Source organism: Metopolophium dirhodum, chromosome 1 (assembly GCF_019925205.1).
Source record: "Metopolophium dirhodum isolate CAU chromosome 1, ASM1992520v1, whole genome shotgun sequence".
In the NCBI taxonomy this organism is placed as follows: domain Eukaryota; kingdom Metazoa; phylum Arthropoda; class Insecta; order Hemiptera; family Aphididae; genus Metopolophium; species Metopolophium dirhodum.
In genome coordinates this window covers 83,860,047-83,987,287 of record NC_083560.1, presented here as the reverse complement: position 1 = coordinate 83,987,287, position 127,241 = coordinate 83,860,047, and the positions used below count along the sequence as shown (strand labels likewise).

The following is a 127,241-nucleotide window of genomic DNA, read 5'->3' as shown; positions in this document are numbered from 1 at the left end:
CTTATCTATAATTCTTCAATCAAACAACTTTTTTTAATATTATTTTTTAATAAAATACCAATTAAAATTGTTTTTTATAGGTTACTAAATATTGTCTGTTTTGATTGATAATAACGACTTGGGCAACAATGTTCGAAGGATTGTTGGACACATGTTTGATATACAATCTTGTCATATTATTCATTATTTGGCTTCAAACAAAATCTCTCGTTTTCAAGCCTTTTGAGCTACCATGTGATAATAGGTTAGAAATTAAAATTTATTAACTGTTTCCGTTTAATTTAGTTTTTTACATTCTTACTTATTTATTTACTGCTTGGCAATGTATAATTTAATTGTTTTTTAAACATTTTATGTTGTTCTTTTTCCAGATTCAATCAGAAAATCTGTAAAATATAACAGCATTCCTCTCATGCACCATTTAGGATTTAAAAAAAAGAAGAGAAACCTCAAATGATAAGAATTATATTTGTTATCTATAAATACTTTGGCTCTAAATTATTAGCTATCTATTTAATAAAATGTACCTATTCTAATATATAATATTATATTAGGTGTCACCCGCGTGCTCCGCCCCCGTGGATAGTGTGACTGTGTGAGGCTGTTTCGTGGCTCCTATCTATTTAGCAAAATTTTTTTTTGTAAGAAGAGCAATTGAGCTGTATGCAGAGTAATGTAAAACTGTTTTATACATATCATAACGTAAAATTATCTACTCGTAATAATATTAATATTATTATTACAGCGTGTAAGGGACTACCCATCTGTTATCAACTTCAACTTAAATTTTTTTAACTTTGATAGTAGTTACGTTACCTCCGTGTCCTGGTGATCTTCGTCTATACTTATAACCATCGTGGCCTGTTTGAGTTTCAGCTATTAATTCTCGTGGATATTTTTTAGAACATTTACCTTCTTTCATGCATGGAGATGAAGGTTTAGCTTCCCACATGGTCCGTGGATCATGTTAGAGCTGATTGTTTGATGAAGGAGTGTACCTATCTAATTCTTGGTTTGGCAATTCTACCAAAAACCGGTAACCGGTTTCAAGCACTGACTGGCACAGATGATTTGGTTCAATGTTACTACTCATTAGCGTAAATTTTCATTAAATATTACTCGTCAGTCGTCACAGACCCATTAGTGGCCACTCCCTATTACTCTCAATTGATAGTTGTTTTTTTCTTAACTCTTTTTACTTTTGTATTTGAGGCTGAAACAATAAATAAGCACATACGAGTGAGTTTTTTATGTAACACTAGTTTCTATTTTTTTTTACTAACCTTTTAGTTGATTTTTTAATGTTTTTTTACTTTGTTAGTTTCTTAACTTTTTTCCCCATTTTTTTTTGTTCTTTAACTGTTAATACTTCTTTAATTGAAGTAGCTGTAAGAATATCAGAATGCTACTAAGCAGAAGCTCTACGCTTAGCTTTTTCAGCTGATTTTACAGGAATTGGGATAATGTCTTTTAGAAATGGATCAAGATGATATTTTAGAGAGGTCATTTTTTGATTTTCTCAATAGTTATTTAATGCCACGGGAAAAACTACTGACAATTTACGAAAAACCGCTTAAAATGGGATTTTAACAATTTGTTTATCACCGTAGCAACGAATAAAAAATTATAATATTATAATTATTATTATTTATATTATTATGAAAATCGATGTGATAGGTCCAGTGGTGGGTAGTTACTGCTGTATTCGGTACAATGTAACGATTACATTGGTGGAACGAGTAGGAACGAGTACATTTATCGTTCCACGTTCGTTCCATAGGTACATTCGGTACAAAGTTTCCAACTACAAAATGGTCCCCCTACCGTCACTGTCCGGGTACCGAATACCAATTACCGACGATGGTCGAATAGTAACGAGTTGTCACGATAATATATTATACAATATGTATATAATTGTATATTATACGTCTATGTCCTCTCGGTTTACTATTTACTTTACTCTATCTGCTGCTGTTGTTGTGTAGTTGTGTTGATATTTATTGATAATCGTTGGGAGAGGGTGGTGGTGGAGTTGGACAGTGAATGCTATAATTATAGATATAATGCAAAATCATATGAGACATGAGTACGATAATAATTTTATTGTGTTTTTATTTTTATCATGAGGTTTAAATAATATTTGAAGTAAAATTATTTTTAGATAGATTATTGTATACACGTTGTAAAAATTATTTTTATGTAGGCTGTATAATAATCATACTATCATAGGCATTATGCAATATGCAGTATTGCTGTGCAGTGTGCAGTGTGTAGGCACTATATGTCAGACGTGCGTGTTTAGATTGTTTAGACCCATTCATTTTCATATTTTCGTAAATATTATAATAATGGACAGAAAAAAAAGCGATGTATGGAATCATTCTTCGGTTATTAACAGTGGAATAGATAAATGTTCGTATTGTTCTAATTCGGTGTCTTATAAAGGCGGATCAACTTCAAACTTAAGTAAACACTTAAAACGAAAACACATAATTCAATATGAAAGTAGAAAACATCCGCGTATTAATGAAATGATTGAACAAAATGTTGATGAACCGAGTAAGCAAAATATACCCGAAACAAATAATGATCAAAACCAACCTTCTACATCAATCAATTCAATTAATGTCATAAATAAATCTCGTCTCATACAAAAAAGTGTAGATTCGTATTTTATTAACAATAAACCACTTTCTGTTTCAAAACAAAAAACAATTGATGAACAGCTAGGAGTTATGATTTTAAAAGAATTCCAACCTTTCAGTTTAGTTGAAAATGTTGAATTTAAAAAATTCATATATTTATTAAATCCTGGGTATCAGTTACCATCAAGGAAAACTGTTTCAAAATCTATTTTACCACAGTTGTATGAGAAAACAAGAGAAAAAGTTAGAAATAATTTATTGAATGCCAAATATATTTCATTTACAACTGATGGCTGGACTTCCATAAATAATGATAGTTTTATTGCTGTCACTGTACATTTTATCGATCCAGAAGAGTGTTTTAAAAACATTTTTACTTGGATGTTTTAACGTGGTGGAGTCCCACATAGCTGTAAATTTGTCATTATTTTTAAATAATTGTTTTAAAGACTTGAATATAACAGAAAAAGTAAAAGTTGCTGTGAGTGACAATGCTGCGACTATAACATCAGCAATCGGCATGAATCAAAATTGGCACCATATTCCCTGTTTAGCGCACACATTAAATCTAATTGCACAATCTGGACTAGGTGAAATAAAAAACGTTCACAAAAAAGTAAAAACCATCGTTGAATATTTTAAACGAAGTACAAAAGCAAATTTAAAACTTAAAAATACACAAAAACAAATGGGATACCCGGAATTAAAGATAATTCAAGACGTTTGTACGCGGTGGAACTCCACGTATGACATGTTTCAACGGTGTATCGATAATAAAGAACCTCTTATGAGTACAATTGCAATAATAGGTAATATGGATAATTTAGTACACGAAGACTTAGAACTAATAAAACACTACTGTGAGATATTTAAACCGTTTAAAGAAGTTATTATCGAACTAAGTAGCAAAAAAGGCATTTCGAATTCAAAAGTGTTAATTTTAAAAAGAGCGTTACATTCACATATAAAAAATAAAGAAGAACCAAATTTACCAAATGCTATACATTTGATGCTTTCTAAAATGGTATTATAAGCCAATGCTAAGTTTGAAAATATCGAAAACCAGCCTATTTTAACAGAAGCAACTATTTTAGACCCACGGTTTTAAAAAACAAAAGCATTTAATAATCAGTATACATATCAAAAAACATACGAAAAGATAGTACAAAAAGTTGCAAAAATTATTCGTTTAAATCAAAGTCCAGCAGAAAATAAAGAAAATGAGAAAACCATACTAACCGATCGTGGAAACGAAACTTCTGAAATTTGGCAACAGTTTGACTGACTCTCAGGTACTTACATTATATTATCATTGATATTTTGATATTTAAGTGATTTATAAAATTAGTTTATGATTTTTAGGTGTCTACTTCAACTTCAGTCAACACACCAACATCTGAGGCTATTGTGGAGTTGGATAGATATTTGAATGAACCTATACTAGACCGAAAATCAGATCCTCTTAAATGGTGGAATGACAGAAAAAAAATCCATCCAAATTTATTTGATTTGATGTTATTGCGTTTGTGTGTACCATCAACATCAGTTCCGAGTGAAAGGACCTTTTCAAAAGCTGGCTACACCATTTCCGAAAGACGTAATAGATTGTCAACAAAAAAAACGGAAATGTTGATATTTTTAAACAGTTATTATTAAATACTATTATTTAATTTTTAATTTTTATCCATTTTAGGCTTAACTAAGTTAATTTTAGAAGTTTGAGTTCAGTGGCGGCGCCAGGGGTGGGCCAGGGTGGGCCCGGGCCCACCTTAAAAAGTCTCGGGCCCCCCCCTGTGGCCCACCCAAAAAATTAAATTTAATCATATTAGAATACTAAAAAATATCTCACGAATAAATCATGATTTAGTAAAATATGAAAGTATTAAGTCATAATAAATGGCGTGAACAACATTTTGAATGGGTTGAAAACTTGAAAACTATGCACTATGCTTGAAAGCCTCATAGATAACGTGTATTTTCCAGCGGCTGAATACGAAAATAATAAATTATACTTATTAGTTATTGTTAAATATTAATCTATGTTATTAATAATTTTGTTGAAAATTCCATGAACTACGCCAACTGTGGGCTTAGAATGCTTAGATTATTAACCAACTATGATAAAGAAAATACAAGGGAAAACATTCTATTTTTAGATACTTTTGAAATATTGCATTGTCTTGTGAGTTGTAACTTGTAAGAATCAGTAACAGTTTTATCGACGGCGATGCGCGAGGTACTGTTATCTACAATTTACTGTGTATTTTTAATTTTGTAAAACCGTTTATTCGTGTATGTAGTTTATACTATTCTATGTTTTCCATTTTGTGGTCATTTGACAGTTGATTTTGTTCTTGATTGTTACTAAACTGTTGTTTAAGGTATTTTACTACTACGATTTTTCGGTATTTTACAAAGTAGTCAAACAATTCAGCTACGACTTTTTATTACTTATTCATTGTTATTTATAATTAACATTTATTAAATCAATATTTAATTAATTAATTATTTAAACGTTTTTACTCGTCGTCATGTCAGAAAGCAATATCGAAAATGAGACTATCAAAACAAAAAACGTCAGATCTATAAAATCTTTTTTTTTTGCGCCTAAAAAGATAAAATTGGAAGTAAACAAAGCATCTAATTTTGATTCTCCTTCTGATGGTAAGTTTTTTAAAATAAATATTATGAGAATTAATAATTAATATTAAATCAAACCTAATGACCATTTTAGCAATAAATTCGAAAACTACAAATGTAAATAAAAATATTCATTATTCGACTGTAATGACGATTGAACATGATACAACTAATGCAGAGTTTTCAAAATCATTTAAAAAGTGAGTTGACAATTTTTTTCCAAATGATTTTTGGTATAATATATTATGTTATTATTTATAACTAAGGCTGTGAATTTAATGCACTATAAATCTTAAAAATTCATTAAAAATATCAAAAAAAAAAAAAAAAATGCAATATAAAATGCCAAAAATGATAGAATATTATACATTAGTACATTATATTTTACATGCATAAAAATGTGTTTATTTAATAATAAAAATATTAATTGAATTTAAATTTTGTATAATGCTATTCACCTTAAACATTTTTCAAATAAAATAAACCGTACTATAGTTTATAACATACCATTTAATTTGAACTTGTTTAGTAATACAAATGAACAACCTAATCAAGAACTTGAAAAATCAAATTATTCATCTTCATCTAGTACCTGTAGTAGTGTTGACTTATGCAGGTAAATTAATCATACCTTTAATAATTATTAATTAATACCTAATGTTTAATAGCTTACTTAGGAATTTATATTGAATAATTTTTTTTTTCAATCTAGTTCAAGCTATGAAAGTGCTGATGAAATTGATGAATCTATTTTTACAAACTGTGAACCAGAATTAGAGTACATAGTCAAGCCTCAAAGCCTTCGTACAGTTCCTGGTCCTTATGATATTTCACAAACCATCGATGAAGAGCCATATCAACCAAATTTAAAGAACTATCCTAAGACTACCTATGGTACTGGCCGGACAAAGAGGACCAGAAGTTTTCAATTTTGTTGGTATGAGCAATTTAAGTGGATAGAATATAGTCAAAGTGAAAATGCTGTATATTGTTTTCCTTGTAGGTTTTTTTCACTTAAACAAAAGAACGATAGTGATAGTATGTTTATAAGTACAGGTTACACTAATTGGAAAAATGCAATGTCTAGTAGGGGTTTTTTGAGACATGATAATAGTGATGAACATAAAAACTGTACTATTTCATGGGTAGAATTTAAAAAAAACAAATTAAATAAGACTTCAGTGTTATCAAAATTAAATAATCATCATGCTAGTATTGTAATTGAAAATAAAAAATATATGGAAGCAATAATAATTTCTTTAAGAATGTTAGCTATTCAGGGTATTGCCTTCCGTGGACATCTTGAAAATGAATCTAGTATAAATCAAGGAAATTTCTTAGAGTTGATGAAAGTTATTTCTCTTTTTGATAATGTTGTTAAAAAGAAAATTAATGGCCCAAAAAATGCTAGGTATCTTCATCATTCAATACAGAAAGAATTAATTCACATCATGGCTAGTATGATAATAAATAAAATATCTTCTGAACTAGACAAATCTATGTATTTTGCAATAATGATAGATGAAACTAAGGATATTACAAAAACTGAACAATTATCAGTTGTCGTTAGATATTATTATAACAATGAAATTAAAGAGCGATTTTTAGGGTTTACTCCACTAAAAAATTTAGATGCAAACACATTATTTAATCATATTCAAGTAAAATTAAATAAATGTAAGATTGATATAAATAAATGTGTTGCACAGACATATGATGGAGCTAATGTTATGAGAGGCTCAATTAATGGAGTTCAAGCTTTATTTAAAAATAAAGTTCCTCATGCTGTTTATATTCATTGCCACAATCATCGTCTTAATTTAGTTCTTGTAGATGTAGCAAAAAATGTTGATGAAGTAAATTTTTTCTTTAATTTTTTACAAGATTTATATAATTTTATATCTGGATCTTCAATTCATTCTAAGTTCATTGAGCTTCAAAAACAAATTTTAAAAATTCCAAAACCAATTGAACTTAAAAGATTATGCCTTACTCGTTGGTCATCTCAAATTCATACATGTCGAGCTGTTAAAGCTACTTTGGAAGTTATACTGTTGTTATTATATAAGATTTCAAATGAAAAAAGTATGCGTTCCTCAGAAGCTACTGGTTTACTTAAGAACATAGATTTTAAATTTATATATTTATTACTTTTTTTTAATGATTTACTTTCCCAAATTAACTTGTTGACCAAATATTTACAAGATAAAAATGCTGATATGGCCAAAGCAATTATATTAATGAATTTTCTTAAAGAACATTTTTGTGAAATAAGAAATGATCTAAGTTATCATTCAAAATTATATAGTGAATCCAAATTAATGGCAAATAAATTAAATATAAAACACCCTTCTGCACAAAATAAAGAAAAAAACAGAGTTAAAAAATTACCCAAACATTTGCAACAATTTATAGTTGAAGGTAGTTCATTGGAAAGTTCAGTATTAGGTTCAGAAACTGATTTTCGAAAAAACCTTTATTTAATTATTATAGATAAAATCAATGCTGAACTAAGTAAAAGATTTTCTAATAATGAAGATTTATTGATAGGAATTAGTGTATTGGACCCAAGAAATAGTAATTTTTTGGATAAAAATCTTATTCATCCATTTGCTTTATCTTATATGTGCGATATTGATTCTTTAGATTCTGAATTAAACATTATTAGAAAATCAATAAAACAATTTGAATTAAAATACCATTCTATAAAAACTATTTTTCAATTTCATAAATTTTTATTGGATTATCAATTAGCATTTTTTGAATTATATAAGTTATGTACTATTGCAATTACAATACCTGTGTCTTCAGCAGCATGTGAAAGAACTTTTTCATGTATGAAAAGAATTAAATCATATTTGAGAAATTCTATGCTTCATGACAATCTATCTAGCTTAAGTATAATTGCTATAGAAAAGTCTGAAGCAAAATCATTAAATATTGAGGATATAATCAATATTTTTGCTGAAAGTCATAATAATAGAAGAATTTTATTAAAATAAATTATTTATATTATTATGTATTTTATTGCTGTTTTTCTTAACTTACCTACATGTGTTATATAGGTACTTATATAATATATTATTATCTTATCGTTTTTATTATTTCCAATTAATTTTAAACAAATAATTAATATTAAAAGTTTTTAATTGTTTAATTTAAACTTTAAACAGTTGTTTTTTATTTTATCTTAAAATATTATATTTATTTATATAGTTTTTTTTTTTATATATAATAAAATATGTTCATTGATTGTTTATTTAAATTGGTATTATTACATAATATAATGTTTATTGTCAGTTTAAAATATTTGTAGTTTTGTTTTTATGGTTATAGAAACTCAATTGTACTACAGTTTTATTGATGCATGATGGTGTAATTGGTATTGAGTGTAATTTTGGGTTAGGGAGTATAAAAATTAAAAAGTGTTTACATAAATATATATTTTGTTAGGAAATAAATACTATTAATACATGTTTACGAATCATTGTTTTATAGTAAGTTTACACGATGTACTGTAAAAAAATTGAAAAATTGGAAGTTGACCCTCCCCATCCCCCCTCTGCAAAAGTGCCTGTCGTCAATATTGTTTTTATATATATATCAAGTCAACAATTTGGCCCTCCCTAAAAAATTTGGGCCCCAGCCTGGCCCACCTGGTATTAAATTTCTGGCGCCGCCACTGTTTGAGTTTATTTATTTTATTGTTATTATTTTTTTTTCTAGGGTAAAGTGAAGTGATTTTTTTTGTATTTTTAAGGTGGGTTTACACGTTCAGTTAAACTGCGCAAATGGACTGCATGAACTTAAGTTTGCACAAACTAACTGTATGTGTAAATGAAAATCGTATAACTGCACAGTTCAAAATTTTGGACTGTGCGAGTTCAGGCGATGCCTGAAAAAAACTGTACAGTTATAGTAGTTGCGCAGTTTTCCTATGCATGTTAACGGATAACTGTGCGTTTTGGACAAAATAATAATTTTAAATTTACATACAATTTATATAAAGGTATTGAATTAATATTATAATATTGTATAATAATAATATAGTTGTAGGTTCATATAGTATTTTGATTTAAATATAATTTGATTTAAATATATTAACTCATATTAAGACATTTAAAATCATAAATATCATACAATACTACAATAGAGTGCATGTGAGGACATGTACATTCGTGTCGTATACTCGTGAAGAACTGCAGACTATTGTATGAATAGTGTCTCTACTAGTGTATACTGTATACTTACTATTTTTCATTTTTATTTCATGTACAATATTTGACCGTGCAAGTCGTGATACATTAGTCATGTCGTCAGAAAAATCTTTAAAAAATAAAACGTTCGTTTTAGAGTTTCTTGATTTGTATAAATCATTTCCATGTCTTTGGAAAATTAAATCGAAAGAATATTCTAACCGAAATATCAAAGATCGGGCATATGAAGTTCTTATCGAAAAAATGAAGGAGATTGATAAAAACGTAAATAGAGATGCTGTGGTTAAGAAGATTAACTCATTACGGTCAGCATATCGGAAAGAATTAAAAAAAATTAAGGATTCTGTAAGGTCAGGAGCTGGCGAAGAGGATATATTCACTCCACATTTATTTTATTTTAATGAAATTGATTTTATCAGAGACTAGGAAATACCGAGAGATACAATAAGTAATATAGATGATTTACAGGTAGGTAACATCATATTACTATCTAATATATTGATAATAATAATACTATAAAATATATTTTCATTTAATGTTTATTCAATACAAAAGATAGGTTAACTCCTCATTTGTAATTGTTATTTATTACAAGCTAATGACTTTATTTAAAATAAAATATTTTATTTTAATAAACTTAAAATTAACGAATTTGGATAAAATGTAATATTACATATTAATTATTTGATTTATACTTTTTCTTTCAGTTTTATTTTTTATATAAATACTTTCATTTATGAAATACTTTACACAACAAATACTTTAATATAATTATGTACATTAAAACAATAATAGCTACCTAACATCTATTAATAACGAAAAATAAAAATAATAAAAAACTGTTGAATTTACAAAAACATTATTAATCAATTTACCTTTGAAATATCATTAAGTCGTTAAAATAAATATAATAATAACCTCACCTTTTTTATTTAATACTATATACAACAAAAAGTATATAGTAATTTTATACTTCATACAATTTTTTATATACAATCATCTCAATTTACACCATTCTATTTTGCCATGGAACTGTACCTTTATTATTAAAATATTCTTCAAAATCTTGCCGCACATTTTTTGCTTCAGTTGACTCAGTTAAGCTTTGTCTATTTTGTCCTCTTTGAAGATCTAATAAATTGTTTTGATCTGATCTCAACCCTACTGTAAGTGTCCCAAGTTCATTATCTTCGACATCTATGTCCGAATTTAATATATATGTCATGGTATTACGTTTCTTTAGAAAGTTGTGAAGTACGCAACATGCCATTACAACCTTGTCTATGTTTTCAACTTTTAAATTAATCGAGGTATGGAATATTCTAAACCGATTCGCTAAAATACCAAATACGTTTTCAACTGTTCGGCGAGCCCTCGACAGACGATAATTGAATATTCGACGTTCTAGTGTAAGTTCTCTCTGATTGTATAGCTTTAAAAAATCTGGTCTTAACGAAAATGCCTCGTCACCAAGAAAAACATAGTTTAATTTTTTATTACTGCCATTTACATTTTCTGCTTTTGGTAAGTTCAGAGTTTCACTCTGGAGGTTTTCATAAAACTTGGTGTTGTCAATAACTCCTCCATCTGAAACACGTCCATTAGTACCCACATCACAAATAACAAATTCGTAATTTGCGTTTACGATCGCCATTAATACTATACTGAATGTATGTTTATAATTATAGTAGTATGATCCACTTCCCGGAGGAGCAACAATTAGAATATGCTTACCATCGACCGCTCCTAGACAATGTGGAAATTGCCATTTTTCTTCAAACTCTGTTGCTATAATTTTCCATTCATTTTCTGTCTTTGGAAACTGAAACAGAATTTTAAATATTGTAATAAAAATTGTAACTTTATTTTAGAAAAGTACTTTTTTTAAATATTTAAATATCTACATTATAAGCTTTTTTCATATTTAAATATTTTACATTTTAAAATTTTGTTTTTTCTATGCATATCAATAAACAAATAAAATTTCGCTCGCTTGAAAATTCAACCTATCGTATATTATTAAAATTACTAATAGTAAAATAAATAGCGTAAATAAACATTATATCATAAAATATACTATTAGTAATATATATGTCAGTCGTCTCCGCTCAAATAATTTTCGTATGCAATGATATTTATTATATTATATTCAGTGCCGCAACTACAATTTTTGGGCCCCAGGGCGACAGAGATTTAGTGCCCCATTTTTTAGCATGTCAGACACTTGTTAATGGTTTCATTTTCTGACCCTTTTTCATCTAGTAATTTAAATTTACATCAATATGTATATTAAAGCATATTTTAAAATTCACAAATTCACAAAGCACATCAAATATCAATATATAAGAATTCAAAATTTTAGAATGATAACCCAATTAAATTACAAAAACATAGAGGTCAACCAAAGTTGTTATGCAATGTACATCCTCCAAACCAATCAACAAAATAAACAAAATAACAACAACACTTAATAAGTGAATTTTTTTATAATTTTTAAAATTTAAAGTTTAAACAATTACTAACAAAAAAAACAAATAGGGAACAATGTATACTAAAACTTCATTCTTCTGGATTTTAAGTTTGAAAACTGTGATATAATATTGTCTAATGATAATTCAGCCGTGCGATGTTGTTCTATGTTTAGCACTGCTATGTTTGACAAGCGCGTTTGTCCCATTGAATTTCTTAAATAATTTTTTATTAGTTTTAACTTTGAAAATGACCTTTCTGCGGTCGCAACTGTAACTGGAAGAGTCAAAAAAAGAATACAAGCTGCTAAAACTTCTGAATAGCTAGTTGAAAAATCATGTTGTACAATAAATATTGCCAAATCGCGGATGGACTTTAAATTGTTGTTAACAATAATTTCTTTTAGAGATAGAATTTGACTTACTAGCTCTGAACCAACATCTGATTTATACAATAGTACAAAATCATAACAACTTTTTATAATTTTTGATTCTTTTGATTTGATTATTGATTCTGGCTTTAAAAACTCAAACACATCACAAACTTCTTTTAAACTTTCAAACCTCACCCTAAGCTGATTCAACACAGTGTCAATAAGTGGTAAGAAAATTTTAATTTTAAAATTACTTTCTGTTATATTTAATCTGCGATCACCATCAACTTCGTCAAAATATTTTGTTGCTAGTCGTTGTCTGGTTTGAACTACGTCTAAAGGTACACCCCACTTTTTGCACATTTCTTTAGCATATTTTACAATATTAGTGTAGTCATCACGTAGATTTTGAATTGAAGAAAAAGAATCATTTAATCGATTTCGTGCTACTTGTAAATCTATATCATGTTGCTGTAATGTTTTTGACGTTCCGTGTAATGATCGTAAAACTCTCTCCCACAAACCAAGCATTAAAACAAACTCAAAAGACTCCATTTTTTTTTTCAAAGAAACAGCTATGCATCGCTCTTCTGCTTTTTTGCTTGTTAAGCTGTAGAACGTCAAGGATTTAAGAACATCCACATATCTTTCTTTTAAGGCAGACACTGATTCATGTCTCGCTTCCCAACGCGTCGGACATACCTTTTTTAAGACTTTTTGTCTTATTCTGTGGGCAAATTCTGTATTAAATGCTAAGTTACTCCATCGTGGAGCACTAGAGCTAAAAAAATTGTAAATCGATTGTATGGTTGTAAAGAAATTGCTTGCAACATGGGTTGATTTAGCAGCATCACAAATAACTAAGTTAAGATTATGAGCACAACAATGAACATATGGGGCATTTGAGACAGTTGATGAAATTCTTTGTTGAACTCCTGACCAAGCACCACTCATAACAGAGGCCCCGTCATAACCTTGACCACGACAATTTTGAATATCTAGGTTGTATGATTCTAACACTTCATATATGAGATTTTTATGATCTATGGCGCCATGTTTTTTCAACTCAAAAAAACCTAAAAATGATTCCTTAATTTCAATTGACTTTTGGACATAATTTACAACAACATACCTAAGTGTAACACTTAGCTGGTCAATTTTGGTGATATCTTGAGTTGAATCTACTATTAAAGAATAAAACTTGGACGTTTTTACTTCATTTATAATTATTTTGCAAACTTCCGTTGATAACAATTGGATAATTTCATTCTGAATTTGCCAGCTTAAGTATTTGATTTTATATTTTTCATCGTTTAAGAGTTTGCTTAAGATTGGATCAAAATCAGCTAGTAATTTAACTGTTCTCATAAAATTTCCTTCTGACAAATGTTGTTTTGTACTTCCTTCATTGCCCCGAAGGGCAGTGTTTCCAGCCGTTAAAAACAAAATTATTTTTATTAGTCGAGTTAAAACATTTTTCCAAAATAATGCCTCTTTATTAATCTGAGTTTCTAGCTGACTATCAATTGTTTTGTTTTGTGACCATATGTTTCTAAACTCAACAGCTTGAATATGTTGTTTTTAAATTTCATGAACACTTATTTTTTCACCTATATGATGCCAATCATTTATTCCCACAATCCAATTGTTTTTAAATTTTTCAAGTCTGCTTGCAAACAGCCAACAAGTTTCACAGTACACACAATCCAATACTATTGAATAACCTGAGCCATAACCTTGGAATGCGAACACCAGACCTAACTGTTTTAAAATAAAACTCAGATGAAAACTTTCGTGGATATCCACTACCATCTGGAGAAGTTGGAAATTCAATTTTGGTGGGTCTGCATGGGCCATATAAAACAATATTTCTTTTTAAATCAGCATGAATTATATTTTTTTCATCAAAATGACCTCGATCTGTAGGAAAATCTTTGGTTAAATCCAACCCTAAAGAAACAAAAGTATAAATCAATTTAATAGACTTACATAATATTGTCATTTTCTTTATTAAAACTAATTTAATTTATAGTTCTAACCTGATTTTTCAAAAAAACTCCAGTTAACACCATTGTCATCATTCATCATATGTATGCTCATACCACCATTATCAATCATATCACTTACACTCTCATTATTTTCAACAGTAAGTTGTAAATCTGTAAATATTTAATACATTTGCACATTACATTCGTACATTTAACAATTAAAATTTGAAATATAGGTTCCTACTTACCCGATTTTTCTAACGTTTGCATATTTATATCACCATCATCATTTTTTGTCAAAACTTCCAAACATAAATGTTTACTACTTCCAGAAACAACGTTCTTAGAGTAATCATTGTTTTCAACAATTTTTACATCATCAATACTTGCTACATATTTAAAACCAATCAATTAAAAAATATTCGATTATCAAATATAAAGTTGGTACTTAATAAGATATTAGAATTTTAATTTTTTTCTTCAAATGACAATATTAATAATATTTATAAATATATTATTCATAAATAATAGTTATAACCAAGGTGGATATATATATCCACCTTGGTTATAACATATAAATGTAAGTATAGTAAAAATAAATAAATATTAATGTGTCATGTAACTATGCAAGGTATTTCAAACAAAATACCTACACAAAATAATGAACAATAACAGTTGCTAAGTATTTAATAATAAATTTCTATCCAAGACTAATCTCATAACTAACTTCTTAATAGGTACTTAAAATTAACATAATTGAATTTAAAGATATGTATAAACTCAAAAATTCTAGATCATTTAACATTGAATAGGACATTAGGACCTAAACCATAATTATCATATTTAAATTAAAATGAGGTAGGTATACCTACTTACTGAAAAATTATGTATATTGATTACATTATTCATTTTAGGTAAGTATTTGATTTTTTTCATAATGGTCTACTGCTTCATTGCATTGGTAACAACTAACAACTATCTATTTAGTGAAGTATGAAAAACTTACCATTACTATTTATATTTATTTTGTTAATAAATACATTCATTGATCCTTTAATTTTTTTGAGTTCAAGTTCTTTTTTTTCTTTTATTTTTCGTTTCTTACAACCACTGAGTTGTTTGGGTTTGGTTGACATATTGAAAATTCACGTTTAATATTTAAATTAAGGATAATCCAAACAAGTTACAACAAATGCGCATTTACAAACAAAAAACTTTGGTCTTGAAGAACCTTTTATGATCACACGTATCAGTTATCACTTCACACTTTCAAAGTTTCAAAATAAGAAAATATGAACACTGACCGACAGGCGCTGGACGCATATTAGTTGTTTGTTACAATAATATTATACATTAGATAAGATAAAGATTATTTTTAGCTTTAAAACGTCTGCGCGCTATCAACCCCTACCACACAGAGTGCTGAGTGACACACCATAATAATATTGTCTTTGGTCGTTATCGTTTTATCCATTATAAAAATACATTTGTTTTGTCATGATTTTATTGTGTACACATAAAACAAGTTATACACTCGCACAAGCCACCTCACGAATTTTCATACCCATCGTTGTATTTCTTATTTCATAATATTAGTTATCGCTGAAATAACGATATTAATTACGATAATTTTAGGTACTAATTAGTAATAAGTGCCTATAAATAAATTTCAAAATATTATCGTTAGTCATGATTTGTGAGGTTTGAATCAGTGCCCCCAAGTTTATTTTGTAGGCCCTTGTAGACAGGGCATCGCCCTGTTCGCCCCCCGGTAATTGCGGCCCTGATTATATTATATCGTTATATGGTTGACTTTATATGACTTTATAATATATAATATATTATTTATTTTTTATTTAAACGTAAAATAACGATTTCTTTATAGTTATTTAGTTGTAGGTAGTTAAAAATATATTTATTGTAGAGATTTAATTTAAAATTAATTACTTTCTGCCATTACGTGTAATTGTGTACACAATTTACTTTGTTTAGGATTCAATTGTATCTGAAGAGAATCTGAACAATTCATCAAATCATTCATTTGATACCGAGATATCAGTCCAAAATAATTCCGATTTTGAATCTACCGCACCGATTTTGCATTTACCACGTACCGATGATGGTAAAACAACACAAAATTATTCAAAAACAAAAAGATCTCAAAAAAGTCAACTTCAAGAATGTGATAGTATATTATCGGTAATAGGAAAACGGCTTATAGAGTCTACATTAAAACAAGAAAACAAGTTTGATTTAATTGGGAAAACATGGGCTTATAAACTTAGCGAAATAAACAAGGAACAAATAATTTATGCGGAAAAATTAATTAATGACGTGTTATATGAAGCAGAACTCGGGAATTTAAACCGTCATTGCACATTATCAGTTTATCCAAATCAACCATATTTTGATATTTCAGCTTCCCTTCAATCATCAACTAGATATCATGCACAACCTCAGCCTCCATTCAGACAGTCTTTTCCTCTTCAAGAATATCCTCAATATTTTCAGTCAGTGCCGAATTATTCAAGTTTTCAACAAAGTCCCTCAGCCGATACTGAAATACAGCAATCGTTTATACATAACAACTCTGACCAACTAGTACAACACAGACCAACACAGAAACACAAAAAACACTAGATAATTAATTTTTAACACTATATAATATATACCTACTAGAATTATGTATTAGTTAAGTATTAATAATATTATGACGAGGAGTCTATAGTCCATAGGTATATTAAATGTATTATTTTATTTTTCTTAAACCATAATACATTTAATACTGATTTTTATTAATTATTATTTTTATTGTGTGTATCCAACAGGCAACAATTGTTTTTTTTTTATAAGAGTCTGTTTTTGATTTTAATATCATATAATATAACAAACATTATATTTAATTAGTTTCCCTAGTATGAATTTAATTTAATTTTTAGCTTTTTATTTTTGAATTAAAAAAGTTGATATTTAAAATTGTATATGAAATAGTATTTGAGTTTGTTGTACCTACTGGCTCTATATCAAGTGTTTTAATGTTATTTAATATTATACCTAATCTTATATTATTTATAGTGATATAACTAAATAGCTACATAGGTATTAACTATTAATTATATATCTTACCTTTAAGTAAGTGTCTTTAAGGGCAGAATAAATTGCATCACATGCTTCAGGAATAATTTTGCTGAGTGCTGGTTTTGATATTATAGTTAAATACTGTAGATCGGTATAGCTTCGGCCGGTTGCTAAAAATCTTTAAGTTGCTGTAAGTCTTTCATGAGGGCTTATGCATTTCCTCATAACTGTATTTTGTTTTTGAATGGTATTCGAAACTAATGACAGTAGTAAACTGTATGTCTCTTCGTCCATACGAAGATAGTTCCTGAAGTCATCTGGTTCTCCAGATAATTCACTAATTAAATTTAATTAATTAAATTTACGTGCGAAAATTGTTGTCTTTTCAACAACCAATTCTTCGACCACTTCTTTTTATTTATTTTGTTTTCGTTTATTTTTTGAAGTATTAATTGTTTTTTTTTAATTACACAAACTGCGAGAATAGAGAGCTCCTGTTCTGTAATCGACGACATCTTTGCTACAGTGTCAAATTAGAACTGAACAAAAATGTGTGTCAATAACTGAACGTCTAAACTTAAATTAAAAATACCTGAAATTGACTGCTCAAAAATACCTAAAATTAGTTTGCGCAGTTTAACTGAACGTGTAAACCCACCTTTATAATTATTTTTGCTGAAAATAAATATGTTTATTATTTATGTGGTTAGTTTTTTTAAATCTGTAGTTTATTTAATATAATTGTAGCGATTGGAAAAATATTAAAACGATGATAATTTTTGATTAAGCATTTCAAATGTATATTTATATAATGATTCATAATATTGTAAACAATGTTTACAAAAACATAGTATTTCTGATACAAATTTAATTATTTAAAGTTAATTTTTCCCGAATACAGTAAAATAGTGTTGTATAATGGGCCTACGAGCTACGAAACATATTTGTTCATAAATATTAAATATCCATTGCAAGAATGAGTAAACATTTGAATATATGTATTTTTATCGTTCCGCGAGGAACTATACGAATGTGAATACAAGTGTAACTAAAGAAAGAATGTACCGATTGTACCGATGTAACGAGTATTTTGGAATCGGTACTTTATTGTAACTGTACCGATTGGAACGATTTCACGAAAGGAACGATAATTCCCACCACTAGATAGGACTAACATAATTATTAAGCTCACTATGTGTTAATTTCATGAATTATTTAAATGACAAAGAAACAACATCTTACAATCCACTATGTCATGTTTTATGAATTTCTTATAATAATTAGATAGCACCCAACCCGTATAATATAAGTCTAGTAACTACCCGTGTTCAAGGGAACCGGATTTTGCGACATACAATATCCATTCAATAAATGTGCATTTATTATACAGGTAGTACTAGTGTCTCAAATTCGGCGCAATCGACGAAAACGGGTAACCGTGTGTATTTTTTAATTGTTACCCTAATTTAAAACGTCACGATTTACCTTCTCCTGCCTCCTTGACTTTATAACCTTGGACGTTACATATAATATGTTAGAGATAATCGCGCTAACAATATTAAAATAAAAACATTTCTTATTCGATTAATTGTAGGTTTATATTGAAATATTCATAGAATATAGAGTATTTCTTTAGAAAAATTCATATTTTTGAAATATTTACAAAAATCATACTATTTGCAGGTGTTTTTTTGAATGTTAGTTTATCTAGTTGAAGATTCTCAGTGAAACTCCAGTTCAATATCCAATTCTGAAATTTCTTTGTGTAATTTCAAAACTTTTGTATTGATTTTGGCAAATTTCATTATATGTTTTATTCTAAAATAAAAAAAACCGATATATTCTCTAATTTACAATAGATTAATATCTCTTGAGATAGGTAATAGTTAGGTAGGCTTGATAATACTGATATAACCATAGATATTGAATACATAGAAAAAATTAAGCAAACTGTTATCATTCAGTACCGTGAAATTATAAGGATCTAAATTGGAAATGTACTATCCATGTATTAACTGTCTATGGATACAATATCCTCAAATATTAATTTGAGATATGTGGTGACCAAACCATTGATCGACTGATGATTAAGCGTGGGCAATTGAGTCAAGGGAAAATTGAGCGAGAAGACAATAATTAGGTGAATTTAAAAAGTCTCATAATATTAAATATATCTATGATATATTCAGATAATATTGATATAACGATACAATACTGTGAACATATTAAAATGCTAAATGCACATATTCTTCAGGGTCTGTTATTAATGTATTCGAAGACATATTGGGTATTACAAATGGATTTTTATAAAGAACACGAATTAATATCGAAACCTCTCTTAGACTATTTTCAAGACACTTGGAAATATAAGGCAAATAAAATCCCTCCTTCCCCATCAAGTTCATAATAAATTTATGGAACTTTTATGGTTTGATTAAAGATATCATACCAAGAACCAGCAATGCTATTGAAGAAAGACAATTCATTTAAATCAATATTAAATTCTGATCATCTATCAATTTAGAAATTTAACGACGTTCTAAATAAAGGAGAAAAGTTAAATCACGCGAGAATTCATCAGTTTATTGCAAGTAATGAACCAAAACTAAAAAAAAACAACACAAAAAAAATTTTCTTTAAATTCTTTAAAACATTTGTTAAATCATTGTAGGTATGGCTATATTAAATTATCTGGTGAAAATCCAATTAAAAAAAAAAATGATTACCTACTTTAAGAGATATTAAGAAATGTAGTATAGCCGCGTGACATCATTGGGCCCAGCTTATCGTATTTGCCCATCTTATACGTGTAAAAGCTTCTCGCTTCACACAACAATTTTCGTACCTAAAAGTTTTATTTTTGAAATTTAATTTACATGTGTGGTTTTATGTGTTTAAGACGATACAAGTATCAGAAAATCAATAGAACGTTTAGTTTTTTAAGTATTAATAAATCTTTAAAGTGATATTTTTGTTAAACGGCGCGTCATGGCAATTTAAATATAAAATTAAAATTAAATTAAAATATTTCTCTTTTAAGATTTTTAATATTTAAAAAACTAAACGTTTTATTAAAATTCTGAAACCACACATTTATTTGTAAATTAAATTTCAAAAATAAAACTTTTAGGTTGGTAAATCATTGTGTGAAACGAGAAGCTTTTACATATATAAGATCGCAAATTACGATGAACCGCGACTAATGACGTCACGCGTCTTTTTTTAATTGCTCATAACTTATTGAGTAAAGTGATTAGAAACGTAAAATCTATACCATTATTCTTAGAATTGAACCTTCTTTCAAATTAAAAAAAAACTTTTTTTTGTGTTGTGTGCTCCTTTAAGAATAAAGAATATATGTCAACACTCAATAGTTCAATTTTAGAAAACTTTTAAAAGACACTGCTCAAAATATTTAACTATAACTTGATTTATTTTTTTAAATTTTTATTTTTATTACGGGTAGATACCTACAATAACGTAGGTACTGATATTTTTTAAGCATTAGTTTATATTGCACAAAATTGTTGCTGAGCTTAATGTCACTGTACTTAGTTATTTGCGCTCAATTATTGCCTCGAATCTTAGTTATATTGGTAAAGGTATTTAATCGTGTTAATTATATAAAACATTATACATTATTATAATACAATGTACTCTCGGTAACTCGAAGCTCACTAGGGAAAAAAAAATTTCGGCTTACTAAAAATTTCGAGTTTTCAAAATCTTAGTGTGTTTTTGTTATTTGAAGGAAAATTTTATCTGTTCGAGATGTCTAGAATTTTTAGTTATCAAGGTTTGAGTTACCGAGAGTACACTATATTATAAATAGGAATGGTATAAAAAATTGTATGACATTTACTTTTCACCACTATGATAAATCAGTTTATCATTCAAACCGAAGTTAATATGGCACTTTAATTCGTTTAATTCCCACTTCATTTGGTCAATATCTTTGTCAACCTTTTTGTTTCTTTTTTTAGTTTTACTTGCGATTTTATACAGTTCGTTTAGTTTTAGGTTTAGATTTTCTTTTATCCTTGAGTAAGTCTTAAAAACAATATATTACCCATATTATACTCATAGACTTATAATATAGACTTATAGTGAAATATATAGAAGCCAATATGTGTGAGAGTTACAGACTCCGCGTTACTTTTTGAAGGAGGTTATAAGCAATTGTATAATATCCCTAGGTAATAATTAATTGATTACTGATAACGTAATAAACATTTTGATAAATTTGAATATTATCAATTTTGTAACCATTATTTTGTCATAGATAATATAAGAATGGATAGGACATACCTATATCAGTTTCATATGAGGCCGTGTGCTTTTTTGGGGAAGAGAGAAAGGCAATATGGGGCTTTTTTTAAGGTTATGTCCAATTTGTATTTTGATTGTTGCGCCTGAAAATGGAAATTGGAATACTCAAATTACTCTAAACTTTGTGTACGTAATTAATTGTGATTAGAATATAGAATAATATAGATCGTTAGTTGTCACTAATTAATCATTAATGTTATTTATTATCATATCAATATTTGCCCCATATAACGTATCACTAAATTTCCTAGGGACAAGTTCTTATGTCCAATCCATTCCTATATTATCTATGTATTTTGTAATATAAATATATATAATCTCAAAGAGTATTATATAAATTGAACTCCTTGAAAGTGTAACGTCAGAATCTGGCTATCTCGCACATACCTATGTTGACTTTAAGGTGTTATACACAAAATTAGCGTAATGCGTTGTCTATATATTAAGTCTATGATTATACCTAATATTAATACAAATTCATTTAAATCATATGGTTAATAGCTTACAAATTTAATCGCAGATAGTTCTTTGTCTAAATTTTGTTTAGCTTGTTCAGTAATATTTATTCCTTTTAACTTGAACTTGAAATAGTATAACATATTTTCGGTTATTTTCATTGATTTTATAAAATCAAAACGAAATGTATACAATTGAGTTTTGTGATTTTTTAGTATCTCGTATTCCCATTCTATTAATCGATGTTTACATTTGAATCTAAGTAAATTAGATACAGCATCAATTTTAATATTCCCCATTTCCTAGAAATCATATATTTTTTAGTAACAAATATTGTTTGTTGTATCAATATTTATATTATACAGACAAAATTTGGTATACTGAATAACTCAGTTGACAATAATGGTGGGGTTTATCAAATTTTATATCAATACACATAATATAAAAAATATAATATAAATATCACATATTTTAATTTTTACCAGCTTTTATCTTCATTAATTATATAGACGTATTTAATAGCATACTTTAATTTCTGAGTTTACTTCATCTACAGCGTTTTTAGAAATAAGTGATGTATTTTCAAAATCACTGAAGTTACCTGTTAGAACAGTTTCAACGTTTCTTTGTTTTACTACTAATTGAATCTATAATTTAAATTAAAAGAAATTGTATGGTAACTTTTATTTACATTACTAAAAAGTAAAAATCCTAACTTAAAATTACCTCGGGATTAACTTCATAATATAAATCTTGATGTTCAAGTCTATTTTTAGATATCTTAAATTCCTCAATCATAGCTTCCTTTTTTTCTTTAATGTACTTTAAGCTTTCTAATAAATAATCGTTATCTGTCGCGTCTTTTTGACAAGTACTGATATTAAATTCAGATTCAATTTTCATACGTCTAAAATTGCAAACTTTATGCCAAGTTTCTCTGCTCATATTCAGGTTATAATTTTCTACATATTTATAATCATCATACATATTGAGTGTATCTAAGTATTTAACGAACTCTGTGGTCAAAATATATAGTTTATCATTTGTTGGATTCATAATTGTGTCGACAAACTGGTAACCGAGTAATGACGAATAATTTTTATTGCCGTGCATTTTAGGTCTCCGACTAAGAGTTAAAATTAATTTTATAAGATATAAAAATACATTTAAGAGGACGTCATACCCGCATATGTTGTATCCGTATTACAAATGTACAACATAGCAAAAACTGTATTGCGTGGGACAACTTTTATCTTTCTGTGTTTGTGGTAATGGCTCCAAAATTGCTGAACATATAGGCTAGAAAATTATTTATGCAACATCGTGCCTATATTTTAGATAAAATAAATACAATAAAAGTTATTTGCTTCTAAACATTTGGTTTTTTCGTTATGATTGGATAGTGCTATTAAAAAAAAAGAACGGTGTTGCACAGATGATGTTCTTCTTTACGAGTTGTGAAAATTTGGTAGTTCTACAACAAATATGGTGTGACTGGTGCGAGAAAAATGTCCCGTGCAAAACAGTTTTTGCTATTTTGTGCATTTGTAAAACGGAGACAACACATGCGGGTGTGACGTCCTCTTAAGAAGTGTATCTTTTACTTGTAGGCAATTAATGCTTGTTCGTATTTGAGCTTAGATGGAAACTCAGATTTAAAACGTTTATTAAGATTGTTGTTTTTATAATTCAATGCTTCTATAATACTAAACAAAGAATTTGGCTCGGTTTTTGATATTTTTTTATTCGTTTCCTCAATAATTTTTTCAATTTCCATGATAGTTTCTTTTAACTTCAACATGATTTCACTTTAAACATAATTTTAAAAATGTCATAAAATGGCATACAAATTAAACTTGTTCATACTTGTATCCTTTAATTTTCTGTTTTCGTTGATCACTATCACTTAACATTTTTGAAAGCCTAAGCATTTTTAAATGTTCCTGTTCGATAGCTGAATTATACTTCAACCTCATTTGAAACAGCGTAAATACATTATTATCGAATTCAATAATAATCTGTTCGATATGATGGTAGATTTTAATCTTTTCTTCTTCAAGAATATTTTTGTATTTTATTCTTTCATCGTTCAAAGTCAAGGTTAGTTTTTCGTAGTTATCTATAGCCTTAAAATCTTCAGCTGTGAATTCCTCAGGATTTTTATTCAACTATTAACGAAAATGATTAATACAGTATACAATTTAGTAGAAATGTACACTACCATGCACTGAGGTTTAGGCACATCTTTTTTTAACTCATCTTCCCATCTTTTTTCCAGCACACCATCCATCATAATCATCAATGCCCGCTGTTTAAAGTTGTCTAACGTTAACAATTTACTGTTTTTTTCTTTGTTAGTTGACATTTCGTCACTGGTAAAATGAAACAGTTCAACGGGAACTTCATCATCATTGACATATAGCAGTGTTTCGGTTCGTTCATATTTATTCCATTTATAATTCACTGGCAAAGGTCCAGTAGGTTCAACTAAGAAATAAAAAAAAGTAACAATACAACTTTTCTTTGGATTTTGTCAGTTTTTTTTAATTCCGATACCTTTGCATGCCATCCGCAATTCAGTTTCAATTACACTTAATCTGTCCTGATATTCCTTCAAATTATCCAATTGCCGTTGTTTTTCAATAAATAAATCATCAAATAGTTGATTAAATCTATGTTTTAATTTGTTAATCATAAACTAATTGAATAAATAATGTTTTCACAGGCATTAATAACTACAACAATTTATCGACACATTTATATATTATTGTTTACATACTTGAAGTAAAATTATTTCATCTTCAGCCATTTCTAATTTATAATAATTGTATTGGGAATTTAAAGTTTCAATAGTTTCAACAAACTTATAACTCATTGAACCCATCATTGATATATCATTATTTTGTTTATAATTTAATTCCGAATTTGATTCAACGTCCAATAACTCAAAAGGATCTCTAGGAAGAAATTTTTTTTCGCATTCGAAATTATACAAAATTATTTATAATTTTTACTTAAAAAATGCAGCATCCATGGACATTTGTTCTGACATATCTCTGATTAATATTCTTGCTTCTATGATTTTATTTGCCTTTATGGTGATCTCTTCGTCAATTTGGCTTATTGGATAGTTGTCTACTTTATATATATTTTTTAAACACTAAAATTAAATATGAAATTGAAATCACAAAATCGGCTTTTTATAATATTGTAAGTAACATAATATTGTACGTACATGTATAGATTTTGGTTTGATAAAGACAGTTTCCCATTTTTCCTTTATAATATTTTCAGTTTCTTTTTTAAAATTGACTATGTCACTAATATTTTTTTCCTCATATTCTTTACGTTCAAGTTTACACTTTGTTCTGAAATTTTGTGTATAATCTACGTTTAAATCAAATTCTTCTATATTTATTTGCATGTATTCCGGTCGATTGATATTTGTTTCAAATAAATGAAGAAGCTAAAATTCAAATATTTAACGAATTCATTGATAGTGGAATATATTAGTAGGTACACCAGTTCAATTTTATTTCATCGTGTCGTCATAGGTATTCGAAGTAACTAAACATTTAAACTATTATTTTACTATCATTATAAAATTTTGATGTACCTGATGTATCGCATGAATTATAATAAACTTTTTATATACTCACTTATTTATTTATAGGCATAAAAATAAACTGAAACCTGTAGGTTGTTCAGTATATTCAATTTTATAATTTTTTTTCTCGTAGAAAACTGATTTCATGAAGTTGCTGTGTTATTGGATGAAGGAGATAAAAATAATACTTTGAATAAAGTCAGTGAAATATTTATAGAATCGTCAAAAGTCGTCAAATTCGATAATAATGAAATTACTGGGGAGATTTTGCCGCGAATATTTTGTGGGTTCATTTATTTGTGGTGGATTGGGTATAGCACTTGGTATAAATCGAACGTGGTTCAAACTACTCTTTAAACATTTCTGATATCTCCAAGAATAATTTGAAATTTTCACAAAATCGGTCAAGTAATTTTTGAGAACCTATATAAAAGCTAAAAATATACATTCAACTTTCATATTTGTTTTAAAATATAATTTCTTTATTCGAAACCTTAAGCGTGCGACGATTTGATGGATGCTTTTACCTCATCTGCCAGAGTAACTAATGACAAACATTTAAAATACTAATTTTTACTTATTTTTTCTCCTAAAACCAATAGCAACCATTTATAAACAAAAATTCCTATCGTAAATCTCAAAATACCTGTTTGAGCACCTCTCCGGGTTGAACCAATTGGGTTTAATTGTGAATCTAAACCATTCAGGGACTCACTCAAAAACACACAAAAAATGTGCAGTGGTTTAGGAGGAGTTCAATGACATACAGACAAACATTTATTTTTATATATATATAGACATAGATTGTTATTATTTTTAGTCACCCAATTAACTTCACCAAGGAAAATTATTTATTATACATTAAAACCTTCCCCGTGACTCAACCGATTTATTAGTGAAAACTGTATTAAAATAAGTAGAGTTCTTTTCGAGATAGGCTCGTACATACAAAAAAAGGCAGTTTCATCTACTAAATTATGCATGTTGAGTACTTATAAACCTTCCTCTTGAATCACTCTATAAATTAAAAAAATCTTCATCAAAATCCGTTGCGTAGTTTTAATCATCGAAGCATAGAGACAGAAAAAGGGACTTAGTTGTATAGTATATTAATATGATGATTGTGTGACATAAACGTAACACACTTATCAATATTTTCCACTTTGAAGAAAATGTATGAATCATAAATAATATGTATTAATAAGTAACCATTAGTTATAGTTCTATATACCTAGTGAGAATTATGTACCTAATTCTTACATTTTATTCATTTCTATGGTTATAGACTAAGCTACTAAGCGGTAGAAAAAATCGGATAGATAAATAAAATTATCTGTTCCCAGCCCAAAAACAAATTTATGTTAAAAATAAATTATAATTGCTTATAAACTATACCTACATTTTAACCAAATTCAACTACCAAAAATTATTATATAGGTATGTTTTATTTAAGTTCAAGATATTTATATGAACAATTATTTTTAGAATATGAATGTTGTAGGTAATGATAATGGATCCTATTTAATAGATAATTGCTTGATTTATGTTTTTGATTTATTTCATTCGCTTACCTAATTTGCATATGCCTACACCCTACATATTCTAATTTGTAAGCAGCCAATAGCCATGGAATGTAATAGCCTTATTACCATGACTTAAGTTGATTATTGTCTACATGTTTCATTATCTAATGATGGCTTAGAAACTTTCCTATTGATGTCTGTTGAAAAATAAACATTGAATAATTTTAAATTCATAAGATATTTTGGACATTTTTAAAAACTCATCTCATACTCTATCTACATTATAATATTTCACCTAAATATTTATTTATAAGCTTCAATAATTTATCATACTGCTACTAGTGCTACTTAGTGTTACCTACTGATTTATGCCGTATTATCGATATTTTACATATTCTTTGTAATCAACATAGAAAAAGTCCCCAAATTCTAATTTTGATAAAACGGGAAGATACAAATATCATTCAGAAGAATTAAAATGTTGTTAATTTATGTTGGGTCGTTATAGGTAGGTAAATGGGCCTGTTGTTTGAACAGAATAGTGACCCAAAACCATTTCAATCGGGCCATTTGTTAGAAAGTAAGTATTAATAATAAAAACATATTCAACTCAAAATTTTAAAATATTTACAACCTTGGTCACGAATGGATGAAGTGAAATTAAATACTATTCAAACTTGAAGATTCTATTTTTTTTTACTTTAGTTTTAATTTTTTCAAAATCTTGAATTATTTTATATTTTTGGTGACTGTATGCATCTTTACTTGCATTCAACTGATCTTGTTTATTAATCATTGACCAAGTCATACGTTTTTGTGCTGAAAACAATTTTGGAGTTGTAAAATAGCATAAGCAATTATTTATTTGTTTAATTTTTTTTTCCACCATTCCAAAAAATAAAAAATTATAAAAAAAAATAAAAACTCACGTTCTAGTCCATCATCAAAACCAATTCCTTTTGTTTTAAAATTTTCAATAATATTTGGAGAATTGACTTTATTAATCCGTCTAATACGATTAAAAATGCCTCTGAAATCCGATATTGGTATCAAGATTATATTAGGTAGTCAAAAATCAAAATATTATAATTTCATTATTTCCATAGAAAAATTTACTTTAAGCTTATGCACATGAAGTTTCCTTGATCACTTAGTGTTAGTATGTTACGGATATTTTCATCAATTTCAGCCGCTATCAATCCAAGGAGCCAATGACTACAGTTAACTATAATAATTTTTTTCCACTGCCCATCATCATCTAATTCATAAAGGCTAAACGAGCCATTAGGACTAAATATAATACAGTAATTTTCCCATGAATATGTTTTAATACTCCTTAATTGGCGATCCAATGGAATAGTTTGTAATTCTAACACTTTTTTCTAAACGAAAAACATAATTTGAGATTAATAATAAGCTCATATATAAATAATAATTATGTATGTAATTATGGTAATCTAACATACCTTTATGATATTTATTGTCATCAAGTGAATAACACTTGACAACAAGACAGAAAAGGCTATGTTTATCGCATCGGGTATGTTACATGGATTCCATTTAAATACCGATATGTAATAATATTGTGTATCTTTTAACTCAAAAATCACTTTAAAATTTGAATCAAATATTATAATATTATTTCCAGCATTTTCAGAATTTTTCTGATTCGTATATAATACTATTAAAAACGACGATTTTTTGTGGTCGATTATGTCAGTATCAATAACGTGCTTTCCTAATTGATGTTCTCTAACCACTGAACATGTCTGCCCCAATTTAATCTAAAAGACATTTTGAAGTTAATTATATTTTTGATTTTTATTCTATACTCTGCGCCAGGACTGACGGCAGTGACCGGTCCGTGGCATAATATCCCCCACTTTGTGCCGCGACGATATATGTTAATTATATATAAATTCAAGGTAGTTACTAGTTATAATACATGGTGGTGTCACTTTACTATCGAAATTACAACTATCGCCATCATTATTGACCAGCATAAGGTACGAGTAATTTAAATTTGGTGGAAAAATGTCAAGTATTTCACTGGCTTTCACCTTACCGGTCGATAGTGATGGCGATAGTTGTGATTTCGATTGACATATTTTTACTTCTTTGTATAAATTATAGCATCAAGTGCTGCTGAACATTAACAAGCTGTTGTCGTCGAGTGGGGAATGCGCAAATTCGGACGAGTTTTGGTCGGGTCACGGTAATGTTTTCTCCTGGCGCAGAGTGATTTCACGAAACACTAATTATTAAATGCGCATAAATACAAAATATTTGTTTTATACAATGAAAAGTTAGTAAGTAGGTAATTTATCCATTAAATGTTGTATAGTTATAATGTTAAATGTACCTATTGTAACATTTGTAACTATTAATTTATATTTACTTACACTTATATAAAAAAATCGGCCAGTGGGAAAACTAGTGACGTTACAAGTGTTTCCATCAGAGAAAAATTTTATAGAAGATAAGTCTTCATCACATAGCACTATTTTTGCAATGCACTCTATTTCGTTTATTTTGGGATCAGTCTTTAGCAATTCCATTATGCCATTTTTAAACGTAATGCAAATGTAGTAGTAAAACGGATTACTACACAAATCCGTTGCAATCCCGTTTAGTCTCATCTTGCATTTCTATAAGGCAGCAAGAAATAATAGAAGAATACTCTATTTTAATATATATATTAAAAATGTTTACAATTTCTCCGGTCAACACATCCCATACTTGCAAAATGTTTTTATCGTTAATGGTAGCCACCGTTTCATTTGCAGGTTTTATGAACGTAAAATACTTGATTTTTGATCCATACATTTTCATTATTTTTAGTTTTTTCTGGGTTAGTTGCAATAATGTTCCCTAGGAGGTGGGGAGAAGAACATAATTTAGTGTATTTATCAATGTAGGTACATATTATGATACATTTGGTGGTATTATTTTATTATTGTACCTCGTTCGACCAGCCGTAAACGTCATTTTTTACAGCTACAATACACTTCAATGTGTAGTTGACGACCATAGTCCATAGTTTAGTAAAAATACCTCTGGTGTCTTTGAAACACTGTGAATTTAACACATCATAGCATAAATTAGGTACTTTGGCATATATTATTAGATGATTTCAACAAATGCCATTTATTTATTATTTTTTTTAATTTAGTCTTTTACTCATGTATTTTACAAAGATGTCATAAAACTTTCAATAATAAAAAATTGTACATAAAAAAAATAATGGCAAATCAAGTAATTACAGTATACAATGCAGGTTAAATTAAATAGAAAAGAAAATAGTTTTTAAAATGAAAAAGGGAGAAGGGTTGGTATTGGCAGTAGACATAACGGAGTGCCTATATAGATTCATTAAGTACGTATTTAGTAGAGTGGAAAGGAAGTTAATTTATTTTGGTTAAACGGGTAATCTGAAATGGAATATTAAAATAAAGTTTGGAAAGTATTAAAAATCAATTTTGTTTGAGAAGTTTCTGCAGAAAGTCAATATTATCCTCTAATTTGTGGTCGGCTAAGACTACTGAATTAAAGAAAGGGGTTTATAGTTATAGACGTTCAAGATGCATAGTTAAAAGGACTTTCATCCGCAAAATATGTTGTTTCCGTCTCATACCATACGATATACCAATTTTTCGTTCACGAGTGTCAAAAGTGTGCTGTTAGTATTGATATTAAAGCCAATGGACTTATTATCAAACCTTAAGGTAAGAACATTATCTGTTCTGACAGGTACTGGCCACCACCCAGCGTCGGTGCCGTATTCTGTTCCTGACTCGGCTGGCACCCGACCGGCGGGCGCCTTCCGTTTCGTCACAGAACTAGGGATGTTGCGATATTATCGATATGAGTAAATATCGATACTTTCTTTCGATACGAGTACTCTTTTTTATCGATACAATGTTTCGGTACTTTACTTGGATCGAAAGAAATATACTCGGATCGAATCAAATTTTTTTTTAAATCAATTATAATCACTGAAGTGTACAGTAAAAATCACAAGACGAAAAGAATATATATTAGTTATTAGGAATACAATATAAAAGGATCGCGCTGCGAATCGGTCATGTTTTTGACGGGAGTGAATAGTAATAAGCGCAGTATCGCCTAGAGTACTCTATCATAGTCATAGATAAGTATACCTTTATATGCTTTAAGTATACCTGATCATGGTTGATGGGGCTTTACCTACTTATATAATACTAATATAATTTAGGGTAACTTCAATAATAAAATAAACGCATTAGGTAAATAAGTGGACTGTATAATTAAATAATAAAAAAACCACACTAGTAATAAAACAATATAATAGTATCCGCCTCTTTGGCACTACAACCAATAGATAATACTGATTAATAAAATTTAATAAAAAATGTGCTGAATCAAGTCCAGTTACTATAAACAATATAACAACAGTAACAAATATATATAAAAATTAAAAGGCAACAAAATATAACAAAGTTGTGCCTTGAAACAGTCTTTTAACACATGTAGTAATAACAATAAATAATATTTTATGCCTCAGAATGGCCCTTATAACAATATCACAATAAATAGTAGTTTATGAATAATACAACCAAGTTGTGCACCACGTATCTTAAATATGATTATGATGCCATGTGGTGCCCAGATCTGTATATAATAATTTTAATAAGTTACAATAAAAAATAACAGGTTGATCTGGCACACTCACATAACACCGCTAAACATACCACGAAGAATCAAATAATAACCTGCAGCCAACAATAAAGAAGCAGCCAAACCATACAAAAATAAACAAAACCACGAGTTGATCACCAACGACGATTAATATATAAAAATGACCTTCTGTAAATATAACAATATTTAATAACCGCAGCAGAAGGTGGCCGAACGATACATACCAAATATAAAAAAAAAACCGTCATTCACCGAATAATGAACCAAACCACGTGAAGATGATGAGGTACAATGGACGCATACAACCGAACACCGAAAATATAAAGAGCAGTAAGCACACAAGTTGTTGCTTCGAGAGCACCGAAAAAAGTGAATAGAAAAATGGTAAAACAGACCATACCGAATAGAAAAATAATAATATGAACGTAGGAACGATATTTAGTGCCATACACACAATTATATAAAACAAAACAAAACAATCATTGTATATTTGGTGGCATTGATACAATAATTGCACAGTAGAATAATAATATATTACCCAAAAATACTAAATAACGTTTTATGATAATAACAAAAATAATAGTGATAACCAACACTGATTATGGTTAACAGCTTGTGAGCGTGAACAATGGTATTGCCACATGTTTAATGATAAATTGTTATTGTTCTATGAATAACATACCAACATTTCCCGCATACATTTAAATAATATTATAATTATTATTTGTTATAAATAATCATAGGTCCCAAATGTAATAGATTGTTAATAAAGTATAACAATTTGTAAATTTTATTTTATTTTTAAATAAAAGTGAACTTAGAACCTGACCAAGAGTTATCTTTAATCATGATATGTGGGATGGAATAAGATGGATATTTCCCTTAAAATAAAGCCCAATTTATTTGATAAATATTATATTTAACTTTATACAATGTAGGTTAGACCTATTGAATTTAAGAAGGTAGGTACATCCTAACATTCATGCTATTAAGATAAGACCACAGAGCAAATGTATTATTTACCTCAGTACCTGTTAAATAGATTAGTAGATAGTCATTCTTAATTCTTTAACTATTTTCATCAACATGGCTCCTCCAAGAAGCAAGGTTTGGATTGCCTTCAATAAAGTAGACAGTAAATTAGCTATTTGTAAGATTTGTTCCGCCCGTATTGTGGAAATACAACCAATTTGATGGAGCACCTTAAAAAACACCCAGATTTTCCCAAATCTATAGTTATAACTAATGTTACAAAAAATCAAACTAAAAAATCTACCAGTGGAAGGTAACTATATATGTTACTATTTATTTTAATAGTAGTTTCAAAATCTATCCAGTTCTCGCCTAGAGAAACTTTTATTCTTAAGTGATTTACCTGTCAAATGTTGGTTTTAATGTTAGATTTTTATAATTTTTATGATTTTATAACTGACAATATTTATATTTTTGAATGTAACATGAATTATTATATTATATTCTTTTACATGTACGATGTACCTATACATAAAATACTATAAAAAATTAGTATCAATATGAGTAAATATCGATACTTTTTTCGATCCCTACACAGAACACGGGACCGGCCGCATCGCGTACGACCTACGACGACTGAACACTATGGGTGTGGCTTCGAGAGTAGTAGCAGCCAATGCCCCGGGCAACTAACGTTATCGTCGCCGTGCGACCACGCGCGATAACCAATTACAGACAATCATGGGCAGCTCCTGCGATTACGCAGCGCCGCAGCAGGCGAGAAAAGGATTATAAATACGTAAAATACGAGTGCGGAGCACAAAATCATCTCAGTGTTCTACACAACTATTCTGTAGCAAGACCCACCAGGGCAGACTTGCGCGTTTAGATTTTTTTCGTAGACATCTACGCCGTAGCAATACCCACCCGGGCAGACTTGTGTGGTTTAGATCCTCCTTAAAAATACAGATACTCAATATTCACTTTCTTCGCGGAACAATATGGAAAGTGAAGAAAGTGCAACCGTTAATGAAGAAATAGTGAAAGAAAATGAGTCAGTACTTTATAAAGTTTTAACTTTAACCTACACATTATAGATGTACATTATTTGAAATATGTATATACTTTATAACACTAACCCAATTTTTATGACATTATAACACGCACGTGTACGGTGTAGGTTTCAAATATATGGTTCAATATATAAATGGTACATAATAATATATATATATATAAGGGCGTGGAAGGGATCTCCGGCGCCTTTGGCTACCAAAATAAATATTTTAAATAATTAATTTCAAATAATATTAGATAATTTATCCGGTCCCCAGCTAGCTTCAACTGCTAAACTTGTATTTTCTAATAACTCTCGAATCGGAGAATTTATAAATAATCATAAAAAAACAAATGAAACCATAAGAGTATTGGCTGAAAAATCAGCTCGTAGATTCGAACCAGGTGCGTGAGTACAAGGAGATCTTCGATGCAATAATTTTAAACCATTTCCTGTCACTGATTATTCAAAACTTTCTTTATACTCTTGCGTTTAACTTTTTGAACTAATGTTTACTAATGTCATTTTTGAACATTTGGTGTCCGAGTCAAACAAATATGCCATGTTTTGCAAAAACAAAGACCCTAATATCACAGTAGAAGAATTAACATTTTATTTCCATTCTCATTATAAGTGGTTATAATTCACTTCCGGGTAAGCGATATTATTGGAAAGACGGAAAATATATGAAAAATGAAATGGTGAGTAATGCAATGCGCCGTGATCGGTTTCTTCAAATTTCACGGTTTTTACATTGTGCAGATAATATGAATATAAATACAACAGATAAAATGTACAAACTTAGACCTTTAATTTTAAAATTAAAAGTTAGCTTTCTCAAAAGCTTTCAACCTTATCAATATTTATCTTATGATGAATCTATGATTAAATATTACGGTAGACATGGTTGTAAACAATTTTTAAGGGGTAAGCCTATTTGTTTCGGGTATAAAGCATGGTGTTTAACTACAGATTTTGGATATCTTCTAAATTTTCATATATATCAAGGCAAATCTCCGAATTCAAACACAGCTTACGAAGACGAATATGGTAAAGCTGCTACCCCACTAATGATTATGCTTGATTATTTACAAGAAGAAAAAAAAATTTATCATATTCTATTTATTTCGATAACTTATTCACTTGATTTAATCTCTTAGTTGACTTACGTGAACGTGGTTACGGAGGAACAGGCACAATGCGAGACAATCGTTTTCAAAAAAGTTGTCCTATTAGTAAGAATAGTATGTCTAAGGAACGATGAGAGTATAAAAGTACAATAGTCGTGAAGATGGATTGATTGTTGGGTTGATAATTCAGTTGTTTCAATGTCTTCTAATATTCATGGAACTGAACCCGTGTCAACAGTCAGACGATTTTCTCAACAACAACAAAAATTCATTCAAGTTCCTCGGCCAGCAATAATTGCTAATTAAAATAAACACATGGGTGAAGTCGATCGAATGGATGAAGACATAGCCAGATATCGAGTAGGGATTCGTGGAAAAAAATGGTGGTCGCCTTTTTTTACTTGGCTCTTGGACGTGGCAATAAATAATGCATGGGTTTTGTCAAAAAAAAGTGGAAGTACTTATACAAAGTTCAAACGTGAAATTGCCTCTACTTATCTAACTAAATATGGACAGCCAGGAAAGCAGGGAGGACGTTCATCTAAATCAAAAACATCCATTACAAATGCTAGAATTTCCGATGAATTACGATATGACCAAATGAATCATTGGGTAAGTGAAGTACCAAACAAGAAAAGACGTCGTTGTGCTGGAGACAATTGTAAATCACATGTTCGAACTATGTGTATGAAATGTGATTTAGGACTTTGTATTCCATGTTTTCGAGTATTTTATGAAAAATAAGAACTTATACATTTACTTTGTATCATCATTATAATTCTAAATTCATAAATAATAATAAAGAAACATTTTTACTACATTTAATTCTTATGCTTGTAATCATAGTACCATATAATACTAATAATGTTTTTATGCAATATCAGCGCCTAGCGAAACCAAATGGTAACGCTTTGTTCTAAAAAAAGTATGATTGATTTATAGGTAAACTTATTTTTTTTGGTTATACTATTGTCTAATAAGACTAATTAAGGCCAAAAAACAATAATTAAAAAAAAAAAATTAACTACAGCGCTGAAGGGTTAAGTTACAACACATGTGTGTACTTACATACTGAAGTTTATGAACCACTACTTAATTTTATACGGGAGACAACTAGTGTCAAGTTGTTAGGCAACTCATTTATAATTATAAACTACGTTCGATGATTAGCATCGGAGGAAACTAGTGTATATTAATAAGGATGGGAGACAACTAGAATGCACTATAAAAGGTATGAATAATAATAATTGGTATACAATTATTTATGTTGGTAGATAGTAAGACCTTTTATTTATTGATTAGCTTTGCAGCAATTACAATCCTTGTCGAAAAATCAAAAGGTGGCCGTTAGCTGTATTTATTCATTTTTTAAAGTTTATGCACTAAATGCATAGATTGATTTCAAAAGTAACACATACGACACGATAAAAATAAAAAAGAAGAATATTTTGAAACATCTTGACATTGGTCTTACACTTGATCATATTATTCGAAGATAAAATAATATTCACTAATTAAATTTAATGAATTTGTCTTAGACAAAATATGTCGATAATTTTAGGTAATTAAGAAATCAATAAACAACAAGTAACGAAGAACAATACAAGACCATCTATAAAACGTAAAATATGTCATAATATTTGTCCAAGCACAAAGAATAATAAGTAGAGTGATATTTGTAAAGTATGTAAACAAAATGTTTATAAAATTCACTCGGCTATTGTTTGCTTGCAATGTTAAGAAAGTATTTCAATTTTACAAAACATTTTATTTTTATTATAATTATACATTTATACTTAATATAAAGTTGATTAAAAAATAATACAGAAATCAAATTTTTTTTATATGAACTTTTTATTTTATAATTATTATTTGTGTATCTACATTAAATCAAATATTATTTTTCCCAATATTGTACAAGTGAAATAAAGAATAATATATGATATTAACTCATTTTTTAGTGATAAATTTGGTCTAAAATTTGGTAAATACCATCATTAAGTTAGTAATCTAACTTTCGTTCTATCCTTGGTGTGAATGTTCAATATATGAAAGTTGGTAAATAATATATCAAGATTCTGGGGATGCAAAAAAATTGTTAAATCGACATTCTTCTGAATATTTAAAGGAAATAGTATGTTTATTATTTATTATTTATTAAACACAATAAATGTATGACCAATAAAATAAAAATATCCAAACGCAATGATTTTCTAGTACTAATTTATTATTATATTAAATTAATATATTTTCATTATTTCCTTTATACTAAATTTCCCAATTTTTTGGTTCCGAATTTTGGAAATATAATTTTGAGGACGCTATACCCGCTTGTGTAGCTACTTTTCCTTAGCCTTACAAATTCATAACATACCAAATTGTACGTTCTGATTATTCTAGTTAACTCTGTTATGTTTAATATACGTTTTAAGTCTTAAGACATATTATCAAATTTAGAAGTAAGAATATTATCTAATGAATCTCATGGATTTTGTTTTATATTTTAATTTTAAAGCTAGTTATGAGTACCTATTCTAAGATTGTTAATTGTTAATACATTTTAAAATAGTCATAACTCGCTTTAAAAATTAAAATATAAAACAAAACCTATTAGATACACTATATAATATTCTTAATTCTTATATATTATACATTTTATAATAGGTCAATTCTCTCTTATATTTAACTTAAGAGAGTTAAATGGACTATTTATAATGTACAATTATTCCCAATGCTATATGTTTGTAAGATGTGGGACATACGTATGCAGGTGTATCGTCCTATTTAGATAAAAGTATAAACAGGATCTTACGGACCACAATTACTATTACCTGTTTTGTTCCTGACTGCAACTAGGTAGGTATCAACTAAAATATCATCGACGAGGCAAAAGAGGCCGAAATCGACACAGGGAAACTATTAATTATTAATGTCCTACCTATGTATAAATATATATTTTTTATTTTTTTGTATTCGGTATTAAATAGTCATAAAACCACTCAATGAAGAATAATCCTTATTATATTAAGTATAAAAATAATAATAATATCTATCATTATCACCGTCAGTTGACAACTTTGGTTGACCGCGTACAGCACAAAACCCTGTTTGCTGGGGCACACCATCGCGGTCAGCAAATCATCGCCGCTGCCACGTTTCACCGAGATCGGATCTACTGCTGTTGTCACGACCATTTCTGGTTCCGGTGCACCCGGCTGCACGCGGTAAACGTTTCCCAATGAGTCACAGAACACATACCATCCATATGGGGTCCAGCAGCCCGATCCGGTAGCATATGGAGAAGCCTTGACCAGAGTCCTCTCTGCGTACACCGTCTTGCTAGCCAGGAACAACGTCCATAATTGGAGCATACAGCCGACGTCGAGTTCAGTCTGGCACAGGTACACTTCGTTTCTGCCCGTTGTGCTTATCGCTGAAAGACTGCATGTGATGTGACGTAACGATAATTTACAATTTATTTTATATTACACGTAGATAGACATAGTTTCAAGATTGACACCAACCCAGGGCCCGATTAAGACATTTGTAAGGAATAATAAATCAGGAACTTAATGGCAACATTTAGTCTCATTTTCAAGACAATATTCCTAATATAAAATTATAAAAAAATCAACAGTAAAATGTAGTAAATAAATACAATTTTGTGAAAGTAACTAATTACTCAACGTCCTTACTTATATGTTTACTGTGCCTACTAGATAAACTATAATAATAGTTTTTTTTCCCGGTACCTTTGGTCGTTATGGATCTCAGTTACTTTGACTCAAGTATTTAATGGTTAATTTGTGTCAGTCTAGGTATACGGCTATAGCTATCACTTATAACTAAATTATTCGTTATACTTTTGTCGTACAATAAGAGCGGATCAGTTGGAAAAAAAATAATATTAAAAATATTAGTATCGAAATTTTAGAGAACTCTTAAAATTTAGAATTGAGTCTGGGGATATCGAATGAAAAAGACATTTTAAGAAATCTAATACAAATTCGACGTGTAAAACCTCGTAAGTAAAACCTCTCAAAATTAAATTTCATTTATAATAAGTGATATTATAAAAAAAAAAAATTTCCATTACTACCGTCCATAGCATCATGTTTGATGAAACTACAGACATGCGCCATACGTCTCAATTGTGTTTGGTTAGAAGATACGTTTATAATAATTCTATTCAAGAAGGCTTTATCACTTTTATCGATCCACATAATGAAAATTTTGATAGTATAAATACTGAACCTAAATTAAGTGGTGAAGTTCTTGGTAAAACAGTCTTAAAAATTATGAAAACGCTTGGATTAGTTTTGAATAATTGTTTAGGTGTATCAACAGATGGGTGTACTATCTTCTAAAATTTGTAGAGCTGTTCTAACGATTCAAAATACAATTCCCGGAGCTATTTGGTGTCCGTGTTTTAATCATAGCTTACATTTATGTCAATCTATAGCTAAAGGTTGTCAAGTTCAATCGATCTGTAATGCATTTGGTCAAATCAGAAAAATTGTAAATTTATTCAATTTAAGTTAAAAATGTAACTTTGTGTTAAAATCATGTTTGCATGCTGCATTACATACATTATTTATGTGAAACTCGGTGGATTGAAAGGCATACAGTGGTTTTACAATTTTTGACTGGCTTGCCTAAAATACTTGACTGTTTAAAGACTATGGCTAATTAGAATGAACGTGAGTCGTCAAGTGAGGTAAAGTTGCTTTATAACTCAATAAATCATACATTTATTATAACTCCTTACGTAACTGTCATCAATATTTTCAATAAAATTTTCAGAGAAAAAGTTTCGATAAACAATCTGCAAACAATGCTTTTAAAGCTACCATTAAAACGTTAAAATCACTTTGGCAAAATTGTGAGGTAAACTTTCAAAAAATATTTTTTAATGCCAGTAAACAAATGGAAGATCTTCATATACCAACATTAAAACCAAAAACAGCAAAGAAACAAATGAATAGAGTAAATTATTCAACAGACTCAGTAGAAGATTATTTCCGTGTAGCGATATAGGTATAATCCATTCCTTGATTTTATAATAAATAATATAAATGCTCGTTTTATCGAAGAAACTCGAAGTTTATTTAGTTTGGGGATATTTATTCTTCAAATACCTCTAATATTTTGAATTTCAACTATGTATAATTTGGAAACAGATTGGCAAAGTCGAAGAAATGAGCAAACGAATAGTGAATGAAGAATATTTCATTATAAAATTAAAAGGAGAATTACAGTACCAACAGTGGCAAGATAACAATTCTGGCATACCAAATTCAGCTTTAGATACTCTGATAAAATGTGATGAAGAAATATTTCCATTATAGAGAATTATCACATTTCGCACATCATGAATGATTCAATTGGTACTTCAAGAACCACGTAATCACGTTAACACGGGGAAGTTGATGGAGGATGCGCGGCCCTCACGATAATCGGTCGGTGGACTGATTATTCTCTCGTGGAATAGACTATAGTTATAATGCTTCTCACAGTTTTGACTACTCTACCAGTAAGTGTTGCTTCGGCAGAAAGGAGTTTTTCGTCACATAAAAAAATTAAGACAAGGTTGCGTTGTAAGATGTCAGAAGACACGATATCAGATTTGACCGTTATTCATGCACACAAAAAAGAATATATTGACGTAGATACTGTGATTGACAGACTATCAAAAGAAAAAATAGAAAATTAGATTTAATTTTATAAAAGTAATAAAAGCATTAAGTTAAGTTTAAAAATTAAGTTTCATTTATAAATAAATTATATTTAGAAGAATTAAATAGGTAATCTTTATATATAAATGTGAAAATGAAAACCTTTGAGGCCTATGTTTTCGGAAACTACTGAACCGATCATTATGATTTTTTTTTAAATTGAAGAGCTCATTGCGGAGAAGGTTTATGGCATTTGATCGATTCTCTAACTTAATAAACAAAGGAGTTATCAATTATTATAAATAATGGCCTGTTACGTAATAATAAATAATAATAATAAATCAGTATTATTCTCAACTCCTATAACCCATAACAACCATTAATAAACAACAATTTCTATCGTAAATCTCAAAATTCCTGTTTAAGAACCCACCCAAGGGGTGATCAATTCCCTTTTTAAATTAGTCTATGACACTCACAAAGAATGTGGCTTTCAATTGGTGAAAGAATTTTCGAAATCGTTGCCCGTTAAATGTATCAACTCTATATGACTCAAACTTGTTCAATTCGTTATTTAATATTCGGTGTATAGTATTCAAAATGTATCTTAACTTTTCCGTTTCCCGGAATAAAAATTCTGATACGCAGCAGTACATTATCAGGTAGGCGATTTACCTGCGGTAGATCGCGGACCCCTTGCTCTTTGTACGTATAATTTAACTCTAAAGTATCAAAGTTATACCAAGTTTGTCGTTTTTACTTAATATAATCAATTTATATAAAATTCTATCCTAATCTAACCGTACTAAAATCCGATGAATGAAATAAAAAACAAGTTTAACCCTTTGTAAATATTAACCTATCTTCTTCCCAGAGGTCTAATCTACCAACTAACTATATAAATACACAGACTAAACTCTGGAACTACTTATCAGATGTTATATGTATATTGACAAAAGACAATAATACAAATCAACTAATATGCCCGATTAACCAAAACACGATTATGCCCGAATATATTACAGGTGGATTTTCCTAAAATTTTCTTTCATATAAACCATCACCATGAAATACTCTTTTGTTTAAAAAAAAATCAAGACATTTATAATATATATAAGAAGACCTGATAAGTAGTTCCGGAGTTTAGACTGTATAGTTATAGTCTGTGTATTTATATAGTTAGATATATATATAAATTAATGTTTGTGGGTAGATTGAACCTCTGGGAAGAAGATAGGTTAATTTACAAAGGGTTAAATTTGATTTTTTTTATTCATCGGGTTTTAGTACGGTTAGGTTAGAATAGGATTTTGTATAAATTGATTATACTAATCCACTGTGGAATTAAGTAAAAACGACAAACTTGGTATAACTTTAATACTTTAGAGTTATACACTATAATCATACACTTACGCACAAACAGCAAGGGGTCCGCAATCTACCGCAGGAAGATTGCCTTCCTGATAATGTACTGCAGTGAATCAGAATTTTTATTCCAGGCAACGGAAAAGTTAAGATAAATTTTGAATAACATACTTCGAATATTAAATAACGAATTGAACAAAGTTTGAGTCATATAGAGTTGATACATTTAACGGGCAACGAAGTGCTCGGGATCAGCTAGTAGATAATAAAAATAAATGTTTATCGTAAAAAATATCAATTTTTATCGTATTACTATTTTTTTTGGGGGGGGGGGGGGGCTAGGGTCTATGTTATATAATTTCTCCTATAAAGTGCCCCGGCCGTAAACAGGTACATGCTGGATCCGCCCTTGTCGTACAACAATCGTTAACGATTTCCAAAGATAGAAATATGGAATTTACATATAATATTACATTATATTTACATTTAATATTGTTCATTTAATATACTATAAAACAGTAGTATCAGTACCTATGAATGTTCTATAATTATATACTATATAGGCATATAGGTAGTTAGTGTAGTAGGTATACTTCGAAATTAACAAACTAATATAGTTCATACGAAATAGTTATTAGGTATATAAATATAGGTATATTATTAATGTAGCGGCCAATTTTATTTCAATATTATGATTGTCTCAGTGAATGTTGTTTGAAACAATATTTTTCAACGATTAAGAAACTAGATAAGAAACTCTTATCCAATTGACATTGTAACAAGTAAAGCTCAGCTGTAAACGACCGTAATTTTGTCGGCTGGTAAAACATTCCATTTATTACACAAAATGTATTAGGAATAACATCGTTTTCAATGGTAAAATAAAATAGTAAATGTAAAATGATTTATATAAAATATTTATTTTTTTTAAAACTACAGGTTTAGAAATAATAAAATACAATACAAAATAAATCTTATTTGCCATATAAAATACCATATAAATATTCTATTGAATGGAATTATATAACATGTAATTTTATTAGCAAAAAAAAAATGTCATGCAGTGTAGGGATAGTATATTGGGTGACAAGGGCGGAAAGTGTACAGGCGAGGGCCGCATTTCGCCCAAGACTTAAATTGCCTTCCCGCACGAGCCACACATACTATTTTTTGTCACGCCTCTGCGTTCATTGAACGCGCCATCAAAGCAAAAGTAATTCAGGCTAGGATCTATGCAACAACCAGACTATTCTACGAAAACAATATTTCATGAAAGAAACGATTTTATTTTATTTATTTTAAGCGTGGAGGTTATAATATGGATATAAGATGTAACCAAAAGTTAATGTTTTGTAAGGACCGTAATATAGATTTCTGTATAAATAATAATTATTATATTAAAAAAAAAAAAGAATAAAAATAAAAAAATCAATGCAAAGGTAATGCATTATGCGGGGATCTATGCAACAACCAAATTATTATACAATATACGAAAACAATTTTATGAAAGAAAAATGTTTCCGCGTCATGCAAGGTTATAATATTAATATAAGATGTAACCAAAAGTTGATGTTTTATGAAGACCGTAGTATAGATTTTAGTATCGGTTTGTTCAAAGGATACGCGTGATATCTGAGCTCAGTACTCTTGGGGATTTTCATTTTACCGCCCGGTACTTTTGGGGAATTTCACTTTATCGCCCGGTACTTATTGGGATTTCCAATTTACCACCCTGTACTTTTTGGGATTCCCACTTTACCGCCCACTGGATGGAAAAACGTCACTTTTCAACGCTTCAACCGTCATCGAAAACTAAATTTTCGGTGCAGGCGTGACAAAAATTATTAATTATTATTCTTATGAAATTTGGTACATCAAGCCGCTTTTACTTTAGATACTGATTCGGCTGAATGAATCCGGTGTCAATGGCCAAAAGTTTTTCTCCAATCCTCCATGCCCACACTATCAAATCGAATGCCGGGTAATCTCGCAAGCCGATTAAATATTCCAACCTTAGAAATAGTATGGACTTATAAGCTGCAGAACAGCTGTTATCTGAAATGCATAAAATGTAAGGTTTTTTTTAATCACTTATCATAATAATTAATATAATGGACGGTGTTCGATTATTATTTTAATGATGAATGAAAACATTTAAAGCTTAAAATAGGCCAACACTTTCACTAATAATAAATTACACTGTACATTTAAATAATAATATTGGGTGTATAAAATATTCATTAACGGGTAATTACATCAATTTTATTTCATCTTAACATTCATATTACACTCACATTGTAGATGTAAAATTATTTTATCAAACATAATAGGTATAATATATTTTCCGTACATACCATTAAGAGTTGCTAACACTTTTAGTTCAGGGTATAAACATATGACCACCTTGGGTATTGGTGGCTGTTCAGCCAAGGCCAATAAATCTATATCACAGCAATCAACACATCCAATGCTTTCTAAAGGTAAATCATATTCACCATCACCATTAGGGGACGATTTACTGCCAACTATTAAGATATCTTCTTTTTGCGTACCAACATCATAAAATATTAACGTCTTTCCGGCTCGTATCAATAAAACATCTTTGGATACAAACTTCATTTCATCGACAGTGTCAGGTTTCAGCCATCTGAAAAAGTTTATTTTCTTGAACCAAAAACAGCGAGGACGTAATAAAAAATAAGCTTTTATTTGATTAGGATTTTTATTTTAAAACCGATTTTCTGTATTGAAGATCTAGACTTTGTTTATACATGGAGCTTAAATAATATAATATAAGTTTCGAGGATCACAAAAAATTGTAATTATCTTATCACATTACTGAAAATGTTCAAACAGTTGTAAATTAGTTACTGAATATAAAATGTAAGTTAAACATATAATACACAAAATTCAAACATCGAATTTTTTTTTTTGTTTTTATTAAAAATAAACAATCTATACAATTTATGTACAATAAGCTTATATGCTAAGAGAAAAACTGGACGTGAAAATTTGATTAAGAAGCCGCCCACTGGCAACACTTAGCATGAATTTAACATCGAACTTAATTTATTTAAAAACGATTTTTATACTACAGTTAAAGAAAAAACTTTTTATATTCAGAGCGAATCGATAAATATTTTGATTTTGCAGCTATGATTGTTTTTTTTAAATACCTGTTTAAATGTTTGTGAGTCATCGCATTTTGGAGCAGAAATGCTTCAATTTTCAACATTGAGAGTGGATTCTAGTAGAAAATTTGATATACCATAATATACAATATACATAGTTGGTACTGTCGTATATTGTAGATAATCGTCAATATAATAATATTTAATATGTATGTAATATTATAATATAGGTGAGAATATTTTAAGCTGTAGATTATTAACATAGGTCAGTCCAGTGAAGCAAGTCACGTGCTGAGGTGATAATAATATTTTTATTAATAACATCGCCGTACGCACAATTTAGAACTAAAAAGTCATGCTAAACCACTAACGTATGCACCAAGAAAATTTGCTATTTCCTTATTAGATCAATAAAAAATGAATTAAATAAATTATAAAATATGAGCATAATAAAAAAAAGTTAATATCCCTAAATATTGGGTTGATTCTATAATGGTAATAAAAAAAACCTAATAATAAGTAGAAACTTTGCTTAGATCCACAGCACTTAAATAAAAATTTAAAAAGAAAACATTTTCCTTTGACTACAGCGGAAGAAATTTTTTATCAAATTTCATTGAGTGAGGAAAGCTCTAAGCTAACAACTTTTAATACACCGTTAGGAAGATATTGTTTTACCAAACTTCCTTTTGGACTAAAGGTAGCACCAGAGATATTCCACAAACATTTTTCCCAGTTAATAGAAAGTCTCGAAGAAGTGCAGGTTTATATGGATGATATTATAATAGTTTTCTGGAAAAAACGAGGAAGAGCACAAGTCTAGATTAATAAATGATCTACATCGATTGGAAAAAAATAATGGTTAATTAAATAAAGACAAGTGTGGATGGGCAGTCAGTAAATTAGTTTTTATTGGTCATGCATTTTCAAGCACTGGTGTTAGGCCTGACCATGGTAAAGTAAAAGCAATTTAAGAAATGGTGCAACCAAAATGTAAAAAAGATAACGAAAGAGTTTTAGGAATGTTATACATCAAAATTTATACCTCATGCATCATACAAAATAAAACCACTGAGAGATTTTTTAAAACAAAATTCTAATTTTCAGTGGAGCTCAAACGAGGAAAATGTTTGGAATAGATGAAAGGAAGATTTATGTAAGGTTCCGGTTTTACAATATTACAATCCAAAAAAAGAAATAATGTTATCTGTTGATGCTTCACAGTATGGAGTAGGTGCGGTTCTGCTTCAGGATAACTTACCAGTTGCTTATGGATCTAAAGCATTAATAGACATACAGTCAAGATGGGCTCAAATTGAGAAAGAGACGTATGCAATAGTTTGGGGTTGTGAGCAGTTCCATCAGTTTACTTATGGCAGGAAAATAACTATAGAAAGTGATACTCCAGATGATAGTTGGCAAATTGTAGGTTAGGTATATATATATTTCATATTAATTATAGACATTTTCTATTAGCAATACTATATTTTTCAAAATATGTGGAGATAAAATTGTTAAAAAAAATTGATTCTAATCGTATCATATCAGAATTGGTCCCCATATTTGCCAGATTTGGAATTCAAAGTGTTTTGAAATCGGATGGTGGCAGACAACTTACACCAGAACGGTTTAAACAGTTTGCTGAGGATTTAGACATGGAATTGGTAATTTATTTTCCAATATATGCCTAATCTAATGGAATGGTTGAAAGAGCTATACAAACAGTCAACAAAATGTTAAGTAAAGCTTTAGAATATGGTCTTGATAGTAATAAATGTTTGATGGAGTATAGAAACACCCCAATCAGTGAACTTATTCCAACTCCAGCTGAGATATTTTTTAAAAGAAAAGTGAAATCATTAATTCCCAGTATAGACAATTCTAAAGTCAAAAGTACTACTCAAGTAAAAGAAAAGTTATTAAGAGATCAAAGAACCAAAAAAAAGTGAGTAAGTGGATGTCGTACTGCTGTACAGTAGGCTACAAGTGGGTCACTATAATGGATGGTGTTAAATTTAAATTCAATGATATAATATGATCGTATGAGAAAAACGATTCTGAGCAAAAACGGTCAGGCAGCCTATGATATTACCAAGTATATTTGATGATATCATTGTGAATAAAGTAATTTATATATAACCTATTTACGTGGAACCTTGTATTAAATTTTCAATCTTTAGCTATACAAGTTGAACATTTGATACATTTTTAACTACAACATTATTATTAAATTCAGTGAACAAATCTGTTGCTGAATTGTTACCATGTGTGATGTCCGAAAAGCGTTTTCAATTTTTACTGAGATGTATTCGTTTTGATGATATTCGTGGTAGAGATGAAAGAACTAAGGTGGATAAAATAACATACATAAGGTGGGTATTTGAACATTTTGTTGATAATTGTAAGAACGCATATTCAGTTTCGGAATATATAACAATCGGGGGACGGAGTGACCGAGCGGTGTAAGGCGTCGGTTGCGGCGCAGCCGGCGCCGGCTCGATTCCTTGGTCACGGACGGCATTTTTCTTCAGGCAAGTCACGGTGTCCGGAGAACAAGTGCCACCATCCCCCACCCGGGCATGGCAGATACCAACGGGTGCCCAATCAAAATCTCTACCAAACCCAACACACACGTGTTCCCCCCTACCGACATTAAACGTACAAAACCAATACAGCTAATGGCCATAGATGCCGGGCTTAAGATAAAACAAAAAAAAAAATATAACAATCAACGAAAAACTACAAGCTTATCGAGGCCGTTGTAGTTTTAAAATGTATATTCCCAATAAACCAGCAAAATATGGTATTAACATTTTTGCTGTATGTGATGTCATACATTTCTATACAAGTTAACTTGGAGATATACGCTGGAGTTCAGCCAGATGGCCCGTTCAAACTTGATAACTCAGCATCAAGTGTAGTGAAACAGTTAGTACAACCATTTATAAATACTGGACGCAATATTACAACTAATAATTGGTTCACTATAGTGTACCACTTGCAATTGACCTTTTCAATAATTACAAACTTACTCTAGTCGGAACAATTCGAAAAAACAAACGACAGCTTCCAATTGATTTATTTAATTCATTTATATACAAAAAGTCGTCCTATTTACACGTCTTATTTTTGTTTTAGTGAAGATAAAGTTACAATCGTATCATATACCCCTAAAAAAAATAAAATTGTTTTGCTATTGTCTACTATGCATCACAGCTCAACGATTGATAAAAGTAAAAAAGAAATAAAAAACCAGAAATAATCACTTTTTATAACTGCACCAAAGGTGCTATAGACACCATGGACAAAAAAACCGAAAACTATACAGTTGCCCGAAAAAGTTGTCGATGGCCACTAACTTAATTTTATTCAATACTGAATATTACTAGACTTATTCACAAATAATCTTTCAAGAAAATACAAAAATTAAAATGTCACGCCTAAATTTCTTGAAAACTATTTCGACAATTAATGGAAAAACAGTTAAAATATCGCTTGACAATAGATGTATTGCCCAAGACCATTAAGTTCAAACTAAAACAATACGCTACGAAAACTAATGAAGCTGCTGGTACCAGTCAGCGAGTTTGAGCACCAGGGAGATGTGCATTTTGTGAAAGGACCAAAGATAGGAAAACCAACAAAGTTTGTACGAACTGTGCGAGATTAATTTGTCGTGATCATAAAATAGAAACATGTCCGAATTTTTTTTATAGATATGTAATAAAATAACCAATTTAATTTAATAACTTTAGTTTTTGTTATTTTAAAATTAACATAGAGGATCTAGTTAATGGTATTTTCAGCTTCATTTTTTAATATAAATTATATTATATTTATACAATATGTATATTATATTAATTGAAATAAAATATATAAAAGTTCACATGTAATGTATTTTTTTTAAGTAAATTATTTTTGTAAATTGTGTACATTTTCAATTGATTTACATATGGGGTATAAAATTACCCCACGTGCGTAGTTACGTTTCTAAAAACCACGTGCGTTATTAAAGGTTAATAACATTAGTAACTGTTAGCAAAATGACTCATCAAATATCAGTTAGCCAATAAAAACCTGATATTGATTTAATTTCTACTATTGGGCACATAGAACTTGTACAATCAGTCATAAATAATACTAGATCAAACGTTGAAATTGAATTTAAACACTTGTATTTAAGTGCTCAAGCTATTAGTTCTAAACTTAATGTTAAACCAATACCTAGGATAGTTGGTATCAAAAGACATCGTCATAATTATTCAACTAACTCTCCAGATGTATATTATAATATAGTTTATTCATACCATATTTCGATGAATTAAACTCATCATTAATCAACAGATTTTCTAAACACAAAAAGACTCTTGTGAGCTTACAAAATATTATACCAATAAATGCAATTAAATCAAAATACGATTGTTGATGCTATACACTTCTACCTCACTAATTTTGAAAATGGTGAAGCTATGATGCAAGGTGAGTGGATAGTATGTATGGGTTGAAAAGTGGAAAATGGTTGATACAACCATAGAAAAGATTCCGAAAAATGCTCTAACGGCCTTGAAAGTATGTCAATTTGATCTGTTCTCTAATATTTATATTCTGCTGAAAATGTTATGTACAATACCAATTACTACTGCAAGTGTAGAGAGAAGTTTTTCAACTCTTGGAAGACTAAAAACATATATAAGAAACCAATGGGGAAATGTTCGATTAACTGGATTAGCCAATGACAGTTCATAGAAATATACCGTTGTGAATCGATGACATTGTAAATAATTTTATTAAATAAATAGAATAATTATTTTTACATATTTGTTTTATTTTATAAATCTTTTTTTTTTTTATTGAACTTAAGAATTTATAAACTTAATTTCTTTATAGAAATATATAGTAGCCTCTAAGTAATAGATCACTTGCTAGTTTCTATCTACTATAGGCCACTCCAAAAAGTATTTCTATATACGCCACTGTTTTTTGTATCCCTACCCAGGTAGCATTTTGTAATGATAATTTTATAATATTATTATAATAATGTTTAATATTCAATTTTAACGTTTATTCAAATTTATTTAAATACTAGCTCGGTTTATAGATATTGGCAGATTTACCTTGCGTATATACATTTACTCGATACCCGTGCACTTTCATCAGTGTTTTCTATATGCTCGTACAATGCTTCTCCGCTTATCGATTTTAAAGTTATGTTTTCTTCTGATTCCTCCATATTATATTAAAATACAATTAAATAATTATAGCTAAATTGGTATAAATTCACAAACTTTATTATATAACTATTTGTGTGTATTTTTTTGATGGATGAATGAGATAACTAGGGAAACTGTTTATTACCATTATTATTATTAATTATTTATATTCCAAACAATATTTTATTAAGAGGACGCTATACCCGCATGCGTTGTCTCCGTCTTACAAATGTACAACATAGCAAAAACCGAGAAGGCTATTTGTGTGATTCAAACTTGAAAAACTTTTTTTATATAAATGATACCAAAAAAATAAAAACAACGCAAATTGCAACGAATTGCAAATCTCGTTTCTTAGTTATGATTGTAGCCTTTTCGGTTCTTTCCCGTGCAAAACAGATTTTGCAATGTTGTACATTTGTAAGAAAGAGACAACACATGTGGGTGTAGCGTCTTCTTAAGAATACAATTATAGACCTTAACGCGGACTGGATGACCGGGATACCTGTAAATTTCCCGGTGGGCCGCTACACGTATAAAATATTTAACTATATTATATTTATTAATATAATTACTGTGAAATTATAAATTAAAATATTCTGAAGGTCCATTCCCACTGCTCTGGGCCGGGTCCGTGCCGGAATCAGCCCGGGTGCAAGAAAATGATTATCTATTGAGTTTTAAATACGACCGTTCTCACTTATCCGGAACGGGTCCGTGCCAGATCCGGGCCCGAAAATTATCGTTGGAGACGATTCTCTTTCCGGGTTCCCGGACGTGTTCAGCCCGGCCCTAACATGTCCGGACCAGTGTGAACGATGAAACGGACCGGAGATGTGTGGTCTCCGGGCATTCATTATTTCACCACTGTTGAAAAGTCGTCGGTACCATCGACAATAATATTTTTTTTTTGTGCAATAAAAAATGGATTCTGAAAAGTTGATTGAATTAGTGCGAGAACATCAAGGCTTATATGACTTGAACCATCCCAAATACAGTGATGCAAATTGGAAAGACCTAAGATGGAAAGAGATTGGCCAAGTTCTTAATCAATCTGGTAAGTTAATAGGTTAATAAGTTAATATAAGTACATTTTCCAGCCATTACACTAGCACCATCATATATATGCCTGAGCAACAACTGGTACATTTATTTTATTTGTTTTGAAGAAATATATAATGGCAGTTGACAAAGCATTAGCATCCTGTTTTTGAGATACGTTTATAAACCTTAAAAATCTTTCATATACTATTAGATCTTTAGTATAACGTACACCAATTGTCATTTGTTCTTCCCTGTAACATCTAATAAAACAATATTACTAAATTACAATACTACATACCTATTACACTTTTAGTAAGCAGTTACATATTCAACTTAATATTAGTTAATACCTTGCTTCATCACACATGACACTAAAAAAACCACATTCATCAATTTCTTTAATGATAGTATCTGTTATCATTTGAGCGCTTATATTTAATAAGTCATTTTGTATTGACCAACTAATGTAGTTAGTTTTTTCAGTAAACATAGAAGCAAAATCTTCATTGCATTTTGATAATAATACTCAAGCTTCTTTAAAATTCCCTAAAAAATATGTTTAAGTTTTATATATCAATTATCAATGTTATGTTTAAAGAATATATTTTATGCTATGAACAAACTACCTTGATTTACTGAAGTTTTTTCCTCATCATGTCCTCGAAATGCTAGACCCTGACGCCCTAAATACTAAACTATATCTATTAAATGCTTTATGTAAGCTCTGTTTTTCATTAATTGTTGTCGATTCGTACTAGCCATAATTGTATGCACAGATCCTGATGTTAAACTTTCTGTATAAGAAACCCATTTTGTTGAATTAGTCAAATGTCAAATAGTTTTGTCATGCAATTCCAATTTGGATTTAGAATTTAATCCAGTTCAGCCACTAAGCTATAAACTTAAGTTTATGAAGAAAATAGTTGGTTTAAACATATTAAAAAAAAATGATATATAAGTACAAAACATAACAAATATTATTTAAAATAAACATATTCATAAGAACAGTTGATGATAAAAATTAAACGTAGGTACCTTTTTCCAGTTTCTAAATCCAGTAGATACAAAGTTGTCTTCTAAATGTCCAGTTCCAAAAACTCTACAGGGATAACAAAAATATTGCATCATTTTTCAAACTATATTCAAGCCATTGAAAAGAACTGTACAATGAAGATGGAAAAGATCTTTTTTGTTTGCCGAAACGAGTTTTAGGATACACCTGTATTAAACAGATAACATAAACTGTATTATATAGGCTAGACTATATACAATTTTAAAGTTTACAATATTGTATTGCACAATGTGTTTACAGCCAACAAGTTCTAATTATCACACTGTTTTAAGTAGGTATTTAATGGAATAAATAAATAATATAAAACTAAATCGATTGAACAAAAATCATACCTGTAATTTTAGTCTTGTTGGGCCAGAATTGATGTCACCGAGGTCAGTAGTTTCCAAAGTATTTTCTGACGAACAATTTTGCTCATTTTGAACATGACACTCAATGGCCGGATCATTATCTTCGTTAATTTGAACATTTTTTTTTGAGGAAATCTCAGATGGTTTAGAATTTGATAAATCGATATTACTAGCAGGTGTTTTTTTAAAATTAAAAATGCTAAACATATTGTTATACAGAGACGCAGAGTTACGTAAGTTACGTTGAGTGATGTCTCGCAATTGCGATAAGAAGTCATAATATATTTATAACATAATAACATCTCCGTAAATTCCATATTCTAAAAATGGGGTATTGTCAATTGAGCCAAATTTGGGACACTACCTGAATAGTATACATCTATTGCGCCGGCATAAAAAAGGTATATTAAAAAGGAATACATCTATTGCACTGGTATTAAGAAAGTTATATTAAAAAGTAAATTTAAATAAAAATAATTTACATACATATATGACATACAAATTTATCTTTCTGATGAAGTGTCTTGAATCATAATCTCAATCTAAAAAAATTAAATTAAAATTAGAAAATGTAGATATAAAAATAGATTTATATATAATTACCTTATAATCATTTTTTGTAGTGGTAGCTTATCCGTTGTACAAATTCAAACATATCTAAATTTCCGTTTAAATATTTGGATATATTATCTTATTAGGGTTTTTGTTTTTTATTCTTATTTTCTTTCTCGACGCTATTTATTTTTACGTATGGTTGAAGTTGAATAATTTTTAAAACTTCATAAAAACAAAAATGTTTGGATGTGGTGAGTAAAAATATTTCTCAAATGCTGAGTAAAACGACTCACAGGCATTTGTCGTTCTTTCGCCTGATACGTTACACGATGCCCAAATATACGGTGGGAAAGTTGCATCTTCACCAATATATGTATTAACAAGGTAATCACAAAACGTATTCGTTCGTCCATTGGTTTAATGCTCATAAAATCAACCAAGAAGCCACTGCCGACGTTTTCAGGTTCAAGTAGTGGTAGGCCGAATATCCACTTTAACCATTTTCCAACGTCACTTGAATGATTTTTATATTCTGAAGATAAGCCTAAATTTTGGATTTTTCTCCACCATGATTGAAAGAGGTGAAATCGGCAACCACGTAATATTATATTCGGCCAATTTTAATATAAATAACAAAAATATTTTCTTAAAGTTGAATTTATCAACGGTTTTCGACTAGGTACCGTACAATCACAAAATACTTATCTGAAAAAAACATTAAATACCACACCTATCAACTTCCTGAGGAAAGAAACCTATCTGTAATAATCAGAAATATACGTACTTCTATTCCCGAAGAAACCATCTTTTCGGCCCTTACCGAACTAAAATTTAACGTCACATCGGTCACTCGTCTCCAAAATCGTTACAAATCTCCTATACCAATCGTTGCTGTCTTACTAGACAAATCCGAGAAAAACATATTTTCACTTGATCGTCTCCTTCATTGCGTTATCTCGGTCGAGAGTCGCAAAAGTGATTCGTCCATACCACAATGCAAAAATTGCCAACGTTTCCAACACACTAAAAACTTCTGCAACCTCCCCTCTAGATGTGTCAAATGCTTAGAAAACCACCATTACTCCGAATGCACTAAGGATAAAAACAGTTCACCCATATGTGTTAATTGTAATGAAAAACACCCTGCTAATTATAGAGGTTGTAAAATATACAAGCAAACAAAAAATAAAAAAAGTACCTCCCAACTATCCAAGAACGCTCCTAAACACATTAAACAACAGAGCTGTGTATACGATAGCAAAAATACCTAACCCATAACCAATACGGTTATCGAAAATCCCCAAAACCAAGTTATAAACCAAACAAATCTCAACACAAGCAATACTCCAACCTATGCTGACAAAACTAAAAATAAAAAAAACAATCTTAAACAAGATGAAGAATTAAATAACTCAAATATCACCAACGAACTTATTAAGTCAATTATGCCCTTAATCAGCACACTCGTCTCACAAATTATCAAAAAAGTCATCGAAAATCTACCTGCTCTATTAAATAATATAAATGCTGAATGGAAATGCAGCTTTCTTATCGGCTCATAATGTTGATATTGCATGTGTGAGTGAAACGCATCTAATTGCTAGCGATAAAATTAAATTCATTGGTTATACTACCTATCGCAAAGATAGGCTAGCGGTTCGACCTTCAGGTGGTGTTTCTATAATAATCAAATCCAAAATAAAACATCAACTAACATGTCTACCTGCTACACAAACTCTCGAAGCAGTTGCAATATATATTACAATAAACCAATCAATTACAACAATAATTAGTGCTTATCAATCACCTAGTTTTCAAATGTATATAAACGACTTTGAAAAAATATTAAATAGCTATCAAAAAATTATCTTAGTAGGTGACCTAAATTGTAAGCATACAACTTGGAATTGTAAATCCACAAACGCTAATGAACTTTATAAATACCTTGCAAGCAATCCTGTGATACAGTCAGCTCCAGACACACCCACATACTATCCATATGATCAAAGCAGAAGTCCTGATATTTTAGATGTAATTATACTAAAATCAATTCGTTTTTCCTTGCATCAAGAACCACTTTTCGAACTCGACTCGGACCATTTACCTGTTAAAATTACATTAGATGCGTCCTTATCGTTCTCAACTCCTACTCGCAAACTTATCACGGGTAAAGCAGATTGGCAAAAATTCAAACAACACATCACAACAAATCTAATTATCCCTAAAAATATATTAAATACTAACAGTGCAGACACTGCAGTAACACATCTACGTGAAATCATATGTCAAGCGGCCGAAGAATGCTCAGAAAAAAAAAATACGGTAATAAATTATAGCCCTAATCAACTTCCCCTCAACATTGTAAAATTAATCAAATTAAAACACCAAACCAGAAGACTCTGGCAATTGTACAGACAACCACTTGATCGAAAAAAATTTAATTATTTAACGAAAGAGGTTAAAAGACAACTAGAAGAACATAGAATTAACAACTATCAAAAATACTTATTTGCTATACACCCAGCAGACTCAAACATATGGACAGCGACCAAAAGATTAATTAAACCAAACTCAAATGAAATCCCCCCTTTAAAAGCGAGTGGTACTTACCTAAATACTGACTCGGAAAAATGTGAACTATTTGCCCACACTCTTGAAAATATTTTCACTTTAAACAACTCTGCAATTGAAAACTGTACAGACATTCTAGTCAAACAAAAACTATGTGAGCCCAATATTTTTCCACAAAATATTTTACCTTACTCGTGTCCAAACGAAATCTTAGACATAATAAAAAAATTACCAAAAAGAAAATCACCCGGTCACGATCTAATTACTAATGCTATTCTAAAAGAAATTCCTAGGAAAGCAATTACTTATTTAGCCATATTATTCAATTCCCTAATAAAAATTGGATTCCTAAGGAATGGAAACTGGTCACAATCATCATGATCAAAAAACCAGGCAAAGATAACACTGACCCGCGTAACTACAGACCTATTAGTTTACTGTCATCAGTTTCAAAAATATTTGAAAAAATTATACACTCCAGGCTCACCAATTATTTAAATGCAATAAATGCTATTCCGCATTTCCAATTTGGATTCAAATCAAATCACTCAACTACCCAACAACTCCTACGTCAAACAGAACAAATAAGCAATGGTTACGAAAAAAAACAACATACAGGTGCAGCCTTTTTAGATGTAGCCCAAGCTTTCGATCGGGTCTGGCACGATGGACTCTTATATAAACTAAAAATGTTAAACACCCCAAATGCTATTTACAATCTAATTAAATCCTACCTCACTGCTCGCTGTTTTAAAGTCAAAATAAACGACACTACTTCACAAATAAAAATTATAAATGCAGGTGTACCTCAAGGTTCAAAAATTTCTCCGTTACTTTTTAACCTATATGTTTCGGACTTTCCTACATTAATTAATACGGAAATAGCACTTTATGCCGACGACAGCGCAATATATTCAAGCTCTACAGACGTTGAAACAGTGACAAAAAAATATCCAAGACCACCTGAATGACATCCAAAAATGGGGAGATAAATGGAAAATAAAACTGAACCCTCAAAAAAGCACAGCAGTCCTTTTCACTAATCGTCGCCTCAAACTCCCGGCAATTTAAAACTGTATGGCAATAATATTCCCTGGTCACCTAGCATCAAATATCTCGGCGTAATATTAGACAGGAAACTAACTTGGAACCCACACGTCACCTCTAAACTTCAATAAGGCTACCAGAGACTAAAGATACTTTATCCGTTGTTAAACCGACAATCATCGCTAAGCTGGAAATGTTCTATATTGCTATACAAACAAATTTTACGACCACTACTTTTATATGCAGTCCCTGTGTGGGGAAATTGTGCTAAGACCCATATACACAAGATACAAATGTTTCAATCCAAAGTCCTCAGGACAATATCTAACGCCCCATGGTTTATACGTAATGCTGCACTGCACACGGACTTCCAGCTACCATCTATAACTGATTATATAAAGAAAAAAACAATCAACTTCTTCAACCACTTACAGTCCGCTAGCAGCGCTAAATACTACAACCTAAGTGTCCCTCCTCCAATACGCCGTCTCAAGCGTGGACGTCCACATAACCTCCTACGCTAATTGTCTATTGTATTATTATTTTCTCATATTTATTAATTCTTAATTAAATCTTAATTGTACATACCTATTACTGTTGTAAAAAATATAGTTAGATCTAAGCTCATAAAACATTGTTAAACTCTAATTTATCAAATCTTACTGATTTTGTAATTTTTTTTTTTTATGTTAACCTTTTTCAAAATGTCAAATATTATATTCTTTTAGCCTTAAGTTTAGATGACCAATTGTCAGGAAAACTTTATAAACAATAAAAAAAAAAAAAAAAAAAAAATATTCGGCCAAACCGTAAGAACAGCCTTATGTATGCTTTGCTCAAAATCTAAAATGCAAATTTTTGGTTGAAAATGTACAGACAATTTCGATTTATATACCTCAATTAAACTATTAAATGCTTGTTCATGCATTTTAATTTCTTTATTTGGCAAAAGAAAAAACTAATGGAATATAATGACCGTTTTTAACTGTATGGATTGTGAATAATTGATAAAAATATTTGGGACAGTAAGAAAATGTCCCGTCCATAAATATTTTTTCTTGACTACAGAGAAATTTTAAATTAGCCATTGTTGAAAATGCCGTTATTTTGTTTTCAGAATCGTTTATTAATAAAAATTCTTCGTCTTTATTCGTAAGTGTTGGAATGCTAAGTAAAGCTTCTTGGGTTTCTCTCAAATTTGTGGGCAATGTTTGAGTATTTTTTCGTCTAGCTCTATATACATTTTGTCTTATATTTGAAATATCGTCGGTTTTAAGTCTGTTTGTTAAATGATTAGATATTTCCTTACTTATTATTTTTAACGGCTTTTCTGTTAAATCGTCCATTGCTTTTCTTTTCACCTGATTTGATATAATTTGACGTTCCAGGTTATTAAGAGGATGATGTTCATGTTTAATTTCTTCAAATAAAATTGTAGTTTTACCCTCATCTACGTAAAGCTTAGAATTGCAACTTTTGTGTGCGCACCGCCATTTATGCCCTTTTTTGGTAAGTTCCTTATAAGAAATTTTATAATTTTGGTAAATAATTAGTCTTTACCACGTTCATTTAATACTATTTCCATTATAAATTTAAGTACGAGCCACGACAACTAAACGAACGACTATACGAACAACGCGTGGAATTGTACTGCACAATACTATGGATTTACCTATACCTAACCTAACACGGTATTTGTCCACATTTTGTAATTTGTTTTATCTTCAGGTCATAAAATAATATAATTCAAACTTACCTATGATATAGAATACAATATAGATAAATTAGATTAAAACACGTAAAAACCGATTTGTAGTTATAATAGAAATAGTATTATAGACGTTTATATATATTTGAGAATCGATCAGCGTAATTGACGTACACCATTTATTACATTCAAATATCGATAGGCGCAATTGGCGTACACAATTTATAACATTGGAATATCGATCGGCGCAGTTGATGTATACCTTTTTCCTATCCCATAATTTTTCTTTCTTTACCTGTGATTTTTGGCGCAATTGATATATGTCCCTAAAAATAGCTAATATGCGATAATAATATTCATACCCGTGTGGCCGGGATACTACTATGATAACAGGTTATCTAACTCAAGCTGTTAAACAAGGATGTATCATATAATATTCATATCATTAAAACAACATTAATAACAACAATTGATTACATATATTCTATAAATTGATATTAATCATAACTTATTACTTATGAGACAACATACGTAAACTGATCATCAAGTTGGCTAAAAAATCCTAAAATTAATTTTTTTTTTAATTCGATAATTTTTTATTAGGTGGATTTAAGAATAAATATATTTAAAAACTTAGGGGGGCTTAAATAACACTAGAGGGGACTAAGCCCTCCTAGACCCCCCAAATTGCGCCTATGCTAATAACATTATTGATTAATTAGTGATATTTAACAATATTATTCTATATTCTAACAAAGTTTAGAGTAATTTTCCAGGCACAAGTGGTTCAACAATCAAAATATTAACTGACAAATATCTAAATATAACTGACTATCATGTTATCATTATTATTTAACAAAATAGTTTTGCACATAACCTTAAAAAGCCCCATATCGTCTTTCTCTCTTTACGTTCTCTCTTCCCCAAAAAAGCACACGGCCCCATATAGAGCTAGTATATGCATGTCCTATCCATTCTTATATTATCCATGGGGCCAACGTCTATAATATCGTTGAGCAGTTGATGTTAGTCGTCTCTGGCGGCGGTCTGCGCATGCGCTATTCACATTATTTTACGAGCTTTCATGTGTGTGCGTAAACCATATAGTAATATAGAGGCGCCGTTGTATATATTGATAGTGTTGTTAGCTAGAAGTCAAACCGTCGGTCATTGACCCGAATAAAGAGGCAGTCTACGACAATTAATCCGCTAAATCGCAGTGCACATCAACAACATTGTATTTTTACATTTTTACATTTTTTATCATTGCAGAATTTCCTTCAACACGGACGTGTAGATATTGGTAATGGTATGAGTAGTGATTCATTAGATGTGGCAAAAGAATGTTTAATACTCATGGTTGTTTCAATTAATGAGAATTGGAAAATTCCTATTAGATACTTTTTGACTTCAAATTTAAATAGTTCACAGAAAGCTGAAATAACAAAATCTACAGTTTTTAGTTTTTGAGTAATAGCCAAGTCAAAAATTCAATTTTATCGAAAACTGGATTTCCGTAAAATTCCTGTTTATCTCTAATTTGTTTTTGTTGTTCAAGGCGCATTTGAAAACTGAAATTTTTTCACTTTTGACCCCCCCCCCCCCGCCTTCTCCAAAACTACAGTATACCTACATTTACTTTCCTACCCGAAACCACCCTTGATTTTTAATATTGAAAAACTTTTATTGCCACACAGTGGCGCAGGAACTATTTTTCATGAGGGGGGTAAACATAAAACACCTAACAACTATTATATATTTATTTTTGATTTATAACAGAAAACCTTTCTTAATAGTTTATTCTTTTAATGTTGATATAGGTAGTATACTATAATATAAGAATTATATGTATATATTGATATAATTATAGAATAATATAAATACATTACCTATATTTATGCATTTATATATTGAAACAAAACATAAAACATATTTACTATATTCCTGAAGTTATATACAAATGTAACAATATATAAATAAAAATTACTCAATATGTTCATTATGTAGTATGTTATAATAATAAATAATAAATCGATAAAAATAATGATAATATTATTAGGTACGCACATTCATACATTCATGAAAATGAGACCAATTTTGAATACGTAAACGTATAAATTAAACGTAATTTACGATTGTATACCCTTTATTTTTAATGTAGTAGGGGTATCAAAAGTATACTTTTGGTTCTTTTAGATTATATCTGAGGGGTCAATAGCCCTCTCTCCCCCCCCCCCTCTTTTCCAACACCACTGTTGCTACAAAACATGATGACTGATACAAAAAAAATTTTTTTTTTTAAAACACACATTGGTTAATTAATACATTCATCACTCCGTTCAAACCTATATTTTAACAATTAGTAGGTATGTATATAAAACAATTATTACTTTGATGTAAATTATTAATTTAAATTTTTATCAATTGTAGCGAGCTGTGACTATTTACCCAATTACCTAAAATATAACACCTTTCTAGGCAGTAGATCAAAGAGTAGATCAAAGTGTATACGTAATCGTGTATAGTACGCGCCGCGTAACATTAATAATAATAATAGCGTATGCGCTGCGTGTGTAGTAGTACAACGCATATCGAGCGTGACCATGAACAGCGTGCGTCAATATATTTATGACTACTTATATAAATAACTCGCATAAAATGTCCATATAGATCGTGTGTGATATGGAATAAAAACGTCACACGTGTACAACAACATATATATATGTTCAACTTCCTGCCGTGGGCGAAGCGCGTGACAATTCCACGAGATATATGGTTATCCAGATTAAAGTAGGGACAGGGACTGAACCATCGAGGAGAGCTGATGGACAAGCGTTCATCAGACGAGCAACCGACGAGCTTAGGAACAGTCATCAGGAACTATAGTCACATCTCGCTAGCTTTTTGGACTTAGAATAATTTTCATATATCAACAACAGTTAAATAAATTAAATAAACGTAACTATATTATACTTTAAACTCAAGTTCTACATTTTTACCTTCATCCTTCTATTCATTGACTGGGGCACGTTACACAATTTTAACATACATTTTAAGCATCATAAACAACTATTTGAAATTTAATATTAATTTTGAATTTTTAAAAGATTTTTAACGAGTCTTATCGATATTTAAGATTACTTTCAAGCCCTGTTTTAAATTAAATTGAATATTAATTTTTTAAATTTCATTTTTAATTTAATTCTCAGCTAATACATGTAAATCAAGGTGGAGCAACATAAGAGACCAGTACAAAAAAACCTTGAACAAACAAAAAACTACAAGTGGTCAAGCATCTAAAAAATTGCTGAAATACAAATATGAAGACAAAATGAATTTTTTGAATCAATACTTCCAAGAAAGACCAACTATTTCAAATATTGAAGGAAGTGATTCTGGAGAAGATAATATGTTTTTAAATGCCTGATACGTATGTAGCTGCAGATACTATAAACAATACTGATCACTGTGAATACAACAGCTATGCCACACATCGGCCTGTTCAGTTTGGGTCTCGTAGTGATGGAAGGAATAAAAATGAATAAGAAACAGCATCATCAACATTGATGAAGAACTTAATAAAAAATAGGCCAAGGTCAGAAACTACAACTTCACAAAAATATCCCATAGATGCACTTTTAATGGGCATTGCAGCTACGATGAAAACATTAGATCCTTTTTATGCTAATTTAGTGAAATCGAAAATTTTCACAGCGGTTTAGGAAGTCGAAAAGCAACAGATCATGTATAACCAACGTCTTATATACAATCCACCTTCACAAAGTAATAGAGATTAGACTCCTCCGCCTTTTTTGATGTTCAAAGTGCTCAAAATAAACCCCAAAACAACTCTGAAACCTTCCAACTGGTTTCAGAAACAATATCGGCTGATATGATAACACGTTTGTAAGTTTTCGTTAACAGTTCTACTTAGTACTAGCTGAACCCGTGCACTTCGTTGCCCGTTAAATGTACCAACTGTATATGACTCAAACTTTGTTCAATTCGTTATTTAATATTCGGTGTATGGTGTTCAAACCATAATTAAATGTATCAACAATTGATCAAATGTCTATATATATTTTTTCTCTTTGAAGATTTTATCTCGCACGGAATATAATATTGTACCACTAATCAAAATCTTATTTTTATTAGATTACTTGGCACAGTATTACATTCCGAATCGATTTCTAATTTCCATTTCGCATTTTTTTATTTTGTATGGGATATAACATTGTTTTACCGATCATAATTCAAAAGTATCGATCAACTGACATAATGCTATTTCCCCCACCTAATTTCAATTTTTATTTCTTCCTCTGTAATTAAATTAATTTAAATTACTATAACATACTTATAACAAAATTACCCTCATTTAATGTTTCATTATATATTTTTTTCTATTTTCTAATAACTAATTTACTATCTTGTTAGATCGACCGTCTTACAAAAAAAAATTTAAATTTAAAAAAAAGAATTTTTTTTTTCAATTAGTTCATTAATTAAAATATTTTATTAAATTTGTGTATCCTTGTTTCCTCAAAACCATATTGAATATACACTTCGTGAACCTCACGTCCATTTTCGGGTAGTGAGCGTAAGTCATTCTATGTTTTTTCGGACACATTATACTGTGAGTTTCCTCCAAATTTAACATTCTACCATTTTTGTCAAATGAACATATTACATATTTAAATATAATATCTTTTGTTTTAAGTTTTTCTTTTAATTGTAAATTCTTTTGTAATATTTGATAATATTATATTCGGCTCAGTGGCGTATATACCTACTATAAAATATAGTATATGCATGCGCAGGCCGTATCGCATTATTTTATACAATAATAAGTAAAAATTTTGATTTCATATAAAAACATAAAATAGTTCAAAATAACGTAAGGTCTTGAGCAGGAAGGCGCTCAGCTGCGAAACCTAGAATTATATTATTATAAAATATTATAGGTACCTGGAGCTTTTAGTATTCTGGAGATTTCTGTCCATAATTTTTCCTGAATATCTCGATTACTATGTTGTTTATCTTTATAATTATAGATGGTAGATCTTTGTTGAACAAGTGTTATGAGTGTTTCCAGGTCTATATTTTCAGTGGTCATAGTAAAAACTGAGTAGAAAAATTAAAAATAATGTGTCATATGTTTATTATTTATTAAAATATTATGTGCATATATGTTTATAATTAGTAATTACCTTTATATAGGTATACAAAATGTATAACGTATAAACAAATTTAAATATATATATATTAATATAAAAAACAGTAATCATATATTATTATTTATTATGAATTATAATTAATATTCTGCAACGACTGCGGTATCCAACTAGTTAACTGGAGGTTTGACTGATAAAAATTGTTTTGTTTTGACTGACGGAATAAAGCATGTTCTATTTCGATACAACACGATTAGTCATGACTAGAATTGACTGAAGAGCAAAAATGTTTTGTTTTGACCATGACTTATCAGTGTGCGGGTTTGACTGAATTACATGTGTTTTATTTTTAATTAGTCATAATAAAGCTGCCTCAGTCTGCTTTAAGCAGTTTTGCTCTTTTGGTGTGCGGCCGGCCTTAAACAAGCCTCCTGAAGTGGCCAACAGTAGCGGTCTCCCTTCTAGCTTTCGAATTTTGCACTTGTTCAGGCTGTTCGAAATGGCTCCGGATATTACCACTATACTCGTTCTATTCATCATGGTGAACTCAAAATCCATGATTACGAATTTGACTTCCTTTCTATTGCAAAATCTATTATTAAATTTCAACATCTATATTATATTTTAACATTTATATTTTTTTTCCAATATACTTATCCTTATAATGATTGTTTATCATTGTTCTAGTATTATCGTTTATTAATTAATTTATATTATATTAATATTTAACTTACATATTATATTATTTTATTATGTATTAATTTTATTTTATTTATGGCAATACGCTTTTTCCTTTACTTTGTTCTTGTTCCACTTGAACAACACTTTTAGCTGTATTACTTGCGGTTTCCACATAAAACTTACTTTTTCCCATTCGTACCATTTCATAACGAGGTTGTCTTAACGAAGTTAGTTTACATTTATATGTTATATATATTACAAATATCAACATTAATGAGAATACTAATAATCCTATCGTTACATACAACAAATAGTTGCGTTTATCGTTTATTACAGTGCCGTAGCCAGGGAGGGAGCACTGGGGGCACGTGCCCCCCCCCCCCCCGAAATCTTTTTTTTTTTTTTGGTTGGCCATTGTACATCGCTCGTACAGAAATTTTTTAATTGATATAGTTCAAGATAATTCTAATTCTATGATAACAAATAACAATAAATTATTAATTTTGTAATTTGTATTGAAAATAGGGAACACAGACTTTAGATAAAAAAATACCAGTGCATTCTATTTTTGTTGTGAACAAGGTTATGGTTTGGTTATAAGTATCAGTATCATCAATTTGTGCTTAAAATGCGGGTCCACACCACAGACTTCTATACTATAGATAAGGTACTCGCGTTATCGGTTGAAGCATTATCAACGCATGGACGCCATTTTGTTGGTTGGCAAAACATTATGATAATTTTCGTATTATGCACAGTAAAGTGTATCTGATGGTTCATTATTTAAGTATTTTGTAAATGTAAATGCATTACATTTAAGCTGATTTTTATGTTACATTAATTATAGTAATTATGCCAGTATCTTGTGTGGCATATGGATGTACCAATAGGTATAAATCCGGTCAAAATATTCATTTTTTTCGGTAAGTTCAATTATATGTATTTAAAATTAAATAAACGATTTGGTACCTAAAATCATAATTTGTAATACATAAATGCAATAGTTTCTATGAATCATTTATATCTGTTATATTATACTAATTTTATAAAATTCTTCTGTATTTCATTATTTTACAGATTTCCTTTGAATAATGAAAATGTAAACCAAAAGTGGATTATTGCATTGAGACGAAAAAATTGTATACCATCCCAATGGAGTCGTATATGCAGTATTCATTTTATTGACAGTGATTATGAAATAAGACCTGGTACCACTAAACCATGTTTAAAAATTGATGCTGTACCATCAAATTTCCCATCTTTTCCTTCTTACCTTCAAAAACCTGCCAAATGTCCTCGAAAAGAACCTGCAAAAAGAAACTATACACCAATGGAAGTTCCAATAATTGATACCGGTTTGTATTTAAATTTGATCTATATCTTTAATTAATAACGACGTTTACTTACTAAATTAATTATTTTTAATCACCAGTAGTTACTTATTAAACACTTTTATTGCTTGTAAACTTGTATTATTTTATTATCTTATTTTATCGCTATATATTATAATTTAACACAATATCAAAATTGTATGAATCTTCTTGAAAATCATAAAATCGATTTTATTGATAAATCAAACCTACGTGAATAATACCTACTTTTTACTTTAAAACTTCTAAAATAAAATAAAACTAATGTTACTTTATTCAAGTACGATTAACAAGTTGAAAAAAGTTACCAACTTGTGTAGATTAGTAAAATTAAAACATTTTATTTATTATTTATTAGTATTTTGTGCTATAATAATACTATAGTGAATATGACTTTTTTGCCAACCAACAAAATGGCGGATGTGTGATAAGCGCTCAACAGCTGGGCTTCACCGCTCCCACTGTTAAATTCTCCGAGTACCTTATCTATAGTATAGAAGTCTGTGGTCCACACGACCACACCATAGAGTAATAGACTCTATGGTCCCCACTTACATCGTGTCGTGTGTACAATGTACATATAAATATATGTTATCACCAGAATTGATAATAATTTTGGTTTCATTGTTAACGTATTTTGGTTTAATCCATAGAAAACGCACGAAACGATATCTCACAATCATAAAAACTAAACACAACACGACACGATGAATCGGTATAAACGTTAGAGCTCGGCACGGTCCGGTCTTTTCGGTCTTTGTGCATTGTAATTTAAAGTGGTTCGGTCCGGCTCAATCCCTTCGTCTAAAAAAAAAAAAATTGTCTGGTTCGGTCCGTCTTCAATTCAAATTCGGTCTCGTTCGGTCCGGTCCCGTGATTTTAATTTTATATAATTTCTAAATTTATATGACGTGGTAAAATAAATAACTTCAGAATATCATATTATTTTAATTTTAATTATAACGGTTTGGGACACAAAAATAGCTCGTCACGTATTTATAATTTAGTCTTGTTGTTGTCATAATATTTACCTATTATATTCGTAGATCCACAAATAAATTAGGTTAGGTTAGTTATCATTTTACTTCTCAAACTCTCAATTTCACAACATTTTCGTTTTTATTAAAAAAAGAATTAAAATATTCATTGTTATTTGTTTGTAATACTTATTATTTATATTTTAATTTATTTATTATTTATTGAAGAGTATTGAAATAAAGTTAATAAACGTTACTCGTTAGTATTATAAAATCATAATGAAAAGGACCTCGAATAATTTGTATAACTATTTTACAAAAAAAAAAAGTATTGTGCATAATATCGAAGCTTCTGAGGAAATGGTATGAAATTTCAATATACTAAATAATGAAATGCAACAACATAGCTACATTAGAATTTAGATTTTAATTTCCCAAAAATGTACTTATTTTATAGCAAACAGAATATGGTGCAAATAATGATAAAGGTGCAAATGACGATGTAGGTGCAAATAATGATGTAGGTAATGATGTACTTGAAAATAATGAGTCAGTTCATGATTTGGTCAGTTCAGATGATCTCATCACAAATGATCAACAGCAGGTGAGAATAATGTTTAGATTCATAAGTGAGTATTCATTATTTCATTATAATGTGTTACTTTTATAAGAGAGCATATTATTGATGTAGTAGGAACACAAAACACAATCTAACATTTTAACATTGTTGAATATTGTTTTTGCAGCAATATTTAATCTACTACCTACTAAGTATAGTACTATGTTACTTACATGTTACCTATGTCCTATACCTATTTTAAATTAAAGAGACTTTTATTTAATTTATTTGTTGGTGATTTGTTATGCCATTATGGTGTCAGGCGTTAGCCGTGTCAAGTGTTATTTTATTTTACAATTTGTGCTGTGATGTTTCTTATAAATTACATTTACCCCTCAATAGTCGCATACTAATTTATGATATGTATTTTGTGTATGAATCATATAATATATATATGTAGATTTGTAATCTGTTTATATTAACATTAACAAATATTATATTTATATTCATAAATATATTCTGATATATTCCACATTTATTATTTTCATATATAAATGGGGAATATATGATTGTGTATTTGTGTGTATATTAATGTTTTTATAATTTTGTTAATGTATATATTCAGTTATTGTTACCTGATCCTGATGTGTCTTTGGAGAAGCAAATTTTCAAAAATGATATTGGTAAGTACATCCAGAAGAATTGTTTAAAAAAAATTGAGGATTTTGAATGTCAAGACATTATAAGAAATACATGGGCACCTGATGGCAATTATACTTTTCCAATAAAAATGTTTGGAAAAAAAGGAAGAAAATTTAATTTATCTTGGTTACAACGTTGGAATTGGTTGGCCTATTCGGATCTTGAAAAAGGAGCATTCTGTAAGTATTGTGTGTTATTCTACAAAAGAGAAGGAGCTGGTAAAGGTTAGGTTATACTTTAAAACTCTATTATTATATATGGAGTTAAAGTATAAATAACTTATTACGTCGCGCGCATTGAAATTAAATTCTATAAATTTAAAAAACAGACGTACCTCACATCTGAAAGGCGGCCGAGCATTGGCTTATAAAAAGTTGTACAAGACAACTAACAAGTAAGTTCCAATTTAATTTTCCAATATTTTTAATTTTCACATTTAAAATAGGTATCTAAGTATTTTCGATAGTTATTATATATTTATGTAATTTATATAATTTATATAGGTAATTAAAATATTTTCGTAGTGTACCTATTTATCGATTTGATTTAGGTTAGTGGGTTACACATTCTACAAATATATTTAATAAAAAAAAAATCGGAAATTAATAATGGTATACGGAAAATAAAAATGTACCTATAGAGTATAGTTCGTTAAAAATCGTATTGGATGAAATCTCATCTGAATACAAATTTAAAACATTCTGCCAATTTTATAATAATATATTCTTATAGATATGTTTTCTTTTTTTACTAAACAAGTATAGAACTCATAGAAAATGTTCTTTTTGTATCTAACATTTTAAAATTGAATACAAGATTTTCAAGTTTTCTCCCTATGTACATTGTACATGAATAGGCATTTTATAAAGCTTATAAATAATACCTTTAATAAAAATTTACAGAAAATCATTATTGACTAGTAAAAGCTTTCAGCAGTTAGAAAAGACCGTTGAGTCTCAATCTAATAATTCAAACATTCGTACTACTGTGACATATGAGACTATAGAGGATACTTTCTCAGGGTATGTTATTAGATTTATATGAATAGATGACTCTATACCAGCGGTTCCCAACAAATATTTTATATATTTAGGCCCGGTTTTTCAATCACCCAACTATTCGTTAAATAACTATTCGTTGAATAAACCTATTCAGCAAATAAACTTCCAAATAAAACAAAAAATTATGACAACTGTTTTTCAATTTAAATTTATTATCCAAATAGTTATTCGGAGAATAAAACTAATCAGTAGATGATAATGATAATATGTATTAGGAGTTGTGCATTGTGGAACAAGTTAAAGAGTTCTGATCCATTGTAATTGGTTGAAATATCTCATCAGTGATAATATTATCATTTATCAAAGAAAAATCTGTATATTTTTATTATAAACAATAAACTGTTATATTGCTATTCTAAATTTCTGTATTATTCTGTTATTCATCAATCATCATTATGTCGTCAAATAAAAGGAATAGGGCAACTAACTTTACCTTTGAGGAAAAAGAACTGTTATTAAAATATGCAATTGAAAATAAATCTGTACTGGAAAATAAAGTGTCCGATTCTGTGTCCTGGAAGGACAAAAACCAGTGCTGGTTAAAAATTAGTGAAGCATACAATTCAACCACATCAGGCTGTGTAAGTTCTAAATAAAAATTTAATAATCTTCAATAAATATGAATTAGATATACATTTTTTTTATAAATAACAGCCCAGAGATGCTACAAGCTTGAGATTAAAATATGAAGGATTGAAAAGATTATTGAGAGGAAGTAAAAGTAATTTATTTAAGACTGGAGGTAGCCCTCATGAAAATGATTATACTTGCTCAAGTGAATTAGAAAAACAATTATACAACATAATACAATTGTCGGTTGAAGGGTTGCCTTCAAAATTCGATAGTGATGCTGGTCAGTCACTTTTTATTGCCAAAATATTTTTATAATATGTATTATATAATTTAATAATTATTAAATTGACTTTTAAGTAGTTAACATAAGTAATATTGATGAAGAACATGAAGTTGAAAATGAAATAATAGATGAATCTGCCGTTGATATGTTTGCTCAATATGATTTTGTTTTTGATAACAATAATGAAGATCTTTCAACTATTATAGTTGGCCAATCAGATAAAGGTATTTTCATTTCTTATAAAGTTAACTATATTAAATGTTAATTATTAAAATCTCATCTGATTTGAGGTATGGAAAAAGAACCAACTGTTGAAAAGAATTGGGCACCAATTGATTCTACAAAAGTATTAAAATCAACTGGAAAGCATCAAAAACTTAATACAAGTAAATACTAAAGCTTTAAAATGAAAAAAAAAATTAGTTTTTAATATACCATTATTAACCTATATTGTTGTAATGAATAATATAAACTTTCAGCTGGTAATTTAAAAAGAAAAAACCATTCACAAGCTTCAGTGAGTAATATACTAATATTTTATTACCTGGATTTTGTATTTTTACATGAGTGCAATCAATAGCACCAATACCTCTAGGAAATTTAGCGATATCATAAAAACGGTTCTGTAATGTATTTATTTCTAATTCTGTGTCTGGCATTTTTATGAACCGTGGCAGCAGTCTTGCTAATGCAACACTGACATGACGAACAATTAATGATGATGTAGTTTTGCTTACTCCCAAAAAATCTCCAGCAGTTATTAGAAAATTTCCAGTAGCATAAAATCGTAGAGTTAAAAGCAGTTTGTTTATGGATGTTACGGCATGATTTCTAAAATAATTTTAACATTTACAAATTACAGAATACTACATTTGATATACCAATTATTTTATTATTGTATAGATAATAACCTATATGATTGTGAAGATATTTGCTCATTTATATATCCTAAAACTTCAATAACTACTTCTTTGGAGATTCTAAATCTAACTTTAAAGTCTTGATCATCCCAAAACTCCATATGGTTAATTCGTACACGAATTGTGTACGTATGTCTTTGATAATTTAAAAACTCAACAATTTCAACATCGTCATCTTCGATAATGTCTAATACCGGCAATACCAATAATTCCATCATTGTAATTAGGTATCAAGAATTTTAACGAACATGGGACAAAAGAAAAGACACAACGAATTTAAATAATATTATTGAATACTCAAATATAATATAAAAGAATATTTCTTGATATTAGATATCAATTTTTGGTAGTTATTAGTCAAATAAGTTCTTATTCGGTAGAAAAAGTACCAAATAAATTATTTGTGATTTATTCTCCAAATAAGACTTATTTAAATATTGAAAAACCGGAAAAATACATATTTTTGTTATTCGGCAAATAACTTGAGTTATTCGACAAATAAATCAGATTGAAAAACCGGGCCTTAAAATAATATTATTAAATATTTTTTGTTATATTTCTGATCATAATAATATTTAATCAGTCTTAACTATAGTTATCTTATATAGTAGTATTTTTTGATAATAATCATGTCAATTCTTGTTAATGAGTAAAAAAAAAAAGGTCTTTCTAGTTCGCGTAAAATTGAGGTGGTCCGCGACTTATAAAATATTGTCAAAGTGGTCCGTGGTGATAAAAAGGTTGGGAACCGCTGCTCTATACTATCATTTAAAAATTATTAAAAAACATAGGCACAAATTTTTTTATAAACGTTTAAAGTCCAAATATTGACAAAATTTGTCAAAATCATGAATATTTGCTAATTATTTTGTACTTAAAATGTATTAACAAAAATTGAAAATTTAAATTCATAATTATGAAAAAAATTGAGGGTTATTCAAGAATCTAAATTTTACGAGCTTTTAAAGTTTTAATTTTTACGAAATCAAAAATTCCTTTGCTAAAAAGGTTTTTTAGCAAAGGAATTTTGATTTTTTTATTATTAAAAAAGTACCTAACCATGCCATATGCAACCGCCAACCCGTTCTAATTGAAAAATAAATTACTTGTAATAAAATTAAATATATAAAAATATTTAAAAGTAATATATCCTAGACTGGCAAATCATCTCCGTTCAGAACATAGAGTAATATAGAGAGGGCCTTACATATCTCAGCTGCACAAGAAAGTGAAGCGCAAAAGGTATATGATTGCCAGTTTAAGTGGATAGTACACAAAAATTATTGTACAATATATGGTAAAACGATTCACCTGTAATGCCGTTATCATTGATACATTTGTTATCTCGTGTGTTGTTTTGTATCTTTTTTCTATGGTTAAGATTTAGACGCTTTTACTGTTTTTATTTATTTTTGCTGGTAATTAAAAATGCCTAGTTGTCTAGTTTGTGGAAGAACGAACAATGCCAAAGCTAAATCGGCTAATATAACTTTTCATAGGTATGTTATCTTGTGAAATGAAATCTTTATTATGATAAAGTATCAAAGACAAGTTTAGTTTGTTCAGCACATTTTGACGATTCATTTTTTGTAATGGGAAAGGGTAGAACATGTTACTTGAACATGCTATTCCAACTAAAATTATCAACAGAATAAAATGTGTAAGTGTGCATTTTGAGTAGTTTAAAACAAAACAAAGTAACTCCATAACGGATAGGTATCTAATCTACATTTATTATTTTAGGCTAAACAACAATACTCAGAAACTGTAACCAACTTGCCTGTAATTAAAACTTTTTATACTAGTTCTGCTAGCGATTCAGTTGACAATATTGCTTCTTTAAATGTTACCAGAACTTTAGTAAAGGTGAGTCATAATTAATAATAATTTACAATACACAATAGAATATAATAAATATAACTGTTATTATATTTTCAGCATTAAATGCTGTACCACTGTCAAAATAACAGAATCAATCGCCTGTCTTGTAAAGTATTTGAGTAAAAGTATTCTATGACCGCTTAGTGTGTGTGTTGTACATTAGGTACATTGTTGTCCAAGCTATAGTATTTGATGGTACTTACAGTTAAAACATACACCAAGTACCAAAAGTGCTGAATTCTTATTCTAATTAATTTAAGTAAAACTAGAGTGCTGAAATAAAAAATTAATTCAGTTTACTAATGATTAAGTTTAGCTATAAGGTTAAGGTAAAAATGTAAAACATAAAAAAAAAGTATTTGAAAGTATATTTAAATACTTTTGAATATTAGTATTTGTAACTGTACTTGAATACTTTTTAAAAGTATCTTTTACAAGACTGTCAATCGTACACCAAAAGAGCAAAACTATTATAAGCTATTATTATTGTATAGTCTCTCCGCCCATTTATTTAATAACTTATAACTTGTGTATTGTGTATATAGTTTAATAAACTAAATATTTTTAAATGACAATAATTTAATATATAGTTTATTATTTACTATTACTGTTATTGTATTTTCAGGATTAAATGCTGTCAAAATACACTTAAAAATTCAAAAATATGTAAAAAAAAATGCAATGAAGTTACGAAATGTGATTTCATTTTATCGTACACTTTGTGACAACATAATTTTTTTTCACTAGATAGGCAACACTGGCAAACATACACCTTTTCCGCTTCACTTTTTTTTTCGAACGGCATCTCTATATTACTCTATGGTTCAGATTCGTTTTTCGTATAATATGATACCTATCATTGCATTCAAATTTAACACATACATTATAGTGACCTACTCTAGACCGATGTCCACCCCACCCCTCACCCCCTAATGTACAGCAGAGCGAGTTTCTTGAATTTCATAATTTTAATTGGTATATATAATATATTTCATTGTATAGATCTATAAGTTATGTAAATAACATTTCAACTGTAATTGAAAATGGTCCATTTGAATGTGAAACACAGATACCGTTAGTCATGAGTAGTACACCATTAAATAACATTTACATAATTTCAGTGACCAGGAAATATCTAAAATAAATAGCCATGATCTTAAAATTGACGAAGAGGATTCATGTAATAATTTATCAAATGGAGGACGGCGAATTGTTGATATGAAACATGTATTCACACAAATCAAAAATCCTAATAATCATATTCGTGGTTTTGATTGTACATTTATGGATGTTGAATTTGTAAATGAAATCTGTATGGGATTTGAGACACGTTGGTATTTTAAATGTAAAATGTGCAATAAGGAAACTGTATTAACTTCAGAAAGTCGAGATCTTAGTTATATTCCAATAAACAAGGCTGCTGTAAATGGAACTATCGCAATCGGTATAGGATATACACAATTAGCAGAATTATCAGCGAGTTTAGATATCCCATGTATGTCTCCTACAACATTCATGAATTATAATAATGTGTTAAGTAAACACGTAAAAGATTCTGCGTGGGACGCTATGAAGGTGGCTGGTATTGAGGAAAAACGCTTAGCAATTGAAGCTGGTGACGTAGTTGAAGATGGTACTCCTATGTGTCCTGTGATAGCTGATGGCCAATGGAGTAAACGCAGTTACAAAACCAAATATGATGCGTTATCAGGAGCGGTATAAATATTTACCATTTCATTCCGTTGTCAAATTATGAATAATTTAATGTTGAATAAAATGTCTTATAAAATAATGTTATAGGCTACAATTATTGGTTACCGAAGTAAAAAAATTTTGTTCTGTGGAATTCGAAATCGGTATTGCGTTGTGTGTAAAAGGGCAAAAACGATAGGAAAAGAACCAAATACCCATGAATGTTTTTTAAATTGGTCTAAAGGTGCCACAAGCATTGAGGCTGATGCTATTTCTGAAGGCTTTTTATGCAGTATAGAAATGCATGGACTGAAGTACAATAAATTGATTGGTAAATATTACCATCGATTATAAATAGTACTATTTATATTTAATGATATTACGTAATATACATGCCTACATGTACTCCCACCATTCCTCTTTTAACTCTGATTTTGTCCTTAAAATAGATTTTTATTTCTGATATCCCTTCGTATTCTAGTATATTGTTATTGAAACTATCTGATACTCCTTGAACTGTGGTCCATAACGACCATAACCAACACAACCTATAATATATATATATATATACTATTTATCATTTCAATATGCTATGACGTTCACATCCCACGTCGACTTTTATTATCCGTATTTTTCTATATAATTCGATTATTACTATATTTAATTATTTATACATTATATCTATATATTGTTTCCTATTATTATTCTACCATTTTATTATTTATTTATTATTATACTATATAATTAATTATTCGTGGTATATTCAATCATTTTGTTCGTTCTTTTTATCATCGTTTTCGTAATATTTTTTCACGTCATTTTTATGTACCTTTACTTTTTTTCGATTTCGCGATATAACTACGTCCTCTGAATCTAATACCTCCAAAGTTTCGTATGGTCCCCTCCAAAATGGACTTAACTTATTCCTTTGAGTATGATCTTTGAGTAGTATTAAATTTCCTATCTCTAACATTTCCGTTTTTACTTTTTTATCGTAATATTTTTTACTTTTTTCTTTACTTTTAATTAATCTCTCCCTGGCTATGTGATGTGCTTCCTTCAATTTTTGCTTTAAATCATAAACGTAATCGTCATAATTATACCTAGGTTCTGGATTTGATTTCAACCTAACCGGAATATTAATCTCCCTACTATACAACAACGCGTAAGGTTGGTATTTCGTGGATGTATGCTCCGTTGAATTATATACGAACATTGCGTAAGGTAACAGCTCATCCCAATTGTCTAAACTTTTGCTCACATAGTGTCTTAAGTATTCTGCTAGCGATTGATGACTACAGCTCAAAGGCGCCGTTGGAAATCGGGTGATAACCGGAAGTCTTAATCTTATTAATCTTTAACAACTTGCATATCTTCGTAGAAGAACTACGAGAAAGAGTACTAAGAAATACGGTACCTTGGTCCGTTAAAACTGTTTCTGGAATACCATGTATACAAACAAAATTTGTCACAAATGCTTTAGTTACTACGTTCGCTATATGACACTGTAAAGGTGTACCTAAACTGAACTTTGTCAAATCACATTGCATTGTAAGTATATAGTTGTTGCCTAACCCCGTTGTAATTAATGGTCCTACAATGTCTAAAAATATTTGTTCAAATGGTTTTGTACTCGTTGTGGTAATAACTATCGGATATTGAATATGTTTATTAGTATTTTTATTTGTTTGACAAGCTGTACAGTTTTTTTATATACTCCTTCACTTCGTGTTTCAAATTGATTTTTTATCTTTTTCATTGTTCTATTAACGCCACAATTCCACGATAATTAATTTTTCTTCCTCACTGAATTCGAACTTGGTGCAAATTATTATTTCTATATTTGTATTACGAAAAATGTATCTTATCATTGATCTAATTTTAGCCCAATCTAGTCCGTCTTGTCGTCCTAATTGATTCATTGCTAATTTAGTTAACGAATGTTTTTCACAAAAATGTTTAAGATTCAATAATGCTATGTGCACGCTTTCATACGTAGTTAATTGTTTCTGTTTTGTTTTCGTTATTAAAAATATTATATATCTATCCCCATTTTTAAATTTTACTACGTCACCCAAATCTTTATTAGATTTCAACTTTTTGTCACGCCCGAATCGTGTTTTTAATTCATAATTAATACCTGATCTGAAATTATAATATTTTTCTATTTCCGATACTATATTATATTCTGACGGAGAGTCTATTAACTCGCCGTGCACTTCCTTAACATTTTTATTACTAATTATTGTTGTTTCCAATTTGTTCAGAAAGTTCGTATAACTTTCATCTTTAATTTCGCTAATATTTTACATTCGCGATAGTGCATCAACATTAGTGTTTAGTTTTCCCATTTTATATAATATAATTTCATAATTATATTATTCAAGTTGATAAACCATCTTGTTAATTTAGATAAAGGATCTTTCAAATTAAATAACCAAGAAAATGGTCTATGGTCTGTTAGTATTGTAAACTTTCTACCATACAAGTACGGTCGGAATATTTTTACGCCGAATATAATCGCTAAACATTCTAATTCTGTTGCTGAATAATTACATTTTGCTTTATTTAACCCTTTGTAGACCAACCATAAAATAAATATGAATTTTCAAATTTTTTTTACCAAATATTTTTTTTATACTTACTTAAAAAAGAAAAAAAGTTTTTTTTTTTCAAAACCCAAATTTCACTTACGATGGTGGTACTACAGAGTAGTAGTAGTAGTACAGATGGCTACAGTGCTGAAACAGTGCAAAATTAACATCTGGGATGAATGCCCTATGGCACACAAACATTCGCTTGAGGCGTTGGACAGGACATTGAAAGGCATGAGAAACAATGACAAACTGTTTGGTGGCACTCTGTTACTCCTTTCAGGTAATTTCAGACAAACACTTTCAGTCATTCCACGTTCAACGTACACTGATGAGATCAACGCTTGCTTGAAATCATCGCGACTGTGGCAACAGTTGTTGCCAGGGGACTTGGTGTTATACAAATCTATCGATACAGTTTGCGATACCAATGAAAATGTAAATTAGAGCAGAGTTTTTGAACTCATTGGATTTGCCAGGCATGCCACCACCATTTACAACTGAAGGTTGGATCTCCTATTATTTTGCTACGTAATTTGAACCCACCAAGGCTGTGTAATGGCACGCGATTAGTTATTAAAAAATTGATGAAAAGCGTTATCGAAGCCAGAATTTTGGCAAGTTTCGCGGAGAAGATGTATTACTACCACGAATCCCTATTATCACTACAGATGTACCAATTGAATTCAAACGGGTTCAATTTCCAATCAGATTGGCATTCGCAATGACAATCAATAAGTCTCAAGGCCAAACGATGACTGTTTGTAGCTTAGATCTGGGCACACCGTGTTTGTCACATGGACAATTATACGTGGCATATTCCCGCGTGGGTAAACCATCCAGTTTTTTTGTGTTGGCTAAAGATAGACTTACTAAAAATATCGTACACTCCATTGCACTAAGAGACTGATAATATTTTTAAAATTTTTTATAGTTTATGATAGAGATGTAATTTTAAATTTATTAGTTAAGATAAAAAAAATATAATGAATTCAAAAAAATTAATATTTGGTGTTTTGTTAGTTTTATGGGCCATCATCTTTCACAGTGCTCCATTCATCTCTCAGTCATACACCAGTATACAACATTCCCACACACTTACAATAATTTAATTATTTTTTATTTGAATACCTACCAAAATATTCATAAGATATAATTTATATGGCAAAACAACGTTTGCCGGGTCAGCTAGTAATAAATAAAATTAAAAAATACATTAAGTTGTTCAAAAAATTCCCCACAATTTTTTTTATTTAGTATTTAAGTAATTAATTATTATAATCGGTATAATTTGTAAATTTTGAAAAAAGAAAAATTCTCGCATATTTTCATGATTTTTACTGTATATTATATGGCATATTTCAATACTTTTAGTGCATAAAAATCCGCGCTCTACTTATTATACTACTATATGTTTAATTTGATCAGTGATTCCATAGTTAAAACTCCATTTAAAGGTCCATTCCTACTGCTCCGGGTCGGGTCTGTGTCACTTTTTGACACGACCTGGTCGGCCCGGTCAGGTATTCACACTATTCAGTGGGGCACTCAGCGGGGCGCCCGTGTTAATAGGATATTTTATCATCAGTTGAAGTAGGGCATCGAAATTAGTAACCACGTGCTAGTTGCTTACTTTAAGTAAGTAATAAGTTAACGTGGTGATACCCACCAAACTAAGACCCTTTATACTTAAACTGTTACACGAAAGCCATCTAGGAATAAATCAAACAAAATTAAGTGCAAGACAAATTATATACTGGCCTGGAATGTATAATGAAATTGAACAATTTATTAATAAATGCAACACCTGTAATAAATTTCAAAATTCAAATAAAAAAAGCCCTTCAATACCTCATGGAGTTCCAAACTACCCCTATGAAAAGGTAGGAGCAGATATTCTATCCTTTGCGGGTACAGACTATTTAGTTATAGTTGACTATTTCTCAAAATGGTTTGATTTAGTAAAATTAAGATATAAAACTACTAATGAAATAATAAAAAAAAAGCAAACAAATATTTAGTACAAGAAAACCTTTATAGCTGACAACATGCCATTTAATTCAAGTGAATTCATAACTTTTTCTTAATCATGGAATTTCTCAATTGTTACATCGAGCCTTCAATACCCTCAGAGCAATGGCCTAGCTGTAAGGGCAGTTCAAACTAGTAAAAAATTACTGAAAAAAGCCCTAGAAGAAGGATGTGATGTAGAGGCAATGCTTCTAGAGTATAGATGCACACATATGTGCAAGCATCTCCATCAGTATTATTATTAGTACTATTATTCAGTAGGATTTTAAGAACCAAACTACCAATAGCTAAAAAAATATTAGATCCTAAACTTCAACATAAAGTACAAACGAAACTAAAAGTATACCAGCAAACATATAAATCCACCTATGACAAAACAACTAATAAAAAAGAATCACAATTTAAACCTAATACAGATATTTTAATTCAAAAACATAAAATGTGGCTACCAGGGAAGGTCATAGCTAAAGCGAATACTCCTAGATCGTATTATGTTAAAAACAATATGGGTAAAATTATCAGAAGAAACAGCATCCACTTAAAAAATAATAAAAATATTGTTACAGGAAGTAGTGGTGAAAAAAACATAAGTGAGGAAACAAAAGAGAAAAATAAGTCTAACAAAGGAGTACTGGTTAAAGAGGTATCAACCAGGCCTATAAGATTAAAAAACTACCCAACACATTTAAAGATTTTGTAATGTAAACTAGTATTTGGCCAGTGAAGCCCGTACATATTTTGTATTATTATTAAATTGTTACAATTTGTATGTAAAATATTCAACACTATTTAACATTGTATTCATTTTTATTTATAAGAAAAAGAGAGTTGTTGTAGATGTGTCAACACTGATATTGTTACTACTTATTATTATTATGTTATAAAAAGTATGGTTTTGTAGTAGACATCATCATTCAATAAAGCAGATCTGATATACATAAAACAGTGTTTGCCAAAGATGGCTAATTTGGATCTTAAGCTTTAGCTGGCTTAGTATTGACTCCATATCAAAACTGGAAGAATGCTTTAGAAGTATTTATTTTTGCACATATTAAGCAGTAGTCACCAATAACAGATTTATTTAATAGTTTAATTTATATTATCTAATATATTATATTATTATTATTATTATTTAGTAAATTAAACCATATTTTCAGAATTTTCAAAATCATTTTAAACGTGACTATCATAAAACTTCTTTATTAAAAACTTTTTCAAGCAACAGGCCAGACATCATTGAGGTTTTAGACAATGAATGGTACCTATATTTATTACTTTATGTAAAATTATAATGTATCCATCATGCAACATGATTCATGTGAACATGTGGTTAATATATATTTTTTACATTAATTATGAAACAAAAAAAGAGAAATCGATCAAATCTACTCCCAATCATTGAATGTGTATTATTGTGTGGAAGACAAGAACTTGCCTTTTATGGTCATAGAGACTGGACCAATCTGTTTTAAAAGTAAGTATTATATCATTGATTTCATTATTATTGTAATTAAAATGCATGTAATAATATTATATTAATATATTGTTGTTGGAGATGAATCTGAAGGTGTTCAATATCAACATGTAAATGAAGGTAATTTCAGAGCCGTTCTCAGATACAAGGCTAAAGATATGGTTGGCTTTAAAGAATTCCTAGAATCTGATTCCAAATACAAATATACAAGTTCTAAAATTCAGAATGAAATCATTTCCACAGGTGGCGATTTAATACTTGAACAAATTGTGAAATAAATTAATGCTGCAGAATGTTTTTCAATTTTAGTTGATGATATTACTTTAGAGAAATAGTTAACTTTGTGTGTCCAGTATGTTATCAACACTGGTAAAGAAGTTTGCTTACGTGAAACTTTTTTAAAATTTGTTGAAATTCATAACCTAACTGCTAAAGATATAGCATCTTCTATTATAAATGGTAATAGTTAAGTATTTTATAAATATCAAAATTATATTATTTTATTAATATAATAATATTATTCATGGTTTTTAATTTGATTGTGATAAATGTTTATTAAAGCCGCGGTCACACGATGATAGTAAAACGCGATAGTTGATTTCGCGATAGCGTACTGTCACCGTACAAACTCCGCGATCGTTACTATCACCATATTATAACTATCATGCATACATGATAGTTCTATCACGATGATAGCAACTATCGCGTTTTTCCTTAACGTTTGAATTCTTGTGGGGTGGATTGTAATAATATCTATGGTCAAGGATATGATGGGGCATCTAATGTCAGGACACATTAAAGGAACACAAACTATAGTACGGGAAAACTTTCCTAAAGCTTTAAATGTGCATTGTGCGGCGCATTCTTTGAATATGGCTGTATCAACTGCTTGTGACATACAGGTTATAAGAAATTGTTTAGGTACAGTCGAAAAAATTTACTGTTTTTTTTTTTAAACACCAAAACAAAATAATGTATTGCTGAATGAAATTTATGAAAGTGACTTGGATCTTAAATCGAAATCTGTCATGCGTCTGTGTGCTACAAGATGGGTTGAACGATACATAGCCATAAATTAATTACTGAATTATTTTCTTGTGTTATTGGTGCGCTTGAAAAAATATCCGAATGGAGAGATTCAACTGCTATTGATGCCAACATATTATTAAAACAGTCGATTCAGAATTTTTAGTGTCTCTTCAAGTTGTAAAGGTAATTAGTATTAATAATATTATGATAGAGAAATGTTTTTTATAAATTAAATTGAAATTAATTCTTTATATTGAATTTGTTGTTTGTACATTGTTTGCATATGGTTTGCCGCTATGTACAATTTTACAAAAATAGATATTGACTTAAAAGAAGCAATTGATTTACCTAAAATTAGTGTTGATCCAATTGAATGTTTACGTGAAAATATTTATGAAAACTTCAAACAAATGTTCAAAGAAGCTGAGGTAAAAATATGGAAAAAATTAACATAAATTAGGCTCTAATTTAAAACATTTATTTTTAAGAAAATGGCTGAAATAGTAGGTATCACTATTTCAATTAAGCGTTTGAGTCAGCGAAGCAAACATACAGCTAAAGGTACGGTTTCCTATCTGCGGCTGGCCGCAACGACTGGCCGCAACGTCTAGTCGCAACTACTGAACGCTGCGTGCCGACTGGTTTCCTATATGCGACTTTACTTTGCGGCTGGTGTATAATAGTTCATTTTATTCCAATATTTAGTAGTGTGCAGACGTGTTTAGTTTATAACTTTTTATTTTAATAACTATTGTTGTACCTTACGAATTGTACGAACTGTGATGGAGGACATTATTATTAATAATAATACAATAATTAGTCTTCTATTAGAGGAGGAAGAAGAAGAAGATGAAATTTATAATAATCGATTAGGAATTAATAAAAGAAAATCAATCGTCAGTTTTTTTACAACTCGAGAAGAAGAAGGTTTTTTTGAAATTTTAATAAATGGACATTTACATAACAGTAAACCGAAATTCCGTGAATTTTTCCGTATAAATTATGACCAGTTTATGTTCATTCTATCATTGGTAAGGGATGATATAACATTACCTCCATCTAGACGAGTTAAAAAACCAATTCAACCTGACGAAAAATTAGCAGTTACTTTATGGTAAATATATTTAAGTAAGCTACTATATAGTTTTATTAATTAATTTTAACCGATTACATTGCACTTGAAAATTAAAATATTAAAATATCTCATTTTGTCCAAATTTTAATTTAAAATATCTATTAAAAAAACAGTGTTTTATAGTTTTTATATATTTCGGTTACAGTTTGCACTACTTATGACCTAGAAACAAAATTTTATTAATATTAGATGTTCAATCCTTAGTTATAAAAATAGAACATTTTATTAACTTCAAACTCAAAAAAAATTGCAATCTGATTTTGACCAATTTGGTTAAAATTTTAACTTCAGACGCTGAATTTTCACCAACAACTTTTTATGAACAATGTTTTACATTTACATTTATTAAATACCTGCAGAACATATAATTTTTACAAGTAATTTTTAAATATTGTATTCCATTAATTATCATAATTAATTAAAGCAAGTAGTTAAATTACATTTATTAAAATATTTAAATTATGAAATACTTTAATAATAATAATAATCGGTAGTTATCGTAATCATATCAAATTCGTACACTAAAATACTTCACAACCGTGATTAGAATTTATTTACCTATATTTCAAAATAACAAACAATATTTAAAGTATTACTTACCTTCATGAAACAATTAAAATATTTTGTTTAATCCATAGGTATCTTGCAACAGGGGAATCGTTTAGGTCACTGTCGTTTGCATTTAGGATTTCACATAGTTATATCAGTCTAATTGTCAAAAAAACACTGTCAGCTTTAAAAAAACATTTAACACCTATATTTCTTCCTGATATATCAACCGTAGATTTTAATGTCAAAGCTTCAGAATTTTGGACAAAATGGAATTTTCCAAACTGTATTTTGGCAATTGACGGAAAACATATTAGAATAAGAAGTCCTAACAACACTGGATCACTTTTTTTTAATTATAAAGATTATTTTTCAATTGTACTGCTCGCTATGGTTGACGCCAACTACAAATTTATTGCTGTAGACATTGGTTCGTTTGGTAGAGAAGGTGACAGCGGAATATTTTTAAAGTCGAACATGGGTAAAAAAATATTAGGTGGGTCATTTGGTTTTCCAGAAGCAAAAAAATTACCAGGGTCATCAACAATTTTACCTCATGTTATTGTGGGGGATGAAGCCTTTAGGCTTCACACTCATATAATGAAACCATATACAAGACAAGCCTCAAAAGATGATAAGACAAAGTCTATATTTAATTATAGATTAAGTTGTGCCAGACGAGTGACGGAAAATGCGTTTGGTTTATTGAGCCAGGTTTTTCGCGTCTTTTATCAGCCTATAAACATTGAACCATCGACATGTGATGACCTAATCACAGTAGCTTGCTGTTTGCATAACATGCTAAGAGATGCATATTTAGAAGAAAATGGACGAGCATTTAGAGAATTTGATTCAAGAGAACCGGTACCAATTAACAATATAATTCCAATTACAAGAGAACGCTGAAGGATTTGACGTCAGAGAAGCATATAAGGACTTTTTTAATAACGAAGGCGCTGTTTCATGGCAGAATAACCTATAAGTTATTTATATTAAGATATTATTATTTAACTTTTACATTTAAATATCAAATAATAAAACGAAAAAACTTTATACGTATTAAAATTAAAAACAATATTCCTTATGACATTATTTAATATTATGTATACTTTTATTTCATTAAAATATTAAAAACAACCTGTTAATTAATAATTATTATAATATACATACATATATTTAGATATAGTTATAGTTGATTATTGTACCTATATGGATCAAATCCTTGAGAAGAGCCGATGATGAACTGAGGCTTGGCGATGGTGTGCTCGAAAGTGACAAAATATTGTTAAAATCTGAAGACCTAGAGGGTGTTTGAAACATCATTTGAGTGGGTGTTTGGAACATCGGTTGAGTGGGTTGTGCTCCAGTGTTATCTAGGTATTTATCTTCGAGCTGTGCAACCAAAGATAATATACTAATTTTAGCTTCACTTTTGCTTCTGGGAGGTAGCTTCTTCACTGAAATTGCAAAGCTCTTAAAAAATAAATCTATCTCGTCAGTAGATGATTCTCTACCCAAAATTGCTTCATTTTTGGCTTGTATGCTATTTATTATTGCTGTTCTGTCGTTCATTCTTTTAACATACGCTAATTGTGCATGCTTGTCTCTCGATCTTTTCCCGTGTATGACCTCTTCAGCTATTTCTTCAGTTGATTCATTCAATGGATCTCCGGAATTATCTTGGCTACTTTCAACTATTGTTGAGTCTTGATCATTGCAAACATTCGATACCGTACTAAAATATTAAAATGTACCTATAATCATTTTCTTTGGAACATAAATACTTTTCATGAAAAGATAGATTTCATGAAGTGGCTATGAGAAAAAACAGTCGTATCATCAGGGCTAGGATTTGTATGTATGCAATAAAAAAATTAACATAACATTATAACTCTAGTAAAATTTAAAGTTATGAATAAAAGTACGAAATTGATATATTTACTTACATTCTTTCATACTCAACATTATCTAAAAATGACAAATGACCAGCTAAAGGCCATTTTTTTTTGGACAATATGGCCGGAGATCCAGTACCAAGTTTTTTTTTGTGCCGCATGTAGGTATCACGTATATTCCGCCATCGATATTTACAATCCTCAGCTATAATACGAATTAAAATGTTTATTCACTGAATATATTTTGAGCTTTTATCTTAACTATTAGAATGCAACGTTCGAACGTTCTAAAAATTGTTAATCTATATATACTTACATGATTTTCCAACAACAGCCGAAATATTGTTCCAACATTTACTTAAATAACCATAGTCTTTGTGTTTTTCGAGAGAACTGTCATAAATAGCGCGTTCTTTCTCTACTTCAACAACTAAAATTTCGTCCTCGTTGGGCAAAAATTTTGACGTTATACTTTTTGGCATAATTATTTTATATTGCGTTAAATAACTAATAATAATAAATAATAAATAACTAATAAATTAAATAAAAATAAACAGTTGACAACACGCATGCGACTGATCGATAATACTGCTATCGGATCACTACAGTCGCAAGCCGCAACGACTATTTTTGACACGCTCGCGTCGATCGCACATTGGAAACCACGTTCGCAGTTTAAATATAGATCAGTCATTACGACTAGTCGTTGCGGCCAGTCGTATGCGGCCAGCCGCAGATAGGAAACCGTACCTTAACCCTGATATGGAGAATCGTATTATCGTGTAACTATAGCTATTCCATACATAGACTCATTCATTCAAAAATTAGAAGCAAGATTTGTATGTGTTACGGATCTCCCTGGAGGTCCGTGCACAAATAAAAACAACGAACACTTTGGAACTAATTACTACTCTCTATATTTAACTTGAAAAGAAAAACTTACAATGCACTTAATGAATTATTTAATGTTTTATAAAAAATGGTCTGACAAATATAATGTTCTGGTGCGAATCACAATGTTCCGTCTACTGCTCTGAAATGCCACTGGCACGGCTTGCTATATGAGCCGTGCCTGTAGCCAGCGCTTGCCTGGAATTGCTGTCGCAGCAATTCCAGACAGTCGCCGTCGTACAATATTATATTATACACTATTATATATATATACTAACTAATATAGCCAGGGGTTCTTAACACCCCCCAACTTAAATGGAACTTAGGGACCTAATGGTTCCCTAATGTTCCGTACAATATGTTTTCACAACTAAATTTATGATTATAATGTTTACTTATCGATTATTTAGTGATAAAATATCCGGTAAATCCGGAGAGTACATTCTAATTATGCTATTTCTAAACTTAATAGCTAATCCACTAACTACGGATATTACAGTTAACATTAAGATATACACAAGTACCATATGAAATTCCATTTGAAATATTATTAGAGAATCTGTTGTTACCTTTGGTAACTTACTTATTTCTATTAGCCTTTTGGATAAAGAATTAAAATCGTGTACGATACTTATGTCTTTTAGGTTCTGGGGAATTATATTTTTAAGACTCTCTGATAATACTGATTCATGTTTTTTGCTTTCTGGAATTAAATCAGTAGAGATACCTCTATTAGATCTACTTGTCGGAAATATAATGGAATTTTCTGTATGGATTTCACAATCTTGGGAGGTGGTCAACCTTCCTACGCCTGAGATCTGAAATGTTACTATTTGTGGAGGTTCCGCACATTTGATGGTCACTAAAGTTGGTTGTGTGTAAAATAACCATGCATTGGAATCCAATAACTTATCCCAAATGGATGTTGTTAATGTTACCAGTTTTATTTTGCAAGTTTCTGGGATTGGTTGATATGTTAGAAGTACTACTTCGCAAACGTTCGATCTCGAGCGGCGGTGAAATGTTTGACCACCTTTACATAATTTGTAAGTTCCTAAATTTACACATGATTCCCACTGTTTCCCTGTCATAGTGAAAAATTCCTCATTATCATTGTTAATTACCAAATATTCGACTTCGGGTTCAATTAAAATTAATGTATTGGTAGAATATATCATAAGTAATGAAACAACTCGATACACATTTAATACTTTACTTGAAATCAAGGGTATTTCAATAGAAAATATTAAGTACTCGTTTTGCACGAAATCGTTATTTCAGAGATTTTGAAAAGGTTTGACATGGACTCGGGTTTTACTTCTATAGGGAGGTCGTTTCCCATGGGTAAGTTGATTTTAATTTCTTTTAACTCCCGTAATAATTTTCTGGGGGTGATTACGCTGGTGTGGATCTGACCATCCAGTGCTGCATTTATAATGGCAACAAGGTTTTGTGTTTCGTAAGCATACTGATTGAGAGTTACCTCGAATAAAAAGGCTTGCTCTAACAGTTTATTTTTAAATTCTAATTTGTTGATTTTAACGATACTTTCTTTGGTCAGTCTTTGTAAATACTGCAAGTTATTTTCGAGTTTCTGATGATGTTCTGTGACTTCCTGTGAAGTATGATTTGCATCCAATATTTCTGCTTGTACAACTCTTGTTTTTTCTTTGACTAAATTAATATTCTGAATTTTGTTTTTGGTTAATTCTACGATCTGTTTAAATATGAATTCGGTGTCGATTTTCGAGTATGCACCATACAAAACGTTGATCAGGCGCTTGAAGGTACCTCCCAATCCTCGGCGATTTCGAATTTCATTATTTGAGTTATGCTCTATCGATAACATCGCGTTACGACGATTTAACTGAATTACATATAAATATGGACGGGTTGTAGTAGAAAATTGGTTTACGAATTGATTACAAATATTTTCTATTTCTGCATTACCAAAGTTTGCTATCATTTGCTTACAAATTGTCTCCATTTCGCTATACTGGGTCATCAACTTTTCATATTTTGTGGTCAAGATTCCAATATCCACATACGTTACCGAGTTCCATTTAGTGTGAGAAGTTTTGATCACTCCGTGAGATTCATAATAGAATCCTTTGTGATCCGGGAAGGTAGTAATATTATAATTCTCTTGAGCTTCTGCTGTACTATCCCATATCCACATTATCAGGATTACCATTTTCGGGAATGACGGATTTTTCTTGGAAATTCCAAAGAATGCCATGATGAGTTTCCTGGAACAAATTAATTTTTCTTGTTTCATTTTTCGTGAAATAACTTTAGTAAATTTTGGTGTATGGTCTGATTCTTCTTGTTACTTTTTTTTATGGTTACATTTTTATTTGTCGGATTTACATCTAAAATTTCATACGGACCCAACCACTTCGGGGCCAGTTTGTTTTTCGCGGCTTTTTCTTGTAGTAAAACCTTCTGACCAACTTCAAAAATTTGATGTTTTGCTGTTTTGTCATACTGTTCCTTTGACTTACTCTTTGCTTCCAGCAAATTGCTTCTTGCAAAAGCCTGAGCTTCTTGCATTTGTCTTTTGACTTCGAATTGGTAGTCATTATAATTGTACCGAGGTTCTGGTTCGTTAGTGAAAGATGTGGGGATTTTTACAGAATTTCCATAAACCAAATGGTATGGCTGGAATTTCGTAGCTGAATGAACAGTGGAGTTATGGCAAAACATCGCATAGGGAATTTTGGTATCCCAGTTTAGTTGATCTTTTCCGATAAAATTTCGTAAATATTCTGCTAAAGAACGATGACTTCTTTCGAGACTGCCATTGCTTTGAGGGTGATAAGGCGTGGTCGACGTCTGTCGAATTTTAAGGAGTTTACACACCTCTTTAAAAACGTTGCTTAAAAATTCCGTACCACAGTCTGTCACCAGACTTTGTGGTATTCCGTGTAAGCACACGAATTTGGTCACAAAATGTTGTGCTACTGTATTCGCTTCATGGTTCTCCATGGGGGAAGCCCATGCGAATTTAGTGAGGTCATCTTGTAAAGTTAAGATGAAAGAATTTCCACTATGTGAACGAGGTAGTGGTCCTACGACATCTAGGAATATCTTTTCGAAGGCTCTGGTAGCTGTGCTGGTAATCACCATAGGCTCTTTTGATGTTCTTGTCGCTGTTTTATTCTTTTGACAATCTGGACATTTTTTTATGAATTGTTTGATTTGTTTTCTCATGCCCTTCCAGTTATGTTCTTCATACATCTTATTGAACGTTCTAGTTAATCCATGATGTCCTCCTAGCCGGTTTTTATGCAATTCTTTTATTTTCTGTATTTTCTGATCTTCTGTTAATTCATCTCTGGTGTAGATACAGACTTTGATGTTCGAATTTCCAAAGGTGTTTCGAAACATGTTTCGGATGATTTCCCATTGTAGTCCATCTGCTTCACTTCCAATCCTTGGACAAGCTAGACTGGTTATTTTTAATTGCAAACACAATTCTTTAAGTTTCTGTAAACAACTATAGATTGCTTGATACGTCGACTTTTGCCAGTGATGCTCTTTTGTCAATAAATAAAATATTGTTCGTTGTTCTGACTGAATAACGGCTACATCAGTAACTGATTTTTGTTCTTTTCGCAATTGGTCCACCTGCCCGAATTTCCGTCTCATTTGAAGGGCGATACCTCGAGACATATTAAAATCAGCGGAAACGCAATGTGCTATTGATGTAGTAGGTTCTGAGTCGAAAATATTACCTGGTAACTCAATTACATTGATAGTAGGTTTAGCTTCGGTATTTAAAAAAAATTGGTATTCATCAGAAGGCTCTGTATTGCACAGAGGTTCTGAAGTGTTCGAGACTTCCGGTAAATCTACAATGTTTATTCTGTCGGAACCATTTGTAGACGTTACCCTATCTTCTAGTCTTGAAGGTTCTGACTTGATTTTGGATCTAGTCGTGACAGTTCTGATTCGACTTAATGCATCAGCGTTGGTGTTAGCAACACCTGGCTTATAGTGGATTTCATACTCATATTCTTCTAGTTTCAACCTCCATCGGATTAATCGGGACCCCGGGTCCTTTACGTTGAAAAGCCAGCTTAACGCTCGATGATCTGTAATAATTTTGAATTTCTGACCATATAGATACGGTCGGTATTGTTTGACTCCCCATACTATTGCACAAAGTTCCTTCTCCGTTGTATTATAATTTTGCTCTGCTTTGTTTAGAGTGCGCGATGCATATGCAATTGGTAGATCTTTCCCAATTGGTCCTTGAGATAATATGCAGCCAATTGCAAAATTGCTGGCGTCACATGTGAGATTGAATGGTTGTTCAAAATCAGGGTATTGTAGGAGAGGTTCTTTGGTGAGAATAGCTTTTAATTTGTCAAACGATTCTTGGCAAAGATCCGACCAATAAAATGGAACATCCTTCTTTAATAACGACGTGAGCGGTTTTGCAATTTGTCCATAATTCGGAACGAAACGTCGGTAATAGCCTGACAGACCCAAGAATGATTTGATTTCCTTAGCACTTGTTGGCGTTGGAAATTTTACTACGCAATCAATCTTTTGTGGGTTAGGCCTTACTCCTTTGTCGGTTATAACATGTCCTAAATAGTTCACTTCTTTTCGCATGAATGAACATTTTGACGGTTGGAGTTTGAGGTTTGCTTCTCGTAATCTGGCGAATACTTCTTTTAATTTCCTTGAATGATCTTCAAGGTCTAGGGCATAAATAATGATGTCGTCCAAATACACAAATGCTTTGATCCCATTCAATCCCGTTAATACGGAATTCATTAGACGTTGGAAAGTGGCTGGAGCTCCCTTCAACCCGAATGGAACTCTTAAAAATTCGAAATGACCTTTGTCCGTAGAAAAGGCGGTTTTATTGCAATGATCTGGGTGCATTTTGACTTGATGGTACCCTTGGGCCAAATCCAACGTAGTGTAGTACTTGGATTTTCCCAATTGGTCCAGAATTTCTGTAATTTTCGGTAGAGGATACGCGTCTCCTGTTGATATCTGGTTTAAGTTTCTGAAGTCCACGCACACGCGATACTTCACGACTCCGTTTTCATCAGGCTTCTTGGGAACTACGAGTAATGGCGCATTCCAAGGGCTTTTGCTCGGGGCAATAATGTTGTCCTCCTCAAGTTTCTGAATTTGTCTGTCAATTTCTTGTCTATGCTTAAAAGGCAACCGATATGGACGTACATTAATCGGTTGTGCAGCCTCACTTGTTTTGATCTCATGATAAATCTGGTCAGTGCAAGATAGTTTATCTCCGTCTAGATGGAAGATATTTGAGTATTCCTCACATATTGGCATAAGAGATTCTCTTTCTTCTTGGTTTAGATGATCCAAATTTAATTTTTCCCTTAGGGTTCCTAAACGGCCTTGTCCGCTGATCTTTTCTGGTATGTTCTGAGTTGCATAAACATTAACTTCATCAAACTTATAGATAGTAATTGATTTCGTTTGTGCTTGGGTAAGTTCCACTGAAGATTCCGTGGGATTAATCACCGCTATGAGTATCTGATTCTGGTGCACTTGGTTAATCGTATTACTACATAGGATATTCTCTGAAACCTTTTGAGCTGGGATTAAAAGTGTTTCACCCTCTTGATATTCTGTGATAGGTATTGCGATTAAAGTTTCTGTTCGAGCTTGGATTTTCATGTTATCGGTATCTGGTACTATTAATTCGTTAGTTTGATAATTAATAATCGTATGGTTCCCTATTATAAAGGGTTTTCCTAAAATTCCATCTTGTGTAATGGGAAAGTTGGAATGTACTAATTGAAATTCTACTTGCATCATACGCTCGCCAATTTGAATACTTATAGTTGTCCGTCCTAATGTTGGGACTAACTGTTCGTTGATGCCCTTTAAATAGTAAATTGTATCTTCGTATACCATTACCTGATCCAAAAGTGAACAAATTTTAATTAGATTGAGATCACTTCCTGAATCCAGTAAAAATTTATCATTGGGGTTAATTGTCTGAGAGGTTCTGCATGTAAAAGTATTATCTGTTAAATTTGACTTCAATGTGAAGATTCTGGAAATGATATGGCGGCGCTTTTTATGCTCCCTACCGGACGTCCGCCGGAAGCGCCCGGTTGATTTTGGTTTTCCGAAGCCTCTGCTTGAGCTGCTTCATTCCTTTTCCCGGTAACATATTTTAATTTCCGGCATACATCTGTGTATGATAGTGTTCACTGTAGCTTTGGAGGTTCCGTGTGGCGTGCTGGAATTTTTTGATTGATTTGTGTTGTTACCTCGGTTGGATCTACAATCGCGGGCCCAATGTCCTGGTTTATTGCAAATGTTGCAAGAACCATTTGGCTTTTTCGTTGCCACTGAGTTTCCTTTGTACAGTTTCTTGGATTCTTCGGATGACATCCTAATCCGTTCTTCCTCTCGGGCGGCTTGTATTGCCTTATCTAAAGTAAGCGGGTTTCTCGCCTTAATGTAGTCCTTTAGGTTCCCCAAGCCTTCCATAAAGACTTGAATTACCTGTCTCTTAATAGAAATGTCCATCGCTTGAGCAATTTCTGGTGAAAAGTCTGCAGTTTCCTGTTCAATGATAAGATTTTGTAAAGCTTCTACTCTCATGGAGTAGGTCAGAATATCTTCACCATTTTTTTGTTTGATGGCGTACAATTCTAAAAATAGATGTTGTGTGGTTCGCTGGGGTTCTAGACTTGTTTTAAGTGTTTCTCGTAATTCTTCCCATGTGTCGAATGTTTTAAACTTTGTTACCTGCCTCGCTTTCCCGGTTAACCTGGTTTGGATTGCCTGAAGCAGTCGTGGAATTGCCGGTTCCACTACACATGACACAACAAATTCGCATTTTTCAAGGAAAATCTCTAAATTTTCGGTGTCTTTTCCATCAAATGACTTTGGTAGTAGCTTAATCGCATCTTGAAGTCCTATTTGATTATTTGATATCGGTTCTCCATGTCTCGAACTGGTGCTATCTCTTGTCTTCAAGATTTCCTGAATTTTTAGATCAATTAATTGGCTTAAATCTGGATTATTTGAAATGTCTGTGTTCAACTGTGGTCCTAGTGCACCACTCTCTGTTGGTTGATCTTTATCTCCCATTATTTCCAATGGTTTTTGATTTACAAAAAGCTTAATTCCTTGGTTTGTCGATTCAACTGTGTCGCTTGAAGACCAGTCTAATAGTTTTTCTTGATTGGTCTGTAGAATTTTTGTGTTTTGGGAATTTTCTGAATTTTCTGTTGAAGTGGTTTCGAAGGCGACGTGAATTAAACTTTTGTCTATTTTTCTAAGTTCTTCGTTAACTTCGGTTAAAAGACTATTTGTTGCTACAGACAAATCCGCCTCCTTAATAAGTAAATGGTCGACGGAAAGTTCGTGTATTTGACGCTCGGAATTTGGATTGTCGGGATTGGAGCACCTTACAGGTAAACTTACTCTTGGTGTAGGGGTAGGGGTATCAATAACGGACGTGTTAGCCCCCTTGGTGGTTGAATCCTCCCCCGAATTTGCGCTCATTAAAGTTTGCCTAAGAGTTTCCTAAAATGTTTATTCTCTAATCGTAAAGAGATATATAAAAAAAAAGAATTCGGAATAAGAAACACTGAGAACATGTGTTTACAAAGAAATACCTTTTTTCTACCATAGGTTTATGTTAATATACGATGTATAATAATTTATTATCGTATGTTTGTAAAAAAAATTATTTAACTATAAACAGAGCTGAAAACTTAATGCTAAATACTCACGACCACCACAATTGTTCGACTATAATGGATTGAAATGTTCAGTGTTCGTCTGCGTCTGGTCGTTGTGATTGATGCTGAATGCTCTGGTATATGACGTCGAATTGATCTCGGAACAATAACACGTCGAATATCCTCTTCGACACCTTAACCACTTCGGAACGATGTTCTACGCCCCGAAACTGCTGGCGCGGGGACCAATAATTAAATATTGGGTTTCGCTTTGATGATTAAATAACGTAAATATATCGTTATATTTTGATATAAATTCGTTACGGCGGCGCTATCGTGTTTATAAACAACGAGGGCGGCGCGCGGCGGCTCTGATATCGTATTATCGTAACAGCTGTGTTGTCGTCGGTTTTCAAACGTCGGCGGCGGCGACACGGATGTCGTCACAACCACGACGGCGGCGGCAACACGTACGCCAGACCCACACACACACGGCGGCTGCCTGTCGTCAATTCTTTTTTTTTTTTTCTCGACGGCGTATGTATGTGTTACACCACGCCGGGAATTTGCTGATCGCGCGTTTATAGAGACTCGTTCACACGCAACCGTTTGCATGTATATATACACACCATATAGATGTATATAAAATATATAAAATATTATAAAATAATAATATCTTATACTATTAGTGTTACCTTACGCCACTTGTGTACAATGTTCTGTTTCGGATGGATACGCTTTTGTTCGTTTCCTTTTCTTCTAATATATTGTTGAAAGTCTAGTTCGGCTATTGCTCGTGGTAACGGGATACTGATATTTGTCGTGATCCCACCGCTGCCACCAAAAATGTTACGGATCTCCCTGGAGGTCCGTGCACAAATAAAAACAACGAACACTTTCGAACTAATTACTACTCTCTATATTTAACTTGAAAAGAAAAACTTACAATGCACTTAATGAATTATTTAATATTTTATAAAAAATGGTCTGACAAATATAATGTTCTGGTGCGAATCACAATGTTCCGTCTACTGCTCTGAAATGCCACTGGCACGGCTTGCTATACGAGCCGTGCCTGTAGCCAGCGCTTGCCTGGAATTGCTGTCGCAGCAATTCCAGACAGTCGCCGTCGTACAATATTATATTATACACTATTATATATATATACTAACTAATATAGCCAGGGGTTCTTAACATATGTCATAAAAATAAATTTAAAGGTTGGACAAAGAATAATTTTTAATATACTTTTAATAGGTACTCAAAATATAAATTTGTTTTTTAGGCTTTCTGTGTTTATTTTCTGGAACTTATTCAGAAAACTTTGATGAACTTGTTGCATTTTACCTCGATACTGACAAACTAACATTTCAAGATAAACTACAAATATGGCATACCAAACTTAATAAACATGTAAAATATCCAAAAAATTGTTTAGATGTGTTGAGACCAGTATGATCAGAAATATTTCCCATTATATATTTTCTATTAAAAATTCTAAGCACTTTACCTGTTTCAACATCCACCCCCGAGAGAACGTTTTCTTGTCTCAAAAGATTGATATCTTATCTACCAGACACAATGACTGAGGTATTTTCTGGATATTAAAATAAACTGAGGAAATCTCATTGGCAAACATGTTAATGTTTCAGTCAGAGGAGGTGGTGTTCTAATTGCGATCAAAAATCATTTGCATTTCTATTGTGTCCTACTTCAAGATAATAATATTGAACAATTATATATAAAATTATCAATATGCTCATTAATATTATTTATTGGCGCTGTATATATACCACCTCAGTCAGATATTAATGTTTATAATTCATATATAGATATTGTTAATAATTTATTAAGTCAATATTGTAATTCTAAAACTATTCTATTAGGAGATTATAATCTTCCTGATCTACAATGGTCGGTTGTTGAGAACAATATTGTCCCTAACTCACTTGAGTATACAAATTTAGAAACAAACGTATTAGCAATTTTTTCATAAATCTTCAACAATTCAATACAATAAAAAATCGTAAGAATTCCATGCCTACTTGATTTAATTTTATCAAATTCAACGGATATTTTAGTTTCGTGTGAGACGGATACGTTATTACTAATCAATTATTTGTATCACCCAGCTTTACTTATTACTTTCCCTATGAGCGTCAACTGTATTCCCCTACAATGTAATGAATTTATATATAATTTTTCTCTATGTAATTTTAATGTTATTAAGTCACAAATAGCATCCATTGATTGGCCAGTAGTTTTCAAAGACCAATGTAGTACCAGTGCTGTCTTTAGTTTCTATTATATTATTTTTGAAATTATTGATAAAAATTGTACAAAAAAACAAGTATATATTATAAGTAAATACCCAGTTTGGTTTAGCTCAATATTGAAGGACATATTTTTTAAAAAGAAAATTGCTCACAAATTATATAAAGAAGCTCCTACTTAAGATAATTATTATATTTTTTCTAATCTTCGAGCTCAATGTAAATTTCAGTCCAAGGCGGATTATAGTAAATATATAACAGATACACAAAACTTACCTATTGTCAAATCCTAAACAATTTTGGAATTTTTTAAGTTAAAAATACTCAAACAATTCACTACCTACTTTAATGTCTTATGAAAATCAGTCTATATTATATATTATATATGGGGTTGAGGAAATAGTTCGTAGTTTTACACATTATTTTGCTAATGTCTATGTCAGTTCAGATCACGGTTATCTACTCAGGCGGTGGCTGGCAGTTGTCCGAATAATGATAAAGACCGATAAGAGTGGTTGTACGGTGGTTAACCTGTGGTTACCCTGTGACCAACTTGAGGTGGTGTTGCACAGCAAGTCGGGGGATATTTTCGATTTTCGGAGCGGAGCGACGGCACCGAGGAGTGCCGACGAGTGCCGCTAGCATGGCATTACTGTACGATGTTTTTTCAAATTGGTGTCACTGTAATATGCTGGTATATGCTGGTATGGTATTATGGTATAAACTGCCTTATCATTTTTCGGACAACTGCTCCTAACCACTAATCATGTTGGAAATCGGCGTATAATTCTCTATAGCGAGTTTTGACCCGCGTGGCGTGCATGGGAACTAACAGCGCTGCCTGTCACGGGACCATTGGTTAATGAATAAGTGATTACAAACACTTGTTTATATAATGGTTTTTACGTATTTTTTCGTATTAGTAACATTGTTTTCATATATTAATTACTATTAAATATTGTTGAGCCTTTGTATAATTGTATATTAGTGTTATTTTATTTAATTTTAAAAGCTAAGTGTAATAATCCTCATTATTAGTATGTAAAATAATAGATATAACTATGTTATGTAATACACTGACATTCGTTGACTTTGCTACAAAATACCATAAAATAGGAAAGCGTGTGCACAGATCAAAGGTGACGACTAGAAATGGCGCACACCTTGAGATCGAACGGACGTCATCATAACAAGGTGATTCCGCTTAGGATAAATAGGAAAGTCACTGTGATAATAAGGGAGTCGGATACTAGAGACGACGAGAGTATGTACTTGTAATTCAGACAGACGTTTGTTGTAATTAATAAATATACTTTAAAAAAAAAACCTAAATTTGTGTATCTTTATTATACTTCTAATTCAATTGAGAGTGCTGAAGCGGACACGTTACAACATAAGTCATTTCATTATTAAGTAAACATAAACAATTAGCTATTTAGTATTTTAATAAGTAAGCAAAAGGATACTCTATGAACATGTTCAATTCCCAGTGGCGCGCCCAGGAATTTAAAATGGGGGGACAACATTTTTTTTTTAATTAACGAAAAAAGCGGGTAAGTGGAAATCGCTCTGCTGTACAGTATGCTACAACTGGGTGACTGTAAATTTGAATTCAATTATATATATCATGTGTGCAAAAAACGGTTCTGAGCAAAGACGGTTTGACAGCCTAGGATATTTTATTTTATACTTATATTGTTATTATTAATGTATTAATATATATACAATTTTACCCAGACAGCAATTTTTTGATTAATAATATTATTATAACATTGTAATAACGAATAATATTAGTATAACGTTATTATAATATTAACTACAAAATAGAAAATATTACAAGATAGTTAGATAAAATTTTTATGAATTTCTAACTCAAAATAATTTGCACATTTTCGTGATTTTTACGTAATTTGTCAAAATTCGAACTAAATGCTTATAAAAAAAAATTGTGACTGTATTTTTAATATTTTCCCACTACCATTGTAAGAATATATTAGGAGCCTCGTATTAAATTTCAAGCTTGTTGAAAACGATTAAAATTAATAATTTAGAAAAATTAATGACTCTTATCGATATTTAAAAAAAAAAATTTGAAAAAACCAAACATTTTTTAGGCCTACAGTTAGCTCAAAACTTGTTAAAATATTTTTCTGGTGTATAGCGAATGATAATCTAAAAAATTATAAATCAATAATACAAGAACCTAGAATATTTAAATATTATAATACATAAAGCAGTATTTCGTTATAAACTAATATAATGATTATATCATATTTTTAGGTATCTAGCATCTGGAAACACATTTTCAGATTTGCATTACATTTTTAGATTGGGTATATCTACAATCAGCAAAATAGTAAGAGAAGTTTGTTCAAAATTATGGAATATTTTAAAAAATAATTATCTTTCAAAACCAAATGAAGAAAAATAGAAGACAATTGCAAATGGTTTTGGAAAAACTGCTCAATTTCCACATTGTCTAGGGGCAGTAGACGGCTAACATATTCGTGTTCAAAATTTCCCAAATAGTGGATCTATGAATTTAAATTATAAAAATTACTTTTCCATAGTTTTGATGGCAATAGTTGACTCGGATTATAAATGTATTTACGTAGATATAGGAGCGTATGGTAAAGACTGTGATTCTGGAGTATTCAAAGAAACTGTGTTTTGGAAATTACTCGAGACAAACCAGTTGAATATACCACATGCTGAAACAGTTATCACAAATTACAATCTACCATATTATGTTCTAGTAGGTGACGAGGCGTTTGCTTTGTCTACAAATTTACTAAGACCTTATGGAGGCAAAAACCTATGCATAAAAAAGCGTGTGTTCAACTATCGTCTCACCAGATTAAGAAGATATGTGGAATATGCGTTCGGTATTTTGGCGAATAAATGGCGAGTATTGCACAGACCATTAAATGTTTCCAAGGAATTTGCTAAAGATATCGTAAAAGCATGGGTTATACTGCACAACGTTGTACGAGAAAGAGATGGATTTCATTCTGAAGGAAAACAAATCATTCATAGAGGATCTCATGGACTAAATGATTTGGAACGTATACCAATACATGGTAGAGGAGGGACAAATGCAAATTATATACGAGACAGTTTCGCAAATTATTTTATAAGCCCAGCTGGAGATTTGCCTTGGCAATTAAATAAAATCTAATTGTAAAAACCATTCGAGAATATAAATAAATATACAGGTGTCCCATAATGTTTTTCTTATTTTAATATTTAATTTGTTTTTTTTAAATATTTTATCGTTATAAATAATAAACTTACCAATTTCTTGTTGTTCCTTCGCAGATTTGTCTTCATATTTTTTTTCTAAATAAAGAAACACTTCTTTCCATTTATTACGTTTTATTATTCTGTCCTTATACTCTGTGGATGTTTTGTCCTAAAGGGTTGGCCTAGATTCCACCAATTCAATTAATATTGGAACATCGTACGAAAAACTCATTTTAATAATAATATATGTTAGAATAATAATGTTGAATAATTATATTTGAATCAATCACGTTATTCGTCGGAATAATATAAACAAATTCATTAAAATAAATTGATAAAACTATTTCGGTACGACGATATTATCGGTCATGTGTGAAAACCAACCATCTAGTTGTATTGGTCTTTGAAATCAGAACGATAAAAATATCGTCCGATACTGATCGTCTGTCTGACATGCACACCGATGTCGTCATACTACAACGATATTTTTATCGGATCGGTGTCAATGTGAAAAACGTCTATTTAAAACCATACAATTTTACTTCTACCGACACCGATAATATGGGCGAGTGTGAATACGCTCTAATAATTGTTGTAGTTATAAGTAATAGTCGCGCCTAACCTAACCTAACCTAACCTAACCTAACCTAACCTAACCTAACCTAACTACATTGGGCAGAAAATGCACTCTTGGAGACACATTAGAAAGTGAGTTGCTTAAATATGCTTTACTAATGGAGTCCAAGTATTATGGTCTAACGAGAAATGATTTGAAACAAACGGCTTATCAGCTTGCTGTACAAAATAAAATTAAGCTTCCATTTTCTGACGATTCTATGATGGCTGGTAGAGGTTGGTTGGATAGGTTTTTAAGGCGCTATAAACACACCTTATCCATTAGAAAACCAAGTGGTACATCATTTTCAAGAGCACTAGGATTTACGAAAGAAAAAGTTAACAAGTTTTTTGATATCCTTGAATCTGAGTTTGATAAACATAACTATCCACCTGATCGTGTGTACAACGTTTATGAGACTGGGTTGACTGTAGTGCAGAGTAAAGTTTCAGAAGTAATTGGTTTAAGAGGTAAACGTCAAATATCTTCTTTAACTTCAGCTGAAAGAGGTAGTCTTATCACAGTAGTAGCAGCAATGAGTGCTGGGGGAACATTTATACCACCGTTGATGATATTTCCAAGGAAAAATATGAGTCAACAACTAATGAAGGGTGCTCCAGCTGGAGCAATTAGTGCTTGTCATCCTAGTGGATGGATTCAAAGTTATATTTTTGTCCAATGGTTTGATCACTTTATTGAAAAAACCAAACCTACTGAGACTTCGCCGGTTCTTTTAATATTAGATTGCCATTACAGTCACACTAGAAATTTGGAAATCATAGAAAAGGCTAGAGACAACTTTATAACTATAATTTGTTTACCACCGCATACAACACACAAGTTGCAGCCACTTGACAAGACATTTATGCGTGCTTTAAAGACATATTATAGTGAACAAATACGTTTGTGGATTCGTCAAAACAATAGAAGATTGAGTCCTTTTGATGTCGCTGAACTGTTTGGTAAAGTATATCTTAAAGTTCAAACAGGGGAAATTGCAGTAAATGGTTTCCGAGCAACTGGGATTTATCCTATTAATAGAAGTATTTTTAGTGATGCAGATTACATAGCAGCTGAAATGGATGCATCTAAGAGAGGAGAAGTTACTCCAGCAGAACAAGAGTTTAATGAGTGTATACCAGAAAATATTCTAAATCATCAAGATGCACCACAGGTATCACCTGGGCCTTAATATTCATAATCAAATAAATAGTCCTACTCAAATTCAATGTTCCTTAGAAATAGATCAAACGCCTGGAACATCAAATACAACAGAAAAAATAATATCTCCATTTAACATAGCACCAGTTCCTATATCAATACCTAGAACATCCAACAAAGGACGAAAAGCAGCAACAACATGTGTAATAACATCATCTCCCTACAAAAATGAATTAGAAAAAACAATTAAAAGTATTCCAAAGAAAAAGCAAGTTAAAAGAAAACTTACATTTGGGAATAATTTAAATTCAATAAAAAAACAAAACAAAACAGGTTACACTAGTGGTGATGATTTAAATGATGATAACTCTGATTTAGATGTTGAACCTGGTCACCTTGCACCAGATTCAGAAGACGCTTCATGTATTTTTTGTGACATGATATTTTCAGATGACAAAAAAGGAGAACTCTGGATACAATGTTTAACTTGCCAATTATGGGCACATACTGAATGTGCTGGACCTGAAAATGACCACTATATCTGTGATTTTTGCAAATAAGACTAATTAAAAAAAACTATTTTGTAATTCAATTGACTGATTTGATATTAACTTAAGTTTATATGCATTTTTTTTTGTTATAATTAATTAAAATTATTTTATATGATTCAATTAAGTTTAAAAGAAGTTTTTAAGTACTGTTTATGGTGCTTGTTATTGTTATGTTACTTGTTATTTTCTTAATTTATAAGGTGAAATTTTCATTTTTATCTACAAAGCTATATGCATACTTTTGAATTAATTTTTTTAAGTTTAAAAAAGTTTTTAAATACTATTTGTTATATTTTATTTTATTTATAAGTTGAAGTGTTCCAACAACTCAAAAAATGTATTTTAGAATAGTTTTAAATTAATATAATATTAATGGTTTTCCAAAAACATCAAAATTGTAATCAGTGTAGATCAAAAACAAAATGGTATTCCATATTCGTCGCTTCTCCTCTATAGTACATAGACCCTGTATGTTCTGTCTGCTTTATTCTGATATGTTTTCGATCAATGTTTCCAAGACAATTTGGAAAATTCCAATTTTCATAAAAGTCTTTAGCATTCGATTTCCATGTATCAATTGTAGATTTCTGTAAATAAGTTGCAACTAATTCATCCCAAATAGCAGCACATGTCTCCACTACAATATTTGAAATAGTTGATTTCCCCATACGGAAAGTGAAAGCCAAGCTCCTGTAACTACAACCAGTGGCCAGAAATCTAAAATGTAAATACCGAGATCATAAAAATCTAGAAAATTAAAACATTTTTTATAAGCGTAAAAGTACAAATATTATTTACAAATATTATTATTTCCGATATTCGTCAAAATCACGAATATTTGCAAGTTATTTTGTAGTTAAAAATTCATAAAATATTTAATTATACATATCTAAAATTGTAATACAAGGTTCTACATAAGTTGAGATTAAATTAATTATAAACAAACGTCGAGCGAATTTTATGAGCTTTTATTAAAAATAAGTAAAATTTTTAGTAGATACTTTGAAAGCGAAATGGAAAAACATGAGGGACTATTACCGCGTGGAATTGAGGAAACACCTTCCTGGGAAATCTGGAGCTGGATCAGACGATGTGAGTACTTCTACGTGGCCTCTATTTAAAAATCTGTCTTACCTACGGAACACTATGAAAACCAGACCTCGCTTTACAAACATAGAAACAAAATTAGATGAAAATGAAGAAGAGCTGGATACTGAAGACCAAAATTACACAAATATAAGCGACACATTATTTACGCAAGAGTCATCGGTTACTGATGGTGATCTAGAATTCTAGAAAACACAGACACCGATATAACTTCGGGACCTTCAGGTAAAATAAAAAGAAATTACGAAGTAAAATCTCGCCCAACAGCGGCTAACAATTTTAGAAGAGAATTGTTGAACATGGAAGCCAATAAAATTAAGTTATTAGAAAACGAAGAAAAAGAAGACAAGGATTTCTTGTTTTTAAAAAGTTTGTTACCCGATCTTAAAAATTTACCAAGGACTCAAAAAATGAAAACTAAAATAAAATTTCAAGAGATTTTATTAAATGAAACTATTGGTTTGACATCCACAGTAACTACACCTCGTTCGTCATACGAAAACACTAGCAGTACATATTCATATCCATCACCTCACTCAATAGAAGTTAATATAGACTGGCCCTCAAACCAAACAGCAGTAGAAGGTATTGATTGGCAAAATTCTACCCAATGGGAAAGGTATAGTGAAGACAATCAAGTTTACGAAACCAATAAGATGCTTTAATTCTAGATATTATTAGATCATCTAATTTCTTTTTAGCTATAAAAATGTATTTAAATATTATTTGATGAGCAAGATGCTATTTCAATTTTTTTTATCTATTAATTTTTTTAAAGCTAATACATTGTATTATTCTAAACAATATTTTATGATGTTATTTGATCTACTATATGTATTGTTGTACTATGTTTATTTAAAAAACTTAAAAATATATGGTAGGTAGGTACCTATGTTCACTTTATTTGAGGTATAATTACGTTTTCTTAATTTTTCAATAAAAACAGTTATTTAACTTTTGATGTATGTTTGATGTTAAAAATAATAACAACTTACCTTATCGTAAGAAAAAGCCTTTCCTCTGGAGATATAGGTTTTCGGAAATTAGTATCCGATTTTTGTATTCTTTCTCGAATAGCATCGAGTATCAAATTGAAGGTGTTTTCGTCCATACGACAGTATTCAAAAAAATTATCCGGGTGCTTTTGGAGCTTATTAAGAAGAGTGTGAAATTCACCTTCGGTTTCTCGATGTTTATTTATTTCATGCACCCATAACCGTTGTTTAAATAAGTCAACTTTAGCTTCTAATGAAGCACAACTTTCAGATAAAAGTATTTTACGTATACGATTCGATTTGTATGAAGTCATCTCGACGACTGGTGACAAACAACTAGTGATTATATGTAACAACCTACTTTGATATAGCAATAAAAACGTGGGAGTGGCCACACCAAAATCGTAAAAATCGCTGGACAATATCGCTCGCATAATCGCTCGTATCGCAAATCGCGTGCAGTGTGGCCGTACCTTAACGCTATGTCCTAACTGAATCCGTGCGTTGCGTTTATACGTTCGCCCGCAACGCAACGCACGCAACGCAACGTATTGTTGGCAAAATTAAACGCCGGTGAATTCATACGTGCAATAGGTTGAGAACTTATAAAATTTATGAAATGACAGTACAGTCGTAAAGATGCCGTTAACCACCGAACAACGTAAAATGTTACTCTCCGAAAGTTTGGCTGTTAAACTTTTTTTTTTGAATAAAAAACGTAAACGTAATCCGGTACACCAAATATATAAAGATAGATTTGAATTTGGCGAGTTTCATCATTTGTATACACAGTTACGTGCTGATGATAATTTATTCCGTTCTTATACACGAATGACTACAGGTACTTTTGACTACATAAAAGAGGCAATTGAACATGAATGTTATCATATAACAACTAACTTTAAAGTACCAATTTCTGTAGAAGAGAGACTACTTATTACTTTAAGGTAAGCATATATTATTTTAATCAATAACAAATTAATATTAATAATTTTTATATAATATTAACAATAACATAATATATTAAAATTAAATTTATAATGTTATAATTTAATAAAATAATAAGATTTCTGTGTTGTATACTGAGTATACTATAATATTAACATTAAAGTGGTAAAATAAAAAAAACTCCTTTTAACTTTTAAAATAACAAATTATAAAAATAACTAAAATGAATATAATGATAGTAGAAACATTTTAATTTTAAATATTGGAATGTGTGTCGTCTAAATACTGGAAATTCGGTAAAGTTGATGGCATGGAACTGTATGTTGGATGTACCGTAGCTGATGGAGGAATATAATTTTGGTTATGAGAGTTTGCTGAGCCTAAGTATTGTAGTGGAGGTAAACTTACACGTATCAAAATATTTTGAATGTCGTTCCTTACACGTAATTTTTGAATGGGGCTCATATTTTTAAAATAAGGAAGAATAGATTTAAAAAAACGCATATCTTCATCATCTGGAGTTTCAGGTGGTTCGGTTAATGCAGCTTGTTTTCTGGTTTCGAGATCGATCAACTGTTGTTCAAAATTACGGCTTGTGTCTTGTTTTTTTGTTCTTTTAATTTTTTTTTGTGTTGTAAATGAAGTCGATGGAGGTGATGAAATGTTGTAACTTGATGTAGATGCCTGATCAATGTCATCCATTTCACCTGGTTCCTCGCTGTCTTCATCAATATCAACATTTACATCAGAAACATTTCCGTCGCTTTTCCTTGGAACGGCAGTATCTTCTAAAAACAGCATTGCGTTGAAATAGCCCCATTTGCCTTTATATAGCGCAGCATATTCCTGACTACTACCAGAACGACTAGTAGGAATTTTTTTATTTCTTTTAAAAATTGATCGCGAAGACTCCTCCACTTTTTTTTAGCGTCGTCTTCTATGAAAATTAAATTTAAAAAAATATAACCATATTGCATACGAGTCTGCAATGAAGTACCACATTTTATGTCTTTATGGCACGTGATGAATTTTATAACATTAATTTCATATTTGTTATTGTTTGGTTGTCATGGCAACGGTAACTCTTTTTCGTTATACGGTTTTTTATTTTAATGTGCCAAAGCAAAAGACATAAAATGTCAATATTGTACAAAATATGTAAGCCAATTATTGTAATTAAAATTATTCAATTCAATTTAATAATAAAAATAATTATAATCTAAATACGTTTAATAGGTATTTAATATATTATATATTTTTTTTTATGTTAAAAATAGTTTCGACAGTTTTTAATATTTAATATTAAAAGAATTATTAAAAATCTTTAAGATATTGTACATATATTTTAAATAATTAAAAGTAGGGCAATTGGATGTCACTCTGTTGTACAGTAGATTATAAGTGGGTCACTATAATGGATGGTGTTAAATTTGAATTAAATGATGTAATAACATTGTATTAGGTATACGAAAAACGATTCTGAGCAAATACGGTACCTATGTCAGACTATAATATTACGATAGGTAGGTAGGTAGGTTTTTTATTTATTTTTGCCAATTTCAATTACCAGACTGCATTTTTCTTGTTTTCGCTCAGAATCGTTTATCGTATACTTATTTTTTATTTTGTTTATCGTTTACTATTAATTAAAATAAAAAAAGTTTATTATTTTTCAAATTAATGAGCCTTTGAAAAATTTTGAACTGTAAAAATCATAAAAATGAACCACTTTACTTTTAATCTTTCTAAAAACCAGATTAACAAATTTCTTATTTTGAATTTTTGAATTTTTAGTATTAAAAATAAAAATAAAAATGTTATATATTATATTGTAACAATAGTCAATAAATTAAAATATATAAAAAAAATAAATAACATTAAATAACAACACTTCACAACATTAAAACAATATTTACGTTGTATACATTTAAAATTTTTTATTTTTTTTCAACACAGATATCTTGCTACTGGTTTAGCTTTTAGACAAATTGCTTTAACATTCAGGATTTCAAAAACAGCAGTTTTTTCAATTGTTATTGAAGTTTGTAAAGCAATTTGGAAGATAATGAAAGAAAAGCATATGCCCACACCATCGATTGCTGATTTTGAAAATAATGCACAAGAGTTTTATGAAAATTGGAATTTTCCAAATTGTATTGGTAGTATTGACGGCAAACATATTCGGATAAAATGTCCGAAAAACTCCGGTAGTATGTTTTTCAATTATAAACAATTTTTTTCTATTGTTTTAATGGCTGTGGCAGACGCAAATTATAAATTCATTATGATTGATGTCGGAGCTTATAGGAAAGATAGCGATGGAGGCATATTATCTAATTCCAATATTTTAAAACGACTTGAAAATAAAACTTTGAAACTACCCTATCCTAAAAAACTACCAAATTCAAATGTAACTGGTCTATATACTTTCATTGCTGATGAAGCATTTCCTTTGCGAACATATATGATGCGACCATACCCAAGGAGGTTATTGAACGATGAAAATAAAAGTTACTTCAACTATAGACTTTCCAGAGCACGAATGACAATAGAATGTGCTTTCGGTATAGCAGCAGCAAAATTTAGAATTTTGCAGAAGTCAATAGAGACAAAAGTGGAAAATGCTGACCACATTGTAAAAGCAATATGTATGCTGCACAATGTATGTATCGATTTGGAAAAAATAAGAGTTACAGAAAATTATAATATACACTCAGATATATCAATCCAAATAAATAATTTATCCGGCGATTTAACCGTAAGCAAGAGAAATAACAAAACATCCAGAGCAGCAGAAAATGTAAGAAATAACTTAAGTAATTTTTTTTCAAATAATAAATTGTAAATATTTTACTATTGATATTTGACTATATTATATTACAACTTAATTATTCTATAATATTATGTTCTATTTCTTTAGCTTGTATCCAGTATTTTATATTATAACTTAAATTTAATTTAAATTTAGTTTAGTTTAAATTACTTGATATTCCTAGTTCTATGGCTGCAGAATCCCACTGCCTGTTTGTTACTACGCGATCTTTGTATTTAGGTTTCCTTTTATCCCAAAGTTCCGGCCGTTTTTGTACTTCAGAAATAAGAAGCTCCATTTTGTAATTAATAAAATTAATGTAATTAATTAATACAAATATAAAAATTCAAATAAACGAACGTGTACAATTTATATAGTCTTGACCGCACAACGTTGCGTTGGAAAATAGAACATGTTCTTTTTTGTGCGTTAAAACGCATCGCACGCATGTTACGACCAATTAGGACATGTACTTTGTTGCAGTTTGTTTTATTTGCGTGCACGCATCGCCCGCAATACCGCAACTCACGCAACGCACGGATTCAGTTAGGACATAGCGTAAATCCAGGGGTCCCTTCTGGAGCTTGGGCCCTCAATTTTTTTTTCAATGTAACAATTGAATGTGAAACAAACTACCCACATAACTACATATTTAATGTATAACCATTTTTTTTTCATTTATTAACTGAACAAATATTTAATTAATCCGTTTAAACATATTATGTAAGCTATTACCTAGCGAATAAGCTGTGACCGGCCCGTTTTAGATAAACCATATGAAATCGAGAACTAATTAGTTATTATTATCATTTAAATATTCATAATACAAAATAGCATAACACAATAATTACCAAAATACTAAAAAGATAATCAAGCTTTTATTTAATTAAAAGTTAAAATCTTATAAAATTAATGATTTAATCAATACACTACATTTTTGTGCAAAAATATCTAATATTAAATCTTTATCAATCACACTGTCATTCTCACAAGAAATTTTAACTAGGCCTTCTAGGCGGTCTTCAGATGTCGATGATCTTAATCTTGTTTTGACTAATTTCATTTTTGAAAATGATCTTTCAGTGCTACAACTAGAAACTTGTTAATGTTACGGCAATTTTAATAGCAGAATACAGATGTGGGAATACACTATCCAAACCAGTAGAATGTAATAAATTAAATATATAAATCAAACTTTTTGAATTTTTATTTTCTTTTAAAGTTTTGTTGTCATTATTGTCCATACCTGAAGATGCATCACTGAACAAAAATTCTTCATCATCTGATTTATTTAAATCTGTTTCTGTATGTAATTTTGTTGGCAGAATTAATGTTTTTTTTCGTGAAGTAAACTGCAAGTATTCAGTACGCAAACAATTTATGTCTTATATTTTATAAGTATTACAAAGTTTTACAAATGAATCAATTGGCAACAAAATTGGCTTTTTTATAATTACTTCTATTCTTTTTAATGAAAACAGAGAAATGTCTTTTAAAATACCAATATGATCTGGATTAAAACGTTTATTCATTTCATTGTTCACATGATCTAGTGCTGGAAGTACTGTATTGATTTTAAACAACTGAATGGGATCTTGAATTCGTTCATCGGTACATTTTTCGTCATGTTTTCTAGGTACTTTCTTTAATCTTGTCATTCTTAACTTCAAACTCATAATCTGATTTGTCTATAAATGATTGTGCTTCTTCATAAAGATTATCAAAAGTATTATCATCATCTCTAAGAAAATTTAAGTCATGTTTGGAAGTTTCAACTATGTTGGTTACAGTCAACAAATCAATATCTACCGATTGCATAATCTTTGACAATGGACTTAAAACAGTAAATATTTTTTTAAAATTATATGCGGTTAACACAAATCGATATGATAAAAAGTATTTTATAAGTCCTGCAATAGTAGAACCCACTTTTACATCACCGGATCCTTAATTTCTTCTTGTTTCTTCCAGAGTTTTTAATATTTGTAAAACAGTTTCAAGTGCTGCATAATGTGATCCCCATCTTGTTGTTGCAACACGTTTCATAGATTTCTTTTGCATATTAGGATAATGTTTGTCTTGAAATCATCTGAATAAAGCAGCTCTTTTCTTACTACACCAAATAAAAGAGTAAATGGATTCTAGATTTCCAAATAAATCAACAGCATCTAAACTAGATGAAACTGCATTGGCCATTACCAAATTTAATCGGTGAGCATGATACCATACAAAGATAGCTGAATTATTTTTTGCATTAATTCTTGCTTGTAGGCCCTTGTATTCCAGACTCATATTGCTAGCACCGTCGTATGACTGACCAACAAGTTTGTTTTTCCAATCAAGGCCTTCACGATCCATGACTAATTCAAAAAGATCAAACAACGATTCTCCAATTGTAACAGGAGATTCTTTATGAGCCAATAAACGTTCAAAAATGTTCCCAGATGAATGACTAACATATCTTATTATAAATGATACCTGCTCTTTTCTAGCAGCATCAAAGGTTGAATCTATTGAAATACTGAACATTCGAGATCTCTTTATATCTGATCTTATGGTTGACCCGATAAATTCTGATATAGAACTGATAAGTTGATTTTGTCTTTCCCAACTTATAAACGAGCACACAAGTTTGCCTTGGGATTTAATAGAATTTATATGGGAAAATAATGCATACGAATTTGGAGCCATCAACAATAAAATATCCTTAAAATGTCCTTTATTTTTTTCTTCCCAACCTTCTCTGTGCCCACGAAAGGATTAATTATGTAGGGCTAAATACTAAATAATGTCTATTAACTCAAAAACAATTTGTCTGTTTAATGCAACATTGGTTTTTTGACTACTTTCTAGTGCTGGAATGATTGGCATAGAATTTTTCTTTGTTTTTAGTGTTATTGAAGCATTGACATGTATATTACTTATTTCATGTAGCATAATATTTTGACGACCATTTTGCCATGTAGAATATCCAACTTTTGTCCATGTTGTAACAGCTTTATGCTTATTGTGGCCAATAAAGAGCATACACGGCAAACAAAAAACTGTGTCTAGTGTAGGTGAGTATGATAACCAATCCCTAATAACTCTAGAACCATCAGGAAGTAACCGAGAGTACCACTGTTCATTAAAATGGCCATGTCGGGAAGTTTTATCAAATGGAAAATGTTTTCGAGGAAGGTCATCTGAGCATGGTTAACAAGGGCCTAATTGAATGATCAAATTAATTTCTTCAGGAGTTAACTTGCTATTAATGAAATGCACTGGATCATTTTTAAATAAATTACCTATGAATATCAAAAAACGTTGAAAATATATACCCTTTTACATTACCTTATAAAATTATAACCCTAAGTATGTTAATAGTTATTATACCTGGTGACGTTTCTGCAGAAACTGAACTAGGTAAAACATTCTCAAATGAATTATCAACAGAAACTTGGTCTACTTCATTAATACCTGTAAACATTTTACTTAAATTAATATATTTTGATACAATTTAAAATTAATTAAATTAATGTAGCAAGTATATTGCATTTTTTTAAATTTAAATTACATATTATACCTGGTGAAATGTTCTGCGTAGAAGCCTGAGTGGAAACCGAACTAGATAAAACATTGTCAAATGAATTATCAACAGAAACTTTGTCTACTTCATTAATACCTGTAAATATTTTAATTAAAATAATATGTTTTGATTTGATTTGTTATTATTTGAAATTTGTAATACACAATCCTGTTGTAATATTGTTATAACTTATGCTCTATTGCTCTTATATAATTTTCATTTAACATACCTGAAAATAATGATTTTTTTACATAGTCCTATCCATATAAAATTAAAATCTAATGAAAAGTAAAATTAAAATATTTTCATTAATACTTAAATTATAAATTAGGTTTGAAAATAGTGATTATTTAGTTGTATTTATACTATTCTTAAAGCATTCTATAGTTCTGTGGTGCTCAGTGCTCACTGCTCGGATAAAAGGTCTTAAGTTCAAAAACAAACAACTTGTATAAAATAAATATTCTTATGTGAGAAAAATATAAAAAAAACAAAATCAACTTTTATAATAAGATATAAACTTAAAAAAAAACACAAAAAAATCAGACATAAGTCATATTTTACAATAATTTTTCTGACTTAGATAATTAGGAACATAATTTGGTAGGTTAGAAGCACATTAAGTCAAAAATTAAATATGTGTTAAAAGGTTTTAGTCTACTTAAACTGTGTTTAATTAAAAAAATTTGTTATTACTTACTGTTAGTATTATTAGCATTACTATTATAATATTGTGTTGCCTCGGCCAAAACTATTGGTTTGATTAATCGATCTAATAATCCAGACATTTTAGATTCTGAGCGAAGCGATGAATTAATGTATTGATTTTATAATGATGTATGTGTTTTTTTTTTGTTTTTTTTTAAATTTTTTATTTTTTAAATTTTATTTTTATTTTTGTGTCTGTCATCACCTTTTAGGACAGTAAAAGTGCTTGGATTTTCTTCAATAGTAACTTTTCTGATAGGAAAGTGAATCTAGTTGGTACTTTGGGGGGTTAAAAGTAAAAATTTCCCAGTAGTTTTCACAAGCGACGTGAAAAACAAATGAAAAATTACGGAAAAACGGGAATTTTTACGCAAAATCTGTTTTTGAGAAAATCGATTTTGGTTTTTGGTGTAACTCTAAAACAAATGACCGTAAGGACATGAAATTTTGACTGAATGTTTATATTAGCATTTTCTATACACCATACAATTTACAAAATATTTTGACTCTTTTTGAGCTGTTTACAGCCATTGTCAGTTTTTAATTTTTTTAGTTTTTTTTTCTATAAATATCAATAAAATTTTATCTGTTCAGTAAAAAAGCTTGAAAATTTAATAGAAGGCTCCTAGGTTATTGTTTCAAAGGCAGATGAAATAAATTAAAAATCCTTAGTCACAGTTTTTATTTATAAGCAATTAAAGTTCAAATTTTGACAAAATACGGAAAAATCACGAAAAATAGCAAATTATTTTGAGTTGAAAATTCATAAAAATTTTTCTTTTTAAATCTAAGATTTGAAAATGTAATATAAGATTACTCATAAGCTTGTCTACCTTTATCAAAAAAAAAATGTCTAGAAGTAACTTAAATTAAATTTTTATGAGCGTCTGAAATTTATATTTTTACAACATTTGATATTTATTCGATTTCTCATGTAACAGTTTTCTTATTTTATTGTAATTAAAAAACGAATGACTGTAGATACTTGAAAATTTCACTGAATGTTTATATTAGCATTTTAAATACACCATAAAATGTTGAAAATATTTTGACTCTTTTTGAGCTGTTTACGGACATTGTCAGTTTTCAATTTTTTTAGTTTTTTTTTCTATAAATATCAATAAATTTTATTTGTTGGGTAAAAAAGCGTGAAAATTTAATATAATGCTCCTGATATATCGTTCTAATAGCAGTTGAAAAATATTAAAAATACATAGGCACAATTTTTTTTTATAAGCATTTAAAGTTCAAATTTTGACAACATTTATCAAATTTATAATGTATTAATTATTTTGTGGTTAAAAATGTATAAAATACATAACTGTATAACTTTTATGGCTAAGGATTGAAAATTTAAAACAAGGCTCCACGTAAATAGGTTATATATAAATTACTTTATTCACAATAATATCATCAAATATACTTGGTAATATCATAGGCTGACTGACCTGACGCGGTCCCGCGTAATAGCTGTTTGAATTCAAATAGCCTTTAACGCGGAAAGCCGCGCAACGCTTCTCAAACAAACCGCCAATCGACGATGGACGACGCCGGCGCGCGACACCCGCGCTGTGAACCGTCGGCCGGCCGTTGAGTGAACCGGATTGTAATGTCACCAGTTTTTACCGACGACCCGCACGAGACGGAACTTTCTCTTGACCCTTCCCCGCAACCATCGTCTTTTTTTTTTCTTTTTGTTTTTTTTTGTGGTTGTTTTTTTGTTTTGTCCGCGTTAATAAAAAAATCAACCTTCACTCCCAAAAGCTGTTTTCGTGTCTATAATTTTGTTGTGGTCACCTGACACCTCACCACCTCATCCTCGCGGCTCCTCATAGGACCGCATCAGACCGTTTTCGCTCAGAATCGTTTTTCTTATACAATGATATTATATCATTGAATTCAAATTTAACACCATCCATTACAGTGACCCTGTTTGCGCACCGTCACGGAGCTATTGAGGTAGTATCTCTAGCTGACCGTACGACACTTGCGGCGGGTAATTGTATGCGTTATAACCTGTGTGTGATTAGGAGTAGGTAATTTAACACTTAAATTGAAGGTGTGCGTTGGTGGCACTAAAACATATTTATTATTGCCGACACATATAATACAGTCATGTTATAAACGGGGGATATGATCATATCTTACACTTTCCTACTATTCGGGAATGGCGACCGCATCAACTGGCTCCCCGTACAGGAATCACCGGTAAGTGAAAACTTATTAACTTACCCCTTACTACCACCATCATATACCCTTCCCGTTGCGCGACTTGGAAAAAAGTCCCCGACGCGATCCGACAAAAACGTGGTTAGCTGGCGGAAACGGAAAAACCGGCGTTACGTAATATAATACATAAGGACGTAACGACCAGCCACGCCGCCCGATTTACGGACGCACCGACTACACCGCGCGCGACGCTCCAAAGTCCACACACACACGACGTAGGTAGGTAGGAACGCAAGAGCGCGAGAGGGCAACACCACCACCGATAACGTCAACTCGCGATTACCTGGGACAGAAATACCACATAATCGGACTGCCGCCGCCGCCGCTCAAAGCGACAGCCGCCGTCTTCCTTAATCGCAGTAGTGGGCCGGATAACGCACACACGCGCATCCGTGACAACACTCTGCGAAAACCGGTTACTGTGATCGCCCGGCAAGCGCAATAACAAAACAATAACAACCCACTGACCTACATCCCGTACGCAAATAAACACCGATAAACGGTCAACACAGCTGATCGAAGGAACGCGACGACCGTTCCACCGACAACAGTCACATTTTATATTTTCCCGTAAACAACACCGGAAAAACAACCGGACGTCATGTCGGGAAAATATATTAATGAGTTGACCGCCGCGGAGTTGCGCTACGAATGCAGGCAGCGCGAGTTGTCGGATACGGGCGCGAAGGATGATCTTGAAATCCGGTTGATACAACACTTCACGGACCTGAACCTGCAGGCCAACGAAGTCCGGTTTCCGCCTATGGAACCCGCCGGGCATACCGGAAACAACCCGCCAACAGGTCAAATACTTGACGCCGGACAAAGGGAAAACCAACCGGTCGAATCATCACCCGCCCAGCCACCGAACGCCACCACCAATAAACCACACACACCCACACACCAACAGGCTATGGACATGATTCAAGCGAGTCGGTCCATAATTAAGGAGGTACGGCAAGCGGCGGAAAACTCGGCGCATGGGCACAGTCTGGAATCGCGACTGACCATGCTCGAGGACTGCATGGCCCGCTTTGGCGACGACCAACGCCGCATTGCAGAAACAATGCGACGCCTAGAAATGGGTATGGCACGCCAAGCACCGGAACACCAACCGGAAGGGACAGCACCGACCCGCCCCCGCCACAATGTGTCATCGAACAACACGGAATACGGTACGAGGTACACCGCGGCACGCGAACCGCCGTCCGCGGGTAACCAGCACGCCGAACGTTCGGTACGTTTCGATGACACGCCAAATTTATACAATGCCCCCTCCTCCACACACACCTATGCGTCACAACAATCGACGCTGTTACCATACGACGACGTATGTGCAGCGAAACATTCGCTGCCGGAGCTCCTCGGAACAACGCCTGAGGACCCGGTACGATTCATACACAAGGCGGAATCGATATTGTACCAAACGCGTATAGATAGGTCGGCCTGGACTAATATTGTCACGCAGCAGCTGAAGGGTGCAGCCAGTACATGGTGGAACACCATCAGACTACTGGACCTCACCTGGGATGAGTTCCGCGCCGAATTCTTAGAAAAATTCGACAACGTGGAAATACAATCACGACTGCGGGCCGAGATAGTATCCGTCCGACAAACACAAACGCAATCGTTTATGGAATTCATGACACAAAAAAATCAACTCGCGCGCCGCGTCAATACCGGGCTATCTGAAACACAGCTAGTCGGTACGATAGCCGGTCTAACGCGCAACGAATACCGCACGCATATCCGATTGCAGAGACCAGTGACTTTCGGAGACCTCCGCCGGGTCGCTGGAATCCTGGAATACACACCAGACGAAACACCCAAACAACAACAGCCGAAACCGGCGTACAAAACATATAGCCAAACCCGCCCGCCACAACCAACGCAACAACCGCGTACACGGGACGGTACAGCAGGTAAACCGCAACCGCCCAACCCGTGCAGGTACTGTGGAGGTCCTCACTGGAACAGTGACTGCCCCGGGAACACGCCGCGTTCGGGAAACGGGAAATGAGTCGACGGACAATTGTCCACACCGCCGCTTCAAACACACACACACACACACATACAACCACGCCACCACACACAACACTCGGCAATACAGACGGGGATATAACTATCAAACGCGCATCGATAAACTCGGCGTCATCAGATATATCACCCATCAAAAACATTAAAATTCCGTTAAGTAGCAGGTCATCATCACCACACACAACGACCCCTACTACGGAATTAACACGTACTCATACGGTACACACCCATAGCACAGAGGTAACCGAAACGGATGCTCTGGTAATGGCGGTGCAAACCGCTCCCCATAGTACCGATAACGCGGTTAAGAACCAGTTACCCAGCTATACATCACAATAACCGTCGAATAACGCTAAACGTGTATGCCCCGACAAAATTCCGACCCCCGCGGTCGAACTCGAATTTAGGTCAGGCCCCGTAACAGCTCTACTCGACTCACAAGCACAAAAATCGTATGTAAGCCCGAACATAGCACATAAATATGGCACACCCCCACACGGACAACCAACTCAGGTACGAATGGCGGACGGACATACCACAATGACAAGTGGTACCTCCACATTCGTAGCCAGAATCGGAGACCTCACGGTCACCTTCAACGCAGCCATTCTGGAAAATTTGTACTGCGACATGCTCCTAGGTCACGACTTTCTCGTACAAAACGAAGTCACCTGGGACTACACAACGAGCACTATCCATTTAGGTTCGGATAGGAGAACAACAGCGTGCTGGAAAGGGCGGACACCCACCCCAACCCCAGCACTAGATGTCGACAAATTAACAATAAACGGTGACCACCACACACGCGCGAAACTCGCCGAAGTAGTACGCAACTATCCGGACGTATTCAACGGTAGGGTAGGACGCACCAGGTTAATTGAACACGACATCCTCCTCAAAAACCAAACACCCATAGCACTCAAACCATATCCCTACCCACCGGTAAAACAGGCCACAATCGACACCATGATACGGGACATGGAAGAGCAGGGACTGGTAGAACAGAGCACATCCCCGTGGGCCGCACCCATCGTTCTAGCAAAAAAGAAAGACGGCTCACCCCGACTATGCATTGATTATAGGCGGCTCAATGATATCACTGAGTCTGACGCTTACCCAATGCCCGACCTCAATACGCTGATACGTCAGATGAGAGGCGCAAAAGTATTCAGCGTCCTGGACCTTAAGTCGGGTTACTGGCAGGTCCCACTTAACCAAAACGCGCGAAAATACACGGCATTCCGGACGCGTCGGGGCCTATACCAATTCCGAGTCCTCCCCTTCGGCCTCAAAAACAGCCCCATGACCTTCGTGCGATTAATGGACGAAGTCCTGAGGGGGTACCTGGACGAGTTCGTCCGCGTATACCTAGACGATATAGTGGTGTTTTCGAACACTGTGGACGAACACCAGTGCCACTTGGACAAAGTTCTAGAACGTCTACAGAGACACGGGCTCACATGCAACCCCGAAAAGTGCAAATTCGGAGCCACCGAAATTTCATTTCTCGGAAGTCACCTCCGAAGGAATAGACAAACAACCGGAGAAACTAGAGGGCATCAAAAACTACCCCCCACCAACCAAACTGAGGGACCTACGGAAGTTCCTGGGCGTTTGCAACTGGTACAGCCAGTTTGTCGACAACTACGCGGACACCATAGCACCCCTAACGAATAGACTCAAACAGGGGACCAAATGGTCGTGGACCGAAACCGAACAGGCCGCATTTACCAAAATAAAACGCGCCCTGTACGATTCGCCAAAACTGTCGACGCCAGATTACGGAAAACCGTTTTGCCTACAAACCGATGCTAGCGAAATAGGAGCAGGTGCCGTCCTTTTCCAACGGGGTGACAGCCCGAACGAAAGGCGGATAATCGCCTACGCAAGCAAAAAGTTTAGTGATACGCAAACAAGGTACGCCGCGGTAGAACGCGAGTGCCTCGCGATAATCTGGGCAACCGACAAGTTTAGACCATACCTAGAGGCCCGCCGCTTTGACCTATTCACCGACAACTCGGCACTCACATGGCTCCACCGAGCCAAAAACACAAATTCCAAGTTAACCAGGTGGGCACTACAGCTGGCTAACCTGGACTACAAAACCACACATGTGCCCGGCGTACAGAACGAGGCGCCGGACATGCTATCTCGCAACCCAACCACCGGGCCACCGGTAGACGAGGAACACCTCGAGGAACGACTAGTAGGAGTACCCACCTCACCACTCACCACTGCTACTAGCTCACCGGCCGACAACCTGTTCGCCACGACGGACCCGGCTAACACCACTAGTGGTCCCACAATCACACACGCTATGCTCGTGACATGGCAGGCCAATGACCCCAATACACGAGACACAGCGCGCAACATGACAACGGACGACCCAGCGCACAATACCGGAAGTACCACGGATAGAAAAAATAAATACATTTTTACCGACGGTCTTCTGCGGATAAATTTGGGCGAACACACACCCGTAGTCATCCCAAAGGACAAGACGCAGAACGTGATCTGGACATACCACGATCACGTACTCGCAAACCACCCGGGCTGGAAAGAAACGTACAGAGCGGTAAAACAACGGTTTTTTTGGAAAGGACAAAAAAACGACATCCGACTGTACGTCAAGTCGTGTCACATATGCGCGTGTACCAAACCACTGAACACGCGCGCAGATGACTCCGCGACCACCAGAATACCCCGACACCCCTGGGAGGTGGTTAGCATAGACCTCATGGGCCCCTACCCGCGTACGAGTAGGGGAAAACAATACATACTGGTCGCCACGGATCTGTTTAGTAGATGGACCGAGGCATACCCCCTCGGAACAGCCACTACAAAAACAATAACCGAAACGCTTGAACGAGAATTCTTTTCACGTTTCGGATACCCCCGTGTGTGCTTAAGCGATAACGGCCCACAGTTCGTAGCAAACGATATGCGTAAAGCGATCGAACAGTGGGGGGCCGAGGGCTGGACAACTCCGGTATATCACCCGAGGGCCAACCCAGTCGAACGCCGTAACCAGGAATTAAAAAAAGGTCTACGCGCGCTACTCATCGACGGCAACCACAACACCTGGGACACCAAGCTAGCCCCCATTCTTTTTTCGATCAGGAACAGGCGTAACGACCGGACAGGATATCCACCATCGGTACTCGTCCTCGGGAGAGAGGGCAAAAGGCCAGGGGACTGGATACTGTCGCGGACAGCGGACAACCCGATCGAACAAATAAACATGGCTAGGGTGAGTCACGAAAACGATGTACTGACCGCACCACCGGTAACAGGTGGGCCGACGGACACAAAGTACAAAACAGGTGACACGGTGTACTACAAGGCACACCACCTGTCAAACGCGCACAAAAAATTTCACGCCGGCTTCGCACCGAAATGGTGGGGACCGGTAAAGCTACACAAACGCGTAGGCAAAGGTGTGTTCACCACAGACCAACAGCCAACACGCAAGATCCACGTGTCCTGCCTAAAACACGCAAACACCGCAGCGCCCAAAACACCCCCCACCCAACCCCCACCCCAACCATAAATCCACAATAGCATTTGGTGTACATCATTTCAGTCGGAATAGCACCAATGGAGCGTCAACCACCAGCCACATCCAGCACCCTCCAACAAGCGGCGGAACTGCTGGAACGCAGCCAGCAGCTGCTGAGGTCAGTCAGCATGGAGGAGGGCACCAACACCACCACGGCGGCACGGGTCCGCCAGATGACCACGGCGCAGTTGCAGCGGGACCCGGTACTGTGGGCCGCCTACACGCGTGGGTGGGAGGACCGGACCGTCGTCTTCCAAAGGGCGACGAGCGGCGAACCCGCAACCGCAATGCGGCTCAATAGGTCGCGCAGCCCCAGGCGGGTGACTCGACCGACGGCCACGGCACGACCGGTAGCCGCAGCACGACCGGCGACCCGAACTCGACCGTCGCCACCAACAACAACAAGTCGGGCACCGGCGAGACTGCCTCCCCACCCACTGATGGAGAGACCAGTACCGGCACCGAGGACATCAACCATCCCGCCTCCAGGAACACCCGTCAACCCGCTGCCAATAAGGGACAACACCACCGACGCAACACCACCGGCTTCACTCAACGCCCGCCAGCGCCGGAACAAACAGCGGATGCGGGACTACAAGTCAAAGCAGACGTCCCAGCAACACCGCCTGGAAAAACCGGCGCCAACACCAGCCCCCGGCCCGCCACAGCTAGAACCTGCGACACCGGACCTCACCGTGGTCACGGTACCGGAAGTGACAAACACTTCCGGAACAACCGGAACCGCGGAAGAACCAACAGCCGCGACCCCTCAAACCGCGGATATGGAAATATCCCCGGAAGAGGAGGCAGACCTGTTAGGTGAGACCGACGCAGGCATGGCTGGCACTGAAGACATGGAGGTCAGCCTCATGTACTTCAGTCCCCCCACGTCCCCCCAACATGACTAGACACCACCAGGGCCACGTCCGCTGAACACAGCTGGAAAAACGTGCCCACGGACAGGTGTCTACCACACCCACCCGCCACACACACCTTTTGACAACACCGGCAACGGCCGGAACACAACCGCCGTTGGCAGTTTGGGGGGGGGAGTATGACGCGGTCCCGCGTAATAGCTGTTTGAATTCAAGTAGCCTTTAACGCGGAAAGCCGCGCAACGCTTCTCAAACAAACCGCCAATCGACGATGGACGACGCCGGCGCGCGACACCCGCGCTGTGAACCGTCGGCCGGCCGTTGAGTGAACCGGATTGTAATGTCACCAGTTTTTACCGACGACCCGCACGAGACGGAACTTTCTCTTGACCCGTCCCCGCAACCATCGTCTTTTTTTTTTTCTTTTTGTTTTTTTTTGTGGTTGTTTTTTTGTTTTGTCCGCGTTAATAAAAAAATCAACCTTCACTCCCAAAAGCTGTTTTCGTGTCTATAATTTTGTTGTGGTCACCTGACACCTCACCACCTCATCCTCGCGGCTCCTCATAGGACCGCATCAGACCGTTTTCGCTCAGAATCGTTTTTCTTATACAATGATATTATATCATTGAATTCAAATTTAACACCATCCATTACAGTGACCCTGTTTGCGCACCGTCACGGAGCTATTGAGGTAGTATCTCTAGCTGACCGTACGACACTTGCGGCGGGTAATTGTATGCGTTATAACCTGTGTGTGATTAGGAGTAGGTAATTTAACACTTAAATTGAAGGTGTGCGTTGGTGGCACTAAAACATATTTATTATTGCCGACACATATAATACAGTCGTGTTATAAACGGGGGATATGATCATATCTTACACTTTCCTACTATTCGGGAATGGCGATGTACAAAATAATATCTATATAAACAATAACATATGTAATCTTATCTGCGACGATGGTGACACTATGATAGTGGCTTGAACCGACAACAGCTGACTCCTGGGCACGATGATGGACGACACTGGTACCAATGGACAACACTAAGCGGGACTAGGGCACCTACCGACGCACCGGCGATGATGCAATTGGCACACCTGACTGGTGCGGCGCTCGCGGCGTAACGGCGTACAGCAGGGCACAGTGGGAAACCACGTGGAAACGCAAAGTCGGCCGATCGCGAACAACTATGAACCGGCGAACGGGGGGGGGGGGGGGGCACCCACGCACTCAACAACGCGACAAGCGAGACCGGTATAACGCACGGACAAAGAAAAACAACAAACGGGCACGCGTGGATCAATGACGGCGTGTATGCGAAAAAAAGCGCGGTCGGTAGACGGATACGGACACTAGACCAACGACAAGTTGGCGCGGGTAGAACAACAAAAACAACAAACGACCGGCCAAGCACGGACGTGCGGGCAGAACTGGTTGACGGCGATATTCCCCGGCTAGAAGCGCGCCACCAGCGCAATCAAGGGTGGTGGAGGGGAACGGGGTTCAACTTCGCGAATGTTCGGCACCCGACGCGATGTACAGCGGGACAACAACGCTGTTGCCCAAACAGACCCACTTGTAACCTACTGTACAGCAGAGCGACATCCACTTATCCACCTTTTTTTAGTTGCATCTTCTCTTTGTGCTCTTAATTTCCTCTTGGTGCATCCACTCAAGTGTTGAGAACGAGAAGCCATTAATTACGATTAATTTATAACATTAAAGTAAACAATTCAAATTTAAATGACAGTTGTCAGTTGTCTGTCGTTGTCAATTAAAATAAAAAAATACCACAGAATACACCGTCACTGTGCAGTTAATACTTAATAATTAAAATTTTAGTAAAGTTAAGACGAATGACGACTGATGATTGATGAATGATGATCATGTGGTTAAATATCTGTCTGTGTATACGGTACACAATATAATATAATATACGTTTTGACAATTTAACGTAACCAATAATAATAAATGTAGTAATAAGCCGTCGCCGACAGATAAGGTATGGAGAATTCGACATGGTTGTAGGCTGGGTTTCCCAACTTAGCTTTTCAGATCGATTATCGCTTGGCGCTTGCAAATAATCGGGAAAAATTATGTTCGAATTTATAAACTATAATATGCATTAAGTAGGTACTTATTATTATTCAAAATAATGAAATTAATTTTTTATTATCAGTTAAAAATATTTAAAAATTATGTAGGTAACAAATTTGGAATTTACTTACAGACTACAGAGTACAGACTAGTGTACTAGTGTACCTACCTAGTACCTATACAGTTATCAAATACGTATTATTCACTCAATTACTTCGTAAAAAGTAAAAACACAAAACCAATAATATCTAATTAATTAAATAAATGAAAATATAACGATTATTTATCATTATTCTTATCTTAAATAGTTCAATAACTATTCATAGTTTATTTTGTCATACTTTCATGACCATGTTCGTCAGCTCAGCTGACAGCTGTTAGTCGTTAGACGTTAGTATAATAATTATTTTAGTACACTGTTAAGTATTAGAGTGTAGAATCATAATCCACCAGCTACGTATCTATAAGCTATAGTGTTTACAGTTGCTATTCAGTATTCACTAATCATTCGAAGGTATATCAAGTTTATTTATCTTTATGATTTAAAATTCTATATAAGTAAAATTCTGGCCCAGGACCACAACTGGGCCCCAGTAACCGTTGGTGGGCCCCTCCCAGCTATAAAATCTACTATGACATATGTCATAGATAAATTAGGTGATCGGCACCACTGAGTCAGCCTATGATATTACTAAATATATTTTATGATATTATTATGAATAGAGTAATTTATATATAACATATTTGCGTGGAACCTTGTTTTAAATTTTCAATCCTTAGCTATAAAAGTTGAACATTTTATACATGTTTAACTATAAAGTAATTATGAAATTTTTAATTTGATACATTTTTCAAAATTTGAACTTAAAATAAGTATTTAGGTATAAAAAAAATTTGTGCCTTTATATTTTTAATATTTTTTAACTGCAATTATAACAATATATCAGGAGCCTTGCATAAAATGTTCACCCTTTTTTACCCAACAAATACAATTTTATTGATATTTATAGTCTATGGAAAAAAAACTAATAAAATTGAAAACTAACAATGTTCGTTAAAAGTTCAAAAAGAGTCAAAATATATTTTTAAATTTTATAGTGTATAGAAAATAAAAATATAACATTCAGTAAAATGTTCATACAGTTCTTCGTTTTTGAATAACAACAAAATAACAAAATCGCTACATGAGAAATCGAGTGAAAATCCAATATTGTAAAAATAACTTCAAACGCTCATAAAAATGTATTTTAATTTGTTTGTAGACATTTTTAGATTCTGAGTGGAACGATGAATGTATTGATTTTACAATAATGTAATTTTTTTTTTTGTGTGTGGGTACACGATAAGTAGGTAGTTGAAACAATACTTCGATTTTCAACTTCAGTATCTTGTTCGATTGGAAAGTGAATTTTGTTGGTGCATTTGGGAGGTCAAAATTTGAAATTCCCAGTAATTTTCAAAAGTGCCAAGAAAAACAAAAAAAAAATATAGGAAAAACGGGAATTTTTTCGCAAAATTGACTGGTTTTTAATGTAACTTTTAAACAAATGACCGTAGATACATGAAATTTTCACTGGTTGTTTATATTTGCATTTTCTATACATGATAACTAGGGCTGGGATTTTGATGCAAAGGCATCTTTTTTTCTGATGTTTTAAAACGTTGATCCGTAAGTATAAAATGTGTTTTGGGTGATACTGATTATTTTAAAATATTTTTTACTTTGCATTTTTTTGCATTTTTTGACAAAATTAAACATAAATGCATTTTTAGGAAATTTTTTGACGTTTTTAGTGCATTTTCTTAGTTTTAAGAGCATTTTTCACAATTTCTTCATAAAATGAACGAAAATTGTTGCGATGCACAAGAAATTTTCGGCAAACTGCTGACGGTACGAATAATAAATTATATATAGTATCATATATTCATATATTTCATCATAGCTAGGCTTTTCCCCAAAAATTATCACCGTTATATTATACCTATTATAAATTATTATTTTTATTACACCATATATACATACATAGGTACAAGTTATCGTCGATAACAATTTTATCATAGCTAGGCTTAGATAACTATTACTGAATTAGTAACCAATTAGTACGTCCGTCGTCGTAGTCTCGATAGCATTCGTTGTGTTTCGTCGTGTCGTGTTTTTTCGTGTGATTCATAAGTTCAATATGCCGAAAGTAAAAACGTCGAAATCAAATCGATTAACAAAATATGTAAATGAATTCGGTAAAGAAATTTTTTCTACAGACGGTGAAGTATTATTTTGCAAAATATGTGAAATAAAAGTGGCTTCTGAAAAAAAATTTACCGTTGTACAACACATTTCCTGAGATAAACACGTTTCAGGATTACGTCGTCGAGAACTTAAATCGGACCAACAGGTATCCACAATGCAATTTATAAATGAAAATCAGCTATCTCCGTTTTCTTATGATTTGACTAATGCCTTTCTTTCGGCCAACATACCACTTAATAAACTTGAAAATCCAATATTAAAAGGTTTTTTAGAGAAGTATACCAATAAATCAATTCCTGATAGATCGTCAATTAGAAAAAATTATGTGAGTAAATGTTACAATAATACCATGAATAAAATAATTCAATATGTAGGAGATAAAAAAATTTGGGTTTCTTTGGACGAAACAACCGACGCAGAAGGACGTTTTGTTGCAAACTTCATCGTAGGTACGTTAGAAGTCGGTTGTCCTGGAAAAACATTTCTTTTAAACTGTGAGGTATTGGAAAAAGCGAACCATTCTACTGTTGCTAAAATGTTCAATAATTCTCCATCTTTATTGTGGCCAGGAGGTATTCAATATGACAACGTATTACTATTTGTAAGTGATGCAGAACCTTACATGGTGAAAGCTGGAAAGTCAATCCAGTCATTTTATTCAAAAATGATACATGTGACTTGTATTGCACATGCACTTCATCGAGTCGCTGAAGAAATAAGAGGGAATTTTTCGAAAGTAGATAAATTAGTTTCAAATGGGAAAAAAATATTTTTGAAAGCACCTTCCCGCGTAGATAAATTTAGAGAAATAGCAAAAGGTATACCTTTGCCGCCGCAACCAGTTATAACTCGTTGGGGAACGTGGTTAAACGCTTCAATTTATTACTGTGAACATTTTGAATCTATCAAAGAAGTTGTCAATGTACTTGACAGTGAAGACGCTATTTCTATTAAAAAAGTGCCAACAATAATTAAAAGTTCTAGGTTACACAGGAATTTAATTTATATAAAAGCGCATTTCGGTACATTGCCTGAATCAATTACTAAATTAGAAACTCGTGGACAGACTTTATCAGAATCTTTAAGAATATTAGGAGATATAAGAGTTTTAATAAATAAAGCACCAAATGAAATTGGTGCTGCAATAAATAAAAAAATGGAAAATGTTTTAAATAAAAATAAAGGGTTGAAAATATTACAAAATATTTCAAAAATTATAAATGGTGAAAAACCTGATGAAAACACTATACCAGAAGATATAACGACGGACGATATTTCACACTTTAAATATGCTCCAGTATCATCAGTCGAAGTCGAAAGAAGTTTTTCCACTTATAAAAGTATATTATCCGAACAAAGACGATCATTTTATTTGAAAACATAAGACAGCATATCATTATACAGTGCAATAGCGATTTTGTTCAGGTTAGTATTAATAACAACTAGCAAAAACAAGTTCAAATATTAAAATTTTTTTTAAATTATTATTTTAGAATGAATGATTATTGAATAAGAAAACAGAAGCACAAAAAAACTAAAGAAGTAACAACGTACAATAAACAAAAAAAATACTGTAGTGTAATTAAAATTTTTTTTTCTAATTTTTAACCTATAATAAATATAATTGAAATGCATTTTTTCAACCCCACCCCCCTTTAGAAAAATAGAAAATTTACAATTTTCTAGTTTATTCTAAAATTTAAAAAAAAAATGTTTAAACTATTTTTTTTTTTAACTGAATAAATAATAAATATTTTATATATCTATATTATGATCGATTTATGTATGTATATATTTATAGTATAGTGCTCAAGGTGGCAAGGTGTATGATAGCGTAAACGTATCTTCTCGTCGAATTACGGAGCCTTATAATATAATTATAATATATATTATACTGACATATTGTGAATTACTGCAGTATGTTTGACCGGTTACTACAACAGCTACTCTATAGGCAAGGCCAGTCTATTAATAAAACGATCTATGGTTTTCCTGGTTAAACTGATATCACTGATATAACAGTCACAATTTTGTATTATGTGTATTATGATGACACTAATTCAACAGATATAAAAGACTTTGAATCTCTAGTTTCTTTCTATATTCCTGAAGTCGATACTGTCACAGCTAACTGTGAGCTTCAAATTTGGAAACAAAAACTT

General features: G+C 31.6%; 9 protein-coding genes and 1 pseudogene across 9 annotated transcripts; 6 read left to right on the top strand and 4 right to left on the bottom strand.

Annotated features, from left to right (window-relative positions):
- The first annotated feature begins 5,427 nt into the window (after positions 1 to 5,427).
- LOC132942815 (uncharacterized) lies at positions 5,428 to 9,928 on the top strand. Its single transcript, XM_061011468.1, has 8 exons — positions 5,428 to 5,485; positions 5,815 to 5,901; positions 5,998 to 6,430; positions 6,566 to 6,946; positions 6,995 to 7,141; positions 7,211 to 7,370; positions 7,491 to 7,862; positions 9,639 to 9,928. The coding sequence occupies exons 1-8, from the start codon at positions 5,433 to 5,435 to the stop codon at positions 9,926 to 9,928; spliced, it is 1,923 nt and encodes a 640-aa protein (XP_060867451.1). The 5' UTR covers positions 5,428 to 5,432.
- A 25,545-nt stretch (positions 9,929 to 35,473) lies between these two features.
- Positions 35,474 to 35,902, top strand: LOC132942805 (piggyBac transposable element-derived protein 2-like). Its single transcript, XM_061011457.1, has one exon. It carries the CDS (start codon positions 35,474 to 35,476, stop codon positions 35,900 to 35,902), a length of 429 nt encoding a protein of 142 aa, XP_060867440.1.
- An 8,181-nt stretch (positions 35,903 to 44,083) lies between these two features.
- On the bottom strand, positions 44,084 to 50,559 carry LOC132942796 (uncharacterized). The gene is made up of 3 exons (XM_061011445.1): positions 50,444 to 50,559; positions 44,553 to 44,845; positions 44,084 to 44,253 (listed from the first exon to the last, which is right to left on the bottom strand). Exons 1-3 carry the CDS (start codon positions 50,557 to 50,559, stop codon positions 44,084 to 44,086), a joined length of 579 nt encoding a protein of 192 aa, XP_060867428.1.
- Positions 50,560 to 65,386: 14,827 nt separating this feature from the next.
- Positions 65,387 to 66,321, top strand: LOC132937462 (THAP domain-containing protein 1-like). The gene is made up of 2 exons (XM_061004292.1): positions 65,387 to 65,661; positions 65,816 to 66,321. Exons 1-2 carry the CDS (start codon positions 65,591 to 65,593, stop codon positions 66,126 to 66,128), a joined length of 384 nt encoding a protein of 127 aa, XP_060860275.1. The 5' UTR covers positions 65,387 to 65,590; the 3' UTR covers positions 66,129 to 66,321.
- Positions 66,322 to 70,656: 4,335 nt separating this feature from the next.
- Positions 70,657 to 71,401, bottom strand: LOC132942781 (putative nuclease HARBI1). The gene is made up of 3 exons (XM_061011422.1): positions 71,175 to 71,401; positions 70,827 to 71,094; positions 70,657 to 70,662 (listed from the first exon to the last, which is right to left on the bottom strand). Exons 1-3 carry the CDS (start codon positions 71,399 to 71,401, stop codon positions 70,657 to 70,659), a joined length of 501 nt encoding a protein of 166 aa, XP_060867405.1.
- Positions 71,402 to 77,485: 6,084 nt separating this feature from the next.
- LOC132942772 (uncharacterized) lies at positions 77,486 to 78,260 on the top strand. Its single transcript, XM_061011414.1, has 2 exons — positions 77,486 to 77,633; positions 78,022 to 78,260. Exons 1-2 carry the CDS (start codon positions 77,486 to 77,488, stop codon positions 78,258 to 78,260), a joined length of 387 nt encoding a protein of 128 aa, XP_060867397.1.
- Positions 78,261 to 82,180: 3,920 nt separating this feature from the next.
- On the top strand, positions 82,181 to 84,474 carry LOC132942761 (uncharacterized). Its single transcript, XM_061011402.1, has 4 exons — positions 82,181 to 82,312; positions 82,373 to 82,445; positions 82,803 to 82,998; positions 83,658 to 84,474. Exons 1-4 carry the CDS (start codon positions 82,181 to 82,183, stop codon positions 84,472 to 84,474), a joined length of 1,218 nt encoding a protein of 405 aa, XP_060867385.1.
- Positions 84,475 to 98,899: 14,425 nt separating this feature from the next.
- Positions 98,900 to 99,502, top strand: LOC132942750 (uncharacterized). Its single transcript, XM_061011393.1, has one exon. The coding sequence runs from the start codon at positions 98,900 to 98,902 to the stop codon at positions 99,500 to 99,502; it is 603 nt and encodes a 200-aa protein (XP_060867376.1).
- Positions 99,503 to 105,200: 5,698 nt separating this feature from the next.
- Positions 105,201 to 108,055, bottom strand: LOC132942744 (transcription factor Adf-1-like; annotated as a pseudogene).
- A 1,787-nt stretch (positions 108,056 to 109,842) lies between these two features.
- On the bottom strand, positions 109,843 to 112,113 carry LOC132942737 (uncharacterized). Its single transcript, XM_061011371.1, has 5 exons — positions 112,026 to 112,113; positions 111,323 to 111,421; positions 111,133 to 111,216; positions 110,558 to 110,942; positions 109,843 to 110,500 (listed from the first exon to the last, which is right to left on the bottom strand). The coding sequence occupies exons 1-5, from the start codon at positions 112,111 to 112,113 to the stop codon at positions 109,843 to 109,845; spliced, it is 1,314 nt and encodes a 437-aa protein (XP_060867354.1).
- Between the last annotated feature and the right edge of the window lie 15,128 nt (positions 112,114 to 127,241).

Bases quoted from the DNA above. Each gene is read 5' to 3' on its own strand.
- LOC132942805 (XM_061011457.1), top strand. From the start codon at position 35,474: ATGGGTGAAGTCGATCGAATGGATGAAGACATAGCCAGATATCGAGTA.
- LOC132942815 (XM_061011468.1), top strand. From the start codon at position 5,433: ATGACGATTGAACATGATACAACTAATGCAGAGTTTTCAAAATCATTT. The intron at 5,486-5,814 runs GTGAGTTGACAA...GAACTTGTTTAG, and splicing joins TTTTCAAAATCATTTAAAAA to TAATACAAATGAACAACCTA. The intron at 7,863-9,638 runs GTAATTTTTTGG...CGTTCGTTTTAG, and splicing joins TGTATTGGACCCAAGAAATA to AGTTTCTTGATTTGTATAAA.
- LOC132942772 (XM_061011414.1), top strand. From the start codon at position 77,486: ATGGCTACAGTGCTGAAACAGTGCAAAATTAACATCTGGGATGAATGC. The intron at 77,634-78,021 runs GTAATTTCAGAC...TTATCACTACAG, and splicing joins CACTCTGTTACTCCTTTCAG to ATGTACCAATTGAATTCAAA.
- LOC132942737 (XM_061011371.1), bottom strand. From the start codon at position 112,113: ATGTCTGGATTATTAGATCGATTAATCAAACCAATAGTTTTGGCCGAG. The intron at 111,422-112,025 runs GTAAGTAATAAC...AAATATTTACAG, and splicing joins TAATGCTAATAATACTAACA to GTATTAATGAAGTAGACAAA. The intron at 110,501-110,557 runs GTTAATAGACAT...TCGTGGGCACAG, and splicing joins AACAGACAAATTGTTTTTGA to AGAAGGTTGGGAAGAAAAAA.
- LOC132942761 (XM_061011402.1), top strand. From the start codon at position 82,181: ATGTACAATTTTACAAAAATAGATATTGACTTAAAAGAAGCAATTGAT. The intron at 82,313-82,372 runs GTAAAAATATGG...TTTATTTTTAAG, and splicing joins AAATGTTCAAAGAAGCTGAG to AAAATGGCTGAAATAGTAGG. The intron at 82,999-83,657 runs GTAAATATATTT...TTTAATCCATAG, and splicing joins AAATTAGCAGTTACTTTATG to GTATCTTGCAACAGGGGAAT.
- LOC132942796 (XM_061011445.1), bottom strand. From the start codon at position 50,559: ATGGAGGAATCAGAAGAAAACATAACTTTAAAATCGATAAGCGGAGAA. The intron at 44,846-50,443 runs GTAAATCTGCCA...AAACTTTTTCAG, and splicing joins AGTAAATGTATATACGCAAG to ATGGCTGAAACCTGACACTG. The intron at 44,254-44,552 runs GTATGTACGGAA...TATGCATTTCAG, and splicing joins AGTGTTAGCAACTCTTAATG to ATAACAGCTGTTCTGCAGCT.
- LOC132937462 (XM_061004292.1), top strand. From the start codon at position 65,591: ATGCCAGTATCTTGTGTGGCATATGGATGTACCAATAGGTATAAATCC. The intron at 65,662-65,815 runs GTAAGTTCAATT...ATTATTTTACAG, and splicing joins CAAAATATTCATTTTTTTCG to ATTTCCTTTGAATAATGAAA.
- LOC132942750 (XM_061011393.1), top strand. From the start codon at position 98,900: ATGGCAATAGTTGACTCGGATTATAAATGTATTTACGTAGATATAGGA.
- LOC132942781 (XM_061011422.1), bottom strand. From the start codon at position 71,401: ATGATGGAATTATTGGTATTGCCGGTATTAGACATTATCGAAGATGAC. The intron at 71,095-71,174 runs GTTATTATCTAT...AAATTATTTTAG, and splicing joins ATATCTTCACAATCATATAG to AAATCATGCCGTAACATCCA.